The sequence below is a fragment of the Tasmannia lanceolata genome, unplaced genomic scaffold (genome assembly GCF_043159265.1).
Source record: "Tasmannia lanceolata isolate RefF3 unplaced genomic scaffold, GAP_Taslan_0.1 ptg000048l, whole genome shotgun sequence".
Taxonomy (NCBI): domain Eukaryota; kingdom Viridiplantae; phylum Streptophyta; class Magnoliopsida; order Canellales; family Winteraceae; genus Tasmannia; species Tasmannia lanceolata.
The window spans coordinates 2,667,001-2,810,133 of record NW_027518725.1 but is presented as its reverse complement, the minus strand read 5'-3'; the positions used below and the strand labels follow the sequence as shown (position 1 = coordinate 2,810,133).

General features: G+C 40.5%; 8 protein-coding genes, 2 long non-coding RNA genes and 4 pseudogenes across 24 annotated transcripts in view; 7 read left to right on the top strand and 7 right to left on the bottom strand.

Annotated features, from left to right (window-relative positions):
- LOC143864144 (putative protein phosphatase 2C 60) overlaps positions 1-10,649 on the bottom strand; it is a 10,931-nt gene extending 282 nt beyond the window's left edge. Inside the window, exons 1-5 of one of the 2 annotated variants that reach the window (XM_077375000.1) lie at positions 10,327-10,649; positions 9,291-9,696; positions 8,344-8,711; positions 1,583-1,819; positions 1-369 (exon numbers count right to left, since the gene is read on the bottom strand). The exon at positions 1-369 is cut by the window's left edge and continues 282 nt beyond it. In XM_077375000.1, coding sequence (XP_077231115.1) covers positions 100-369; positions 1,583-1,819; positions 8,344-8,711; positions 9,291-9,609 — 1,194 coding nt within the window. In that variant the 5' untranslated portion in view covers positions 9,610-9,696; positions 10,327-10,649 and the 3' untranslated portion in view covers positions 1-99. Of the gene's footprint in view, positions 370-1,582; positions 1,820-8,343; positions 8,712-9,290; positions 9,697-9,780; positions 9,985-10,326 lie in introns of those variants that run through there. The other variant, XM_077375001.1, reaches the window with a different exon arrangement.
- A 12,612-nt stretch (positions 10,650-23,261) lies between these two features.
- Positions 23,262-29,091, bottom strand: LOC143864264 (disease resistance protein At4g27190-like). Of its 5 annotated transcripts, none has more exons than XM_077375174.1 (5): positions 27,122-29,091; positions 26,936-27,050; positions 24,792-25,211; positions 24,647-24,702; positions 23,262-23,581 (listed from the first exon to the last, which is right to left on the bottom strand). In XM_077375174.1, the coding sequence occupies exons 1-2, from the start codon at positions 27,947-27,949 to the stop codon at positions 27,024-27,026; spliced, it is 855 nt and encodes a 284-aa protein (XP_077231289.1). In that variant the 5' UTR covers positions 27,950-29,091; the 3' UTR covers positions 23,262-23,581; positions 24,647-24,702; positions 24,792-25,211; positions 26,936-27,023. The 5 variants fall into 5 exon arrangements, with proteins under 5 accessions (XP_077231289.1, XP_077231290.1, XP_077231287.1 ...); XM_077375175.1 differs by having other exon boundaries at positions 24,792-25,085; XM_077375172.1 differs by having other exon boundaries at positions 26,936-29,091.
- An 8,140-nt stretch (positions 29,092-37,231) lies between these two features.
- LOC143864411 (monooxygenase 2-like) lies at positions 37,232-40,992 on the top strand. Of its 2 annotated transcripts, XM_077375347.1 has the most exons (6): positions 37,232-37,518; positions 37,626-37,772; positions 39,005-39,076; positions 39,147-39,312; positions 39,550-39,778; positions 39,883-40,992. In XM_077375347.1, the coding sequence occupies exons 1-6, from the start codon at positions 37,445-37,447 to the stop codon at positions 40,425-40,427; spliced, it is 1,233 nt and encodes a 410-aa protein (XP_077231462.1). In that variant the 5' UTR covers positions 37,232-37,444; the 3' UTR covers positions 40,428-40,992. The 2 variants fall into 2 exon arrangements, with proteins under 2 accessions (XP_077231462.1, XP_077231463.1); XM_077375348.1 differs by lacking the exons at positions 37,232-37,518; positions 37,626-37,772 and adding an exon at positions 37,779-38,796.
- A 1,026-nt stretch (positions 40,993-42,018) lies between these two features.
- LOC143864359 (uncharacterized) lies at positions 42,019-43,619 on the bottom strand. Its single transcript, XM_077375287.1, has one exon. It carries the CDS (start codon positions 43,300-43,302, stop codon positions 42,232-42,234), a length of 1,071 nt encoding a protein of 356 aa, XP_077231402.1. The 5' UTR covers positions 43,303-43,619; the 3' UTR covers positions 42,019-42,231.
- Positions 43,620-50,374: 6,755 nt separating this feature from the next.
- Positions 50,375-52,441, top strand: LOC143864452 (uncharacterized). Its single transcript, XM_077375379.1, has 2 exons — positions 50,375-51,502; positions 51,854-52,441. Exons 1-2 carry the CDS (start codon positions 50,375-50,377, stop codon positions 52,439-52,441), a joined length of 1,716 nt encoding a protein of 571 aa, XP_077231494.1.
- A 17,948-nt stretch (positions 52,442-70,389) lies between these two features.
- LOC143864188 (monooxygenase 2-like) lies at positions 70,390-104,460 on the top strand. Of its 6 annotated transcripts, none has more exons than XM_077375070.1 (9): positions 70,390-70,518; positions 89,634-89,720; positions 89,828-89,974; positions 101,323-101,409; positions 101,517-101,663; positions 102,896-102,964; positions 103,038-103,203; positions 103,441-103,669; positions 103,774-104,460. In XM_077375070.1, exons 1-9 carry the CDS (start codon positions 70,496-70,498, stop codon positions 104,316-104,318), a joined length of 1,500 nt encoding a protein of 499 aa, XP_077231185.1. In that variant the 5' UTR covers positions 70,390-70,495; the 3' UTR covers positions 104,319-104,460. The 6 variants fall into 6 exon arrangements, with proteins under 6 accessions (XP_077231185.1, XP_077231186.1, XP_077231184.1 ...); XM_077375071.1 differs by lacking the exon at positions 70,390-70,518 and adding an exon at positions 89,108-89,412; XM_077375069.1 differs by lacking the exon at positions 70,390-70,518 and having other exon boundaries at positions 89,109-89,720.
- Positions 73,083-74,679, bottom strand: LOC143864425 (pentatricopeptide repeat-containing protein At5g47360 pseudogene; annotated as a pseudogene).
- Positions 75,617-80,938, top strand: LOC143864113 (uncharacterized). Its single transcript, XR_013241089.1, has 3 exons — positions 75,617-76,330; positions 80,446-80,519; positions 80,620-80,938. It is a non-coding gene; the product is annotated as an uncharacterized LOC143864113 (long non-coding RNA).
- Positions 93,408-95,500, bottom strand: LOC143864192 (pentatricopeptide repeat-containing protein At5g47360 pseudogene; annotated as a pseudogene).
- A 1,501-nt stretch (positions 104,461-105,961) lies between the features above and the next one.
- Positions 105,962-108,538, bottom strand: LOC143864451 (uncharacterized; annotated as a pseudogene).
- A 1,288-nt stretch (positions 108,539-109,826) lies between these two features.
- On the top strand, positions 109,827-113,281 carry LOC143864194 (monooxygenase 2-like). 2 transcript variants are annotated; one of them, XM_077375076.1, is made up of 6 exons: positions 109,827-110,090; positions 110,198-110,344; positions 111,587-111,658; positions 111,729-111,894; positions 112,132-112,360; positions 112,465-113,281. In XM_077375076.1, the coding sequence occupies exons 1-6, from the start codon at positions 110,017-110,019 to the stop codon at positions 113,007-113,009; spliced, it is 1,233 nt and encodes a 410-aa protein (XP_077231191.1). In that variant the 5' UTR covers positions 109,827-110,016; the 3' UTR covers positions 113,010-113,281. The 2 variants fall into 2 exon arrangements, with proteins under 2 accessions (XP_077231191.1, XP_077231192.1); XM_077375077.1 differs by lacking the exons at positions 109,827-110,090; positions 110,198-110,344 and adding an exon at positions 110,353-111,377.
- Positions 113,282-118,348: 5,067 nt separating this feature from the next.
- LOC143864198 (uncharacterized) lies at positions 118,349-119,314 on the top strand. The gene is made up of 3 exons (XR_013241118.1): positions 118,349-118,634; positions 118,707-118,872; positions 119,087-119,314. It is a non-coding gene; the product is annotated as an uncharacterized LOC143864198 (long non-coding RNA).
- Positions 119,315-121,854: 2,540 nt separating this feature from the next.
- LOC143864196 (monooxygenase 2-like) lies at positions 121,855-131,115 on the top strand. 2 transcript variants are annotated; one of them, XM_077375079.1, is made up of 6 exons: positions 121,855-122,141; positions 122,249-122,395; positions 129,561-129,629; positions 129,698-129,863; positions 130,103-130,331; positions 130,436-131,115. In XM_077375079.1, the coding sequence occupies exons 1-6, from the start codon at positions 122,068-122,070 to the stop codon at positions 130,978-130,980; spliced, it is 1,230 nt and encodes a 409-aa protein (XP_077231194.1). In that variant the 5' UTR covers positions 121,855-122,067; the 3' UTR covers positions 130,981-131,115. The 2 variants fall into 2 exon arrangements, with proteins under 2 accessions (XP_077231194.1, XP_077231195.1); XM_077375080.1 differs by lacking the exons at positions 121,855-122,141; positions 122,249-122,395 and adding an exon at positions 129,210-129,352.
- A 632-nt stretch (positions 131,116-131,747) lies between these two features.
- LOC143864190 (pentatricopeptide repeat-containing protein At5g47360 pseudogene) lies at positions 131,748-134,539 on the bottom strand (annotated as a pseudogene). The gene is made up of 2 exons (XR_013241117.1): positions 132,734-134,539; positions 131,748-132,518 (listed from the first exon to the last, which is right to left on the bottom strand). The product of XR_013241117.1 is annotated as a pentatricopeptide repeat-containing protein At5g47360 pseudogene (transcript).
- Between the last annotated feature and the right edge of the window lie 8,594 nt (positions 134,540-143,133).

The following is a 143,133-nucleotide window of genomic DNA, read 5'->3' as shown; positions in this document are numbered from 1 at the left end:
TACCACCATCCAACGTGTCGGTGGAGGGAATAATCGTGGGGGTCCGAATGGAATCCAAAAGGAATCCGAATAGGATAACAGAGAATAAGAGCGGCGTCATTAGGAGGTACTGAGTTCCATGGGGGTGGCACAAGGAGCGAGAGAATTAACGGGTAGATTGATACCGCCACCTCTTATGGATAGTATGGGTCCCTTGATCGAGCTGGCTTTGCTTACGAGATTTGAATCGAGAAACACGACAATGACGGTGATGTCGTCATGAAAATGTCGACGAACCCCACGATCGATCTTCTTCAAGTCCGAGTACCTCATTTCTCTCTTCTTGGCTGCTTCTTGCAGTGCGGCTTTTACAAGCCTTCGGGCACTTCCCTGCATGAACAAAACATTCGATGAAAGTAATTTTCATTTTCTAAGAATAATGAGTACTGAAAATCAATGGTGTGAGACAAGGCATTGGCCTGAACTAGTTAAATTAGGCATCTGAATTAATTCAACTACCTTTGTCTTGTTTGAACTAAAGGTCAACGTTCCAACATTAAATGTCTTACAGGAAATCTGCTTTTCGTATTATATTTTTTTCATGTGGTTTCAAGTTCTGTAACACAGATTCTTCTAAACGGGCAAAGTACATTTGGATTCCATTACTTTAGGATTCACGACAGCACTTTTTTTTTTTCTTTTTTCTTTTTGAATGGTCTAACGACATTTATAGGTCTCATTTATTTGTTATTTCTAAATAATATTACCACAACTTTACAATTGCTGCATGTTTTGGGTTTTATCCATGCGAATAGCAAGTTTTTTATATCAAAATAAAACATTAAATTTGCTTAACTTTAATATAGTTTTTAGGGAAATGATATCAGCGCAACTATGCTTTTATAATTGCACAAACCCATCTTGTCGTTTATTATTTAAAGAGCTGTCAAGGGTTATAACATTTCCCAAAAGCTCTCACAAATCAATCAAAAAAGGAAAAGACAAGCCGCGTTTGTGCAATTATTAAAGACAGGCTGTGCTGATATCATTTCCCATTTCATATTATAATTAAAATTTGAGAGTTGATTAAAATATTTTGGTGAATCCACGAATCTTTCTTTTTGAGGTTTGCTGAATGCAACAGTTGATACCTGTGTTGTATTCGGACACTTGTACCCATACTGATGCAACATAGTTCTCAGTTAACTCTTTCAAATATATTTCTTCACATAGCATATTTTATATTGCGCCATTAGAATAAGCTTCTCAATATATATTAGTTCTATTAACATGTAGATTAAATGTTGCATGTCAAGTTTACCAGAAATTGTTCTCCAGGACATCTAGCATGCATACACAAGTCTATCAAAAAGTACTATATACTTCACTGATTGATTTCGAACGTTTTAAATTGTACAAAAGACCCTAAGCTGACAATCTAACCGGAAGATAAATGCAAAGATCAAAGACACCAAGAGCCTTGTTAATTTGGCAATTCAACTATAAAGAAATACAAAATATTTAAACCTACCTCCCAGAAATAAAGAATCAGTATTTCTTATTCAGTCAATGTCAACAAAGAAAGATGATAAAGAGAGCTTACGTTGCGTGGGTTGTTTTGAACAATATTGACTGCTTCCTGGTTGCTAAGATGCTCCCAAAGCCCATCGGATGCAAATATAAGAAATTGATCATGTGGTTGCAATGGGTGCACAGAGATTGATGGTTCAGAACTCAGTATTGGCCTTCGGAAAGGTTCACGAAGGCGAAATTTCGAATACAAAGGCTCTCTGTTGAATTCCGATTTTTTTAGGTAAACGTCACCAATAGATCTAGAAACCTGCAAGACCAAGCAGTAGTTTCTGAGTGTTAGAGGGCATGGCAAGCAAATCTCATTGTAAATCTTGTAACAGTATAACGAGCAAAATGCACGATGAAACTAACGTTAAAAAAGATGCTAATATTTTTAAAACTGAAACATCTCTAGCCAAACCATCATTGGCATGATACCATAAAGTGCAATCCGGCATATGACTATTCCTGTCAGATAGGCATCATGTTTTCGGCTTCCTTATCCATGGCGTACTTAACAAAGAGAAAAACTACTGACTATTCGGCAATCAGCAAATGGGATGGATGACCTCATCAAAGAGGGTGGATGACCTCATCAAAGTCCAGTGGCCGTCGCTGCCTTAAACCATGCTAGCATCTCTCATCTCTATTGCCGAAGAGTATAACAAGGTGGACGAAAAGACCTACCCTTAGTTTAAGGCAAATAGTCCCCAGTGATTCTTGGGTGGACCTGTCGTAATCCTTGACGGTTGTGACACAACACTAGCATCGCTTTGGGAGGGATTCGAACCGGAATCACCGTGTTCAAGACAACCCCCTAACGTGAACACCCCACCCGAGCACCTCTGCAAATTTGATTGCCGCACTAGGAGAAGAATCAGAGCGACACTGCCCGATAATTTCAGACGGGTCTCACCTGAATCGCCCAATCTATCTTCTCGAGAAGTTTGGTTGTAAACTCAGGTTCGAACAGGAGGAGTACACCCCACTCCACTTTGATATAATAGAGGGGGACACCAACGTGGAGTAGAAAAGTATTTAGATATGCAATTGCTTGGGCGGGAAGTGTTTTAAGTCAAGACTGAAGGAGGGAATGCCTGACTGAAGGAATGATATAATAGACTTACTGACCAAAGGGAAGGAAAGTCCTTTTCTTACGAATTTACGTCCATCCTTTCAGAATGATCCTATGGAAATGATTTTTGGGGCACAACCTATTTACATCGTGGCCCAACAGATGAATAGTTTAGATCATCCTATGAAGTGGGTCGTACAGTACTTACTGGAAAAAATACTCAATTATACAGCCACACACCATATAAAATCTGGATGAAAGTATTGGAAGAAAATTGGAGAAGTGTGCAATGTTGGAAGCATTAAAAACAAAAAATAGCTCTTAATATTAGATCAAATTTCATTGACTCCATTTATGAGCACTTAGATCAATCAATCCAGAAATTAATCCATGCTTTTGTGTTTGATCTTCAGACTTTAAATAAGTCCTAAAAATACTAGACAATCTTGATTTCAAGCACTAAAGTAGAACATGGATGAGGGCTTGCTTTATCATTTTAAAGAAGCCAGAGACTCATTGGGAAGTTGGAAATGAACAAGTGGAGAATCAACTCAATCAAAACATGGGGATTCCGACCGGTTTTTATCTCACAAGTTCCAGTTCAGTATTGAACAAAAATACTAAAACATGGACCAGTTATCATGGTTTCAGCAAGATTTGACATCAAGTTCATTCATGAAATTGGCTAGCACAAGACTCGTTGATCCATGCATATTTAGGAGAACTGGTGACAGTGATGTTATCATCACAGCATGCTATGTCACAGATTACATATTAATTGTTGTCAGAAGCCAGTGTTCAAGTTGATCTCTGAAAGCAAGCAATGGTCATTTCATGAACTTCCATGAAGAATATGGGAGGCATCCCAACATTTTGGGAACCAAGATAGAAAGAGATAGATCTATAAGGAGACTATCATTGTTCCAGCGGCACTACACTGAAATTGTATTAAAAATTTAAAACCCTTCAATAATGTGAAACTATATGTGCAAAGGCAGAAATAAGTGATCCCATATGATGAACGGGACGACAAAATTACTAAACTGATAAAATAAATAGCGGTAAAAGACAACACGAGACAGAGGAGATGAAAGTGATCACATATGCCAGCTCCATTGGTAGCTTAAGCATGCAATTATAAGTGCAAGGGCAGAAATAAGTTATGCACTTTGAATTGAAAGCGCATTCCAAAGCAACATTAATAAACCAAACTGCTAAACATGAAATCTTTGGATACTTGGAAGAGAAAATCAACTATACGCTGAATGATATATTAGAGAACATAGATTAGTTGTTCATACCAATGCTGGATAGGGGTAGCAACAAAGTTGAATGTAGCTCCATTTGGAAGACAAAATTAACAAACTGACAAAATAACTAAAAGTGAAACTCATAGTTACCAGGTTGGGAAATGAATTCGGGAAGCGAAACATGAAACGGAAACGGGAAACACGAGGAAACAAATAGAGGGAAATGTGGTGCACATATTATATATAAAGATTTATATGAATTACATGTGAAATTTGGTACGTACTAAATTATCATACATGCGCGACAGTGCACATCAGTAGGTTTTCAATGTTTGAAAACCATTATGGATGGTTGTCTTGCTTATGTGATGGTTTCTAAGTGTGTATTTGTGCTTATTCTAACATTTCCTTAAGTATCATCTTTAAATTCTATCATTTGCATATGTTTTCATACGTTTCTATGATTTTACAGGATTCTCACTGAAATCGATATGTTTCCATGGCAACCGAAACTGAACCGAAATTTACAACCTTGAGTGCATGTCACTAGGTGTTTGATATTTTATTAAACCATAAAGAATGGTTGTCTTGTTTGTATGATGGTTTCTAAGTGTGTATTTGTATTTATTCGAGCATTTCCGGAAGTTTTATATCAAAATTCTATCATTTGCACATGTTTCCAAACGTTTCCGTGATGTTATAGGATTTACATCAATGTTTCCAGCCAAAATCAAAATGTTTCCGTGGCAACTGAAATCGAAACCAAAATCAAAATTAACCTTGGGGATTGGAACTCCTCAAAATCTCCTTAACATGGGCAACTTTCTGAGAGGAGCCCGACCCTCTCACATTCCAACAAAGGATATTCATTAGGATCTAGCCAAGCCTCGATTCTCCCTCACACCATGACTCCTATTGGATCTGGCCTGGACCTCCCCAGATCTCTTGCTAGTGGCAGGGTTGTTGTCATTGACGTTGGATTTTAACCAGACTAACTCCCTAATTGTCTTCTGTGATTTCTAAATCCTCGATGCCTTGATAGGATCTCTCATAAGTCTCTTTCTCATGTTCTCCTTTGAAGAACAAGTTTCTGGCCTCCAAATCCAATCCTTCGAAAGACAAGCCCAAAACTTTACTAACAAAGAGAAAATGACTTTCGAACAGATCCCGGATTTTTTTTTAATTTTTTTTTGAAAGATAAACAGATCCCGGATTTATTCCCCTTCATTGTCCATAATATAGACGGTCTCTGGATCGATCGGTTCTGAAATGCTCGGAACATCTTCATCCAATGCAACAAATAAAGCAAAAGCTCCTGGCCCTCTACCATCCTCTTTCTCTGAGATATTCATCATCAGATTTACATCCCTACCTTCTACTTCTCCCTCAAGCGGTCTCTCATGCAGCAAAACAGATTCATGGAAAAAACAGGGACCAAACTAGAATTAGAAGAAAACATACTCGAGGGGATCAGTTCCTAGAAAAGAAGGCCTGCAGAGCTCAATTGAGACAGAGGAAGTGAAGAGAACTTCCAAGCCTTGAAGCCCCCTCTAGGGAGATCACTGCTCGCCCTGGTCAAGTTTGGAGGAACCTCAACATGCATAGGTGCACAGACTCCAATCGGGTCCATCACAGAAAGAAGCCACCCAGGATGCATCAACCAGTCAGAAGACAAAACTGCTAGTCTGCTACTAGCTCCTGAGCCCGATTCACAGTCCAAGACTCGACAAGTTGGCTACTCTGAATTTCCTGCAAAGCTCCTGGGTTCTGCGGTGATCTCCCGGCCTGACCGAACCAATCACAGGGAAGCCCCGAACTAGGCCTCGGAGAATCCCCCACCACCTCGAGAAACCGAGAGGGTCTAAATTCTGACCAGATAGAATAGAAGCAGCGATGACAAATACTCCCCCAGAGCCAAAAGTGTCGGTTCCTCCAAATACAGCGACATCCATCGTTGAAAAAACAAGTTCCCTGTCTACTCCCCCCAACACCTCTACTAGTGCCCCAACAAGCATCGAAGATACCCCCTGGAAAGATAGGCATTCCCCTCATCTATTCCCCCCCAACACCTCTTCAGGAGCCCAGCTACTAACCGAACCTGTCGAAAGATCAACCGCGCCAGCTGTAGTCAGCCCCACCAAGCTCTAATGCGGATGACCGAGGCATCTCGAACATTCCCTCAGTGGCATGTCTACCATCTCTGCAGGAGCAAAACTTCCGCCAGGCCCACAAAGCATGCTCTCTTTGCCAAGTCAACAGAATAACCGAGATCTCCCATTGACTGCCAACTGTGCCCAGGAATCTCATGTAAAGGAGCCGCCTGCAGCTCTAAGCACACTTTGTTTCCAGATGTCAGGTCTTGCAAGCCTCTACACTCTGGCTGCCCGAGGCATTCCAGATGAGGTGACAACACAACGAGGATATGCCTTTCATTCCAAGAGAGCAGGGGTAGCTCCATGGAAGCCTCCATGAGGCCACGTGCCGCAATCACGGTCATAGGATGAAGCTGCAGCCCAGCTAGAGCGGCTAGTGAGCCCCACCATGGATGATGGTTCCTGAACATGGGATCTAGCTCCCATCGTGCGATCCGCACGTCGGATTAGCCGACCCAGAATCTATCAGACTAACAACTTCCTCTACCGACCGCCGCCTCCAAATTGATGCCTGCGTATTCCTGATGCCACTGTTAGAAGGAAAATGGCTGACCGAAGAGTTTTCGTCGACTGCTGTGCCTTCATTACTGGCATGAAGCCAGCATCTATCACCAACGATGTTTATCAGAAGACACCTTGGACGGGCAAACCCCGTAAACCTTCGTGCACAGCTTGCGACGTCCCGTCCAAAACCAGAACTACACAAATGGTTCATTGACACCACCTTCCCCAGCACGCCTTTTGCTATGAAGAAACTGTCGGATAACCAGCAGGGAGAGGGGCAGCCTTTGAGCTACCACCAGACAGATTTAAAGGGAGAAATACAATTGGAGGACTTCCTCATGCGCAATAAATGAGCAACCTGACTTAGACAACCAAACATGATCACGTCTTATACACAAACTCCTTCAGGGACGGAGATCAAAACTACAAGGAGTCCGGTCTGAACTACTTCAATATATTCCTAATCAATGTGCTTGTCCTCAGCAGCCAAATTTTCACTGTTTTCATGGTTGAAACCCATCTATTCTCCGGAATCCCTCTAACACCTCTGCCCATGGAAAAAATGGGCTCCAGCCTTGGGGGTTGAACAAGGCACGGCCCACAACTATCCACATCAGCCTCTGGTTACCTGTCTTCTGGCGATGATCGTGCCTCAAGAGGGTTCCTGCCCCAACTGGACCAAACCCTGTTGCATCTCTAACATCGTATCTACCCTGTAAAGTTGAAAAACCTACACTTAATGTCCGAGCTTTCTCCTTCTCCTATGCTTGGCTGCCCTAAAAAACCTTATGTTGATCTGGATACGTTGTAAATTCCATCACTCTCCAGCATGTTGTTCATCGATTTGAATCCAATTTTTTTTCTTTATTGCTGCTCCAATATCAATTTGAATCATTTGATGTACCCTCATGGGAAAAATAAATAAAGTATATCTAAAAAAGAATTTATAAAATAAAGTAGAAAAATACTAATACTCCATTGTGACCTGGTGGCGAGCCTTGGCACAATGGTAAGGTTGCTCCATTGTGACCTGGTGGTCACGGGTTCGAGTCACGGAAACAGCCTCTCTGTAAAGCAGGGGTAAGGCTGCGTACATCTAGCCCTCCCCAGACCCCACAATGGGGGGAGCCTCATGCACTAGGCCGCCCTTTTTTTTTAGAAAAATATTAATACTGCTCATACTACTAAAAGAAATAGTAGTAGCAGAAATATCAGTAGAATATAAAGAAGAAATAACCAGAATGGGACCAACCATGTTCATGCAACAACTATAAATAAAAGTAAAAATATAGAGCTCTATAAATAAAAGTAAAAAAAAATAAAGCTCTAAAACTCTGAATTTTGAATAGCAAATATCCCAATATCTCTGAAAATCTGTCTATTTCCAGTTTTTTTTTCCAGTGGAGGACACTGGATTTCTCTGATCCTATGCAAGCATAAGACACCCGTCACACAATCAAAGATTTCTCATGGGTGTGGCTTCAAAAATTGACAGAAGCAACTGCATTAAAGGCCATGCCCCACCTCTCAGAGATCAATCAAGAATTGAATCGACAAGATTAAACATTCCCACCTAAATGCACTTAATTAATGAGCATAATGAATGATAAACTTAAGCCTAAACAATTATACTGTAAACATAAACATAAACATTACAGAAACCTGCACCTTTCACGTTAATTGAATTAAAATGAAAGTCCAGGTACAGATATTCACATTGATAAAAGGCTCTACATGAAAATAGAGTAATTTTTGTATTCATACTGTAAATTGCATATGGTTGGCGCTATAGTGCAAAGACAAAGAGTACCTGTATGAGGCCCTTTACACGCCAGACATTATGCTTTAAGACAACAATTTGTGAGTCATCTGGGTGCAATGAAAACAACTCCTGCCGCACAGATTCAATGGCAGCGTTGTGTTCTGCAGACAACTGGACAGCCAAAACCTCACCAGTTGCCTTTACAAGTCTCCCTAAAACTGCACGAGAATCCCCAACATTTGCAATGTATAGGGTTCCATTACAGATCACACCAACAAGACAACAAGATCCGACTGCGGCAATCTGGGGTTTCGTAGGCCATTGTTTGGTGACAACAGAGAAAAATCCATCTTCTGTTGCCTGAAATGCTTTCCGTATAACATCGGCAGTCATTGATTGTTGCTCTGATGTAAACCCTGCAAAGAAAAAGACATGTCCTCATTCCTCACAAAGTATCATAATCCTTATGCATAATTTAAGAAACAATTAACACTGGAACGGAAATTGCAGGAGCAAAATCTGTAGAATAGGAGCAAAACAACCAACACACACACACACACACACACAATCAAAATCCAACACTTTGGCCTAAAAGATCCAACACCTTGAGGTCAACCAATTTTAAATTTCCATTGCAAAACACAAATTCAGAAAGGAAAATATCCATTTATACAGCTATAAACTTACCATCACTGTCATTTCTAAGAACCAGCGACCTAAAAACATGATAATAAATTATTGCAATTCAAGTCTAGTAACAATCTCCAAATCTAACCAACAAGGCAACCAAGGAAACAGATTTAGATACAGGCACATGAGATGAAAATACCAATGCCATGAACTGATATTTCACAATCCAAGCTAACTAGGACCACAACTAATTCCATAAGATATCAAAACCCTAAATCAAGACACAAAATCAGCATGTCTTGTACCAGTCCAGGAAATGAAAAACATAGATGATAAACAAAAAATATCCAATTTCAGATACTTACTCTTGAGATGGTGAAAGAGGTGATTATTGATGTAGCGCGCTGTCTCAGGCCCTCCATGCCCATCATATATCCCAACAAAGGTTCCATATGGCCCGGACTCGAGCGAACTCAAGGGGCCCGACTCAATCTGGCTCTGATCCTCGAGCAAATTATTTGCTTGGACCACAGCCATCGAGAATTCGCCATTCAAGTGTTGCCCACTGTCCTTATACCATAGAAGCCCATCCTGCCTACCTACAGTATCTGAAACTGTATGAACATATCGATCCGAAGACGGACGAAAACAGGCCCTCAGAAAGTTCATCAACCCTGATAACATCCCTCATCTCACCAAAGCCAGCCTCCAATTTATCCACATCAAGAATAATTCAACTAGACCCACAACCAAAAATTCACCTCACTTTTCCTAAACAAAAAAGCAACAATCGTAGCAATAAAATCAACAACTATAACAAAATGTGATGGAAAAGACGGAAAAAATACTCATTACCTCGTTTTTTTTCCAATTCAGAAAGGTTCAGATAAGCCAATGCAGGGGAAAAAAAACCAAACCAAAACAAAACAAAACCCACCACCTTCACTTACACTGAAAAAACCCAACACCCCAATAGCCAGGGGAAATCAACAAAAAGAGGGACAAAAGGGAACAACTCAAATTTTCTTTATCTTTTCCTTACAATTCTAAATCTTAAAAAGTCTACAGGCCCCAAAACCAAAAACCAACAACTCTTTCCCCTCACTGAAAAAATCCACAAAACAAAAAAACCCACCTTTTATTGTTATCAATTCAAAATCTCAAAAAGTATATAGGACACAAAACCAAAACCCACAACTCTTTTCCCTCACTGCAGAAAACCCACCAAATAGAAAACCCACCTTTTATTTTTATCAATTCAAAATCCTAAAAAGTCTACAGGACCCAAAACCAAAAACCCACCACTATTTTCCCTCACTGCAAAAAACCCCAAAAAACAAACACCCACTTAAATTTTTGCATTTTAAGAGAAAACCCAAAAGAAGGTTGAATAAATCTCACCTTTTTCTCTTCTCCTCTTTTCTTCTGATTCTGAAACAGATAAAGGGGACGATCTGATAAATCGGCAGTTCACGTGATTGTGGAAGAGTTAGATCTGAAGATCCATCAAATCAAATGAAAGAGATGAGGGTTTGTGTTGTTTTTTATAATCCCTTTTACTGTTCTTTGAGATAGTGAGATGAAATGAAAGAAAAGAAAAGAGGGTTTTTCAATGGGTGAATTTTGGAGATGGGCAAAGTTAAACTCTCGTCTCTCTCAGCAGACAAGCCCCATAAAAACCAACAGGGAAGAGCTTGAGGCCAGCAAAGCATAAGGGCTCTTTTGGGCTCCACACATACAACTATACAATAGAGGGGAGAGAGGAGGAAAGAAAAGGACAAGAAACAAGCGAGAAAGGAGGAAATTTTGGGCAATTGCAAATTGAGGAGTCGATTTTTCTTTCACAATCTGTTCGAATTAAGATTATCACAATCGATTATGAGTGCCAAACCAATTATTGGAATCGATTTTCTTCCGTAATTTATGCTCTATTCGTATAGGTCATGTTCATTTAAGATTATGGAAACCATTTGTGACCACTAAACCAATCATTGGACTCAAATTTAAACCTAGTTTTGAGTCCAATAATCGGTTTGACACTCACAATCATTTATACGGACATGGTTAAGAATATGACAATCGGTTGTGAGTCCAAAACCAATATTTGACTCAAAATCACGTTTAATTTTGAGTCTAATAATTGGTTTTGGACTCGCAATCGATTTTCACAATCTTAAACAAGTAGGGCCTTAAATTTGAGTATAATAATCAGCTTAGCACTCACAATTGGTTGTCATAATCTCAAATGAACATGACCTTTTATTTCAAGAAAAAAAATTTTGATGGAAATTTTTTTTCTTTCCACAATTTAACACAAAAGATATGATTTGGTTAATTTAGAGGGATATTATCATAAATTGAATGTTGCTCTGAGTAAAAATTGAATAGGGTTGATTCAAGTTATCTTTTTTTTGTGTATAAAGTAAAGTAGGAACTCAACACGCCTTAAATGTAATTTTGAGTCCAATAATCAGCTTCGGACTCAATCAATTCCCAAAATCCAAAATGATTAGGGCGTAATTATCATGACAACCTAGACCATCTGTCCGGTGGGCCTCGACATGGATGTGACATGGTCCAAGAACCCGCACTGGTCAAATGGTCAACAATATGCAATGAATGGTCAAAACAAAAATGGATTTGGTCCAAATCTAAGAACAAAAGTCCTCCATCGAAGGGTTAAATTCTCTAGCTAAATTTTTTACTATGGTCCATCCACATTGAGCCCAATATTATGGATCCTAGACCCAATGCACAGGTTGGGTCAGGTTAGGGTAGAGGTTTTGGGTCCTCGTTGGGACAGGGTTGGCCTCAACTAAACCTAACCCGGCCTGAGTTATGAGTAGATCCAGTTGGGTCCTCCCAAAATTTTTATTTTGACATGCATAACTATCAAGCATATAATTATGATGAATGTTAGATATTTTGTCTATATTAACTCTTTTCTAATTATTTGCTAAAAGCTATTATAAAGTTCCTAAAAAAACAATCAGCATATAGTAAAAAAACGTGTTTAATAAATTGAGGGTCATTTTGTTTTTGGTAGGTAAGTTGGGATTGAACCCTTGGTGAGGAGTGTCATTATTAAAACAACAATTAAGTGGATATCATTTTCTTAACTATATAGGAATGCTAAACTGAAGGTGACCTTGCAGATCATTGGGGTGCCCTCCAGCTGGTTTTTCGAAAGTAAATTGTAATTGGGTGACCGTTCAATACATTGTACTTCCCTGGAGATGAGTAAATTGTATTGGGTGCCCTTTTTTGGCATGTGATATTCCTCACTTTGAATTGCCTCCAGCCATAAAGATTATGGTGAAAAGGAACAAACCAATATCCCAAGTCTTAAATTATAGTAGGGCCACTCCCTCCTCTTCCTCTCAAGTGATAGGGTTGTGCAGTTTAGCAACATTTCTTCTTTCTTGTTTCTTCTCCTTTCTTTTCTTTTGATGGGATGGAATGATGTAGAGCAGATATAGTACATGGGAGATGTGTCTCTTTCCTACTTTTCAAACATCAATAAGAACATGGCCCATCTCAATTGGGATTTGATTGCATTTCTTTCCTTCATGCAGTGCATATACCAAAAGGACTGTGTGATAGTGGGTGTTTGTGGTGAATGGTGGTTGAAGGGATCGTATTGTACGTACATTTTTGCTACTTATAATGGGCCACATGCGAAGAATGACACCTCCCCTGTCAGATCCATAGGATCATTCCAACCCTACGATTTGTGGAGGTAAAATAGACGTGTATAAACCTTCACAAATTAGTCCATTTTTTGCCTCCATAGTTTGAATGGTTGGGATGATCTTATGGATCTGATTTTTTGTGGACACCCTATCTATGTGAGGACCATTCAAATGAATGGTTTGGATCACCCAAACAATGTGAGCCCCCACTGTATTTTAAGCTAGTGTGTAGGTAACTTACCTACACAAGTGTGTAGGAAATGTTTTCTCTTTCATTATTTATATCAACATTTTAACATTTTAGTATTGGGAAATGATTTCTGCAGTCTAATGTTTTGATAAACATGCGCTCCACTTGTTTGTCATGTAGTATTTAAAGGAATGTCAAAGGATATTACGGTTCTCAAAAAGCTCTTAAAACCCTTTAAATACTGCAGGACAAACAAGTGAGCGCATGTTTATCAAAACATTGTAGCGCTGAAATCATTTCCCTATAGTATTTTGTGTAGTGAAAATTAACCTATAAACTATTTACTCGACCCACTTGTTGTCCCACGAGTTACCTAGTTGACTCGTCGACTCCTCTCTATTTTTCTCTTTTTCGAAAACACAACTGGTCAACTCCAGACCAGACTCGTCCGAGTCGAGTCGACCCAATCACTTATTGGGTGCCGACAAATCAAGATTGGACTCTCGTCTTTTTAGATTCTATCATTTTTTAAATATTTTAGAATTTTGTGTAGCAAAAGTAATCTAGAAACTATTCACTTTACCTACTTTTTGACATCGACCGGGCAATTGATCAAGTCCTCTCTTTCTTGTTGATGATCCTGCGACATCATTGCCTCTAAAAAAAACAAGCATATATGAGAGAGGGAGAGAGAGGCACAAAAAAATAAAAAATAAAAAAGTTTACTTAACATACATGGTCAAAAGATTGAACAAGAGAAAAGTACAGAATGTGGGCCGTTGTTCAGTGAAAATACGGATTGTGGGCACCTTTTAAAACAAGAACAAAAAAGGGCTACACTTCAAAATCGGGTGGTCAAAAGACCCTGATACCCTTCTGACATCGACACAGTCCTTTTTTTCACTGGTGCCTCTTAAATTGGCCCGATTCAGAAGGCTTCTTTTGGTTCATTTAAATGTGTATTTGAACCGAGAGAACATTGAGTTCGTTTCAATCTTGGCCGTCTGAAATAACTAGAGACGGATGGATCCTGACACGTGTTGGAAAACTTTTTGGAACCTCGACATTTTTGTACTTTTTGGAACACTGACGTTATCTTTTCTCACTTATCTTTTGGCTTAGAACGGTAGACTTTATATTTTCTCACTTATCTTTTCAACACGTGTCAGGCATCCATCCGTCTCTAGGTATTTCCGACGGCCAAGATAGAAATAATGGGTACGCCGATGGAAATAATTGTTACAGAAAGGGAAATAATACGCCGGCGGAAATAATGGGTACGCCGATGGAAATAATGGTTGCAGAGGAGAATAATGGGTACGCCGGCCAACGGAAATAATGGGTACGCCGATGGAAATAATGGTTACAGAGAGGGGAATAAGAATAGTACGCCGATGGAAATAATGGTTATAGAGAGGGGAACGCCGGCGGAAATAATGGGTACGCCGATGGAAATAATAGTTAGAGAGGGGAATATGAATAATGTGTACGCCGGCGGAAATAATGGGTAAGCCGATGGAAATAATGGTTACAGAGAAGGGAATAATGGTTACAAAGAGAGGTATTATTAGAAGACGCCACCGTTTCATATTGATGTCCATGTGTCGTGGATCCGACTGTCACTTCATATTGGCGACGACCAAGATTTAATGGAACCCAAGGACTCTGGGTTCACAGAAAGATTTCAATCAAAACCAAACCGACTATGTATAGAGCCGCTAGCATTCCCAAAAGCTTTTCAACACGTGTCAGGCATCCATCCGTCTCTCGGTATTTCTGACGGCCAAGATAGAAACGAACCCAAGGTTCTGTGACTTCTGTCGGTTCAAATACCAGACGAACCAAAAGAACTTCGTGAAACACGCCAGTAATGAAAGAGGAGGCTAAATGACATTTATGTTAATATCATAAGGATATCAGGGTCTTTTTTCCAACCAGATTTTGAAGATTAGCCCTTTTTTGTTCTTATTTTAAAAGGTGCCACATCTGGCCTACTTTTCTCATTGAACAATGCCTCGAGGCTAGTTAAAGCCTACACTGAAAAATGACTAGCCAATGTGGACTTTTTTAGCAGGTCTGTCTTTTACAAACCAAAGGCCAAAACAATATCTTGATCAGCACACAATCGTGTATATATTGATTAATGAATCAGAATCTTAGGTGTCACTATCAATTTTTTTCTAACTTGGACCATGTTATCAGTCTATTCCTGATCAAAGTGATAATTGATCCCTTTGACATTATAGTCAGTCTACACTTTGAATACTATTGGTTTCAAGGAAAATAACAAGCAAAGAATACAATCATGTCTAAAATATCTATGAACATCTAGGCCCTGTTCGTTTCAGATTATGACAACGGATTGCGAACCCTAAACCTATTATTGGACTCAAATCTAAATGTAATTTTGAGCCCAATATAGGTTTGGGGCTCACAATCGGTTGTCATAATCTCCAACAAACAGGGCCTTATCGGTACAATCCATTGTGTTGCGTATTCATTGGCGGGCCCTTGACAAGCTCCAAAGAAACGTTACTTCAAAGAAGAATGCTAAACTGAATGGCCCATTTGTAAAAACACTGCCATTAGGGCACCCCTTGGATCCACATCATCCAATTGCATTTTTCATTTCTTCAATTTTACATTTGTTTAGTGCCAGTATAAATGCGTTTGAGTGGCGTGGAACCAATCAGGCGCGTAGGTTTACAAAGGGCACCCTTCTGTTTAGCATTCATCTACTTCAATAATTTAGGTCAAATATTTGGTTCATCCACCCACCCCTTCTTCTTTCACTTTCCAAAATCAATTATGATTTTGCATCCACATATCCTCCTAGTGTGAACAATAGACATCATTAAACAACTAAGTTTAGTAATGATGAAGGACAGAGGTCAAAGATTACTCTCTAATCAAGGGGTGGCTTTGTATTATTGGTTTCTTTTTTATTTATTTTCTTGTGGCTGTCTTTGCGTGCTTGGACCTTCTTCATCCTTTGGCTTTAGCTAATGAAATTTGCCATTCAAAGAAAGATACTACTGCTAACTCTAATCAAGGGCATACTTCTTTTGTAAGGGAGTCCTTCAGTTTAATTAGCATTCCTGGTATGTACGTATGCATGCATGGATGCATATCTATTTTCTATTTTGTAAAGTGTTGAATTTGGAAGCCACTCAGAAAAGGGAAATGTTATCAGCATTACTGTATTTTGATGAGGGCACTCCTCACTTTATTAAAAGTACAGTATGGCCCGCACCATAGGATGATCCAAACCGTCCATTAGATAGGCCACAGCCTAAATAGTTTGTGCTCTAAAATTATTTCCATTGGTTAATCCTAACCCTCCGATCTATAGAGGGCTAGGATCAACCCTCTAACATTCAGATCGGAGGGTAAGGATCAACCTATGGAAATGATTTTTGAGGCACAACCTATTTAGGCTGTGGCCCATCTAATGGATGCTTTGGATCATCCTATGGTGCGGGCCATACCATACTTCTAATAAAGTGAGGAGTGCCCTCATCAAAATACAGTAGTGCTGATAACATTTCCCTAAGAAAAGTATAGTATTTGAAGACAGAAGTTCCATTGGGGGAGTAAAAACCTAAATATGCCCAACATAAAGTGCCTATATTGTACGTATGCTCTTATGAATTTGAATGAGCGAAAGTGGGAATGAAGGATTCTAATTTTCAATTGTCTAAAATTATATAACATATACACTTATTTTAAAAAGTCTCGAATTTGGAATTGATTGAAAGTTCCCATAGGCGAATCAAAACTCAAATATCTCTAACATAAAGAGCCTCTTTTATAGGTGGTCTCATGCGAATATGAGAGAGAGAGTTGAAGTATATACGATTAAATAACACCAACCCTAATAGCTTAAGCTTTTGGAGAAATTGGTAGTCTCACATGGTATCAGAGCGATTGCCTCTTGGTTGGTCTTGGGAGCAAAACACAACAACTCCTTGATATTAAAAATCGACATGTACGCAGAGGCCAAAAAAGAGAGTGGCCACACTTGAGGGGGAGTGTTGAAGTATAAATGATTAAATAACACCAACTCTAACAGTTTAAGCTTTTAGAGCAATTGCCTCATGGCAGGTCTTGGGTTCAAAGCCCAACAACTCCTTGATACTAAAAATCCTGTACAGCCCAACCCAAAAAATGAGGGGCCACATGTGAGAGGGAGTGTTGAAGTATAAATGATTAAATAACACCAACTCTACCAGCTTAAGCTTTGGAGAATTGCAAGTTTGATACTAAAAATCCTGTACAGCCCAACCCAAAAAATGTGGGGCCACATGTGAGAGGGAGTGTTGAAGTATAAATGATTAAATAACACCAACTGGTCCAACTCTACCAGCTTAAGCTTTGGAGTAATTGCTAGTTTGAGAGAGAGGGAGAGAGGGAGAGAGGGGGAAGGAAGAAGTGGGTGGAGAGAAGCAGTTGCTTAAAGAAAAAATAAATAAAGTGCTCAACATAGATGACAAAATCCACTCCTTATGTTCTTTGAGGGCAACTCCCCCAATTTTGCGGAAGGGGGGAGGCTAAAAGTTGTCGGCCACACCCCCTAGGACCATCCGTAGATGGCATTAATTAACGGGGACCTCCACCCCATTTTGTAATCATCAGTGAGGGGTGGGCTATAGGAATAACATGTGTCATTTTCCAAAGATTGTAAATAGTAACTTAATTGAAGTATCACTCGATCTGGATAAGAATTTATTGTTAACTTGTCTTCCCACTCTCACATTTTCAATGTAAGATAGTTTCTTTAGGTTTTATGAATCCTTTAGGCTCTGTTCACTTGTTTTCCTACTGCAGGAAAGAAAAATAAAGGAATGGGACCTGACGTGGCAAAATGGAAAGGAGAGGAAAGAAAAAGAAACTGTCATTTTCCCTCGCTTTCTCGCTGTTCACTTGCCCAGTAAGTGGGGGAAAAAATAAGAACCGAATAAATGATTGGTACCATAAACATCTTGCAAATGGAAGAAGAAATGAGAACAAAAACCCGTTTATACCAAGATCCATAAATATTACCATAAACATCTTGCAAATGGAAGAAGAAATGAGAATAAAAACCCATTTACACCAAGATCCATGAATATTACCATAAACATCTTGCAAATGGAAGAAGAAATGAGAACAAACCCAACAACTCTGGAAAAAGAATCCAAGAAAAAAAAAACTGAAACCCTATCTCCAAGAAAACCATGCCTAAACAAACCCATTTATGCATTTCTGCTAAACAATACATTTCTGCAAACCCCATTTTTGGAAAACCCATTTATGCAAAACCCATTTCTAGAAATAAACCCATATCTGAAACCCTCAAGAATAACCCAAACCTGTTTGTGAAACAGTGAGAACAACCCATTTACAGACCCTATTCTGAAAAAAAATCCGAACAAAAACTCTTATCAGAAAAAAAAAATCGAACTTAGAGAACCTTATAACCATATAGATCTTGCACATCTTGGGGGCTAAAATCTCTTCTTGTTTTCTTTGTTGTAGATCAAGGTCAATGGAGACCCATCTTAGCAAAAGAAGAGATTTTAGCCCAAAAAAATAAAAATAGCAGAGGAGGATCAGAGAATGGAGATGGGTTTGTTATCACTGACCTTGATGGGTCGCCGGAAAAGGAAGAACTACAATGGTCGCCGGAGGAGGGAGAGCGAGGTAGGAGAAACCCTAGCTTTTTTACTGCTTGGGTTCTCGGGGAAAGCGTCCTTCGTGCGAAAAAAAAGTAGCGCTCAATAATTTTTTTCGAGAAAGAGTAAATCCCACCGATTTTGCCAGAAAATAATCGCGCCATTCGCGAGAAAATCTATTTTCCACGTAATTTTAATTGGGGTCCACGTCAGATACTCGTCTTTCCTGTGAATGCAACTGAACACGCTAATTCCTTGTTTCTCGAGAAAATATTGGGTGCTTTCCTTTCCTTCCCTTTCTAGGGAAGGCAAGTGAACAGAGCCTTAGTAAATTTATACTGTAACATTCTTTTTGTGGTTGTTTTAGAGAATACACCAAAAAAAATGTAGTGGTAGGGATTACAAATTAGTCCGTGTTTGGCAGCCATGATTTTTTTTCCTGGAATTAATATTAGTTTATCCAGTGATAAGAGAGGGCCAAGGAGCGTCGGAGAGGGAGAGAATTGAGAGGGCATGTGTGATGAGATGGTGAGAAGTGGGTGAAAAAAAGGGAAAAGAAAAACTCTCTTCAAAATTAAGTTTTATTTTCATATATTTTTCAAAATTTTCATGAAAATTTTCTATAAGATTCATTAGCTGACCCCAACTAGTTTGGGACAAAGGCTTAGTGGAGTTGAGTTGAGTTGAGTTGCGTATCAACCGCTGTACACCATCACCTCACTCAGGCCCTCTTAATTCTCTCCCTCCCATCCTTTAATACCCCTCTCTCACCAATTGGCGAGCTAATATACCCTGAAAAAATTTTCTTGGTCGGGAAACATGGCCTTAGTGTTCAAGTACAAGTACGCCAATGTTTTTTGCCTAACCCACCAAGCATGAGGTAAAGCTAGTCAATGGCCTCTGTGTGAATGCATGATAAATGGTTTATTATGCATTTGTTGGGTGAAAACACAACAGTGATTATTTTATAAAACCAAAGAACTGTGGTGATTGAATTTTATTTTTTTTGAAATAGTGTGGTGATTGAATTTTAATAAGGGAAATGATTTCTGCGCTCAAGTGTTTTGATAAACATGCGCTCCACTTGTCATTAGTGTAGTATTTAAAGGGATGTCAGAGGGTATTACCGTTCTAAAAGGCTCTTAAAGCCCTTTAAATGCTACACGACAAACAAGTGGGCGCATGTTTATCAAAACATTGGCGCGCTGAAATCATTTCCCTTTTAATAATCATGAAAATGTTTTGTTTTGTCTATTTGACCCTCATAAAACTAGGAATGGTAAAGAAGTGCTTTGGGTAGTTTGTACAAAACAACATTTACAAATTTCAAGTTCCCAACATTTATAAACTTCTAGAAAAATGATACCGCACTCCTTTTTTTAGGGAAAGGGAAAATGACCAAACAAAAAAAGGGCTTTGACTCTGAAATAACACATGGAAAGGAGAGATTTCAAAATGAACTCTAAAATGCTTCATGTACTGTACTTTAATTAATGTAAATGTACACAAACAGCCTTTAGGGTTGGCAACGGGACGGGTCAGGGCCGGATGTTGCATCCCCGTCCCCTTCCCCGTAATTTTTCTTGTCCCCGGCCCCTCCCCGCTGCTGGGATGGCTGGGAATCCCCATCCCCTCCCCGCTGCTGGGATGGCGGGGAATCCCCATCCCCTCCGTGCGGGGAATATCTAATCCCCATCCCCGCCCTGCACCCTACGGGGACAAAATCCCCACCCCATCCCAGCCCTGTAATTGATGTTGGCACTCCCATGTTTTGATATTTTCGGCTAACTCATCTTTTCTTTTAATTTTTAAACAGGTCAAATGTTAATACTAATATACGAAGAAAAGACAAGTTGTATTTGTGCACTTATCAAAATATGGTAGTGCTAATATCACTAGCCTACAAGAAATATATTCCTAGTTCTCACAAAAAATAGTAAAACACTTGAAAATAATAATAAAATTAATTAATGATTGGATATTGAACGGGGCGGGGCCAAATCTATCCCCGTCCCCGCTCAAATCGGGGAATCCTTGCCTGACCGGATCCCCATTTCCAGGGGTGAAATTGCCAACCCTAATGCCCTTATGACTTATTAAAGTTATCTTCAACCAATATTTCACTTTTGCATTACATTTTACACAACGAAGTGATATATTTGTCCCCTTTTTTTATATTTGGGACAGCCCTCTCTAGTGTATTTATGAATTCTCTTTTACACTATACGGGTCAGTCCCAAGTAAAAATAGGGGGCTAGTATATCATTTCACTTTTTCTTTACATTTTACATTGGGAAGTGATATATTCACCCCTTTTTGGCTTGGGAAAAGCCCCTCTAGTGTATTTATGAATTCTCTTTTACACCATAGGGGCTGTTCCAAGTAAAAGTCAGGGGTCAAATATATCATTTCACTTTTACTTTACGTTTTACACTGGGAAGTGATATATTTGCCCCCTTCCTTACTTGGGACAACCCCCTCTATTGTATTTATGAATTATCTTTTACATTGTAGGAGGCTGTCCCAAGTAAAATAGGTGGCAAATATATCATTTCGCTTTTATTTTACGTTTTACACTAGGAAGTGATATATTCGCCTCCTGTTTTTACCTGGAACAACACCCAGTTTTCACTAGAGGGGGTTGTCCCAAGTAAAAAAAGGGGCGAATATATCAATTCCCTCTTTTAGGATGGAAAGTGACATACTCGCCACTTTTTAACTTGTAAAAGCCCCCTCTAGTGTATTTATGAATTCTCTTTTTGACTATAGGGGCTGTCTTAAGTAAAAACGGTTTTACAACTCGGATTGCGGTACAAGTTGATGTAAGACAATAGTAGTTCAGAGGTCCAATAGTGGTTCAAATTGGTCTAACTGTGGTTTTACAACTCGGATAGTGGTACTAGTTGATATAAGAGAATAGTGATTCAGAGGATCCAATGGTAGTTCAAATTGGCACAAAGGGATAAATTAGTGGTTCAGAGGGTCCAATAGTGGTTCAAATTTGTCTAATTGTGGTTTAACAATTCAGATAGTGATACTAGCTGATGTAAGAGAATAGTGGTTTAGAGGGTCCAACAGTGGTTCAAACTGGCACAAAACAATAAATTAGTGGTTTAGAGGGGTCCAATAATGAGAAAGCTCAAGCTCAGAGGCGAAGAACTGCCGGTCTGTCCCAAACCTCGTCGTCTCGGAGCTGCCGTGCTGGAGTTTCTTAATTATGGCCCTAAGATATGTTAGAGGAATTAGGTCAAGCAAGAAGTTGCTTGAAGCATTACACCCAAGGTATCTAGTTTGGAATACCAAGTTTGTTGCCTCCAGCCCCTATATATAGAGATACACTAGGGTTAATGACTGGTTAATGAACTGTAGCCGATGTAGGCCCACTACACCGGTCCATTATCTTATTGGGCTTATATTAGAACATACATGGGTTATATTAGATACCCAACAAGATATAACCACATCTCTCTCTCTCTCTCCCTCTCTCTCTCTCTCTCTCTCTCTCATATTTGGATTTCTTAGCTTTCCTCAATTTACCTAGTGTTGTGGCGAGAATCTGATCTCCAATAAGGAGTAGCCACGTGGCGTCAAATGGGTCAGAAATCCCAGACGACTAAAAAGGCAAACGAGAGCATGGAGGTCATTTCGCCTCCTCTCTGAGCATTGCTTTCAGATCTCCTGTTTGGCGCCGTTCAACTTGAGCTCCAAAAAACTTGAGCGTCCGGATTTCGGCACCAACAGAAAGAAATAATCAAATATTCAATAATCACCACCATCACATTAGAAGAATAGTAATGTATATGAAAATCAATTTGATCCAACGACTAAGAAAAGCTAAGGTGATATTCTCACTACAAACAAAAGAAATACTAATGAATTGGCTAACAATCATTTGGGAAAAAAGTAGTTGAAATGTCCCACAACAACAGTTAGAAATACTACCTTACGAAAGGATTTAGCTAAACTTTGATGCTAGTTCAAAAGGAAAATCAGGACTATCCGGAGTTGGGGAGGGGGATGTATTATGTGACCATCATGGGTGGTTCTTAATCCTTACTCCGGACCTACCCGAAAAGAATTCAAATGAAACGGAGATGGGCGCTAATACGCAGGCTTTGGATTTTCGCAACATCAATGCATGAAAAGTTATTGATATATGATTCATAAAATGTCATCTCATCGGCATGAAGAAACTCAATGGGTCCTTAGAGATTAGGCAGCATAATCATGGAAAATCCTCTTACTGCAGAAGAGATTGATTGAGAATTATTAGTTGTAGGAGATGGGTTTCCACTTTAGATTATAGCGCTCTTATATGGGCTTTTCACAAATTTTATTTTTTAATATAATGGGTCAAGTCGCCAAGATTTTGTACTGCTGTTTTGTGGATTAGAATCATTCTTACAATCATAGTTTTAAAAAAACTCCCCCGCATTCGCGTCAACTCCCTCGAGTCGACTCCCTTTTACCTTCGATGCGTTCTGTGTTGCACCACATCTGCACTCCACGTTTTGCCCTATAGAGTCAATAAAAACTCCTTTGACTCTCCCGAGTTATGACCGCGTCAACCGAGCATTCAGCCACGCCAACCGTGTTCTTGGCCGCGTTCAGCGTCGCATCTGCGTTTTTAAAACACGGCTTACAATACACCCCATCGCCCTTCCAAAAAAACGAAGAAGAAGAAAGTTATAAATCCAAACCTTCAAATTTGATCCAACAGCATAAAGGACTGCTGGCATTATTCCAAACACAAGGAAGACTCTTTATTAATCACCCATGTTACACACAAAAACACATGTTGCATTTAATCACTCATTTTACTCACTGAAACACATGTTCAGGCACACACATACACAAAGCACGACCGCATCTTTCATCCATTGCAGTCTCCTAATTGAGTAGAAGTTGAAACATCTACCACATTAATTTCTATTTTATAAGGTGCTTTGGAAAAGAAAATTCAAAGTCAATTTTCACGTTGTTTGAAGCATTGCCATCATGAGAGCCTATGAAAGGAAGCATTGTAACCATCTTTTCTTCGGTGTTTCCTCCCTAGTCTTTCTTATAAGCCGATTATTTGAGACAACCATTACATGTAAGCTGAAAAAAGAGCCTTCAATCTGCCAATGACAAGCATTAACGTTCAAATGGATTGCTCAAATAAAAAACAAGTATAGAAAAAGTAATAATAGACCTCTAAAGGGGAAAAAGGCAAGAGAAACTAAATTCAACTATCCATTCAAAAAAAGGGAACTAAATTCAACTTCTAGTAAAAGTTACTGAAGGCATTCCATGTAGACAATGGTTGAAACCATCACAAGCCATGCCAATCATAAATGGACGTTGGTGATAGGGGTGTAAACGAGCCGAGCCGAGCCGAGCTTGGCCAGGCTCGGCTCGGCTCGTTAAGCTCAAAAGCTCGGGCTCGGTCAGGCTCGGCCAGGCTCGCGAGCCTTACCGAGCTCGGGTTATATTATGTTCACACCCCTCATCTTCCCTGGACAGCCCTACTAGTGTAATTTGACTACTTTTTTTACATTATGGGGGGTGGTCCTAGTAACAAATGGGGTTCCAAAAATGAAGTGACATATTTTGCCCCCGCCTTTCACTCCCTGGACAACCTTTTTAATGTATATATTAATATATAATATATATATTTAAATATATTAAATTCTTAACGAGCCTTAACGAGCCGAGCCGAGCCGAACCTGGCCTAAATCGGGCTCGGCTCATTAAGCTTAACGAGCCTGGGGAGCCGGCTCGGCTCGGCTCGTTAAGGATTCAAGCCGAGCTCGAGCCGAGCTTTTTTCGAGCCGAGCTCGAGCGAGCTTCCGAGCCCGAGCCAAAATTGACACCCTTAGTTGGTGAGAACTAAACAGAGGTCTAACCAACACAAAGACATTGAAACCATATCATGTTTTGAGGTCCCAATAAGTATAATGTAAACAGGCAATTCAAATTGCTAGAATCAATTGATAATAAAAACAGAGGTGATAGTATCAACTTAACAACAAACTAAAACACCCTATCAAATGGTGTAAGGTGAGATCAGAAACATTCATCTAGTGCAGCCCACTACGGATGATACAAAAGGTACAAAAAAAAGAGAGACAACAAGGAGGTAGTCGGCTCCAATCTGTATAAAAAATGTAGGCGAATCAAATAACCAGAGAATTAACACACACCTCCAAGATAACTAGCCGAACTTGTTGATGCTTCACTTGGATTGTGCAAATGGGAGCTGAAAATTAAAGACTTTCAATGGATTAGAAACCAAACTTGAAGAAGCATATGAGAGGAAGGAAAGAAGAAAAGTGTATATTATTTTACCTCTTGTACTCTTTATGAAGGGGTTGTAGGTGTGACATGACGCCTTCCTCTTCCCATTCCAGCCCTTGAAACCATTCATTTTCCCCTTCTATCATTTCTAGTTTGGACGCACTTTGAATCCTCAGAGGAAGTCTCTTCAGCCTTGGACAATAGCAATGAAGGCCAATCTAGAAGCACTCCATCTTGACAGAAACTTGTCAAATTGGGCAAATTTTCTATTGATAGAGACCTTAACTTAAAGAGCGAGCCCTTCTTATCCACCACTTGCTCCTCTCCTTCGGCCATTGCAACTATCTGCTTCATTCCATGACAGTTAATTATTTCTAGTATTTCTAGTTGTTGGAGACCTTGAGCAGCAAGAGTCAGTGAGAATAGATCTTTGAAGCCGTGGCAAATCGCAACTCTAAGCGTCCGTAGGTTCTGGAAGATTAGAGGAGGGTCACCGACGGTTCCCCTTATGTTGCACATGTGATCAAGGTGACAGCTAAACAATGACAGGTTCTTGGTTCTTTGCATCAGCTCTTTAACCCACATTGAAATGGGACTTGATGTTGTGATTTGCATGTTTGTTTGATATGTCTTATCAAAGTAAGCATGACTTCCCACAGTTATGCGAATCTCTTTTAGTTTTGTCCCAGTTAGAGAATAGGGAAGTCGTCTGGACTTATTGTTGGAAAATATGTTGAGAGTACTGTTGATGATAGAAAACAGAAACTTGTTGCTTCAAGGCGTGATATCACTTTCCTTAAGACAAGATTCGCCCCCACTAGTAGTGTGCAAAGGGGATCCGCGAATTGCCTTCAAGATACAATGAAGCCTAGTAGGGAAGCCCTACTAATGTTTGATGACACGTAGCACTAGCGGAATCAAACCCGAAATGCCCTTCCGAAATTTCAAGCCTTAGAGAAATCTCAAGATTCTGTTTCTGCAGAAAAACAGTATCTAGAACAGTAAACAAAAGAAAAACAGTATGTAGAAATACTTAGGGATTTTGGTAGGAGTGTAGAAGAGAGTGTAAAGTCTGTCAGAATTGCCAATTCGTTTTCTATATTGAAATGACTGAATTCTGCACATTTTGTAGACCACATGGTGTCTTTTCAATGTGAAAAACACCTCTACAGGGCACCTTTCCAGAATGTTTGAAATCTGACCGTTAGATCGCACCCATTGATATTGAACGGTCCTGATCGATCCTAGATGTGACTGTTGGTTTGAGTAAAACCTCTCTCCAACCCAGTCATCGTTAGATCAACCATCTATGGTGTGGATCGCACCTCTTTGGCACATGACCATTGGGGGAAGGGACACAACCCATTTGATCACACTCTTTGACCGTTGGAGTTATGGGCCCGTTGGGCCGACCATTAGGCCCAAACCGAAGCCCAACCCAACCGCCCAGCCCATTCGGCTTGATGGGCCTACGAACCATTTGACCCATCCATCCGACCGGTCCACCTTCATCTTGATCCAACAGTGCAGATCAAATCTGAAAAAATTAAAGGCTCCAATCGCTCCTCGCGACGTTGCGTACTATAAAGCGCCAATAAAGTGCCCTATAGCCCATAGGGCGTACTAAAAAATCTGAAAAAATTAAAGGCTCCAATCGCTCCTCGCGACGTTGCGTACTAAAAAAGCGCCAATAAAGCGCCACTATGCACCCTATAGCCCATTGCCCACGCCGCGCGCGCGTGTGCGAACGGTGCATTACACCGTCCCGCGGGTCCAACCATGGGTTCAACCCAATGTGCAATCAAACAAGTAATAGAAAAGTGTAGTGTTTTATAAGCCATTCTCTTTCTTTTCTCTCATCCGGTACTGGACTATCTTTTCAACTACACTTCTACATCCTTTTGTAAAAGCAAATCTTTCCAAGAAAATATTTTCTTTTTCCCAAACGCTTTTGATAAAACATTTTCCAAAACACTAAAACATGCAAAACACATGATTTTGAAAATCCAAAATCACTAACAATATCCACAATAGGGAAGTTCCTGTGACAGATATTCCACATTCTCCATGTGAATATATAGACGACTAATAGAACGATAACACATGATGTTTAAGGAGCCAAATTCCCACCCACTAAAGCTATTTAACATGTATAACTCCTCGAAGCAAAATAGGGTCAAGAAATATTTATGTACCTTTTTAAGATATATAGTATTCAACAAATCGAGGAGTTTTAGCGTATGCAGCTCGAATGGCAACTCACGGATGCCAGATGACCTTGGACTAAGTACTTTGAGATTTGGCAATTCCCTGATCAAAGATACATCTGTTAAATGAATGCACATGTCTAAACGCAAAGTCTGGAGGTTCTTTAGACGTACCAGTGATGGTGGAAGTGATGAGATATGGGTGTAGCTTAGATTCAAAACATGAAGGTTCGGCATCCTCCTAAAGAAGTTGGCTGGGATTTCTTTCAAATACCAATTGTTTTGCATTAATAATGTCTTGAGTCGAGGGCAATTTGGCTGATCGGGGAGCCAATTAATATCAGTGCTCATGAATGAAATCCTATAACATTTTCCCAACCTCTTAGCAGTTGGCCATTCTGCCTCCCCCATACCAGCTTTTACTAGAAACCAGTGGACATCATTGGATGCAATCAAAATACCCATATTTCTAATAATGCCATGCATCTTTACCCATCCTCCATTATCACCATCCGACGGCAAGCAAGAATCTTTCAGTGTTCGAACAAAGTTATACACCGTATACCTTGTTTCTTCTAGAGTGGGTAAATCACAAAGGAAAATCTCTCCAATTGCATATTTCATCAATAACTTCACACTGATGTTATGGTCTTCTTGAAATATACAACAAAACAAGAAGCACAACTTGATTTGCTCACTTGGTAAACTATTATAACTCAGCCTGAGGGATGAGAACACCTTCTGATGAATACCTTCAATAAGAGTTGCGATAGACCTTTTCAGTTGTAGCAATGCATCTTTCCAAACAAGTTGGTCCTGATCCCTTAGTGCCCTTCCGACAGTTACAATTGCTATGGGCAAACCCCCACATTCTTTGGCAACCTTCCTCGCCACAATTTGCTGTTCAGTACAATCAAGAACATCTCCTGCTTTCTCTCTAAACAAAATCCATGAATCTTCATCAGATAAGACTTCCACTTTGATCACTGCTTGGCTCTCCATGGCACGGCATACATTTGCGCTTCGTGACGTTAATATGATTTTGAGACCCTTGTGATCTTTTCCATTGGGAATCCCTATTTTGTCTAACTCTACTCGTTCTCACAAGTCGTCCAAGATCACGAGGAACGTCTTTTCTTGTTCCACTCTCTCTGATAACCTACTCGCTCAAACAGATATGCTCTGTTTTTGGAGTGCCAAGCCTAATTTCTCTGCTAGCTCTCCTTGGAGTTTCTCTAATTCTAAGTTTCGGGACACTCCCACCATTACAACCTCATGAAAAAGCTTCTCTCTTTTCACTTGTTTGCCTAATTCTTTGACAAGAGTCGTCTAGTCAACGCCTCCCATTCCGTATACCCCGATCATGTTGAGATTTTCTTCATGTAATGCTTTCATGACTTCCTCCATAGCTGATTTAGTAGATGCAAAAGCTTCAAAATCTGCAACAGGTAACAATTCCATACTTGGAGGAGGCACAATGTATCATACAGTAGAAAATTTTCCATCTAAAATGAGCTGATCAGCAATAACTATCATCCTTGTTACTTCTCCTCCTATCGAATAACGGGGCTTCCCATGATTCAAACATCTCTTGATCTCTTGGATTTGGTGCAAGAATATCCTCACATCGGCGTCAAAGTTATCTACTTTTTCTAGCCACAAGTCCACTTCAAGGAGGATCCCTTCTCCTCTCCTACGTGCTGTTGTTACCACCATTTGCTCATGTTTTTTAACCAAACCCAATCTTTCAACTCTGTTCTTAAAATTCACAAGTACGCTCTTATATCAAAAAACATAATCAAATCTGCGTTTAAGAGGAAGACATAAACACTTCCCCAGTTCCACAATAGTTGTACAAGCAGCTCCAGTTAAGACAGCCTCCATTGTTTTTTCCAACAGATTAAAAAGAGATTGGGTCTGTACACAGATTTTTTTTCCTTCTATGCACCAAATCCAAGCGTACACAAATTATGGAAAAGTAATGAAATTAATCAAGTGATATTAAATCCAAGAAGGACAGAAGAGTGTGTACTATCTTGAAGCAATTGTCTCTTATATTTTTTTGTTTTGTGCACCAAATCCAACTGTTCACAGCCTATTGTGCCATGGCATGGCAAGAAGGCAAAGTTCACTCTTCATGAAGAAGAAAAGTGTGTGGAAATATCAACTTCATGTTATTATTATTGGGGTCTGTTTGAATGGAATAATTCTTGTATGAATCATTCCCGACCATATATTAATTGAGGATTTATCAGGAATTGTTAATTTGTGACTCATCATGGATAGGCCACGAACCAATAATCCTATCAATAAACAATTCTTACCCATTCAAGTCCAATTAATTAAACGGCTAAAATTGTCCAATTGTTGCCACTTTTCCAGTTAACTTGGTCATTATCAAGGTAGCTCTGTAAAAGCATGGGTTCCGAATTTATGCACCATTTGGTTCTCCAATCTAATTGTGCTGTTGTGAATTTGCCACCTTACTAGCTCTACTAAGCAACTGATTTTCATTGCAGTGGAACCAAAACTAAATTGAAAGAGATTTCGTTCTCACCAATCTAATTGGATTGTGGGTGTTGTTAATTTGCAATGTGACTAGAACTAAATGGATTGCGTGTGTTCTCCAATCTAGCTACTATTGTGAAATAAGATCATTTAGGCCTTGTGTGGCAGCTAGGAATTTTTTTCATGATAAATTAGTGTCTCAAGTGGTGAGAGAGGGGTACGGCATGTGGGAGAAGGAGAGGCTTGAGAGGGCACGGATGATTCTGAGCTGACCATTTTGTTTCCTGTTTTTCAGGCTTTTCTTGCCTATACCTCACTCATTCCCTCTCCTATCTATTGCTCTCCCAGCATCCATCACCATTGGGTAAGCTAAAATTCTAAGAAAAACAATTCATGGTAAAATAATTGGAGTCGCCTCCCATCTAACAATCGAAGAAATAATTGAGCTCAACCCCCATGCATTTCGTTTTCCTTAGTTGGACTTTGTTTCATTCATTTAATCCTCTTTGGATATCACCAAAAATCTACCCTTTACTTTAGCATTCCTCTTATTTTAAGCTAATCTTATTTGACATTAAGTGCACTTTGGAATCCATTAACTAAGACTGGTATGAAATTATTTTTAACCTCTATTTGCATTTAAGATTATATGCATATAAGACTACAAGAAAACAAGTTTTATTGGAATCAAAGGATGCTTGTGAACTTGAAGCTCATATAGCTTTTATGAGCTTGAGGGCCCAAACGCATTTGGGCCCACATTGTTAGGATGATCTGAATCATTCATTTGAAAGGCCTTTACATAGATAGGGTGTGTACAAAAAATCAGCTCCATAGGATCATCCTAACCCATTCAAAAGTGGAGGGGAAATGGACAGACACCGTTTGCCACAAATCTGCCCATTTTTGCCCTCCGCTTTTGGAGGGGTTAGGATGATCCAATGGAGCTGATTTTTGGTACATGCCCTATCTATGATGGGGCCTTGCAAATGAATGGTTTGGATCACCACAAAAAATGTGGGACCTATGTGTTTGGGCCCTCAAGCTATATGAGCTTCAAGCTCATAATCATTTTCCTTATATATATATATATATATATATATATATATATATATATATATAGAGGAAACTGTTGGTGAGCTTAAGCTTAAGCTCACCAAACTTATGGTGAGCTAGCTTGCCCAATCACATGGGTCCCACATTTTGGGGAGTGATCCAAACCATTCATTTGCAAGGCATTATCATAGATAGGGGGTGTACCAAAAATCAGCTCCATAGGATCATCCTAACCCCTCCATTTGTGGAGGACAAAAATGGGGCAGATTTGTGTCTGTCCATTTTTGTCCTCCACAAATGGAGGGGTTAGGATGATCCTATGGAGCTGATTTTTGGTACACCCCCCATTTATGTAAGGGACTTTCAAATGAATGGTTTGGATCATCCTAACAAAGTGGGCCCCCATGTGATTGGGCAAGCTAGCTCACCATAAGTTTGGTTAAGCTCACCAACAGTTTCCTCATATATATATATATATATATATATATATATATATATATATATATATATATATATATATATATATATATATAGGAAAAGGAGTGTGCGGTCGACCGCATATAAGGTTATATGCAGTCGAGGGCCCAAACACATGCAGTCGAGCGCACAATCTTATTCCTCATATATATATATATATATATATATATATATATATATATATATATATATATATATATATATATATAATCTGGGGTTTGGCAGGGACCCCTACCGGTTTATTAAAATGAGAAAGAAATTACAATCGGCTTACAAAACTCTAACCCTGTCCCAAGAATAGGGATACAAACCAACAGAGCAAAGAGAAGAATTGGAAAAACTCCCAATTTGAAGTAAAGTAATTTTTCATCATTTTAAAGATTTCTTGCGCCCTCTCGTGCTCTCTCTACTTCAGCCCTCTTAAGTCCCTCACAATTGGGTCTACAACTATTCCATACAATAATTTTTCATATCTTAGAGTATGATGACACGACTCAAAATAGGAATAGTTGGGCATAAATGCTCATGGCTTATTTTTTTACTAAAATAATAACTAAAGTTATAGAAAATTAGATGGTATTTTCGTAAAATGGTATAATAAAATTGGATTTAGGACAGAGTGGAATGGAGTGTTTGGACTACCTGCTTGGTAGAATGGGGTTTGGGTCGAAATGACGGTCCTGGATGTCGAGATGCGTCTCTTCCGCATGGTTCTCAATAATGGTCAACGGTTCTCCCAAAGGTTTTTTCAAGTCATTTCGTAGCTTGAGACAAGGATACTCACTTTTTTCATTTTTGTTCGTGGTGGTGGCAGAATCTGAGTAGATTGCTTGATGAAGGGAGAGCCAGTGGCTTAATTGAAGGATTCATGTTAGGGAATCAGGGCATGGAAATCTCTCAGCTCCAGTTTACTGATGATATTTTAACATTTAGTAAGACAGACGAGGACCAAATCCTAAAGCTGAAATACATCCTGCGATGTTATGAAGTAGTGGCCGGCCAGAGATCCAATTTCAGCAAGTCCAAATTGTTTGGAATTCATCTAGAAGATCAAGAGAAACGCAGGATAGCACAATAATTTCCATGGTTCTCAATAATGGCCGGCCAGAGATCCTAACCATTTGTTTGGCAGCACAATCATTTGATTTATTGAAATCTTCGGACAGGGTAGGCCCCCATCCATGTTGGACGATCTGGATCATCCTAGGGAAATGGTTTTAGGAGGTACAACCAATTTACGCCGTAGCCCGGCAATTGGACAGTTGGGATCACCCTATGGAAATAATTTAAGGTGCACAACCTGTTTATGCCGCAACCACATCAAATGGACAGCTCGGATCAGCCTAGAGAAATAATTTGGGGGACGTGTCCAATTTATGCCGTGGCCGATCAGTTGGACAATTTGGATCACCCTATGAAGTTTGCGAGGCGCGCCCAATTTACGCCGCAGCCCCATCAAATGGACAACTCAGATCAGCCTAAGAAAATGATTTAAGGGGTGCGTCCTATTCATATTCCAGCCCATCAATGGGACAATTGGAATCATCTAATGGAAGTGATTAATTGGGAGCACAATACATCTAGGATATGTACTATTGTTTGGACGGTTTAGATCATCTCAGGGAGGTAATTTTGGGAGCACAACCAAGTTACATTAAGGCCCACTAAATGGACAGTTCTGATCATTCTATGGAGATGATTTGCGGGGCACGACCAATAATAAAGTGATAAAAACAAGTGTGAAGCCACATAGACCAATTTGCATGGGAGGGTTAATTTTGCCGTTTAAAGGGGAAAGAGTGAAAAAGCTCCATCATTACTCATAAAAAAAAAGAGATAAATAATAAGTGAGTCGGACTCTCTCTCTCTCTCTCCCTTATCTTACAATTTGATCTTCTCTTTTGGAATAAACACAACCACCTCAAATCTTCTTTTTGCCATCTCAATAGATTTATCCCAACCAGATAAACTCAAAGGCTTCTTTGCTACTGATACCCAACATTAAGAAACCAAGCAAATAATATCTCTGATTCCATTCCATAACCAACAGGTGCCTCTCCTCTCTTATCTCATAAACAACCTAACAAATCCCTTCTCTTTCATCCTTATCTTGTTACCCCAACAAATACTCTAGGATCTCTCTATCACTCTTCACCTTTTTTTTTTTATCCCCAGCATCAATAAAAGATGAGGGATGCCTCTTGAACCGAACCCAACCCGAGTCAACCCGAACCAACTCAACCCGAGTTGAACCCGAACCCGAACCTGGGATACCATATCCCGATTCCCAAAACCTAGGATACCTTATCCTAGAACTAAGAAACTTGAAACCTCATCCAGGGATAGCTATTCCCAGGATTTGTCCAATCCTCAATCCCAGAATACCTTAACCTAGAACTCTAAACCTAAGACACCCAATAGTAGACTCCGTACAGCAAACCCAAGCATTAGCTTAGGCACATTAGGTTTCCCTGCATTAGTTCTAGGATCATATAGAACCAGAATTCTAGGCATGTAGAAATTAGCTTTCACTAGCATCCAGTACCCACAACATTCAATTCTGAAGCTCAATAAACCATATCTAACTACATAGGACCCATGCTAGGCATTAGGCATTTTAGCTAGGCATTTATGACTGAAACTTCTGGCCCACATGAGTATAAACTGTGAACGGCTAAAATAAATCAAAAAAACATTAATTTAGTCAATTTCCTTCGAATAAATCACTTCAATAAACACTTTACCCCCTTTTAGTTAGCATTTAAATAAATAAGTCATCAAATATAAAAGACCGATTTCTAACCGGGCGAGAATGGTGCCTAACACCTTCCATTTTCATAACCAGGCAACTAACCCAAATCTTTTTGGAACGCGAACTTAGTTCGCAGAGTCATTCATAGGTCCTAGACCTTAACCTAGGTGGCTACTCTCTGGTCAATGCCTTTTGCGTGAAATACGGATACTTTTATCCTTAGTTCACGGAAAAGCGAGGAAAATAAAATATAAATACACTTGGATCGAGCAAATGCCAACATACAAGTTGCAATGCCTACAAACAAACAACACACCTCGTGGGTGCACGCTAGGATCTCCGGGCGGGGCTCCACACAGAGCTACCTCTGTTTTGTATTGGTTTGATCTTCACCATTAAGAAGGTCGGGTTTTAGTGGAACCACCATCTGTTTTTGGTGGAGTGGATGTAGGTTTCTCGGTTTTGAACTGAACCACTATAAAATAGCAGGTGCATTCTCTCTACTATCTTTCTCTATTTGTATTGTATGCATCTTGAGTTTGATTGTTAAATTTGTTCATGAAGTTTTAATTTTTAATTAATCTTCTTGAGTTTTTAAGATACTCCAAAACATGTTTTGAACAATATTAAAGAGTGATTAAACCCCTGTGCCTCAAAATGGTGAATCGTGAAGAGAAAAATTCAAGTGAGCTTAGTGTGCTATTTGCCTTGTGAGGCATTCATTGTGTTGCGCCCCGCGCCCCCCCGGGGGGGAGTCCCTTGTTAGCAAGTTCTTGGAGACGATGAGCTATCTTCAAAGGCGAGTCGTGGGAGTGCAGACCCATCTTTGATGGCAAGTGGAAGAGACGAAGAGACATCTCCGTTGCAACTGTGGAGGTGCAGAGCTACCTCTATTGATTTGATCTTCACCATTAAGAAGGTCGAGTTTTAGTGGAACCACCATTTGTTTTTGGTGGAGTGGATGTAGGTTCCTCGGTTTTGGACTGACCCACTATAAAATAGTGGGTGCATTCTCTCTACTATCTTTCTCTATTTGTATTGTATGCATCTTGTGTTTGATTGTTAAATTTGTTCATGAAGTTTTAATTTTTAATTAATCTTCATAAAAGAGCAAATTTTCTAAAACCCAATTAAAAATGGATTTTTAATTCCTCACAAGAAATAGGGGAGAATAATTTTAAAATAATTTATTTAAATTTGAAAGCCATGAACTCAATTTGTTGCTCCTTCCCTCTGAATATCTTCGAGAAAATTTCTTCTTGCAAAAATGCTAAAGAAATTTGGGTTTCTCTTGAAAACATTTATAATAACAATGTGTGTCTCTTTGGATCGGTTGACAATGATGCCTCTCATCCACAAAGTGAGATTTCTTATAATGAATTATATGATATTTTGTATAAGTTTTTGGATAAAAATAAGAATCTAAAAATTCAATTTCCGATTCAAAAAATGAAATAGAAAATTTGAAAATGGAAATTGATTTAATCTCATCAAGAAATGAAAATCTGATTCAAGCTAATCAAGAACTAACAAAGGAAGATATAAACTTGATTAAAAAATATAAATCTTTAGAAAAAGAAAAAGAAAAATAAAAAATGGATTCATCTCATGGAATCAAAGTTTTGAAAGAAGAAATAGATGAGATGAAAACAAAAAATAAAAAATTGGTTTTTGAAAACCAAAACTTACAAGAAGAAAATAATAAGCATGAGTGGCAACAACTATCTTCCATATGTCTTGCCCAGCTTATTATGTCGTCCATAGCTGATTTAGTAGATGCAAAAGCTGAAACATCTTTGACGGGTAATAATGAGGAATTCTAGACTGAAGGGAGCCCCTGTAAAAAAGAGGTGAAAGGGCTCTCCTATTGGCTACACATCACCATCATGCATTAATAACGGCTGAAAAGTCAAATATGATGGTGATGTGCAGCCAATGGGGGAGCCCTTTCACCTCTTTTTGGCAGGGGCTCCCTTCAGTTTAGAGTTCCTCGGTAACAATTCCATGTTTTTGGAGGTACAATGTATGATAGACTAGAAAATTTTCCATCTATAATGAGCTGATCAGCAACAACTTTCTTCCTTGTTACTCTTCTACCTTTCGTGTACCACTTCCAATTCTTGAAATGTCTCCTGACCTCATACATTAGATGGAGAACACTTTGAAAACGGGATTTCGTGTGAAAAATAAAATCGGGACTGATATGAGTGATGATTTGATCCCTTTCAAGATTTATTTATTACTTTATGGGGATTTGAGCTTCCTTTCTTATATCTTTTAGTGGACGTGGCTCCAATGGTCGATGTCCGTTTTTTTAAATTCTTTTCACAAAACGTGATCCGTTTTGCTAGCAGTGCTCTATACTAGATTATCTTGGTGCAAGAATCTCCAAGCATCGGCTTCAAAATCATGTACGTTTAATAGCCACCGGCCCACTTCACCGAGGATCATGTCTCCTCTCCTGAGTGCTGCTGTTACCAGCATTTGCACCTGGCTTTTCACTTAACTCAATCAGTTCAAACTCTGTAATTCACAATTAATCATGGAAGAGGTCGTGATTTCAGGTCGAACGGGCTAGCCTGTTAAATTATAAAAGATAAAAATAACGCCATCTCCAACAGCTTAAGCTTTTGGAGTTATTGGTTATTTTGCATGGTATGAGAGCAAAGGTCCCGGGCAGTGTTTAAAAACGCGGATGTGATGCGGAATGCGGCCAAGAAAAATCCTTGTTGACTCGGCGCGGATGCGGCCAAGAACGTGGTTGACGAGTTTGACGCGGACATAACTTGGGAGAGTCGAAGGAGTTTATTGACTATGTAGGACAAAATGCGGAATGCGGATGTGGTGCAACGCGGAACGCGGCCCAGGCAAAAAGGAGTCGACTCGGGGGAGTTCCTTGTCGAGTCAAGGAGTTTTTAAACACTGGTCCCGGGTTCAAAACTCCTTGTTATTAAAAAATCTACATGTGATGGCCAACCCAAAAAAAGAAGGGCCACATGTGCCAAGTGTAGGCCTAGGCCAACCCTAAAAAAGAGGGGTCACATGTGAGTGGGAGTGTTATTAAAGTATAAAAGATTAAATAACTCCATCTCCAACAGCTTAAGCTTTTGGAGTAATTGGTTGTTTGATTTACTAACAGAGCAGTACATTCTTTCATTTTTTTTTTGTGTAGTGCTTTGATTTCAACGACTGCCGAATGCATTTTTATTTATTCATTCTGTTTGTTCTTGATGATACAATGAACTTTTGATTTGATATAGTAGCTCTGCATAAAAAATGCATATTTGAATACCCTTTTGCTTTTGTTCACATCGAAAAAGTACTCAATAAAATCCAAATAAGTTTGCCTGTCCTGATCTTGGTGGGGCCCAACTAGATAAGCTTCGACTCGTAGATTATCATAAGATTGATGAAAATAATTATATGTCTCAATGATTGTGTGCTGATTTCATGTGTTTTGTCTTTATGAAACAGGCACATTTCCAGCCATGAATCTCCATTTCTTTTAATCTTTGTCCTCCCAAAAAACCCATTAAATCTCCATATTTTTTTTAACTTTGTCTTCCCAAAAGACTAAATAATTCAAAGTTCAGCCCCCCTTTGTAGCCATCACCAGCAATGACTTCATTGCTTACTTCATGGTGATATTTTCACCTATTTATCATCATCTTCTTCTTCCTCTCCGTTACAGGAAAAGTTAGAATATGGAGATCATTGAAGATATTGTTATTGTGGGCGCTGGGATAGCGGGACTTGCCACCGCGTTAGGACTTCACAGGTAAGCAAAAACCACTGATGTGCTTTCTGGATTCACTTCTTGTTGTAAGAAATTATATCAGCTGACAAATTGGTCTGATGATCTGATTGTGATCATCAATTTTGTAGGATGGGATTAAAAAGCTTGGTTTTGGAATCTTCAGACAGCTTGAGGATTACAGGGTTCGCGTTTTTGACATGGACCAATGCCTGGAAGGCATTGGATGCTCTTGGAATTGGCAGTTCCCTCCGGCAAGAACATCCGCCACTTCAAGGGTAACTACTGCTGTTATAAATTTGTTCTTATATTAGTGGAACATAATTTGGATGTGTCTATGCTGCATGGGTACAGAGTGTCGAAATCTGACATGAGTATTGAGTGTAGGATTTGGCTAATTTTAATTATTTTACATGATGATATGATTATATATTGGAATTTTGGTATCTTAAGTAAATCTGTTCTTATATATTATTAGTAGAATAAAAAACTGGACGGTATCTGTCGGTTCTATGGGTACGGATGTGAGTGTTGAAATCCAACATTGGTATCGAGTGTCAGATTTGGATGAACAAGATGTCCCCCATCCATACAAGTCCCAACCAGAACAGAAGAAAGTAGAAAACCGCTAAGCTGGTGCTACAGCCATGTCGTCAAAAACCACGTCCATGTCTCCAACAAGAACTCCGGCCTTAGCTAAACCATCAGCCAGGGAATTGACTGATCTCCACCTGTAGGACAAGGAGGGGCGAATGAGTCGAACACGGCCTCGAATCTTGTTCACAATCCCAGCTAATCTCCACGGACCAGCACGCTGATTTGCCGCTCGTGCGATTATGTTAGCGGAGTCACCTCGACAATTAGGGGACAAAGATTATGAGTGGCATACCATGTGAAACCGAACAGCAAGGCTTTTGCCTCCGCTAACCTCAAAAAATGAATTTGTGGATTCGGCTAGTTTTAATAATTTTACATGATGATATGATTATATATTGGGAATTTGAGTAGGTTAAGTAAATATAATGTTTTATTTCCATATTAAAAATTTAGGGAGATGATATTTTCATCCCCTCTGTAGTACGCATTCGCCCCCCTTATAACATGAACAATGGGCAACTTTAACGCTTTTTTATGTCAAATAACGTTAAAAGGGGACGAATGCATACTGCATCGGGGTGAAAATATCATTGCCCAAAATTTACTGATCGATAACTCAAAATATGTGAATTTTTTTTTTGAAATGATTCTACTCTCGCCCAAGCACTCTCAACTTCGGATTTCTGATGGGGATCCAATACACTGGTATGATCACATCTAACTCAAAACATGTGATAATTGTAATTTTTTTGCAATATTTAGAAAAAATAGATTAAAGAGATCTAGACGTGTGCAGTGAATCCTAAAATATTGGAAACATGGGTAGTTCACCAATTCGGAAGAATCCATGGAACATAGATAATGGTGTGTGTGATTTGAAGACTGACTCAAAGTTTCTGTGATGTTTGTGAAGGTTGGTGGGTGTCTCTACTGCCACTGGACTTTCTACTACTGCTCAAATCTCATTTAAAGCCAGTGGAAAATGGTAGTATAGATTTCTATTGTGTTTTTTTTTTCTCTGAGTTATGTTTCTCTGAGATTTGGGGATGATGCAGTGGAGACCATGAAGTTCGGTGTGTGAAAAGAAAACAGTTGCTTGAAACCCTTACAAAGGAGCTGCCTCATGACACCATCAGGTTTGGCTCCAAGGTGGTTTCCATTGAGGTAACAGGGAACTTAAAGCTGGTGCATTTAGCTGATGGATCAATTCTCAAAACTAAGGTAATAATGTGTAACAATCTAGTTGGTATCAGTAATAGGGAATTTCAGTATGGTGTTTTTATTTTTTGAAAGATGACCTTTAATTAACAAAAGAGGGTTACATCGGAGGGGAATTTCACTATGGTGTTTTCATTATCTCTTATTTAGGGAAATCACAGCTCAATGTTTAACAAATTTCATACATAAGTTACTATGATGGAATTAGCCATTAGCCATTTCCTTGTTCTACACTTTCAGGTCTTGATAGGGTGTGATGGAGTGAACTCTGTGGTTGGCAAATGGCTGGGTCTCCAAAAACCAGCATTTTCGAAGCGTTGGGCAGCAAGGGGACTTACAGAGTTTCCTGATGGTCATGGTTTCAGGCCTGAGTTCTTACAATATTTCGGTGATGGCTTTCGGGCTGGTTTCTTACCTTGTGACGAAAACACCATTTTTTGGTTCTTCACTTACTCGCCTTCTCCCGAAAGTAAACCTTTCCAAACTTGGATTATACTATTCACTCACATATATGCATATATCAAGTCTTTTTTCACTGGTTTCTGAATTTCTAGAGTCTGTTTTTTATGATAGACAAAGGCAAGGAAGAAAGTGCATCTGAGATGAAGGAGTACATGTTGAGCAAGCTTGGGAATGTGCCTCAAGAAGTAGCGAGTGTGATAGAAAAGAGCAAATTGGATGCTGTCATTGCCTCTCCATTGAGATTCAGGTGGCCATGGCACTTGTTGTGGGGAGATATTTGCAAGGGGAATGTCTGTGTAGCTGGCGATGCGCTTCATCCCATGACGCCAGACCTTGGCCAGGGAGCGTGCTCGGCCTTAGAAGATGGCGTTGTTCTGGCGAGGTGCCTCGGAGAGGCTCTGTTGGAAAAGCCCAGAGGAGGAGCAAAGGAAGATGAAGAATATGAAAGGATAAAAAAGGGCATGGATAAGTATGCAAGGGAAAGAAAGTGGAGAGGAATTGAACTTATCACAACAGCTTATGTGTTGGGTCGGCTACAACAGAGTGATGGGAAAGTGATGAACTACTTGAGGGATAAATGGTTGTCTAAAGGAATGGCAGAGATTCTTTTGAAGAAAGCTGAATTTGATTGTGGGAAACTCTATAGCCCTATATGATTGGGCTGTTTACACAGTTAAATCATCAGTATAATAATCATATGTAGTTTTGTCATATTTGGTCACTTTTGTTCTATACCCGTATGTGCTTAGTGTCTTATTTAATTTTCAAGAGTAGGAAAATTATCTTTGACACTCCAAAGACACTTTCGCTGACCAGTCTCATCACTCAGAATAATATGGCATTGGAGGAAACTCTAGCCAACGAAGGATGTATGTTGATCATCTAAGAATCAATATAAAATGGGAAAGTTCCTTGAAAATTGTGTTTATCTTGGAGAAACTAATACTTGTCAAAATGGCGCCATACAATGAAAAGGACGAAATGCCTTCTTTTTCTTCTCCTTCTTTAATTTTTGTTGTTTTTTCATCTCCACCACCGCCGGCGACCATCCCAACAACTCGAAAGAGGAGTAGCAGCAGGAAAAAAAGGGGAAGAGGATGAAAGGAGGAAGAAGGGGAAAAAAAAGAAGTGATGCTGGAAAAATGGGAAAGAAGAGGAGGAAGGAAAAACAAAGAATTGAAGCCGGAAAAATGGAAAAAAAAAAAAAAAAAAAAAAAGGAGAGAGGAAGAAGAACAAGAAGGGAGATTTGGGTTTGATTCGGTGAGATTTAAAATTGACCAAGTCAGACCCAAATCTCACATATAAGAATTGAAGAGCACAAACACACACTATTACTTTTTTATTTTATTTATTTATTTATTTTTTTTAAAGTTGACTTTTATTAATCCTTAGAATGTGAGGAGGGGACAAGATGTCCCCATCCATAATACATAGACTCCAGCCCAATACACTTAGTGTAAATGAGTATTAGTATCGAATTAAGACTGCCCATCCCCAATTTCCCCTACATTACCCGGTAAGCAAATTTGCATAGATTCGTGAAACACGCCCTGTTTTGCAACACATCCGCCCTTTCATTTGCGGTGCGCCTTCTGTGGACGATTATCGGACGGATCGTTCGCACAATATCCTAAGTTTCCAATATATAATTTTGCAGAAGCCATGGCCCTTTTGAATTGCCCAAAGCCCAGGAGATTACATTCGATGAATCGCCCTCAACGATCAAGGGTTTAGAAAAGTGAGATACGTACCATTATAAACCAAACAAGTGTGCTCTCACTTCTGCCTCATTTGCGTCGCATTTCCAATTGGACCGGAGTATGACATCAGTAAATCCCCCTTTTCGTCCCTTAATATTCCGCCCACCCAATAGACACCAGTAAGAAGATTTGACCACAATAACAATAAGAAGAGCTAATTGTATTAGCTTAGGCATTACATTGTCCCCTTGATGCAGACCTTATGCTGTATAAATGAAGCTCTCAGCCTTATGGTATGAGCTCCTTATAGACAAATGAAGTATCAAGCTAGCTTTATGACAGGTCAACATACCAGAATAGAAAGGACATCATAATTACACAGACCAGCTCTAGCACTCTCGTGCACGAACACCGGCCAAGAGCGGAGTTGGATTTTCCTGTAAAAGAATTGATAGTATGTATACAGAAATCCAGTTTCTACAAATCCATATTAATTGGGCGAATGGAATATCAGGATCTTTAGGATCTAAAGTCCTGGAACGCCAGATGGAATAAGTGAATATATAGCACTTTGGTCTCAGTAGCAGAGCTTCTTAAGAATCCTTGAAAAATTGTTAAAGAAAAATAAACCTTGAAGTAGGGATGCAGAATACCTTCTGAAATAAAGTGTTCGATTACATCGAATCCACCCAAAAATCCGCCCAAAGTTATAATTAACAAACCGATATCTTCTGTAACGGCATCAGCCCCTGCCTTCCATCATCCTCCAATACTCCTAAGACGCAAAACCAAGTCATTTTCACCAGTCTTCTTCAGGTGTTCAACTATCCTATTAACATAAGGGGCTCTCAGTCGAATTTCTCTCTCAACCATTACATCAATCAGAGTTGCAGCTTCAACCAAATGATCCTGTTCACAAAGCCCGGCTAAAAGAACAGAGTAAACATCCGAATCAACAGCCGACAAACAATCTTTCTCTATTTCATAATACCAACTAAACCCATCAAGAGATCGCCCATCGAGACAAACTTCTTTTACCAAAGTGCTACTCGCCAATCCATCCGGCCTAACCCCACCAGCCAACATCCTCCTCACAAGGTTCTCCGCTTCCCCCACACTTCTCAATCTCAACAATGACACCACCATTGAACTATAACACTGACTACTCGAAAGACTTCCTTCTCCCACAATTCTATCAATCACCTTATGAGCATCTTCTACATATCCTTCTTTACAAAGACCATCGAGAAGAGTACAAACTGTGACTCGATTCGGAACACACCCATGCTTCCCTATTCGATCCAAAACCTCCACCGCCTCTTTTGCTCTCCCCTTCTCGCAAAAACTCTGAATCAACGTCGTGTAAGTAACAACATTCGGCGCACAATCACAACCACTCCCACCCTCACTCTTTTTCTCCATCTCACTCAACAATTCAATCCCCATCTCCATCCTTTGACCCTTACAAAACCCTTCAAGCAACGCCGAATAAACAACTACATTCCTCAAACACCCCCATTTAGGCATTTCATCGAACACCCAGCGGGCGTCCTCTAACCGACCCACATTACAAAATCCTTTAATCATGGCAACACAAGTGATCATATCTGGGTATAATCCAATCATCCTCATCTCCCCCATCAACCCCTCTGCAACACCCATATCGTTTTTCTCCGCGAAAAGTCTGATTACTACATTATAAGAGGCAGTATCTGGCCTACAATTGAATTCCCCCATCCTTCTAAGAAGCCCTAATGCCAGCTCAGCGAGCTTTGCTTCTTGACAGAGATTGAATATCACTTTGAATGTTTTTACTGAAACCCATGACATATCTCTTTTGTAATCATCCAAAATGTGGGTTAGGGTTTCTGGGTATTGAGATTTTTTTCAGAAGAGTTTTTCTGTAAGAGGTTCCAGTAGCTCTCAGCTGCGGTTGAGGTTTTTGGAAAGATGGAGATGAGATAGAGATCGAGAGATTGAATGGACGGCCATGATTTTACTGAAAAAAAATGTGAATGTTGATGGAATGGGGAATTGTCTTGTGGGGTATTTCCTTGGGAGACGGCCATTCTTCTCCACTCTTAAAGAATCCCTTTCTAGGAAATGGAACCTTACCGGCCCTCTCCAAGTTGTTTCTCTGCAAAATGGATTCCTTTTGCTAAAGTTCTCATGCTCAGAAGAATGTACTAGAGTCCTGGAAGGCAACAACCTCCATTATGGAGGAAAACCTCTTATTTTGCAGAGGTGGGATTCTGATTCCTTGCTTGAAAAGAAAATATTGCCTCAAATCCCAATTTGGGTTTGTCTCCCTGGGCTTCACCTCAAATTCTGGAACCCTCACTGCTTGAGTAGAATTGGAAGCATGATCGGAAAGCCACTTTACATGGATACCCACACAGCTGAAACTTCAAGACTCCACTTTGCATGAATTTGCATCCAAATATCAGCAGAGCAAGCCCTCCCTGATTCGATAAAGCTTAAAACTTCCTCAGGGGAGATCATTCAAGAAATTGTTTATGATTGGAAACCCAAGGCATGTTCTAGGTGCAAAGATTTCAGCCACTCTTTGGAGAATTGTACCTTAATTTCTTCTCATGTGGTCCCCAAAAAGGTTTGGATACCTGTCCAAAAGAGTGTAGTCCCTGAGCAAGCTAAGTTTTCTCCCGAAATCATCTTCCTACCTGTAGGAGCCTGCCTCCTAATCAGAATCTTCTCTATAACAGATTTGATGCCCTATGTGATCAAGGAAATATGGTATCCAAGGGAGCAACCATCACCCCAATTCCCCCAGACGCAATTGACAAAGGCAACGTAACTGGGATAACAAATGTGATTGATAGTAGTATGCCCCCATTAGATAGTCCATTATCTAATTCAGCTTCTATTCCCTCTTCTTCCAATGGAGAACCCTGGAATTTAGTCTCAAAGAAGAAAGGGAAGGTTTTGCCTTTTGTTCCCCCCTACCTGGGGTTCGAACTCCACCAGCTTTCAAAGGCCTTATCCCTATAAGGTTCTGATCCTCAGAGGGCCGTAGCTACTTTTCTCTGGTCCTTGCTTGGTGGGTTGCTATAGTCCCCCTCTGCAGTGTTGGAGTTTTTCCCTTGTTCGGGACTGTCTCCTTTTTTTTTGCTGTATCTTGAGGTTTCACCCTGTTTTGTTGCTTTTGTTTTGGCTTGTTGCTTCTTTGTTTCCCCCTCTATGCTAGGGGGTTGCTCTCTTGCTCCTTGTATATCTTTCGTTTTCTATTAATATATTTGGTCGGGATCCTGCCTAACCCCATCTTACCCATCAAAAAAAAAAAGAAAAAAAGAAAATTGGTACATTTCGGATATTTCGGTTTCAGTCTTGACTTTCGGTCAAAATTTAAAACCATTGTTTTGATCACATGCGAATGCGACCCCACTATCTTATAAACATTCATATCATGGACCCCGAATACTAGTATCTACTACAATAAATGGTTCTGGATTGGTCTCTCTGTGTTGGGGTTCAATTTCATTTTTCCTTTCTAAGTTTTCAAATTTATGACATTTTCCTGTTTCAATTAATTTTTAATTCTTCGCTTCTCTATTTCTGTTGGATTTTCCTTTTGGGTAGCTTTATTTTCTACTCATGGATTTGGTTTGTTGATGAGATTTACATATAATTAGATGGTGTGCACCATGTTATAGATAGGATTTTAGCCGATTGGCCCCAATCTACTGATTAATTTTTGGCTCTATGTGAACAAGAAATTATAATAAGTATTTTGGGTTTTGACCATGCGCGGTTCATCCGAGGGAGACGGCAAAGCAACATTCGTTCTGGCACAGATAAATGCTCATTGTGGTAGGGTAGAGGAGAGGGAAAATGTTTCACCAGAAATTTGAGCACTCTAGGCACAGGTCACTTGGGTTTCTCCCAAAGGTGATTTGGATTAACGCTGTAGTTTTTTCTAACAACATGTCTTCTTTATGTTTAGATGATTCTCCTGCTATAATCTTTTTTTTAGCCTGTGCCTAGCAGACGCAGCTGGATTGTGGATTCATTAACTGGAAAAATACAATTATCCACAGATTGAGATTAGAAAAGCTGAACCTGGGCCAATTTCTGTTCTTAATGGAGCTCTTTTTCAACGACTCAAGTGGTTTTGATGAAGTGAAAGATTCAAGGATAAGTAGAAACTCATTTGTTGTCTCCAGACGTTTCTTCTTAAGCCCATCTCATCTCAATGAAATAGTGGTTAAACAATCTTACTTTAATTGACTGCTATTTCTTTAGTGACAATAGTCTTGAAGCAATTGCCTGTGTCTGCATTGAACTTAACACATAATGAAGTTAATGACTGGAGCATTCCATTTACCTCAATACAAAATTAGTAAATAACTAACTGCATGCATTCCATTTACCTCAATAAAAAATTAGTATCCGAATTCGGTCAATGGCCATCTGGTCACTAAAGAAACAACCCCAGATAAAAAGAAATGGATATTACTACCATCCCTGCACTAAAATAAATTAATAAAGAGCAAATGTCGCTTAATGGCGAGATTTCGACGATCGTATCTGGTCCCTCTTGATGGTCGGTACCGGTCTTGAGGAAATGTCGTGGATGACTTGTCATGGTTCGGTACTGACGATTCCTCGTACGAGTTTTTGTTGACCCGGTTGTATGTTAAGGTTTGGTCTGAGGGTCGGTACCGTGTATACCGATTTTACCCCCAACACTAGGATAAGTTCTCCCCAACATCTAAGAAGAGTCATAAGTCACTTTTTTTTTCTCTTTAAAGTTAGCTCGTCGAAAGCTAAAACCAAGAGTCCTAATGAAAGAGGGAGAAAAGCACGATGGCTTCTGATGGGGTGCGACAACGCAGCAGCCTGTTAGCTTCCAACACGTGGCTAGAGGAGGGCCCACTGCAGGACCCTCGCCAGCAGGGGTAGTTTGGTAATTCCCTCGGGGTAGGTGAACCTGAACCTATAGCTGGTCGACACCTGCGTTGGAGGCATTAACCCCCTACCTACCCCAAACCTTCCTTATAAAAAGGCTTCCAAAGCTCATAAATCGGGTATTGAATTCTCACCCACCACTCTTAAAACACCCTCTTCACTCCGGCTCATACTGACTTGAGTGTAGAAGGGCCTGTCCGGAGTACACTCCGGGTCGGTCATTCTGAGCTCGTTTGCTCCTGTGCAGAACACAGCTCATCCGGACTCTACTTCCCTCCAGCTCGGCTCTTACGTCACTGCCATATCTGTTAACCGATTTTGGGCCTAACAGATTGGCGCCATCCGTGGGACTCCTGAACTAAAGGCTGTTCCAACCACTTCACAAAAATGGCAGGACGCAAGAGTGCGCGGGTGCCAACCGCACGGACCACCCGAGCCGTGCTACCTGGCAGGACTCGAAGTGAGCGACTCGCCTCGCTGGTAGTTGCAGCCTCCGCCACGGCTGAACAGAACCAGCCTCGCTCCGTAAACCTTAACCCCATGCCGACTCCAGAGCAAGTCCAAGCTCTCTTTCAACAGATGACCGCTCTCGTTGGTCAGTACCAGCAGCTGCTCCAGGCGCCTCCCCAACCTCCTCCGGAAGCTCCACAACCTGTCCTAGAAAGGCCAGAAATCCACAGGGGAGGGTCGTTGCGCCGTAGTGAAGACCGGACTCACCATTCCCCCAGACAAGTCCGTCACCCCATAGCCAGGCATGCGCAGACAGAGCCGCACCGCCGTCAGAGGTCTAGGTCTCGCTCTGCGCAAAGGCGCCGAGCTCATGAAGAGCGCGCGCCACAGGCAAAATCAGGGTCCCATCGTCGAAGTCCGGAGAGCCACTCCGGCTCCGCAGCAGGCCAATCCGTGGGGAGAAACAGGTCATCAGAACATAAAGACGACCCGGTGATGCGAAGGATAGAAGAGATGGGCCACAGAATCGAAGAGCTGGCTAAGGATCAAAGCCGGCCTATGTCTAGGGCGTTCTCGAGCAGAACGCCGTTCACCGACGATGTGATGGGCGCCCCTGCGCCAAGGGGGTTTAAAATGCCAGCTATCCCGCAGTATGATGGGACCACGGACCCCGTCGACCACTTAGAGACGTTCCGGACATTGATGCTCCTCCACGGTGCGTCAGACGGTTTCCTCTGTAGAGCATTCACGACGACCCTCACAGGTGCAGCTAGGGATTGGTACTCAAGGATCCGACCGAACTCCATCAACAACTTCGATGACTTCGGGGAAGACCTGGTCCGCCACTTCATGAGCAGCCGCAGGCCAAGGAAAACAGCAGCATCCCTGATGACCTTGCGGCAGGAGGATAATGAACCTCTCAAAGCCTTCGTCAGCCACTTCAACAGGGAGGCACTCCAAGTGCCAGATTTGGACCCCTCGGCCGCTACGAACGCGCTTCTCGCGGGTGCTAGATCAAATGATTTCCGCCGAGCAGTGGCCCGCCGGAATCCTCACTCCCTGGCAGACCTAATGTCCGGGGCAGAGGAGTACATATCTGTAGAAGAGACACTGGCAGCTCTGGATTCGAGTCGGAGGAGAACCTCTGATGACAGGAACCAAGACAGGCCCCATGCTAAGCAGCGCAGGGACGATAAGGTCGTCAGAAGGGACAAATCCCCGCACAGGAGGGAGGAAAACTTCACCCCTCTCAACACTTCCCGAAGGCATATCCTGGCAGCCATCAGCAGAGAAGAGTTCATAAAATGGCCAACTCCAATGATCTCCAAGGGAAACAGGAGAGACAAATCGAAGTACTGCCGGTTCCACAGGGACCACGGACACGATACAGACGATTGCCGACAGCTGAAGGAGGAGATCGAGCAATTAATCAGCCGGGGCTACTTGAAAAAATATGTCCGGAGTGACACCCGCGGGAGTGACCCCAAGGAGAAGGGTCCCCAGGGCCGAAGCCCTCGGCGGTCTCAACCGCCCCCAGTCCGAAGACAATCTCCATCGCCGCCCAGTCCACCGCCAGAAGCACACGGCTCCCAACCAAGAGGAGTCATCGGCACAATCATGGGCGGCCCGGCGGCTGGAGGCACCTCCTCCGCTGCTCGGAAAGCATATGCACGCCGAGTCAATGCCGTGCATGCATGCAGTAAGAAAGCGAAGACGGAGAATGAGATCTCCTTCTCGGACGCGGACCTTGACGGCCTGATATTACCACATGACGACGCCCTAGTCCTGACTATGCTCGTCGCAAACTGGGAGCTGAGGAAAATCCTGGTAGACAACGGGAGCCCAGCTGACATTCTGTACTATCACGCCTTCGAAAGAATGATGATAGGTGACGACTGCTTAAAGCCCGCAAACTCAGATCTTTTCGGCTTTTCAGGAGAAGTAGTCAAGGTTGAGGGACAAATCGAGCTTCCTGTCCTCGTCGGAGAGCCGCCCTGCCAAGCCTTCGCCATGGTCAACTTCCTAGTAGTGAGGGCCACCTCGGTCTATAACGCTATTTTAGGACGGCCTGGCCAGAACCTGATCCGCGCCGTCGCGTCTGCTTATCACCAGAAGATGAAGTTCATAACGCCCAATGGCGTGGGAGAAGTTCGAGGAGACCAGCCGCAATCTCGGGAATGTTATGCAATGGCGCTTAAGGGCAGAAATGCGACGGAGTCGTTGCCAATCGAGCTACTGGACCTGAGGGACGAAGCTCAGGGAACTCAGCCCGCCGAAGACCTTGTCCCCGTCCCCCTGTGCGAGAACGATGATGAAAAGGTAGTCCAGATCGGCTCCTCTCTGGACGACGGCGCCCGGCGCAACCTCACCCAGTTCCTCCAGGACAATGCGGATGTCTTCGCATGGGCCCCCACGGACATGCCCGGCATCAACCCGGAGGTCAGTTCGCACAGACTAGGTGTCGACCCGACCTGCAGGCCGGTGAAGCAGAAGAAGAGACACTTCGCCCTCGAAAGGCAGATGGCGATCAGAGAAGAGGTGGAGAGACTCCTAAGAGCGGACTTCATCCGAGAAATCCAATACCCGGACTGGCTGGCAAACGTAGTCCTGGTGAAAAAGGCCAATGGGAAATGGAGAACCTGCGTCGACTTCACGGATTTGAATAAAGCCTGTCCCAAGGACAGCTACCCGCTCCCAAAAATTGATCAGCTCATCGATGCCACCGCAGGTCACGAATTGCTCAGTTTCATGGACGCCTTCTCTGGATACAACCAGATCAGAATGTATGAGTCAGATATCCCGAAGACCTCCTTCGTAACGGATCAGGGGACCTACTGCTACCGTGTCATGCCCTTTGGCCTGAAAAATGCTGGGGCCACGTATCAGAGGCTTGTAAACAAACTCTTCCGGAATCAGATTGGCCGCAACATGGAAGTATACGTCGACGACATGCTGGTGAAAAGCCTAAGCTCGCAAGATCATGTCTCCGATCTAGAAGAAACGTTTCAAGTCCTGAGAGACAATAAGATGAAACTCAATCCCACCAAGTGCACTTTTGGGGTCAGCTCGGGAAAGTTTCTGGGGTTTATGGTCAGCCAGAGAGGGATAGAGGCCAATCCAGAAAAAATCAAGGCCGTGGTGGAGCTCGCTCCGCCGAAAACAATCAGAGAAGTGCATCGACTGACAGGGATGATAGCCGCGCTGGGGCGCTTCGTCTCAAAATCTGCAGAGAGGTGTCTCCCTTTTTTTCAACGCAGTCAAAGGCCTCAAAACCTCGCCCTGGACAGAGGAATGCCAAACCTCCTTCGAGGAGCTGAAGCAATATTTGTCCTCTCCAGCGCTATTGACAAAACCGGAGCCCGGTGAGGAGCTAATCTTATATCTATCTATAAGCCCCCTGGCTCTGGCTGCGGTCCTAGTTCGTGAAGAGCGCAGCCAACAAAAACCGGTCTACTACGTTAGCAAAGCCTTGCACGACGCCGAAATAAGGTACCAGCGGGTCGAGAAATTGGCTTACGCGCTGGTAATGGCGGCCAGGAAGTTGAGACCGTATTTCCAAGCTCACACGATAAAGGTCCTAACTGACCAGCCGCTTAGACAAGTCCTCCACAAGCCAGATACTTCAGGACGATTGGTTAAATGGGCTGTGGAATTGAGTGAATTTGACATCCGGTACATGCCCAGGCCCGCGATCAAGGCTCAAGTATTGGCAGATTTCGTAGCTGAATGCTCCATCCCCCAGCAGATCGCCGAACCTGAAATCGCCCAAGCCCCAGCAGCGAAAGGTGCTACTACAGCTGGAGAACCAGCAGAAGATGGAGCCAGAGCAGGAACCATCCCCCTGCCACCAGTTGAGCATGATCCTTCAATCGCCGAAGCACTTTGGGAAGTGCACGTGGACGTATCCTCAAACAAGGCTGGTTGCGGAGCCGGTCTGGTTTTAACCGGGCCGGACGGTTTCGCACTAGACTACGCCTTGAGGTTCGGCTTTCGCGCTTCCAACAATGAGGCTGAGTATGAAGCACTCCTCGCCGGAATGAATCTTGCAGTCCAGACCGGAGCCCAGAGATTGAAAGCTTACTGTGACTCCCAGTTGGTCGCCAACCAGATCCAAGGTATATACGAAGCCCGCGACGAGCGAATGATTAAATACCTCTCCCAGGTCCGGCAACTATCCTCCAAGTTCAAAAGTTTTGAGGTTGTCAGAATCCCCAGAACGGACAACACAAAGGCGGATGTACTGTCCAAGCTGGCCGCATCCGGATACACGACTCTCGGGAATATATGCATGGAGTTCCTACAGGCCTCCAGTATCGAAAGAAAGGCTGCTGAGATAATGCAGGTGGAACACGAGCCCTGCTGGATGGATGAGATCGTCGACTACCTGCGTAGTGGGAAACTGCTTGAGGCCAAGAGAGAAGCGCGCAAGGTGATCCAAAGAGCAGCCCGTTTTTCACTTGATGGCGAGAACTTGTTCAAAAGATCCTATACTCTCCCATACTTAAAGTGTCTCCGGCCCAGCGACGCCACGTATGCCCTGCAGGAGACACACGAAGGTATTTGCGGGGAGCACTTGGGGGGCAAAGCCCTGGCGATCAAAGTCCTCCTTAGAGGTCTGTACTGGCCGACGTTGAGACAAGACGCGCTGACCCTGGTAAAGAGATGCGAGAAATGCCAAAAGTTCTCCCCCACCATTCATCAGCCCGCTGTATCTATGGCCCCAATTGTCAGCCCGCTACCCTTCGCTATTTGGGGGATGGATATCTTGGGCCCCTTCCCACCGGCCTCCGGAAGGCGCACCTTCGTAGTGGTGGCTATTGATTACTTTACCAAATGGGTGGAGGCTGAACCTCTAGCCCAGATCACCGAACAGAATGTGCAGAACTTCTTCTGGAAATCAGTAGTCTGCAGATTCGGGATTCCTCGCGCCCTGATAACAGACAACGGCAAACAGTTCGACTGCCGAAACTTTCGGAAGTTTTGCTCCGACCTGAAAATTGAGCAGAGGTTCACCTCCGTAGCACACCCAGAGACCAACGGGCAGACAGAAGTCACAAACCGAATCCTGCTGCAAGGGATCAAGAAAAGACTGGACGAAAAAGTTGGTCGATGGGCAGATGAGCTGTATCACGTCCTATGGGCCTATCGCACCACCCCGCGGACACCAACGGGTGAGTCCCCATTCAACCTGTCCTTCGGAACAGAGGCGGTAATACCTGTCGATGTAGGCACCCCGTCCGCTAGAATTTCCAACTTCAACGAACAACTCAACGGTGACGGGCTCCGTGCGAATCTTGACTTATTAGAGGAGGCCAGAGAAGAATCCCGAATAAGAGTCGCCGCCTACAAGCAGAAAGTATCTCGCTACCATGACTCGAAGATACGCCCTAGAGAGTTTCGAGTTAGAGATCTTGTCTTAAGGAAAGCTGCTATCTCCCAACCCAAGAAGGCCGGAAAGCTTTCCCCAACCTGGGAGGGGCCTTACCGAGTAAAAGAGGTGATTCGCCCGGGAAGTTATAGACTGGAAACACTCGAGGAACAACTATTACCACATGCCTGGAACTCGAAGAACCTTCGCAAATATCATCAGTAGCAAAGTAGCCGACACACAAAAAAAAAAAAACTTTGTAAATATCTCCTGAATGTGAATGAAAGAACCTTTTCTTTTTGCAAATGCCTTCGTGTCCGTCAGATTTCAAAACCCAGTTCACTAAAACTAGGGTACTCAACGTTTGGTTCGCCACGGCTCGTCTCCGCAAAGACCGGGAGCCCACTCCTGGTCCGGAACCAGCCCGGATGCAAAAACCAAAGCTCATTCGAAACCCAGTTCACTAAAACTAGGGTACTCAACGTTTGGTTCGCCACGGCTCGTCTCCGCAAAGACCGGGAGCCCACTCCTGGTCCGGAACCAGCCCGGATGCAAAAACCAAAGCTCCTTCGAAACCCAGTTCACTAAAACTAGGGTACTCAACGTTTGGTTCGCCACGGCTCGTCTCCGCAAAGACCGGGAGCCCACTCCTGGTCCGGAACCAGCCCGGATGCAAAAACCAAAGCTCCTTCGAAACCCAGTTCACTAAAACTAGGGTACTCAACGTTTGGTTCGCCACGGCTCGTCTCCGCAAAGACCGGGAGCCCACTCCTGGTCCGGAACCAGCCTGGATGCAAAAACCAAAGCTCCTTCGAAACCCAGTTCACTAAAACTAGGGTACTCAACGTTTGGTTCGCCACGGCTCGTCTCCGCAAAGACCGGGAGCCCACTCCTGGTCCGAAACCAGCCCGGATGCAAAAACCAAAGCTCCTTCGAAACCCAGTTCACTAAAACTAGGGTACTCGACGTTTGGTTCGCCACGGCTCGTCTCCGCAAAGACCGGGAGCCCACTCCTGGTCCGGAACCAGCCCGGATGCAAAAAACCAAAGCTCCTTCGAAACCCAGTTCACTAAAACTAGGGTACTCGACGTTTGGTTCGCCACGGCTCGTCTCCGCAAAGACCGGGAGCCCACTCCTGGTCCGGAACCAGCCCGGATGCAAAAACCAAAGCTCCTTCGAAACCCAGTTCACTAAAACTAGGGTACTCGACGTCTGGTTCGCCACGGCTCGTCTCCGCAAAGAATCGGGAGTCCACTACTAAGTCCATGACTCCTACCTGGAGCGATAGTTACGCATCATACAAAAAAGCAGTATAAACTAGAGACGGACAAGCATAGAAGAGTTAGACAAACAAAAGTTCTTTCCATTCATATGTTGGGGCCTCAGAGGACCATTACAAAAAGAGAGTTGGGCCTCCAAGGGGCCATTACAAAAAGGAATCAAGAAGTCGCCAAAAAAGGAGAGAAAAAGAACTCAGGGCGCCTCATCGCCCCCATCCCGCGCTGAATCTGCCCCCGGGGGCAAGAGTGCGTCATCTGCAGCCGGCTCCTCGCCAGTGAGCGTCGGTGGATCAGGTATAACCATCCTCGACAGGTCAACGCCCGGATTGGAATCCTTGACCTGCCCAAGGCAGTCAAAGAACCCTATCTTGTAGGCCTCACTGGATAGAAAAAAAGGAGTTCGTCCTCCTTCTCCTGAACGGCAGTCGCCTGCCTCGATAAGGCTCTCTCCCTCTGAGCGTTGAGGGCTTCCGTCGCTTCCTCCTTCTGCGCGGCCAGCTGAGCGGCAAAATCTTCTCTCAGCCGCTTGATCTCGTCGGCAAATTTTTCGACGGACTGCTTCAGCTCCTTCGCCTCCTTTTTCAGCTTCCCATTCTCCTCCTCAGACTTGGTTATAGCATCAGAGAATTTCTTACTCTTCCCCCGCAGATCGTTGAAGTACACTCCGATCTATAAAATACAGAGGAGCAAGTGTTAACACAAGCAAACAAAACAGAAGGCGAACAATACAGAGGAGCAAGTGTTAACACAAGCCATCTTACCTGATAAAGAGAAGAAAATACGGCCTCTTCGGCCGTAGCTGGCGGCTCGTGGAGAACCTGTTGCTTGTCTTTGTCAAGAATACATTTAGTTTGAATCTCTACAGCCACCCGGCTCTCTCCAAGGCCGGAATCAGTCTTTTGGACGGCCCAGTTCGGCCGAAAAACGTTATCACCGGGCCTCGTCGGGGGCGGGAGGGTGCCAGCAGATGTCGCCACGGTCCTCGAGGACCCTGCGCCCCGGCCAGATGAACTCACCAGTTTCACCGAACTCTTGGCCTTAGGCGGGGGCGGCGCGTCCTGAGTCGGAGCCGGACTCGCCGTCTCTGGGGCCTTCCTTTTCTGGCCCTGACGGACCGTCCCGAAGGCCCCCTTCCTCATCTTATCCACTAACGACTGTTGCTGCATCTCTGAAAGATAGACGAAAACAAAACCAGTCAGAGACAAAAAAAAAAATAATAAAAAAAATAATAATAATAAATAAAAAAAGAAAAGAAAAGTGGAGAGACGAATTTTAAAGGAGGCTATCTACGTACGTGCCCAGGTCGCAGTACTAAGGCCCAACCCAACCAAAACCTCTTCCCCTTGGAAGTCTGAACAATTAACAGGCCCCTCCCGGTCCAGCACCTCCCGAAGTAGAGCGAGGGTTCTCGCATCTTCACCCTCAAGGAACGGTTTGCGACTCATCGCGACTGTATCCGGGGTTCCCCATTTCAAAGGGACCGGCCAAGGCTCGCTGGACTCCGCGTCCTCGACATAAAAGAACCTGTTCCTCCACATGTGTATGGAGGTGGGAATGCCAGTGATCATTTTTATCTCCAGACGCTGGCTAATGTAAATCCAACTCCCACCCTTGTGCTTCTTCAATTGCGCACACGCGCGGAACAACGGTACTGACAAGTCCCTCTGAAGCCGGCCCCGAATGAGGTATACAAACCCCGTGAGCAGCCTCCATGAGTTCGGCGCCACTTGGGCCGGAGCTAGCCCGTAATGCTGAAGCACCAAAGCGAAGAAGGGGTGTAGAGGAAATCGGAGTCCGGCCCTCAGTGACTCGTCATATATGCAAATATCGGAGCTTTCGTTACAGGCTCTATCTCCCTCCGTCGCCTCCCTCAGTCCAAACCTGGATGGGATGCAGTACTTATCCCTAATCACTGCCATGGCGGACTCATCCAGGTAGTTCTCCTCATTGAGAGCCTGTATGTTGTAGGTAGGGTTGGCATCCATACGGGCCCGTGCCACGACCTCAACGGCCCGGCCCGAGTGAAACGTTGTGGACGCCTCGCCGGCGTCACTACCAACACTCCCCCCTTGTGGGACGTAACTATCCGTTAGAAGCGGAGCGGTGTTCAGGTCTAATATCGCCTCGTCCTCTCCCTCCTCATCACTACCTATAACAGTCACACTCGCCATTTTGGGGGGCGGTGACCAGGTAGGCCTATCCTCGATCCTAATCAACGATCTAGACACTGAACTACTAGAAGACGACTCCCCCGAACCGGACTCAGAACTAGAGCTACTAGACATGAAAGCAGGAAAAGAAATGAATGAGACGCGCTCAAGAAAAATTACCGGATCACACTGAATGCTCCCGAATCCACCGCCGTTCACAAAAACTACACGGCCCGAACTGACCTTCGCCGAACTGGGCTTCGCCGAACCGACAGAGAAAAAAGAGGAGGAGAAGGAGGAGAAGTAAAAAGTGAAAGTGAGGAAGGTAAAACCCACTCTTATATAGATTTCTCTGAGGCGGTGTGCATTAAATGAAGGGCACACGTCTCGAGGACGCTCGAGGGATGCCACGTGTCTTGTATTAATGGCGGGCACAAACTTCGAGACGAGTTCCAAGCAGTCCGGCCCAAGCCGAACTGGGTCGCAAAACGACAAAAAGGAGTCCGGCCCAAGCCGGACTGGATATGACGCGTTTCGCAAAACGACAAAAAGCAGTCCGGCCCAAGCCGGACTGGATATGACGTGTTTCGCAAAACGACAAAAAGCAGTCCGGCCCAATCCGGACTGGGTCGCAAAACGACAAAAAGCAGTCCGGCCCAAGCAGGACTGGATATGACGCGTTTCGCAAAACGACAAAAAGCAGTCCGGCCCAATTCGGACTGGGTCGCTAAACGACAAAAAGCAGTCCGGCCCAAGCCGGACTGGATATGACGCGTTTCGCAAAACGACAAGAAGCAGTCCGGCCCAAGCCGGACTGGATATGACGCGTTTCGCAAAACGACAAAAAGCAGTCCGGCCCAAGCCGGACTGGGTCGCTAAACGACAAGAAGCAGTCCGGTCCAAGCCGGACTGGATATGACGCGTTTCGCAAAACGACAAGAAGCAGTCCGGCCCAAGCCGGACTGGATATGACGCGTTTCGCAAAACGACAAAAAGCAGTCCGGCCCAAGCCGGACTGGATATGACGCGTTTCGCAAAACGACAAAAATCAGTCCGGCCCAAGCCGGACTGGATATGACGCGTTTCGCAAAACGACGAAAGGCAGTCCGGCCCAAGCCGGACTGGATGTGACGCGTTTCGCAAAACGACAAAAATCAGTCCGGCCCAAGCCGGACTGGGTCGCTAAACGACAAAAGGCAGTCCGGCCCAAGCCGGACTGGATATGACGCGTTTCGCAAAACGACAAAAGCAGTCCGGCCCAAGCCGGACTGGGTCGCTAAACGACAAAAGGCAGTCCGGCCCAAGCCGGACTAACGAAAATCCGGACTGCCTCCAATTTCCGGACTGCCCCAATTTCCGGACTGTCCCAGAATCCGGACTGCCTCCAGATTCCGGACTGCTCCAAAATTCGGACTGCCCCCAATTTCCGGACTGTTCCAGAATCCGGACTGCCTCCAGATTCCGGACTGCTCCAAAATCCGGACTGCTCCAGATTCCGGACTGCCTCCAATTTCCGGACTGTTCCAGAATCCGGACTGCCTCCAGATTCCAGACTGCTCCAAAATCCGGACTGCCTCCAAAATCCGGACTGCCCGAATTTCCGGACTGCTCCAGATTCCGGACTGCCTCCAATTTCCGGACTGTTCCAGAATCCGGACTGCCTCGAGATTCTGGACTGCTCCAAAATCCGGACTGCCTCCAAAATCCGGACTGCTCCAGATTCCGGACTGCCCCAGATTCTGGATTGCTCCAAAATCCGGACTACCACAAATTCCGGACTGCCTCCAATTTAGGACTGCCACATGACAAGCCTCGACCACTTCCAATCGGAAGCGTACCCCACCGTATTTCCCCAAGTCACCATAATAACTTGGAGAACTGGGGGGCAACTGATGGGGTGCGACAACGCAGCAGCCTGTTAGCTTCCAACACGTGGCTAGAGGAGGGCCCACCGCAGGACCCTCGCCAGCAGGGGTAGTTTGGTAATTCCCTCGGGGTAGGTGAACCTGAACCTATAGCTGGTCGACACCTGCGTTGGAGGCATTAACTCCCTACCTACCCCAAACCTTCCTTATAAAAAGGCTTCCAAAGTTCATAAATCAGGTATTGAATTCTCACCCACCACTCTTAAAACACCCTCTTCACTCCGGCTCATACTGACTTGAGTGTCGAAGGGCCTGTCCGGAGTACACTCCGGGTCGGTCATTCTGACCTCGTTTGCTCCTGTGCAGAACACAGCTCATCCGGACTCTACTTCCCTCCAGCTCGGCTCTTACGTCACTGCCATATCTGTTAACCGATTTTGGGCCTAACAGCTTCTATTGTGACAGGTGCACAGCAAAGAAAAAGAATAGCACATGTGCCCATAAATTCCAGAAAATGATGTGAGACAACTAAAAATCTTCGGTTATTTTCAATCCCGACGTTTTTTTCAGCACGGGACCCGTTAGAAGTGCTTTCCCATACGAAAACAGAACTTCCAACACTATACGCAACCAACAATGATACCTAACCACAACAGTATTTGTTGTGGCTTTCCAACTGGTAAAGGGGGGTGAACTTACCCTTCAATGGGGTGAATTTATCACCACCCTAAATTTATAATCTCAATGAATGTGTGCTGATTTCATGTTTTGTCTTCACGAAACAGGCACATATGCAGCCATTGAATCTCCATTTCTGCTTATCTTTGTCCTCCCAAAAGTCCCATTAAATCTCCATATTTTTCTAACTTTGCCCTCCCAAAAGACCACATAATTCAAACTTCAGCCCCCTTTGTAGCAATGACATCATTGCTTATACATTATTAGTAGAATAAAAAATTGGACGGTATCTGTCTCTTCTATGGGTACGGATATGAGTGTCGAAATCCAACATGGGTATCGAGTGTCAGATTTGGCTAACCTCAAATTTTTATTTTTATTTTGAAAAATATCGATATTTATTCATAAATCCAAATTACAAAAGCATGTAACCAGGGAACAAGATGTCCGCCCCCATCCATACATGTCCCAACCAGAACAAAAGAAAAGTGGAGAGTAGAAAAGCGCTAAGCCGGTGCTACAGCCTCGTCGTCAAAAACCACATCCGTGTCTCCAAGAAGAACTTTACATGATGATGTGATTATATATTGGGAATTTTGGTAGGTTAAGTAAATCTAACGTTTTATTTCCATATAAAAAATTTACTGATAGATAACTCAAAATATGTGATTTTTTTATTTTCAAATGATTCTACTTTTGCCCAAGCACTCTCACCTTTGGAGTTCTGATGGCATCCAGTGCATTAGTGCATTTGTGCTGGTATGATCACATCCAACTCAAAACATGTTATAATTGTAATTTTTATGCAATATTTAGAAAAAATAGGTTAAAGAGATCTAGACGTGTGTAGTGAATCCTAAAATATTCGAATCCGACATGTGTCCAGCATGGGTATTTCACCAATTCGGAAGAATTCATGTAACATAGGTATGGTGTTTGTGACTGACTGAAAGTTTTTCTGTGATGTTTCTGAAGGTTGGTGGGTGCCTCTAATGCTATTGGAATTTCTACTGCTCAAATCTCATTTAAAGCCACTGAAAAATGGTGAGTATAGATTTCTATGTGTTTTTTTTTCCTCTGAGTCATGGTTTTCCGAAATTTGGGGATGATGCAGTGGAGAACATGAAGTTCAGTGTGTGAAAAGAAAACTGTTGCTTGAAACCCTTGTAAAGGAGCTGCCTCATGACACAATCAGGTTTGGCTCCAAGGTGGTTTCCATTGAGGTAACAGGGAACTTAAAGCTGGTGCATTTAGCTGATGGATCTATTCTCAAAACTAAGGTCATAATGTGTAAGGATCTAGTTGGCATCAGTAATAGGGAATTTCACTATGGTGTTTTCATCATCTCTTATTTAGGGAAATCTCAAACCTCGCAATGGCGAGAGCCTCGTGCACTGGGCCGCCCTTTTTTACACTTCAATGTTTGACAAATTTCATACATAAGTTACTATGATTGAATTAGCCATTAGACATTTCCATGTTCTACACTTTCAGGTCTTGATAGGGTGTGATGGAGTGAACTCTATGGTTGGCAAATGGCTGGGTCTCCAAAAACCAGCATTTGCGGGGCGCTGGTCAGTAAGGGGACTTACAGAGTTTCCTGATGGTCATGGTTTCAGGCCCGAGTTCTTACAGTATTTCAGTGATGGCTTTCGGTCTGGTTTCTTACCTTGTGACGAAAAAACCATTTATTGGTTCTTCACTTACTCGCCTTCTCCCGAAAGTAAACCTTTCCGAACTTGGATTATACTATTCACTGACATATATGCATATATCAAGTCTTTTTCACAGGTTTCTGAATTTCTAGAGTTTGTTTTTTACGATAGACAAAGGCAAGGAAGAAAGTGCATATGTGGAGGCGCAGAGCTACCTCTGTTTTGTATTGATTTGATCTTCACCATTAAGAATGTCAGGTTTTAGTGGAACCACCATCTGTTTTTGGTGGAGTGGATGTAGGTTCCTCGGTTTTGGACTGAACCACTACAAAATAGCGGGTGCATTCTCTCTACTATCTTTCTCTATTTGTATTGTATGCATCTTATGTTTGATTGTTAAATTTGTTCATGAAATTTTAATTTTTAATTAATCTTCTTAAAAGAGCAAATTTTCTAAAACCGAATTCACTCCCCACCCCCTCCTCTCAGGTTGCCATACCCGGGCCTCATAGTGTTTTCAATTGGTATCAAAGCTAACGGCTCTTAGGAAAATATTTTTCAAAACCTAAAAGAGAAAAGATTTTTTTGGCAAACCCCAAAAAAATGGGATATGTGGTAGGCCACTCAATCTCTACTCCTTCATCTTTTGATGGAACCAAGTATAGGGAATGAAAAACCCATATGAGGCTCTATTTGGAATTTTTAGATATTGAGATTTGGCAAGTTAAAAATGGATTTTTAATTCCTCACAAGAAATAGAGGAGAATAATTTTAAAATAATTTATTTAAATTTGAAAGCCATGAATGCAATTTGTTGCTCCTTTCCTCCGAATATCGTTAAAATTTCTTCTTGCAAAAATGCTAAAGAAATTTGGGTTTCTCTTGAAAACATTTATAATAACAATGTGTCCCTTTGGATTGGTTGACAATGATGCCTCTCATCCACAAAGTGACATTTCTTATAATGAATTATATGATATTTTGTATAAGTTTTTGGATAAAAATAAGAATCTAAAAATTCAATTTCCGATTTGAATAATGAAATAGAAAATTTGAAAATGGAAATTGATTTAATCTCATCAAGAAATGAAAATTTGATTCAAGCTAATCAAGAACTAACAAAGGAAGATATAAACTTGATTAAAAAAATATAAATCTTTAGAAAAAGAAAATGAAAAATAAAAAATGGATTCATCTCATGGAATCAAAGTTTTGAAAGAAGAAATAGATGAGATGAAAACAAAAAATAAGAAATTGCTTTTTGAAAACCAAAACTTACAAGAAAAATAATAACCATGAGCGGCAACAACTATCTTCCATATGTCTAGCCCAGCTCATTATGCCCTCCATAGCTGATTTAGTAACAATTCTATGTTTTTGGAGGTACAATGTATGATAGACTAGAAAATTTTCCATCTATAATGAGCTGATCAGCAACAACTATCTTCCTTGTTACTCTTCTACCTATCGTGTACCACTTCCATCTTGAAATGTCTCCTGACCTCATACATTAGATGGAAAACACTTTGAAAACGGGATTTCGTGTGAAAAATAAAATCGGGAGTGATATGAGTGATGATTTGATCCCTTTCAAGATTTATTTATTGCTTTATGGGGTTTGAGCTTCCTTTCTTATATCTTTTAGTGGACGTGGCTCCAATGGTCGATGTCCGTTTTTTTAAATTCTTTTCACAAAACGTGATCCGTTTTGCTAGCAGTGCTCTATACTAGATTATCTTGGTGCAAGAATCTCCCAGCATCGGCTTCAAAATCATGTACGTTTAATAGCCACCGGCCCACTTCACCGAGGATCATGTCTCCTCTCCTGAGTGCTGCTGTTACCAGCATTTGCACCTGGCTTTTCACTGAACTCAATCAGTTCAAACTCTGTAATTCACAATTAATCATGGAAGAGGTCGTGATTTCAGGTCGAACAGGCCAGCGTGTTAAAGTATAAGAGATAAAAATAACACCATCTCCAACAGCTTAAGCTTTTGGAGTAATTGGTAATTTTGCATGGTATGAGAGCAAAGGTCCCGGGTTCAAAACTCCTTGTTATTAAAAAATCTACATGTGATGGCCAACCTAAAAAAAGAGGAGCCACATGTGCCAAGTGTAAGCCTAGGCCAACCCTAAAAAAGAGGGGCCACACGTGAGGGGGAGTGTTATTAAAGTATAAAAGATTAAATAACTCCATCTCCAACAGCTTAAGCTTTTGGAGTAATTGGTTGTTTCTCACAGCCATTGCAGACGTAACTAGTTGAGCTTGATTTACTAACAGAGCAGTACATTCTTTCATTTTTTTGTGTGTAGTGCTTTGATTTCAACGACTGCGAATGCATTTTTATTTATTCATTCTGTTTGTTCTTGATGATACAATGAACTTTTGATTTGATATAGTAGCTCTGTATAAAAAATGCATATAAATCCTGTATTGAGCTAAATTGGAGTGCTCAACGTATATTTGAATACCCTTTTGCTTTTGTTCACATCGAAAAAGTAGACTCAATAAAATCCAAATAAGTTTGCCTGTCCTGATCTTGGTGGGGCCCAACTAGATATGCTTGGACTCGTAGATTATCATAAGATTGATGAAAATAATTATGTCTCAATGATTGTGTGCTGATTTCATGTGTTTTGTCTTCATGAAACAGGCACATTTCCAGCCATGAATCTCCATTTCTTTTAATCTTTGTCCTCCCAAAAAACCCATTAAATCTCCATATTTTTTTTTAACTTTGTCCTCCCAAAAGACTAAATAATTCAAAGTTCAGCCCCCCTTTGTAGCCATCACAAGCAATGACTTCATTGCTTACTTCATGGTGATATTTTCACCTATTTATCATCATCTTCTTCTTCCTCTCTGTTACAGATGGAGATCATTGAAGATATTGTTATTGTGGGCGCTGGGATAGCGGGACTTGCCACCGCGTTAGGACTTCACAGGTAAGCAAAAACCACTGATGTGCTTTCTGGATTCACTTCTTGTTGTAAGAAATTATATCAGCTGACAAATTGGTCTGATGATCTGATTGTGATCATCAATTTTGTAGGATGGGATTAAAAAGCTTGGTTTTGGAATCTTCAGACAGCTTGAGGATGACAGGGTTCGCGTTTTTGACATGGACCAATGCCTGGAGGGCATTGGATGCTCTTGGAATTGGCAGTTCCCTCCGGCAAGAACATCTGCCACTTCAAGGGTAACTACTGCTGTTATAAATTTGTTCTTATATTAGTAGAACATAATTTGGATGTGTCTATGCTGCATGGGTACAGAGTGTCGAAATCTGACATGAGTATTGAGTGTAGGATTTGACTAATTTTAATTATTTTACATGATGATATGATTATATATTGGAATTTTGGTATCTTAAGTAAATCTGTTCTTATATATTATTAGTAGAATAAAAAATTGGACGGTATCTGTCGGTTCTATGGGTACGGATGTGAGTGTTGAAATCCAACATTGGTATCGAGTGTCAGATTTGGATGAACAAGATGTCCCCCATCCATACAAGTCCCAACCAGAACCGAAGAAAGTAGAAAAGCGCTAAGCTGGTGCTACAGCTGTGTCGTCAAAAACCACGTCCGTGTCTCCAAGAAGAACTCCGGCCTTAGCTAAACCATCAGCCATGAAATTGACTGATCTCCGCCTGCGGGACAAGGAGGGGCGAATGAGTCGAATACGGCCTCGAATCTTGTTCAGAATCCCAGCTAATCTCTACGGACCAGCACACTGATTTGCCGCCCGTGCGATTGTTGGGTATATAATATAACCCATGTATGTTCTAATATAAGCCCTAATAAGATAATGGACCGGTGTAGTTGGCCTATTTGGGCTAGAGCCCACTAACCTATTAAAACCATAGTGTATCTCTATATATAGGGGCTGGGGGCAACAAATTTGGTATTCCAAATTAGATACATTGGGTGTAATGCTTCAAGCAACCTCTTGCTTGACCTAATTCCTCTAACAATCTTGAAGCATTATGATTTTTTTTAGGGTTTCATCTTGTTGGAACGTCCTTATTATTCTCTAAATACGATTGTGCAATTTTTAATTATCGTTTTTTTTTTTTGGGGGGTTGTCTGCCTCTATTTCTCGCCTTGGATTGACGTTTCTCATGGAGTTGTAGTGTCTGCAAGACAGAAAGTGAGTTGGATCTCACGTTTGAAGAATTTGATTGGAAGAACCTCTTTATTGTTTGATATCCCATCTACACAGAGATGTGTATTTCTTCTTTCTTGTTTTTACAAAAAGAGAGTTTCGATTTTTAACAGGGGCTATCTCCAACGTTCTGGAAAAAAAAGGGCCGAGGGTCTTTCTTTCTTCCCCACAAGAAACGATCCGACCCTCTATTTCTAAATTCACAGACTTGTAGCCAATTGAGGGCACTCTATTTGGGGGTTCTATCGGCAGTGGAGGATTCCACTATTTAAACCCTCTCTTACCTTGCATCAGAGCACAAGAGACGAAGCCTCTTTGGGTCAATTTTTTTTTTTGCTGCCGAGAATTCACTCGGTGATACAACGAGATTTAACTCATTCGGAAATTTCTTCCAACTACAGACTTATTAGGGTCTCTTCTCTCTTATTTGGTCGGTGAATTTCACACCAATGCACTCGGTTTTTTGGCCGTGGGTTTCAAAGCAGTGCAATCGTTTTTGGGCGTGGGTTTATTCCCACACTAAATAAGGCTTGGCCGTGGCTTCTTCCCTCCCAGATTTGGCCATGGTTTCTCCCTCTAAGATTTGGCCGTGGGTTATTCTCCCACAGAAATTCGTTTGGGCGTGGTTTCTACTGCCCCAATTAGTTGAAAGTTTGGAACAAGGTGGAACTTGTATTGGGTTGAAGGTTCTTGTGGACGAATTTCTGTGGCGGACTAGTCGAAATTTTTTTTCCATCAAAAGCCCTCTCTTGACCAAGTGCTTGTGGCCGGCTCTTGGTCGTGGCTTTGCCTATCTTTCAACTCTTGTTGAATCCTCTTTGGGAGAACAACCAGTTGGTAGAGCACAACTTTGGCCTTATTTTGGAGCTCGGTTGTGACTTGGTTCTCGGATTCGATTCTTGGAGCTAGACCTGGAGTTGGTTCTCGCGGTTCAGGTATTGGATACGGTTCACGCGGTTCGTTGCGGTTCTCTCGGTTCGGGTCTTGGATTCGGTTTACGCGGTTCGTTATAGTTCTCGCGATTCCTCAATCAGGTGCACTCTTTCCAATTTTTACTTTTCTCTAAATTATTCTATGAAAAAGAATTCTGCTCCGATTGAGATGGTCAAACTTCAATCATTTGGTGGGACTGAGTTTAATTCATGGACGCGAAAGACTCAATTCGGTCTACAATATATGAATTGTTTTTACACCGTTTTGAGTACCTTTGCTGCCTCAAATGAAGAAGTTGATGAATCTCAATGGCATTCTTTTAAAAATGAAAAGTATAGGAAAAATGTGCAAGTGGGACTGGATGATCTCAAACGATTCTTTCGAATCGAAAATGAGAATCGAGCCAGGAATAACTTGGAGATGGTCAGACAGCAACAGTCTGCTGCTAACGCGGTGACATATCCGAAGAACTTTTCTCGAAAATCCAAGTCACCTAAAAGTGAACATCCCAAGTTGGAGGCCAAAATGACTATCTTTCAGAAAAAGAAGAGCAATTGCCCCAATTGTGGGACATGGGGTCACTTTGTTGCAGAGTGTAAACAACCTAAGAAGGCTAAATCTGACACACCACAAAAGGAAGCTCCTTTGATGATGGGCAGTGCTGAGCCTCAGAGTTTTGTTGCCTTGTTAGACAATGGTAAGGCCAGTACTTCTTCAGATTGGTGGTTAGATACAGGCGCCACCTGTCATGTTTGCAACTCTAAGAACCTACTTACAAATGTTGTTGCCGCGAAAGAGACTCTTATAGTGGTTAGTGGCGCAGAGACAGAAATTACTCACACTGGTACTGCGAACTTGGTCCTTTCTTCAGGACAAATACTAACTTTAAAAATTGTTAAAATAGTTCTTGCTCTTCAAAAGAATTTAATTTCTATTAGTCTTTTAGACTATGCTGGCATATGTACTTCATTTATGTGTGGTAGAGTAACTTTGATTGTTAACTCATACTATTTTGATTGTCTATATTTGATAGATGGTATGTTTGATTTGAGTTTAAATACTGAGACTGTTAGTTAGGATAGTTCATCGCTAATTGCTCATAAGTTGTTACACAACCGATTGGGACATGTGCACTATTAGAAAATGGTCTAACTTACTAATACTCATAAGATACCATTATATATGTCACTTACATTTGACAAGTGTGAGAGTTAGGAGTGATAGAGAATGAGAAGATACACATTGACAGGGTTCAAGGAATTCTGTGCCTCTTAGGGCGTAATCCTTGAACCTTCTGCTCCTCTCTCGCCTCAATCAAATGGCATAACTGAGTGTAAGAACATGACGTTAACTTAAGTGTTCAACTCCATGTTAATGTCAATTGACATGCCTAGTTGCATTTGAGGAGAGGCAGCTTTGACTGAAAATCACATCCTGAATAGAGTACCAAACTCAAATTGCTCTTCCACTCCGTATGAGTTATGGCATAAGCATCCTTGTAGATATGACACTCTTAAGATTTGGAGCTGTATTGCTTATGTAAGGATACCAGACCCTAGGAGACCTAAAGTGAGAACTAGAACAAACACTTGTGTTTATTTAGGAGGTGCAGAAGATAGTCTTGCTGCTCGGTTTTTGGATCTATCAACCAATATGGTTATAGAATCTCGAGATGCAGTTTTCTTTGAGAATAAATTTCTCAGAGATCAGGGTTTGACCATACCAGGTGATACAGAGATGGTTACAGAATTGCCGGTTGAGTCTGAACTAGTTACTTCTGACACTTGTCCCAATCTGATTTTTAATTCAGTTCCTGTAAGAGTTTCTACAAGAGATAGAGTACCCACAAATTTTGGTGATGACTTTGTGACCTACCATTTAGAGAATGATACATCATCCTATAAGGCAGCGATGCGATATAGGGACTCTTTGTTGTGGACAGAAGCCATTGATGATGAAATGAGCTCTTTGTTGCAAAATCTAACTTCGCAGCTAGTCGATTTGCCAAAAGGGGCTAAAATTGTGGGCTGTAGGTGGATATTGAAGAAGAAACTTAATCCTGACGGATCCATAGCTCGATATAAAGCACGTTTAGTAGCTAAGGGCTATACTCAAGTGAGTGGGATAGACTGCTTTGATGTCTTCTCACCGGTTTGTCATTTGGCCTGGATAAGAATTCTTCTTGCTTTGGCATCTATTGAGCATTTTATTGTGCATCAAATGGATGTAAAGACAGCTTTTCTCAATGGAGAACTGTAAGAGGAAATCTACATGAACCAACCTGAAGGGTTTGTCATGGAAGGTTTCGAGAACAAAGTTTGTAAGTTACACAAATCTTTGTATGGTCTTAAACAAGCACCTAAATTGTGGCATCAAAAATTTGACAAGGTAATAAAGAGCTTGGATTTTCTAATCAATTACTCGGATAAATGCCTTTACTATCGTTTTGTGTCGAATAAGGTCATGATTATTTGCTTGTATATAAATGTTTATTCTTGTTTCCAATCTCTCTCTGTGGTGAGTAATGTGAAACTAACCTTAGGTAAAGGATTCGACATGAAAGACCTGGGTGTTGTTGACACCATTCTTAGTATGAAAGTAAGTTTTGACAAGCAAGGAATTTTCCTTAGCCAAGCCCATTATCTTGAAAAACTACTTTCTTTATGGGGATGCAGTGAGTGCAAACCGATTGAGACACCATTTGATTATACCAAGAAGCTGATCTCTAATGAAGGAGACAGTGTGAATCAATTAGCTTATTCTCAACTGATTGGTAGTCTCATGTATGCTATGAGTTGCACTAGGCCAGACATAGCCTTTACAGTCGGCATGCTCAGTCGTTTCACTAGTAATCCTGGCCATGAGCACTGGGATGCCCTTATGAGGCTGATGAGATATCTTAAGGGTACTCATAATTATGCTCTTTGTTATGGTGGTCATCTTCCTGTATTGGAAGGATATTCTGATGCATCATGGGGCTCAAAATTAAAAGACAGTAAGTCTACCAGTGGTTATGTGTTTTACCCTGGGTGGAGCTGTTGTTGCATGGAAGTCGAAGAGACAGACTTACATTGCTCTGTCATCTATGGAATCAGAACTTTATGCTCTAGCTTATGCAGGAGATGAAGCAGAGTGGATAAAGAATCTGATTATGGACATTGCACTAACTCGGTTAAGGATTAATTCCTTACGTGTGTTCTGTGATAATCAAGCTACAATTACGATTGTGAAGAACTCATTCTTTAATGGTAAGAGGAGATATATTAGGTTGTAACATATCATGCTGAATTATCTCATTGAACACGGGATTATCACTTTGATTGATGTGAGATCGAAGGATAATATGGTCGATGCTCTCGTAAAGGGACTGAACAAAGATCGAATATTCAAAACTGTGGGGGAGATGGGGTTAAAGTCTGTATAGACATGACTTAACCTACATTTGTTATTTTGAATTTTGGAGTCTCCCTTTTGGCCAAGATAGGCACTTGATATGTTTCGATGATGTTTACAGTTGCTGTATGTCATTCCACATTTGATGACATGTCCTTGTTGGGAAAGGTTATTTCATTCCAAACTTGATGATTCCGCTTAGCTCAAATATGGATAAGATGACTGTAACATTCCAAATGAAAACATGAAATGGTTCTTTGCAAAAGAAACTATTAGGTCTTGTTCTTTATTGAAACTTGGCAATGATGAATGATTCTTTGCAAAAGAAGTTGTTTATGTCTTATTCTTTATTGAAACTTGACAATGATGCTTATGGTGAGAGTGATACTGATACTTTTTCAGCCATTTTAGAATTGTACTAAGTTCTTCTGGTAGAACTAGATACTTTCGTGAATTATGGAATTGTACTAAGTTCTTCTTCAGGTAGAACTAGATACGTTAGTGCTTTACACAAATGATTGGATTCATTTTCATGAAATCTATATTTGGTAATTCACAGGGATTGGCGAAAAAGGAGGAACTTGTCTTGATTTGGACTTTGATGAAGATGACTTACTTGATGAGTAAATCTTCTAAAGTCATAAAGACTATGCTTTCATTTCAGTATGAATAGAGTTCATTTTCTTTTGTGGAACTTTATTTTGGATCTCGATGAGAATCATACCCCATGAATGAATTCATCTAAGATCAGTGGGATTCACTTATATGTGAAACTACCTTTTGGTTGAGTTTAGCTTGTTATATATCTAAAACTCTTGGTTTTTTCAAGAAAGGATTCGTGTTTTCAGTTGGATTACAAATCTTTTATGATATAGACCATATGGTGATGTGGATGATTCAATATTTTGTTTTGAACAGTACACTATCTATCTATTGGATTGTGCTATATGTAGAACATATGAGGAGATTGTTGGGTATATAATATAACCCATGTATGTTCTAATATAAGCCCAATAAGATAATGGACCGGTGTAGTGGGCTTATTTGGGCTAGAGCCCACTAACCTATTAAAACCCTAGTGTATCTCTATATATAGAGGTTGGAGGCAACAAACTTGGTATTCCAAAGTAGATACCTTGGGTGTAATGCTTCAAGCAACCTCTTGCTTGACCTAATTCCTCTAACAGTGATTACGTTAGCGGAGTCGCCTTCGACAATTAGGGGACAAAGATTATGAGTGGCATACCACGTCAAACCGAACAGCAAATCCTTTGCCTTCGCTAACCTCAAAAAATGGATTTGTGGATTTGGCTAATTTTAATAATTTTACATGATGATATGACAATATAGTGGGAATTTGGGTAGGTTAAGTAAATATAATGTTTTATTTCCATATTAAAAATTTAGGGAGATGATATTTTCATCCCCTCTGCAATACGCATTCGCCCCCCCTTATAACATGAACAATGGGCAACTTTAACGCTTTTTGACGTCAATTAACGTTAAAAGGGGACGAATGCATACTGCATCGGGGTGAAAATATCATCGCCCAAAATTTACTGATCAATAACTCAAAATATGTGATTTTTTTTTTTTTTTTTTTTTGAAATGATTCTACTCTCGCCCAAGCACTCTCAACGTCAGAGTTCTGATGGGATCCAATGCACTGGTATGATCACATCTAAATCAAAACATGTGATAATTGTAATTTTTTTGCAATATTTAGAAAAAAATAGATTAAAGAGATCTAGACGTGTGTAGTGAATCCTAAAATATTGGAAACATGGGTACTTCACCAATTCGGAAGAATCCATGTAAGATAGGTATGGTGTGTGTGATTTGAAGACTAACTCAAAGTTTATGTGATGTTTGTGAAGGTTGGTGGGTAGCTCTAGTGCCACTGGACTTTCTACTGCTCAAATCTCATTTAAAGCCAGTGGAAAATGGTGAGTATAGATTTCTATTGTGTTTTTTTTTCTGAGTTATGTTTCTCTGAAATTTGGGGATGATGCAGTGGAGACCATGAAGTTCGTTGTGTGAAAAGAAAATTGTTGCTTGAAGCCCTTATAAAGGAGCTGCCTCATGACACCACCAAGTTTGGCTCCAAGGTGGTTTCCATTGAGGTAACAGGGAACTTAAAGCTGGTGCATTTAGCTGATGGATCAATTCTCAAAACTAAGGTAATAATGTGTAACGATCTAGTTGGCATCAGTAATAGGGAATTTCAGTATGGTTTTTTATTTATTTTTAAAGATGACCTTTAATTAACAAAAGAGGGTTACATCGAAGGGGAATTTCACTATGGTGTTTTCATTATCTCTTACTTAGGGAAATCACAGCTCAATGTTTAACAAATTTCATACATAAGTTACTATGATTGAATTAGCCATTAGCCATTTCCTTGTTCTACACTTTCAGGTCTTGGTAGGGTGTGATGGAGTGAACTCTATGGTTGGCAAATGGCTGGGTCTCCAAAAACCAGCATTTTCAGAGCGTTGGGCAGCAAGGGGACTTACAGAGTTTCCTGATGGTCATGGTTTCAAGCCCGAGGTCTTACAGTATTTCGGTGATGGCTTTCGGTCTGGTTTCTTACCTTGTGACGAAAAAACCATTTATTGGTTCTTCACTTTCTCGCCTTCTCCCGAAAGTAAACCTTTCCAAACTTGGATTATACTATTCACTCACATATATGCATATATCAAGTCTTTTTTCACTGGTTTCTGAATTTCTAGAGTTTGTTTTTTATGATAGACAAAGGCATGGAAGAAAGTGCATCTCAGATGACGGAGTACATGTTGAGCAAGCTTGGGAATGTGCCTTAAGAAGTAGCGAGTGTGATAGCAAAGAGCAAATGGGATACTGTCATTGCCTCTCCATTGAGATTCAGGTGGCCATGGCACTTGTTGTGGGGAGATATTTGCAAGGGGAATGTCTGTGTAGCTGGCGATGCGCTTCATCCCATGACGCCGGACCTTGGCCAGGGAGCGTGCTCGGCCTTAGAAGATGGCGTTGTTCTGGCGAGGTGCCTCGGAGAGGCTCTGTTGGAAAAGCCCAAAGGAGGAGCAAAGGAAGAAGAATATGAAAGGATAAAAAAGGGCATGGATAAGTACGCAAGGGAAAGAAGGTGGAGAGGAATTGAACTTATTACAACAGCTTATGTGTTGGGTTGGATACAACAGAGTGATGGGAAAGTGATCAACTACTTGAGGGATAAATGGTTGTCTAAAGGAATGGCAGAGATGCTTTTGAAGAAAGCTGATTTTGATTGTGGGAAACTCTATAGCCCTATATGATTAGGCTGTTTACACAGTTAAATCATCAGTATAATAATCATATGTAGTTTTGTCATATTTGGTAACTTTTGTTCTATACCCGTATGTGCTTAGTGTCTTATTTAATTTTCAAGAGTAGGAAAATTATCTTTGACACTCCAAAGACACTTTCGCTGACCAGTCTCATCACTCAGAATAATATGGCATTGGAGGAAACTCTAGCCAACGAAGGATGTATGTTGATCATCTGAGAATCAATATAAACTGGGAAAGTTCCTTGAAAATTTTGTTTATCTTGGAGGAACTACTACTTGTCAAAATGGCGCCGTACAATGAAAATGACCAAATGCCCTCTTTTTCTTCTCTTTCTTTAATTTTTGTTGTTTTTTTCATCTCCACCACCGCCGGCGACCATCCCAACAACTCGAAAGAGGAGTAGCAGCAGGAAGAAAAGGGGGAAGAGGATGAAAGGAGGAAGAAGGGGAAAAAAAAGAAGTGACGCTGGAAAAATGGGAAAGAAGAGGAGGAAGGAAAAACAAAGAGTTGAAGCCGGAAAAATGGAAAAAAAAAAAAAAAAAAAAAAAGGAGAGGAAGAAGAAAAGGAAAGGGAAATTTGGGTTTGATTCGGTAAGATTTGGGTTCGACCAGGTGAATTTGGGTTCGACCTGGAGCATTTGGGTCCGACTAGGTTAATTTCAAAATTGACCAAGTCAGACCCAAATCTCACATATAAGAATTGAAGAGCACAAATACACACTATTATTTTATTTATTTATTTATTTTTGAAAATTGACTTTTATTAATCCTTAGAATGTGAGGAGGGGACAAGATGTCCCCATCCATAATACATAGAATCCAGCCCAATACACTTACTGTAAATGAGTATTAGTGTCGAATTAAGACTGCCCATCCCCAATTCCCCCTACATTACCCGGTAAGCAAATTTGCATAGATTCGTGAAACACGCTGTGTTTTGCCAACACATCTACCCTTTCATTTGCGGTGCGCCTTCTGTGGGTGATTATCGGACGGATCGTTCTCACAATATCCTAAATTTCCCATATATAATTTTGCAGAAGCCATGGCCCTTTTGAATTGCCCAAAGCCCAGGAGATTACATTCGATGAATCGCCCTCAACGATCAGGGGTTTAGAAAAGTGAGATACGTACCATTGTAAACCAAACAAGAGTGCTCTCACTTCTGCCTCATTTGCGTCGCATTTCCAATGGGACCGGAGTATGACATCAGTAAATCCCCCTTTTCGTCCCTTAATATTCCGCCCACCCAATAGACACCAAGAAGAAGATTTGACCACAATAACAATAAGAAGAGTTAATTGTATTACCTTAGGCATTACATTGTCTCCTTGATGTAGACCTTATGCTGTATAAATGAAGCTCTCAGCCTTATGGTATGAGCTCCTTATAGACAAATGAAGTTTCTACAAATCCATATTAATCGGGCAATGGAATATCAGGATCTTTAGGATCTAAAGTCCGGGAACGCCAGAAGGAATAAGTGAATATATAGCACTTTGGTCTCAGAAGCAGAGCTTCGTAAGAATCCTTGAAAAATTGTTAAAGAAAAATAAACCTTGAAGTAGGGATGCAATATACCTTCTGAAATAAAGTGTTCGATTGCATCGAATCCACCCAAAAATCCGCCCAAAGTTATAATTAACAAACCGATATCTTCTGTAACGGCATCAGCCCCTGCCTTCCATCATCCTCCAATACTCCTAAGACGCAAAACCAAGTCATTTTCACCAGTCTTCTTCAGGTGTTCAACTATCCTATTAACATAAGGGGCTCTCAGTCGAATTCCTCTCTCAACCATTACATCAATCAGAGTTGCAGCTTCAACCAAATGATCCTGTTCACAAAGCCCGGCTAAAAGAACAGAGACAAACAATCTTTCTCCATTTCATAATACCAACTAAACCCATCAAGAGATTGCCCATCGAGACAAACTTCTTTTACCAAAGTGCTACTCGCCAATCCATCCAGCCTAACCCCACCAGCCAACATCCTCCTCACAAGGTTCTCCGCTTCCCCCACACTTCTCAATCTCAACAATGACACCACCATTGAACTATAACACTGACTACTCGAAAGACTTCCTTCTCCCACAATTCTATCAATCACCTTCTGAGCATCCTCTACATATCCTTCTTTACAAAGACCATCGAGAAGAGTACAAACTGTGGCTCGATTCGGAACACACCCATGCTTCCCCATTCGATCCAAAACCTCCACCGCCTCTTTCGCTCTCCCTGTCTCACAAAAACTCTGAATCAACGTCGTGTAAGTAACAACATTCGGCGCACAGTCACAATCACTCCCACCATCACTCCTCTTCTCCATCTCACTCAACAATTCCATCCCCATCTCCATCCTCTCACCCTTACAAAACCCTTCAAGCAACGCCGAATAAACAACTACATTCCTCAAACACCCCCATTTAGGCATTTCATTGAACACCCAGCGGGCGTCCTCTAATCGACCCACATTATAAAATCCTTTAATCATGGCAACACAAGTGATCATATCTGGGTATAATCCAATCATCCCCATCTCCCCCATCAACCCCTCTGCAACACCAATATCGTTTTTCTCCGCGAAAAGTCTGATTACTACAATATAAGAGGCAGTATCTGGCCTACAATTGAATTCCCCCATCCTTCTAAGAAACCCTAATGCCAGCTCAGCTAGCTTTGCTTCTTGACAGAGATTGAATATCACTTTGAATGTTTTGACTGAAACCCATGACATATCTCTTTTGTAATCATCCAAAATGTGGGTTAGGGTTTCTGGGTATTGAGAAATTTTGAGAAATTCAGAGGCTTTACTGTACATTAAACGGCTGTGTCTGTAATTGGATTGTTGGCCGGCCCAGATGAAGAACCTGAGGGCGAGAGACCGGTCTAGAGAGGATTTTTGTAAGACTTTTTCGACTGAGGATGCGTCTAAGTTTTTGCTCGTCTCACTGAGAGTTTTCTCGAGATTTTTTTCAGAAGGGTTTTTCTGTAAGAGGTTCCAGTAGCTCTCAGCTGCGGTTGTGAGGTTTTTGGAATGAGGGAGATGAGATAGAGATCAAGAGATTGAATGGGCGGCCATGATTTTACTGAAAAAATGTGAATGTTCATGGAATGGGAATTGAAAATGAATAAAGGAAAATTAGGGATTTGGGGAAGATCTCACCGATGAGAGAGGAGCGATAACGGGAGGATATGAGCAGAATCCGAATCTGCCATTACAAATTTGACTATGTAATGATGCTTGCATGATCTGGATCGTTCATATCAGGGGCAACCCCTTACTTATGGCAAGTTGTAAATAAGGCCATTCGATCATTTATTCTTATCATCCATTTTCACCATATAAAAACCCACCAAAACAAAGGGTTGCGTTACATGGTTTGATGTTAGTATGTATTATTTTAATTAAGAGATGTGGGTTTAAAATTTTTGATTCGTAGGTACGTCCCACTGTTTGGCCCCTCTGTTTTGATCATGGTTTTAAATTTTGGTTTCGGTACAAATTCCGGCCTCGGCCAAAACTGAAATTTCGGCCGAAATTCAGTAAAAAGATAGGAAATGTCGTTTCTTTGGGGCCGAAATTTGGTACATTTCAGATATTTCGGTTTCAATCTTGACTTTCGGTCAAAATTTAAAACCATGGTTTTGATCACATGCGACCCCACTATCTTATGAACATTCATATCATGGACCCCGAATACTAGTATCTACTACAATAAATGGTTCTGGATTGGTCTCTCTCTGTTTGGGTTCAATTTCATTTTTATCCAAATTATCTCTTTCCTTTCTAAGTTTTCAATTTTATGACATTTTCTTGTTTCTATTAATTTTTAATTTTTCGCTTCTCTAATTATGTTGGATTTTCCTTTTGGGTAGCTTTATTTTCTACTCATGGATTTTGGTTTGTTGATGAGATTTACATATAATTAGATGGTGTGCACCATCTTATAGATAGGATTTTAGCTGATTGTCCCCAATCTACTGATTAATTTTTGGCTCTATGTGAACAAGAAATGATAATAAGTTTCGGCAAAGCAACATGGCTGGTGATTTTCTTTAAAACAGTAAGTTCCTTCTGGCACAGATAAATGCTCACTGTGCTTCTTTAAAATCCTCGCAAATGATCACCCATGAAAATGCTCGCTTTGTATCCTTTCACATGCTCATTTTGTTGGATATAGCATCTTCAATATATTACTTTTCTAATTTAACAATCAATCATGTTTTCAATGGTTTTGATATTGTTGCTGACAGCCACTCAGGATCAGATACCTTGAACATCAGGACCTCAATAACTAAACAAATAAGTTCTCTACTAATTGAAATGATCCACCTAAAATAAATCTGGCCTGAATTTGTGTGTTTCAGTTGAAGAATCTGCCACAGCTGCAGCCGTGGAAGCTCTCCACTGTTTTGTTGAGATTTCTCTTAATTTCAACAAGTGAATTTGCCATGATAGTTTTAAAAATTCGGGTTCGAATGATTTTGTATGTGTTGTATACACTATTGATGTCTATTTAGTTTTATATCTGATAGCTTTAAAACTTTGGGTTGCAAGGGATCACCCACATTGAGCTTGAACAGCCCAAAACATGAAGCTGCAGTGAAGTTGCAAAAGTGCATAAATGCTTCCGAACAAGAATAAAGCCTGCAGAATATGATGTTCTTGCAGAGGAGGGCTGGTATGTTTCTCTGCATCTCCTGTTTATAGTTTTCTTGCTTCTTTTGTTCTTCAACATTTTAAAGGATTTACTTTCATGCCCTAATTTAGCTGGAAGTTATTTTTGAGCCATCTATCATATAGCTGTTATGGATTTTCATCGTATTTGATTCCCTCAATCCATGTGCCTTTTATTTCCTAATATTTGCTTCTCTGTGTCACTGAACTTCCTGTTTTGGGGAACATTCTTGAACATATCTCTTGTCTCCAGTAGTATTTGCCTTTTATTTGCTAATATTTACAAAAAGGTTGCCACCCAGCCCTAGATATGAAAATCAACCCTTCCTTTGCCCATTTTTTGTAAGATCTTCCCCAAATGGAATGGAATCTTGTCCAAGATCATGTTCTTTCAATCAAACGGTCACAACCTTCCCAATCTTACTATCTCTCCCAAGCAAGAAATCCGTTTTAAATGAAAAAGAACCAATTTTTCTTCTCAATCAAACACATTTTTTTTTTGAAGAAGGCAACAGAATATGTATATATAGATGAATAAGCAGAACCGAGATGGTCCTGTAGGAACAATGAGAAAAGAAAATAGCAAGACAATAACTCAAGGGGGGAGATAGTCAAAACACTCCAGATCGGCCCGAGAAACACCGCTCTTAGCCAGGGAGTCGGCTGCCACATTGGCCGATCTCCGGATATGCTGAAAGACCATGGAGTAGCCCTTTGCTCTATCCTCTATCTCCTCAAAGAAAGGCACAAGTCGCCAAGGGGGAGAAGCGGCTCCCGAAAGCCAGCGAATAACATTTACGGAGTCGCCTTCGACTATCAGTCTGTCGCACTCCAAGCAAGGCATGGAGAGAATCCCGCTGTGAACGGCTCTAACCTCCGCCTCAGTCGAGTCGGCAAATCCAAGAGGCCCCCCGAATAGGCCCAAATGACTTCCTCTTTGTGATTCCGACATAACCCCCCCCACTCCAGCCGCTCCTGGGTTGCCGATAGAGGAACCGTCAAAATTGAGCTTCAAAGACCCCGGCGGAGGGGGAGACCAGGAGGGCCGAGATTTCACTTTGGTAACTGATTCCATACATATGGTTGGCCACCCTTCCCAGAGGGCATAAGCAGAAACAAACCGAAAAAGAGGAAGTGAACGGGCCCAGGAGATGACCGCTGCTACCACCTGTATATAAATCCAATATGGGGACCTGACCTTCCCTTCGAAGACACGCGCATTCCGCTCTTTCCACAAGAACCACCAGGAGGCTAATAGACACATCTTCCACAAAATTCTGCCTTTCCTCTTCCACGGAGCCCAATCCCAACTCCGAATAAATTCGGCCATAGAATTGGAAGGAACCCAACTGACTCCAAATCTAGTAAAGAGATGACCCCAAATATGGGAAGCAACCTTGCAATGTATAAAGAGGTGGTCGATGGATTCCCCGGCGGATAGACATAGGGGGCAGTGATCCACCAGCCACATTCCTCTCTTCCGCAAGAAATCCATCGTCTGAATTCGGCCCCAGCTCACCGACCACCCAAAGAAAGCAACTCTTGGAGGGCACGCATGGCGCCAAACCGCGGAGGACGCATGTTCCACTAGATTGGGGATCAGATGGTGATAAAAAGATTTAACGGAGAAAATCCCCGACGGATTCCAAATCCAAATTCGACGATCTACGCTCGAAAACTTGATGAAGCAAGAGTCCAATAAGGAGATGAGGGCGCTGTAATCGCTTAACTCCCGAACAAAGAAGGCTCTTCGAAACTTAGGAGCCCACTCCACTTGCCCTTGAACCCGAGCGAAACATTCCGATACCCAAGCCTCTTTCTGAGAAGATACTAAGGCAGGAAACAAAACTCGGAGAGAATCAGACGAACACCAAGGGTCTTGCCAAAACCGAATGTGATCCCCCCTATAGACTCTGAAGCGAACTCCAGGGGCAAATAGGGACTTCAAACGCAATATGTCCCTCAATACCGTGATCCCTTTGTTTTTAAAATTATCAACGGAGTCCCAATTCCCATGAGAGGAACCATACTTACTGGCAATGACCCGAACCCACAAGGAGGAGTGTTCTTCTCCATATCTCCACAACCACTTGCCCATAAGGGCCTGATTAAAGAGCTGGATTCTCCTGATACCCAAACCTCCATTTTTAATTGGCGAGCATACTAGACGCCATTTAAGCAGGGAGACCCCCTTGGAAGGCCCTGAACCACCCCACAGAAATCGTCTCTGAATTTGCTCTATGCGCTTAGCAACAGAAGCGGGACAATGAAAAAGGGATAGAAAATAAATCGGCATATTAGAGAGAACGGCCTTTATAAGCACCAATCTACCTCCTTTGGAAACCAACCGGCGCTTCCAGGTGGCCAACCGACGCTCAATCCTTTGTATAATAGGAGCCCATAGGTTGTGTCTCGGACGGCCCACCCCGAGAGGGAGACCCAAACAGGTAGCGGGAAAGACATCTAGACCGCACCCCATAATTCCGGCGAAGGAGGAAGCATCGCTCTCAGATACATTAATCGCATACAGCCGAGATTTGCCAAAATTGGATCGTTGACCTGAGACCATCTCATAACACCGAAGCATGGCTTTAAGGTTGAGAAGCTGGGAGAGGACCGGAGAACAGAACAGAAGGGTGTCATCCGCAAACTGAAGCAGCGAGATTTCCACCTTGCCATTTCCAATTAGGAACCCTTTATATAGCTCCATGTCACTACCTTTTTTCAGTATACTGCATAAGGATTCGGCCACTATCAAGAAAAGAAATGGAGAGAGAGGGTCGCCCTGCCGCAATCCTCTAGAGGATTTGAAGAATCCTTTTGCTGAGCCGTTGAGGAGAACAGAAAACCATGCAGATGATAAGCAATTCCGGATCCACCCTCTCCACCTTTCCCCAAAACCCATACGACCCATAAGATAGTCTAAAGCGGCCCAATCACACGGTCATACGCTTTCTCCATATCAAGCTTGCATAAGATGCCGCCTTCCCCTGTCCTCCGGTAATAGTCAATGGCCTCATTTGCTGTTAAGGAACAATCAAGAATTTGACGATTGCCTAGAAAAGCACTCTGATTTACCGAAATAATAGATGAAAGAACCACTTTGATACGGTCCGCCAGCACCTTCGCAATGAAATCCGTTAAATTAGAAATCCGTTTTAAATGAAAAAGAACCCATTTTTCTTCTCAATCAAACACATTTTCACACCCATTATTTCCAAAAAACTATCCAAATCAGATTCTTTAAAAAAAAAAAAAAAAAAAAAAAGCCTTAATTGATTCTCTAAAAACAGTATTTTTCTCCTTCTTTCACCTATAAATACCCACCTTTGCTACCACATTGAAACCATGAAATTCACAAGAGTAAAGTCTCACATAAAGCCTTCAATCTCTCAAACACTTTCATGTTTTTTAAGCAAAGTTTACTGCTTTCCTGCTTGTTCTATTTTATCCCTTAACCAATTTTAGTTCTTCTCAAAACATCCCTGTTAAAGGTCTTTTGCAAAACATTACAAAGTCTAATTACAAAATCTGTACACTTTCATGAGTCCTATCTAGCCTATTCAATATTTTCATCTCTAAAGTTGATTTCCCAAATTGTAGGCTTGTCTGGACTTTTCTGTTTGCAGGACTAACTTTCCATAATTTAAATCAAGCCTTGCATCTTGTCATATAAACACGGATAGATCAGTTTAAATTATCAAACAGCTAATAAGCCCCTTCCTGTGCCGCTGCATTTCAGCCGGTTACTTGCCGTTTGGACCCAACATATTGTAACTGCAAATAAAACCCTTTGCTGCCTCTTAACAGTTGCTCCAAGCTCACCATAACAGCCTAAGGACAACTCGCCAAGCTTTCCATAACAGGTCACTACTTCAAATCCTGAAATTCTCATAAAGTGGTCCAAACCTTAGCCTTGAATAACATTCCAACTCCTGCAGTCATATTGAACCTAATTTGAATCCCACCATTAGATTTCAATCCGAATCTCCAAGACCCTTACCTAACTAGGACCCAAAATCTAAACTTCATAAGTTTTCAATTGGATGTCGGGTTATATTAGAAAGTGTCATTTTTTCGTCTTGTCACATCATTTTTTTTAAAAAACTTTTGTGGTAGGGTAGAGGAGAGGGAAAATGTGTCACCAGAAATTTGAGCACGCTAGGCACAGGTCACTTGGGTTTCTCCCAAAGGTGATTTGGATTAAAGCTGTAGTTTTTTCTAACAACATGTCTTCTTTATGTTTAGATGATTCTCCTGCTATAATCTTTTTTTTTGCCCTGTGCCTCCCAGACGCAGCTGGATTGTGGATTCATTAACAGGGAAAATACAATTATCCGCAGATTGAGATTAGAAAAGCTGAACCTAGGCCAATTTCTGTTCTTAATGGAGCTCTTTTTCAACGACTCAAGTGGTTTTGATGAAGTGAAAGATTCAAGGATGAGTAGAAACTCATTTGTTGTCTCCAGACGTTTCTTCTTAAGCCCATCTCAATGAATTAGTGGTTAAACAATCCTACTTTAATTGACTGCTATTTCTTTTGTGACAATAGTCTTGAAGCAATTGCCAGTGGCTGCATTGAACTTAACACATAATGAAGTTAATGGCTGGACTGGAGCATTCCATTTACCTCAAGACAAAATTAGTATATAACTAACTGCATGCATTCCATTTACCTCAATACAAAATTAGTATCCGAATTCGGTCAATGGCCATCAGGTCACTAAACTAAAATAAATTAATAAAAAGCAAATAAAATAAAATAATAACTAATGTTTAAATAGAGTTTTTGTACTCTCCATTTTTGTCTTTATTCTTGAGAGCTTTTCTTTCCTATTTTTCTAAAATAGTGAAGATCAATGAGGACTAGTTCCGTTTCTCAGACTCGAAGCTCTAACTGGGAGAGGGAGGGCTTGAAGAGCGGAGAATGCTTGACAGTGATCCCACATTCATCGTATGTTGTACCTGCAATTTAAGTATTTGAGAATATTAAACTAAACATTGAACTATCACTAATGATATCAACCAAGTACAAAGAATTCACTAGTTAATTAAACCCATCCAATAAAAACATAATGGTTGGAGTATGGTGAATCTGACCTTGCAGAAGAGACAACAGAACTTATAACCCGTCGTTTTGATAATACTCTTACTCTTGCAAAAGCTACACTCCTTTCCATTTTTCAATAGCTCATTTCGCCTTCTACTCAAGTGCACTACCTTGATTTTGTTCAAACTGTAGGGCTGCACCAAATTAATGATATATATATATATATATATATATATATATATATATATATATATATATATATATATATATATATAGAGAGAGAGAGAGAGAGAGAGAAAAGTGTTTCTAGTCCGGCCGACTAGAGATCATTCTCTAGTCCGCCACCCAAAAACACATGGGTCCCACATATTTGGGTGATGCAAAGCATTCATTTGATGGGCCCTGACATAGAGACGGTGTCCACAAGAAATTAGCTTCATAGGATCATCCCAACCCTATGATTTGTGGAGCTTAAAATGGACGGCTATAAACCGCCACAAATCTGTCCATTTTTTAACTCCACAAATCGAAGGGTTAAGAAGATCCTATGAAGCTGAATTTTTGTGGACATCCTATCTATGATGAGGCCTATCAAATGAATGCTTTAGATCACCCAAATATGTGGGACCCATGTGTTTTTAGGTGGCGGACTAGAGAATGATCTCTAGTCGGCCAGACTAGAAACACTTTTCTTATATATATATATATATATATATATATATATATATATGAGGAAAGTGAAGCTACACCACCGGTGTAGCTAACTTAGCTACACCGCCGGCTTAAAATACAATGGGCTTTACACGTTCATTTTTGCCTCCACAAATCGTAGGGTTGGGATGATCCTATGGAGCTGATTTTTGGTGGACACCCTATTTATTGAGGGCCAATCAAATGAAATCTTTGGATCACCAAAACAATGTGGGCCCATTGTATTTTAAGCCGGCGGTGTAGCTAAGTTAGCTACACCGGCGGTGTAGCTTCACTTTCATCTCTCTCTCTCTCTCTCTCTCTATATATATATATATATATATATATATATATATATATATATATATATATATATAGAGGAAAGTGAAGCTACACATACGTGTAGCTAACTTAGCTACACCGACGGCTTAAAATACAGTGGGCCCACATTGTTTGGGTGATCCAAACCATTCATTTGATAGGCCCTCACATTGATAGGGTGTGCCCAAAAAATCAGCTCCATCGGATGATCCCAACCCTTCAAACTGTTGAGGCAAAAATGGACAGATTTGTGAAGGCTTTTACACGTCCATTTTTGCCTCCACAAATCGTAGGGTTGGGATGATCCTATGGAGCTCATTTTTTGGGCACACCCTATCTATGTGAGGGTCCATCAAATGAATGGTTTGCATCATCGAAAGAATGTGGGGCCCATTGTATTTTAAGGCGTCAGTGTAGCTAAGTTAGCTACACGTATGTGTAGCTACACTTTTCTCTCTCTCTCTCTCTCTCTCTCTCTATATATATATATATATATATATATATATATATATAGAGAGAGAGAGAGAGAGAGAACATTTCCTACACACTTGTGTAGGTAAGTTACCTACACATTAGCTTAAAATACAGTGGGGGCCCACTTTGTTTGGGTGATCCAAACAATTCATTTGAATGGTCCTCACATAGATAGGGTGTCCACAAAAAATCAGATCCATAGGATCATCCCAACCGTACGATTTGTGGAGGTAAAATGGATGTGTATAAACCTTCACAAATTAGTCCATTTTTTGCCTCCATAGTTTGAATGGTTAGGATGATCCTATGGATCTGATTTTTTGTGGACACCCTATCTATGTGAAGACCATTCAAATGAATTGTTTGAATCACCCAAACAATGTGGGCCCCCACTGTTTTTTAAGCTAGTGTGTAGGTAACTTACCTACACAAGTGTGTAGGAAATGTTCTCTCATATATATATATATATATATATATATATATATATATATATATATATAGAGAATAGAGTTCCTAAGGTGTCACCTCATATAGCTTATATGAGGTGGCGCTTAAAAACATAAGGGGCCTACTTTGTTTGGATGATCCAAAGCATTCATTTGATAGGCCCTCACATAGATAGAGTGTGCTCAAAAAACGAACTTCATAGGATCATCCTAACCCTTCCATTTGTGGAGGTTGAAATGAATGGTATAATCCTCCATAAATTTGCCCATTTTTAACCTCCATAAATGGAAGGGTTAGGATAATCCTATGGACCTGATTTTTTGTAGGCACTATATCCATCTAAGGGCCTTTCAAATGAGTGGTTTGGATCACCCCAAAAATGTGGGCCCCTTATGTTTTGTGAGCGCCACCTCATATAAGCTATATGAGGTGACACCTTAGGAACTCTATTCTCATATATATATATATATATATATATATATATATTAACAAAGTACCCATCAATATTATTAATATACATATTTTAATGAAAGTTAGATTGTCGAAAGCTAAAACCAAGAGTGCTTTCCCACACGAAAACAGAACTTCCAACACTTGTACGCAACCAATGATACCTAACCACAACAGTATTTGTTGTGGCTTTCCAACTGGTAAAGGGGGGTGAACTTACCCTTCAATGGGGTGAATTTATCACCACCCTAAATTTATAATCTCAATGAATGTGTGCTGATTTCATGTTTTGTCTTCACGAAACAGGGACATATGCAGCCATTGAATCTCCATTTCTGCTTATCTTTGTCCTCCCAAAAGTCCCATTAAATCTCCATATTTTTCTAACTTTGTCCTCCCAAAAGACCACATAATTCAAAGTTCAGCCCCCTTTGTAGCCATCACCAGCAATGACATCATTGCTTATATATTATTAGTAGAATAAAAAATTGGACGGTATCTGTCCGTTCTATGGGTACGGATATGAGTGTCGAAATCCAACATGGGTATCTGAGTGTCAGATTTGGCTAACCTCAAATTTTTATTTTTATTTTGAAAAATATCGATATTTATTCATAAATCCAAATTACAAAAGCATGTAACCAGGGAACAAGATGTCCGCCCCCATCCATACATGTCCCAACCAGAACAAAAGAAAAGTGGAAGTAGAAAAGCGCTAAGCCGGTGCTACAGCCGCGTCGTCAAAAACCACATCCGTGTCTCCAAGAAGAACTCCGCCTGGGGGACAGGGAGGGGCGAATGAGTCGAACCCAGTCTCGAAACTTGTTCACAATCCCGGCTAATCTCCACGGACCAGCACACCGATTTGCCGCCCATGCGATTACGTTAGTGGAGTCGCCTTCGACAATTAAGGGACCAAGATTATGAGTGGCATACCACCTCAAACCGAACAGCAAAGCTTTTGCCTCTGCTAACCTCAAAAAATGTATTTGTGGATTCGGCTAATTTTAATAACTTTACATGATGATGTGATTATATATTGGGAATTTTGGTAGGTTAAGTAAATCTAACGTTTTATTTCCATATAAATAATTTACTGATAGATAACTCAAAATATGTGATTTTTTTATTTTCAAATGATTCTACTTTTGCCCAAGCACTCTCACCTTTGGAGTTCTGATGGCATTCAGTGCATTAGTGCATTTGTGCTGGTATGATCACATCCAACTCAAAACATGTTATAATTGTAATTTTTATGCAATATTTAGAAAAAATAGTTTAAAGAGATCTAGACGTGTGCAGTGAATCCTAAAATATTCGAATCCGACATGTGTCCAGCATGGGTATTTCACCAATTCGGAAGAATTCATGTAACATAGGTATGGTGTTTGTGACTGACTGAAAGTTTCTGTGATGTTTCTGAAGGTTGGTGGGTGCCTCTAATGTTGCTGGAATTTCTACTGCTCAAATCTCATTTAAAGCCAGTGGAAAATGGTGAGTATAGATTTCTATTGTGTTTTTTTTCCCTCTGAGCCATGGTTTTCTGAAATTTGGGGATGATGCAGTGGAGAACATGAAGTTCGGTGTGTGAAAAGAAAATTGTTGCTTGAAACCCTTGTAAAGGAGCTGCCTCATGACACAATCAGGTTTGGCTCCAAGGTGATTTCCATTGAGGTAACAGGGAACTTAAAGCTGGTGCATTTAGCTGATGGATCTATTCTCAAAACTAAGGTCATAATGTGTAACAATCTAGTTAGCATCAGTAATAGGGAATTTCACTATGGTGTTTTCATTATCTCTTATTTAGGGAAATCTCAGACCTCGCAATGGCGAGAGCCTCGTGCACTGGGCCGCCCTTTTTTACAGTTCAATGTTTGACAAATTTCATACATAAGTTACTATGATTGAATTAGCCATTAGACATTTCCATGTTCTACACTTTCAGGTCTTGATAGGGTGTGATGGAGTGAACTCTGTGGTAGGCAAATGGCTGGGTCTCCAAAAACCAGCATTTGCGGGGCGCTGGTCAGTAAGGGGACTTACAGAGTTTCCTGATGGTCATGGTTTCAGGCCCGAGTTCTTATAGTATTTCGGTGATGGCTTTCGGTCTGGTTTCTTACCTTGTGCCGAAAAAACCATTTATTGGTTCTTCACTTACTCGCCTTCTCCCGAAAGTAAGCCTTTCTGAACTTGGATTATACTATTCACTGACATATATGCATATATCAAGTCTTTTTTCACTGGTTCCTGAATTTCTAGAGTTTGTTTTTTACGATAGACAAAGGCAAGGAAGAAAGTGCATATGTGGAGGTGCAGAGGTACCTCTGTTTTGTATTGATTTGATCTTCACCATTAAGAATGTCAGGATTTAGTGGAACCACCATCTGTTTTTTGTGGAGTGGAGGTAGGTTCCTCGGTTTGGACTGAACCACTACAAAATAGCGGGTGCATTATCTCTACTATCTTTCTCTATTTGTATTGTATGCATCTTGTGTTTGATTGTTAAATTTGTTAATGAAGTTCTAATTTTTAATTAATCTTCTTAAAAGAGTAAATTTTCTAAAACCCAATTCACCCCCCACCCCCTCCTCTCAGGTTGCCATACCCGGGCCTCATAGTATTTTCAATTGGTATCAAAGCTAAAGGCTCTTAGGAAAAGATGTTTCAAAACCTAAACGAGAAAAGATTTTTTGGCAAACCCCAAAAAAATGGGATATGTGGTAGGCCACTCAATCTCTACTCCTTCATCTTTCGATGGAACCAAGTATAGGGAATGAAAAACCCATATGAGGCTCTATTTGGAATTTTTAGATATTGAGATTTGGCAAGTAGTTAAAAATGGATTTTTAATTCCTCACAAGAAATAGGGGAGACTAATTTTAAAATGATTTATTTAAATTTGAAAGCCATGAATGCAATTTGTTGCTCCTTTCCTCCGAATATCGTGAAAATTTCTTCTTGCAAAAATGCTAAAGAAATTTGGGTTTCTCTTGAAAACATTTATAATAACAATGTGTCTCTTTGGATAAAAATAAGAATCTAAAAATTCAATTTCCGATTTGAATAATGAAATAGAAAATTTGAAAATGGAAATTGATTTAATCTCATCAAGAAATGAAAATTTGATTCAAGCTGATCAAGAACTAACAAAGGAAGATATAAACTTGATTAAAAAAAATATAAATCTTTAGAAAAAGAAAATGAAAAATAAAAAATGGATTCATCTCATGGAATCAAAGTTTTGAAAGAAGAAATAGATGAGATGAAAACAAAAAATAAAAAATTGGTTTTTGAAAACCAAAACTTACAAGAAAAATAATAACCATGAGCGGCAACAGCTATCTTCCATATGTCTTGCCCAGCTCATTATGTCCTCCATAGCTGATTTAGTAGATGCAAAAGCTGAAAAATCTTTGACCGGTAACAATTCCATGTTTTTGGGGGTACAATGTATGATAGACTAGAAAATTTTCCATCTATAATGAGCTCATCAGCAACAACTATCTTCCTAGTTACTCTTCTACCTTTCGTGTACCACTTCCAATTCTTGAAATGTCTCTTGACCTCATACATTAGATGGAAAACACTTTGAAAACGGGATTCCGTGTGAAAAATAAAAACGGGAGTGATATGAGTGATGATTTTATCCCTTTCAAGATTTATTTATTGCTTTATGGGGATTTGAGCTTCCTTTCTTTTATCTTTTAGTGGACGTGGCTCCAACGGTCGAAGTCCGTTTTTTTAATTTCTTTTCACAAATCGTGATCCGATTTGCTAGCAGTGCTCTATACTAGATTATCTTGGTGCAAGAATCTCCAAGCATCGGCTTCAAAATCATGTACGTTTAATAGCCACCGGCCCACTTCACCGAGGATCATGTCTCCTCCCCTGAGTGCTGCTGTTACCAGCATTTGCACCTGGCTTTTCACTGAACTCAATCAGTTCAAACTCTGTAATTCACAATTAATCATCGAAGAGGTCGTGATTTCAGGTCGAACGGGCCAGCCTGTTAAAGTATAAAAGATAAAAATAACGCCATCTCCAACAGCTTAAGCTTTTGGAGTAATTGGTTATTTTGCATGGTATGAGAGCAAAGGTCCTGGGTTCAAAACTCCTTGTTATTAAAAAATCTACATGTGATGGGCAACCCAAAAAAAGAAGGGCCACATGTGCCAAGTGTAGGCCTAGGCCAACCCTAAAAAAGAGGAGCCACACGTGAGGGGGAGTGTTATTAAAGTATAAAAGATTAAATAACTCCATCTCCAACAGCTTAAGCTTTTGGAGTAATTGGTTGTTTCTCACAGCCATTGCAGACGTAACTAGTTGAGCTAGATTTACTAACAGAGCAGTACATTCTTTCATTTTTTTTTTTGTAGTACTTTGATTTCAACGACTGCCAAATGCATTTTTATTTATTCATTCTGTGTGTTCTTGATGGTACAATGAACTTTTGATTTGATATAGTAGCTCTGTATAAAAAAATGCATATAAATCCTCTATTGGGCTAAATTGGTGTGCTCAACGTATATTTGAATTAGGGCTGCAACTCGGGTCGGGCGGGTCGGGTTTTGGAGAACCCAACCCTACCCGAGAAATATCTCGGGTCGGGTCGGGTCGGGTTTTTTTTCGGAAAACCCACGATTCCCAAACCCGGCCCTACCCATGATAAATCTCGGATCGGGACGGGTTGGGTCGGTTTTTTTCACGTTGATGCAATTTTTTAAGGAAAATTCTTGTTTGGCAAGGCAACTCAACTCATAGAAGTAGAAATTACACTCACATTACACTTGAATCAAACAATGATGTAATTACACTCACATTACACTTGAATCAAACAATGCCGTAATCAAACAATGTTGTAATTGCAATCAAACAATGCTGAATCAAACGCTTGAATCAACTCAACTCATAGAAGCAGAAATTACACTCACATACAATAACAGTGGGTGCGTGGGTTTTCACTTTAAACTTGTAACTAACAATAGAAAAAAATGTACATACTATAACTTATGTAACTCGGGTCGGGTCGGGTCGGGCCCCTTCAAACCCGGCTCGACCCGAAACCCATGAAACCTGAACCCGACCCAGGTTATTTTCGGGTCGGGTCGATGTGGGTCGGGTAAAGCCCGGCTCGAGTTGCAGCCCTAATTTGAATACCCTTTTGCTTTTGTTCACATCGAAAAAGTAGACTCAATAAAATCCAAATAAGTTTGCCTGTCCTGATCTTATTGGGGCCCAACTAGATAAGCTTGGACTCGTAGATTATCATAATATTGATGAAAAGAATTATATGTCTCAATGATTGTGTGCTGATTTCATGTGTTTTGTCTTCATGAAACAGGCACATTTCCAGCCATGAATCTCCATTTCTTTTAATCTTTGTCCTCCCAAAAAACCCATTAAATCTCCATATTTTTTTTAACTTTGTCCTCCCAAAAGACTAAATAATTCAAAGTTCAGCCCCCCTTTGTAGCCATCCCCAGCAATGACTTCATTGCTTACTTCATGGTGATATTTTCACCTATTTATCATCATCTTCTTCTTCCTCTCTGTTACAGGAAAAGTTAGAATATGGAGATCATTGAAGATATTGTTATTGTGGACGCCGGACTAGAGAATGTGTGCTGATTTCATGTTTTGTCTTCACGAAACAGGCACATATGCAGCCATTGAATCTCCATTTCCGCTTATCTTTGTCCTCCCAAAAGTCCCATTAAATCTCCATATTTCCCTAACTTTGACCTTTCAAAAGACCACATAATTCAAAGTTCAGCCCCTTTGTAGCCATCACCAGCAATGACAGCAATGACATCATTGCTTACTTCATGGGGATATTTTCACCTATTTATCATCTTCTTCTTCCTCTCTGTTACAGGAAAAGTTGGAATATGGAGATCATTGAAGATATTGTTATTGTGGGCGCCGGGATAGCGGGACTTGCCACCGCGTTAGGACTTCACAGGTGAGCAAAAACCACTGATGTGCTTTCTGGATTCACTTCTTGTTGTAAGAAATTATATCAGCTGACAAATTGGTCTGATGATCTGATTGTGATCATCAATTTTGTAGGATGGGATTAAAAAGCTTGGTTTTGGAATCTTCAGACAGCTTGAGGATTACAGGGTTCGCGTTTTTGACATGGACCAATGCCTGGAGGGCATTGGATGCTCTTGGAATTGGCAGTTCCCTCCGGCAAGAACATCTGCCACTTCAAGGGTAACTACTGCTATTATAAATCTGTTCTTATATTACTATAACATAATTTGGATGTGTCTATGCTGCATGGGTACAGAGTGTCGAAATCTGACATGAGTATTGAGTGTCGGATTTGGCTAATTTTAATTATTTTACATCATGATATGATTTATATATTGGGAATTTTGGTATGTTAAGTAAATCTGTTCTTATATATTATTAGTAGAATAAAAAATTGGACGGTATCTGTCGGTTCCAATGGTACGGATGTGAGTGTTGAAATCCAACATTGGTATCGAGTGTCAGATTTGGATGAACAAGATGTCCCCCTTCCATACAAGTCCCAACCAGAACAGAAGAAAGTAGAAAATCGCTAAGCTGGTGCTACAGCCGTATCGTCAAAAACCACGTCCGTGTCTCCAAGAAGAACTCCGGCCTTAGCTAAACCATCAGCCAGAGAATTGACTGATCTCCACCTGTGGGACAAGGAGGGGCGAATGAGTCAAATACGGCCTCGAATCTTGTTCACAATCCCAGCTAATCTCCATGGACCAGCACGCTGATTTGCCGCTCGTGCGATTATGTTAGCGGAGTCGCCTCGACAATTAGGGGACAAAGATTATGAGTGGCATACCACGTCAAACCGAACAGCAAGGCTTTTCCCTCCGCTAACCTCAAATAATGAATTTGTGGATTCGGCTAGTTTTAATAATTTTACATGATGATATGATTATATATTGGGAATTTGGGTAGGTTAAGTAACTATAATGTTTCGTTTCCATATTAAAAATTTAGGGAGATGATATTTTCATCCCCTCTGCAGTACGCATTCGCCCCCCTTATAACATGAACAATGGGCAACTTTAACGTGTTTTGATGTCAAATAACGTTAAAAGGGGACGAATGCATACTGCATCGGGGTGAAAATATCATTGCCCAAAATTTACTGATCGATAACTAAAAAGAAGTGATTTTTTTCTTTTGAAATGTTTCTACTCTCGCCCAAGCACTCTCAACTTTGGAGTTCTGATGGGGATCCAATACACTGGTATGATCACATCTAACTCAAAACATGTGATAATTGTAATTTTTTTTGCAATACTTAGAAAAAATAGATTAAAGAGATCTAGACGTGTGTGTGATTTGAAGACTGACTCAGTTTCTGTGATGTTTGTGAAGGTTGGTGGGTGGCTCTACTGCCACTGGACTTTCTACTGCTCAAATCTCAATTAAAGCCAGTGCAAAATGGTGAGTATAGATTTCTATTGTGTTTTTTTTTTCTCTGAGTTATGTTTCTCTGAGATTTAGGGATGATGCAGTGGAGACCATGAAGTTCGGTGTGTGAAAAGAAAACTGTTGCTTGAAACCCTTATAAAGGAGCTGCCTCGTGACACCATCAGGTTTGGCTCCAAGGTGGTTTCCATTGAGGTAACAGGGAACTTAAAGCTGGTGCATTTAGCTGCTGGAACAATTCTCAAAACTAAGGTAATAATGTGTATCCATCTAGTTGGCATCAGTAATAGGGAATTTCAGTATGGTGTTTTTATTTTTTGAAAGATGACCTTTAATTAACAAAAGAGGGTTACATTGAAGGGGAATTTCACTATGGTGTTTTCATTATCTCTTATTTAGGGAAATCACAGCTCAATGTTTAACAAATTTCATACATAAGTTACTATGATGGAATTAGCCATTAGCCATTTCCTTGTTCTACACTCTCAGGTCTTGATAGGGTGTGATGGAGTGAACTCTGTGGTTGGCAAATGGCTGGGTCTCCAAAAACCAGCATTTGCGGGGCGCTGGTCAGTAAGGGGACTTACAGAGTTTCCTGATGGTCATGGTTTCAGGCCTGAGTTCTTACAGTATTTCGGTGATGGCATTCGGTCTGGTTTCTTACCTTGTGACGAAAACACCATTTATTGGTTCTTCACTTACTCGCCTTCTCCCGAAAGTAAACCTTTCCAAACTTGGATTATACTATTCACTCACATATATGCATATATCAAGTCTTTTTTCACTGGTTTCTGAATTTCTAGAGTTTGTTTTTTATGATAGACAAAGGCAAGGAAGAAAGTGCATCTGAGATGAAGGAGTACGTGCTGAGCAAGCTTGGGAATGTGCCTCAAGAAGTAGCGAGTGTGGTAGAAAAGAGCAAATTGGATGCTGTCATTGCCTCTCCATTGAGATTCAGGTGGCCATGGCACTTGTTGTGGGGAGATATTTGCAAGGGGAATGTCTGTGTAGCTGGCGATGCGCTTCATCCCATGACGCCGGACCTTGGCCAGGGAGCGTGCTCGGCCTTAGAAGATGGCGTTGTTCTGGCGAGGTGCCTCGGAGAGGCTCTGTTGGAAAAGCCCAGAGGAGGAGCAAAGGAAGAAGAAGAATATGAAAGGATAAAAAAGGGCATGGATAAGTACGCAAGGGAAAGAAGGTGGAGAGGAATTGAACTTATCACAACAGCTTATGTGTTGGGTTGGATACAACAGAGTGATGGGAAAGTGATAAACTACTTGAGGGATAAATGGTTGTCTAAAGGAATGGCAGAGATGCTTTTGAAGAAAGCTGATTTTGATTGTGGGAAACTCTATAGCCCTATATGATTGGGCTGTTTACACAGTTAAATCATCAGTATAATAATCATATGTAGTTTTGTCATATTTGGTCACTTTTGTTCTATACCTGTATGTGTTTAGTGTCTTATTTAATTTTCAAGAGCGGGAAAATAATCTTTGACACTCCAAAGACACTTTCGCTAACCAGTCTCATCACTCAGAATAATATGGCATTGGAGGAAACTCTAGCCAACGAAGGATGTATGTTGATCATCTGAGAATCAATATAAAATGGGAAAGTTCCTTGAAAATTGTGTTTATCTTGGAGAAACTACTACTTGGCAAAATGGCGCCCCTACATTACGCGGTAAGCAAATTTGCATAGATTCGTGAAACACGCCCTGTTTTGCAACACATCCGCCCTTTCATTTGCAGTGTGCCTTCTGTGGACGATTATCGGACGGATCGTTCTCACAATATCCTAAATTTCCAATATATAATTTTGCAGAAGCCATGGCCCTTTTGAATTGCCCAAAGCCCAGGAGATTACATTCGATGAATCGCCCTCAACGATCAGGGGTTTAGAAAAGTGAGATACGTGCCATTGTAAACCAAACAAGAGTGCTCTCACTTCTGCCTCATTTGCGTCGCATTTCCAATGGGACCGGAGTATGACATCAGTAAATCCCCCTTTTCGTCCCTTAATATTCCGCCCACCCAATAGACACCAAGAAGAAAATTTGACCACAATAACAATAAGAAGAGTTAATTGTATTACCTTAGGCAGTACATTTCCCCCTTGATGCAGACCTTTGCTGTATAAATGAAGCTCTCAGCCTTATGGTATGAGCTCCTCCTTATAGACAAATGAAGTATCAAGCTAGCTTCATGACAGGTCAACATACCAGAAGAGAAAGGACATCATAATTTATTTATTTTTGAATGGTAGAAAGGACATCATAATTACACAGACCAGCTCTAGCATGCTCATGCACGAACGCCAGCCAAGAGCGGAGTTGGATTTTCCTGTAAAAGAATTGATAGTATGTATACAGAAATCCAGTTTCTACAAATCCATATTAATCGGGCAATGGAATATCAGGATCTTTAGGATCTAAAGTCCGGGAACGCCAGAAGGAATAAGTGAATATATAGCACTTTAGTCTCAGAAGCAGAGCTTCTTAAGAATCCTTGAAAAATTGATAAAGAAAAATACACCTTGAAGTAGGGATGCAATATACCTTCTGAAATAAAGTGTTCGATTGCATCGAATCCACCCAAAAATCCGCCCAAAGTTATAATTAACAAACCGATATCTTCTGTAACGGCATCAGCCCCTGCCTTCCATCATCCTCCAATACTCCTAAGACGCAAAACCAAGTCATTTTCACCAGTCTTCTTCAGGTGTTCAACTATCCTATTAACATAAGGGGCTCTCAGTCGAATTCCTCTCTCAACCATTACATCAATCAGAGTTGCAGCTTCAACCAAATGATCCTGTTCACAAAGCCCGGCTAAAAGAACAGAGTAAACATCCGAATCAACAGCCGACAAACAATCTTTCTCCATTTCATAATACCAACTAAACCCATCAAGAGATCGCCCATCGAGACAAACTTCTTTAACCAAAGTGCTACTCGCCAATCCATCCGGCCTAACCCCATCAGCCAACATCCTCCTCACAAGGTTCTCCGCTTCCCCCACACTTCTCAATCTCAACAATGACACCACCATTGAACTATAACACTGACTACTCGAAAGACTTCCTTCTCCCACAATTCTATCAATCACCTTATGAGCATCCCCTACATATCCTTCTTTACAAAGACCATCGAGAAGAGTACAAACTGTGACTCGATTCGGAACACACCCATGCTTCCCCATTCGATCCAAAACCTCCACCGCCTCTTTTGCTCTCCCCTTCTCGCAAAAACTCTGAATCAACGTCGTGTAAGTAACAACATTCGGCGCACAGTCACCATCACTCCTTTTCTCCATCTCACTCAACAATTCCATCCCCATCTCCATCCTCTCACCCTGACAAAACCCTTCAAGCAACGCCGAATAAACAACTACATTCCTCAAACACCCCCATTTAGGCATTTCATTGAACACCCAGCGGGCGTCCTCTAATCGACCCACATTACAAAATCCTTTAATCATGGCAACACAAGTGATCATATCTGGGTATAATCCAATCATCCCCATCTCCCCCATCAACCCCTCTGCAACACCCATATCGTTTTTCTCTGCGAAAAGTCTGATTAGTACATTATAAGAGGCAGTATCTGGCCTACAATTGAATTCCCCCATCCTTTTAAGAAACCCTAATGCCAGCTCAGCCAGCTTTGCTTCTTGACAGAGATTGAATATCACTTTGAATGTTTTGACTGAAACCCATGACATATCTCTTTTGTAATCATCCAAAATGTGGGTTAGGGTTTCTGGGTATTGAGAAATTTTGAGAAATTCAGAGGCTTTACTGTACATTAAATGGCTGTGTCTGTAATTGGATTGTTGGCCGGCCCAGATGAAGAACCGGAGGGCGAGAGACCGGTCTAGAGATTATTTTTGTAAGACTTTTTCGACTGAGGATGCGTCTAAGTTTTTGCTCGTCTCACTGAGAGTTTTCTCGAGATTTTTTTCAGAAGGGTTTTTCTGTAAGAGGTTCCAGTAGCTCTCAGCTGCGGTTGTGAGGTTTTTGGAAAGATGGAGATGAGATAGAGATCGAGAGATTGAATGGACGGCCATGATTTTACTGAAAAAAAATGTAAATGTTGATGGAATGGGGAATTGAAAATGAATAAAGGAAAATTAGGGATTTGGGGAAGATCTCACCGATGAGAGAGGAGCGATAACGGGAGGATATGAAGGAGAATCCGAATCTGCCATTACAAATTTGAGTATGTAATGATGCTTGCATGATCTGGATCGTTCATATCAGGGGCAACCCCTTACTTATGGCAAGTTGTAAATAAGTCCATTCGATCATTTATTCGTAGGTACGTCCCACCATTTGGCACCTCTGTTTTGATCGTGGTTTTAAATTTCGGTTTCGGTACAAATTTCGGCCTCGGCCAAAACTGAAATTTCGGTTGAAATCCAGTAAAAAGATAGGAAATGTCGTTTCTTTGGGGCCGAAATTTGGTACATTTCGGATATTTCGGTTTCAGTCTTGACTTTCGGTCAAAATTTAAAATCATGGTTTTGATCACATGCGACCCCACTATCTTATAAACATTCATATCATGGACCCCGAATACTAGTATCTACTACAATAAATGGTTCTGGAATGGTTCTCTCTGTTTGGGTTCAATTTCATTTTTTCCTTTCTAAGTTTTCAAATTTATGACATTTTCCTGTTTCAATTAATTTTTAATTCTTCGCTTCTCTATTTCTGTTGGATTTTCCTTTTGGGTAGCTTTATTTTCTACTCATGGATTTTGGTTTGTTGATGAGATTTACATATAATTAGATGGTGTGCACCATGTTATAGATAGGATTTTAACCGATTGGCCCCAATCTACTGATTAATTTGTGAACAAGAAATTATAATAAGTATTTTGGGTTTTGAGCATGCGCGGTTCATCCGAGGGAGACGGCAAAGCAACATGGCTGGTGATTTTCTTTAAAACAGTAAGTTCCTTCTGGCACAGATAAATGTTCATTGTGGTAGGGTAGAGGAGAGGGGAAATGTTTCACCAGAAATTTGAGCACGCTAGGCACAGGTCACTTGGGTTTCTCCCAAAGGTGATTTGGATTAACGCTGTAGTTTTTTCTAACAACATGTCTTCTTTATGTTTAGATGATTCTCCTGCTATAATCTTTTTTTTTTAGCCTGTGCCTCGCAGACGCAGCTGGATTGTGGATTCATTACCTGGAAAAATACAATTATCCACAGATTGAGATTAGAAAAGCTGAACCCGGGCCTATTTCTGTTCTTAATGGAGCTCTTTTTCAACGACTCAAGTGGTTTTGATGAAGTGAAAGATTCAAGGATAAGTAGAAACATTTAACTATCACTAATGATATCAACCAAGTACAAAGAATTCATTAATTAATTAAACCCATCCAATAAAAACATAATGGGGCGACGGCACTTGAAAATTAAGGGGGACAATTGCCCCCCTTATTTTTTTGGGAAAAAAAATCGGGATAGTGGCATTTTTTTGGAAAAAAAAATCGGGATAGCTCAATAATCGTAAATAAACTAAAAAAGACAGTTTAGTGAATTTGGGCTGCATTTTTTGCGTCTGCGATTTTTGGCTGGGTCCCACTTGTCAGCAACGGTTAAACCCACCCCCCCAAAAAAAAGAAGCAAATGTTTTATTTTTCAATGCATTTTCTTATCTTTCGAACCCTAGCTTTATTGCTTTAATATCTTTGAAATTTGAAACCCTAGATGAAGCAATGAAGAAGCCCGTAACCGGTTCCGAGGTGATTTTTCTTTCACTGCTCTCTCTCTCTCTCTTTTTGTAGCTTGGGTTTCATTTTTTTGGTGGGGTTTATTTGCTCTCTCTCTCTCTCTCTCTCTCTTAAAGTTTCATTGGCATTTTGTCTTCTTTTTTTTGCTTTGTTCTCTGTAGACTAAAATTTATGGGTGTTTATGTTGTTATCTGTTAGAACATCTGTAGAGTTGATTTTGAGATCTGTAAGGGAAGTTGTTTTTTTTTCCTGAATTTGAAAGAGATTTTCTTTATGGAATTTGAGCAAAAATGGAAAATAAGATGCTAGGGCTAGTTTTACTGTTTTGTGCTTTTCTGGTCTCATGTTTATTTCCTGATTTTTAACAAATAATCTTGTCTGATTTCGGCTGTTTAATCCAATTGGGTGCAATTTGTGAGAATTGCACATTTGCAATTTTGCATCCAAAGTGCAATTTTGTGAGACTTGTGTGTAATTTTCATGTGGGTTGTTTTTTGTTAAGCCATTGAGCTTTAGGAATTGTATTTGTTTTTTTCTTTCTTCTTTTTGGGAATGGAGAGGGGTGGAAGGATTAAAATGATCTTGACACCTGATTTCAGCCTAGAATTGGGGTCTTTATAACCCAAAAGTGCAATTTTGTGAGACTTGTGTGTAATTTTCATGTGGGTTTTTTTTTTTGTTTAAGCCATTTTGCTTAAGGAATTGCATTTGTTTTTCTCTTGTTTCTTTTTGTGAATGGATAGGGTTGAAGGGGTTAAAATGATCTTGGCATCTCAGTTTAATTTTAATCTTATCTGTCAATCTGTTATACGTTTGTCCGGGTCTTGGAGTAGAAATAGGAAATTGTTTCAGTTATGGAGTATTGATAATTAAATATTTTTGTGATATAGTGATAAAAGTTCTTTGTCTCAAATGGCCGTAGTTATACGTTATGTAGATAAGTTTGAGCATGTGGTTGAGCGTTTGTTAGGTATTACTCACGTTCCCAACACCACTGCTACATCTCTTAAGGAAGAAATTGAAGCATTATTGGCCAAGCATAAATTGAGCATATCGAGACTTCGTGGTCAAGGATATGATGGAGCAAGTAATATGCAAGGGAGTTTAATGGTCTGAAAGCACTAATCTTGAAGGAGAATGAATATGCTTACTATGTTCATTGTTTTGCTCATCAATTACAGTTGGCATTAGTTGGTGTTGCAAAGAAAAATATGAACTTCTCCGATCTCTTTTTTTTAGTTACAAATGTAGTAAATGTGGTGGGGGTTCTTGTAAGCGCCATGATATTCTTCAGGAGATTCAACTTGCCAAAATTAAGGAAGCATTTGAAAATGGTGAGCTTTCAAATGGACAAGGACTTAATCAAGAGACCACACTCAAACGTGCGGGGGATACACGTTGGAGCTCACACTATAGAACACTGGTTAGTTTGGAATATATGTTTTCCTCTATTCTTGATGTACTTGATCTTATTGTCAAGGATATAAAGTTAAGTTCAGATCAAAGACATGAAGCACATAATCTCTTGAAATCATTGCAAACTTTTGAATTCGCATTTTTCCTTCATTTGGTGATAAGTTTATTGGGAATTACAAATGAATTGTCGCAAGCATTGCAAAGGAATGATCAAGATATTGTGCATGCCATGATATTAGTGAGAATATCAAAACAACGGCTACAATTGATGCGAGACAATGGATCGAATTCTTTGTTAGATGGCATTTCTTCAATTTGTGGCAAACATGACATAGAAGTCCCTAATATGGTTGATACTTATGTTGTTCCCGGAAGAGTGCGACAGCATCTAGAGAAAAGAACGATCTTGCACCATTTTCAAGTTGAGTTGTTTTTTCAAGTTATAGACTTGCAACTTCAAGAGCTCAATAGTCGTTTCAATGAAGCAAATACAGAGTTGCTTTTATGTGTGGCATGTTTGAATCCAAGTGATTCATTTTCTGCATTTGATAAAGAGAAGTTGATTCAACTCTCTAAGTTTTATCTAAAAGAATTTCCAGAAGTTCAGGATTCTACAAAAGAATTAGACAACCAACTTGAAACATATATTCTTGATATGAGGTCGAATACTCACTTTGTGAATTTGAAAGGAAATGGTTGAGAAGGGAAAGCATGCCTTGTATCCACTTGTTTACAAGCTCATCACATTGGTACTAATCTTACCAGTTGCAACTGCAACCGTTGAGAGGGCCTTTTCTGCCATGAAGATCTTGAAGAATCGATTACGCAGTAGAATGTCGGATCAATTTATGACTGATTGCTTGATTCCATATGTTGAGAAGGCTATTTTTGATAACATCGATGATGAGACAATCATGTGTCGTTTCCAAAAAATGAGACCACGTCGAGGAAGCCTATAAAATTTTCTTATGGGTCATGTTATTAGGTTTTGCATTCTAAAATTGTAAGATGTCATTTTTGTTTACCTCAATGTATGTTAGTGATGGAATATATATGAGGGTTTTTTTGGAAATTATAACATTGCTTTCATTTGTTTGGAGAAAAGAAAATTACTATAATTTTTGTCCCCCTTGTGCAAAATTTCTGGCATCGCTCTTGGGTTGGAGTATGGTGAATCTGACCTTGCAGAAGAGACAACAGAACTTATAACCCGTCGTTTTGATAATACTCTTACTCTTGCAAAAGCTACACTCCTTTCCATTTTTCAATGGCTCATTTCGCCTTCCATTCAAGTGCACTACCTTAATTTTGTTCAAACTGTAGGGCTGCACCAAATTAATGATATATATATATATATATATATATATATATATATATATATATGGAGAGAGAGAGAGAGAGAGAGAGAAGTGTAGCTACACTGACGGCTTAAAATACAGTGGGCCCCACATTGTTTGGGTGATGCAAACCATTCATTTGATGGGCCCTCACATAGATAGGGTGTGCCCAAAAAATCAGCTCCATAGGATCATCCCAACCCTACGATTTGTGGAGGCAAAAATGGACGTGCAAAACCTTCACAAATCTGTCCATTTTTGCCTCCACAGTTTGAAGGGTTGAGATCATCCAATGGAGCTGATTTTTTGGGCACACCCTATCAATGTGAGGTCCTATCAAATGAATGGTTTGGATCACCCAAATAATGTGGGCCCACTGTATTTTAAGCCGTCGGTGTAACTAAGTTAGCTACACGTATTAACTCATATATATATATATATATTAACAAAGTACCCATCAATATTATTAATATACATATTTTATTTGAATAATTCCCATACCATGACAAAATCACAATTGATGTGTTGGTTGAGATCTTCCAATCGAACGACAAGATTACCACAATAATTCATTATCACCTGTGAAATATAATAATAAAAAGTTATAAATTATGCCGCTACATACCGTTAATACAAATATTTCATTTAAAACTTAATTAGTGTAGAGCTTTGCGTAAAATTCTCTCACAAAGTATTAGTGTAGAGCTTTGAATTCAAATGAACTGCCTTGAGCGTAACGGTTGCTCGGATTGGTCGCTTAATGGCGAGATTTCAATGATCGTATCTGGTCCCTCTTGATGGTCGGTACCGGTCTTGAGGAAATGTTGTGGATGACTTGTCATGGCTCGGTACTGACGATTCCTTGTACGAGTTTTTGTTGACCCGGTTGTATGTTAAGGTTTGGTCTGAAGGTCGGTACCGTGTATACCGATTTTACCCCCAACACTAGGATAAGTTCTCCCTAACATCTAAGAAGAGTCATAAGTCACTTTTTTTTTCTCTTTAAAGTTAGCTTGTCGAAAGCTAAAACCAAGAGTCCTAATGAAAGAGGGAGAAAAGCACGATGGCTTCTATTGTGACAGGTGCACAGCAAACAAAAAGAATAGCACATGTGCCCATAAATTCCAGAAAATGATATGAGACAACTAAAAATCTTCGGTTATTTTCAATCCCGACGTTTTTTTCAGCACGGGACCCGTTAGAAGTGCTTTCCCATACGAAAACAGAACTTCCAACACTTATACGCAACCAACAATTATATGTAACCGCCTTGCAAAATTCAAGGCAACCACAACACTATTGGTTGTGGCTTCCCAACTGGTAAAGGGGGGTGAACTTACCCTTCAATGGGGTGAATTTATCACCACCCTAAATTTATAATCTCAGTGAATGTGTGCTGATTTCATGTTTTGTCTTCACGAAACAGGCACATATGCAGCCATTGAATCTCCATTTCTGCTTATCTTTGTCCTCCCAAAAGTCCCATTATTATATCCATATTTTCCTAACTTTAACCTTTCAAAAGACCACATAATTCAAAGTTCAGCCCCTCTGTAGCCATCACCAGCAATGACATCATTGCTTACTTCATGGGGATATTTTCACCTATTTATCATCTTCTTCTTCCTCTCTGTTACAGGAAAAGTTGGAATATGGAGATCATTGAAGATATTGTTATTGTGGGCGCCGGGATAGCGGGACTTACCACCGCGTTAGGACTTCACAGGTAAGTAAAAACCACTGATGTGCTTTCTGGATTTAGTTCTTGTTGTAAGAAATTATATCAGCTGACAAATTGGTCTGATGATCTGGTTGTGCTCATCAATTTTGTAGGACGGGATTAAAAAGCTTGGTTTTGGAATCTTCAGACAGCTTGAGGATTACAGGGTTCGCGTTTTTGACATGGACCAATGCCTGGAGGGCATTGGATGCTCTTGGAATTGGCAGTTCCCTCCGGCAAGAACATCTGCCACTTCAAGGGTAACTACTGCTATTATAAATCTGTTCTTATATTAGTAGAACAGAATTCGGATGTGACTATGTTGCAATGGTACAGAGTGTCGAAATTTGACATGAGTATTGAGTGTAGGATTTGGCTAATTTTAATTATTTTACATGATGATATGATTTATATATTGGGAATTTTGGTATGTTAAGTAAATCTGTTCTTATATATTATTAGTCGAATAAAAAATTGGACGGTATCTGTCGGTTCCATGGGTACGGATTTGAGTGTTGAAATCCAACATTGGTATCGAGTGTCAGATTTGGATGAACAAGATGTCCCCCTTCCACACAAGTCCCAACCAGAGCAGAAGAAAGTAGAAAATCGCTAAGCTGGTGCTACAGCCGTGTCGTCAAAAACCACGTCCGTGTCTCCAAGAAGAACTCCGGCCTTAGCTAAACCATCAGCCAGAGAATTGACTGATCTCCACCTGTGGGACAAGGAGCGGCGAATGAGTCAAATACGGCCTCGAATCTTGTTCACAATCCCAGCTAATCTCCACGGACCAGCATGCTGATTTGCCGCTCCTGCGATTATGTTAGCGGAGTCGCCTCGACAATTAGGGGACAAAGATTATGAGTGGCATACCACGTCAAACCGAACAGCAAGGCTTTTCCCTCCGCTAACCTCAAATAATGAATTTGTGGATTCGGCTAGTTTTAATAATTTTACATGATGATATGATTATATATTGGGAATTTGGGTAGGTTAAGTAAATATAATGTTTCATTTCCATATTAAAAATTTAGGGAGATGATATTTTCATCCCCTCTGCAGTACGCATTCGCCCCCCTTATAACATGAACAATGGGCAACTTTAACGCGTTTTGATGTCAAATAACGTTAAAAGGGGACGACTGCATACTGCATCGAGGTGAAAATATCATTGCCCAAAATTTACTGATCGATAACTCAAAATAAGTGATTTTTTTTTTTGAAATGATTCTACTCTCGCCCAAGCACTCTCAACTTTGGAGTTCTGATGGGGATCCAATACATTGGTATGATCACATCTAACTCAAAACATGTGATAATTGTAATTTTTTTGCAATACTTAGAAAAAATAGATTAAAGAGATCTAGACGTGTGCAGTGAATCCTAAAATATTGGAAACATGGGTACTTCACCAATTCGGAAGAATCCATGGAACATAGATAATGGTGTGTGTGATTTGAAGACTGACTCAGTTTCTGTGATGTTTGTGAAGGTTGGTGGGTGGCTCTACTGCCACTGGACTTTCTACTGCTCAAATCTCAATTAAAGCCAGTGCAAAATGGTGAGTATAGATTTCTATTGTGTTTTTTTTTTCTTCTCTGAGTTATGTTTCTCTGAGATTTAGGATGATGCAGTGGAGACCATGAAGTTCGGTGTGTGAAAAGAAAACTGTTGCTTGAAACCCTTGTAAAGGAGCTGCCTCCTGACACCATCAGGTTTGACTCCAAGGTGGTTTCCATTGAGGTAACAGGGAACTTAAAGCTGGTGCATTTAGCTGATGGAACAATTCTCAAAACTAAGGTAATAATGTGTATCCATCTAGTTGGCATCAGTAATAGGGAATTTCAGTATGGTGCTTTTATTTTTTGAAAGATGACCTTTAATTAACAAAAGAGGGTTACATTGAAGGGGAATTTCACTATGGTGTTTTCATTATCTCTTATTTAGGGAAATCACAGCTCAATGTTTAACAAATTTCATACATAAGTTACTATGATGGAATTAGCCATTAGCCATTTCCTTGTTCTACACTCTCAGGTCTTGATAGGGTGTGATGGAGTGAACTCTGTGGTTGGCAAATGGCTGGGTCTCCAAAAACCAGCATTTGCGGGGCGCTGGTCAGTAAGGGGACTTACAGAGTTTCCTGATGGTCATGGTTTCAGGCCTGAGTTCTTACAGTATTTCGGTGATGGCTTTCGGTCTGGTTTCTTACCTTGTGACGAAAACACCATTTATTGGTTCTTCACTTACTCGCCTTCTCCCGAAAGTAAACCTTTCCAAACTTGGATTATACTATTCACTCACATATATGCATATATCAAGTCTTTTTTCACTGGTTTTTGAATTTCTAGAGTTTATTTTTTATGATAGACAAAGGCAAGGAAGAAAGTGCATCTGAGATGAAGGAGTACGTGTTGAGCAAGCTTGGGAATTTGCCTCAAGAAGTAGCGAGTGTGGTAGAAAAGAGCAAATTGGATGCTGTCATTGCCTCTCCATTGAGATTCAGGTGGCCGTGGCACTTGTTGTGGGGAGATATTTGCAAGGGGAATGTCTGTGTAGCTGGCGATGCGCTTCATCCCATGACGCCGGACCTTGGCCAGGGAGCGTGCTCGGCCTTAGAAGATGGCGTTGTTCTGGCGAGGTGCCTCGGAGAGGCTCTGTTGGAAAAGACCAGAGGAGGAGCAAAGGAAGAAGAAGAATATGAAAGGATGAAAAAGGGCATGGATAAGTATGCAAGGGAAAGAAGGTGGAGAGGAATTGAACTTATCACAACAGCTTATGTGTTGGGTTGGATACAACAGAGTGATGGGAAAGTGATAAACTACTTGAGGGATAAATGGTTGTCTAAAAGAATGGCAGAGATGCTTTTGAAGAAAGCTGATTTTGATTGTGGGAAACTCTATAGCCCTATATGATTGGGCTGTTTACACAGTTAAATCATCAGTATAATAATCATATGTAGTTTTGTCAAATTTGGTCACTTTTGTTCTATACCCGTATGTGCTTAGTGTCTTATTTAATTTTCAAGAGCAGGAAAATAATCTTTGACACTCCAAAGACACTTTCGCTGACCAGTCTCATCACTCAGAATAATATGGCATTGGAGGAAACTCTAGCCAACGAAGGATGTATGTTGATCATCTGAGAATCAATATAAAATGGGAAAGTTCCTTGAAAATTGTGTTTATCATGGAGAAACTACTACTTGTCAAAATGGCGCCATACAATGAAAAGGACTAAATGCCTTCCTTTTCTTCTCCTTCTTTAATTTTTGTTGTTTTTTCATCTCCACCACCGCCGGCGACCATCCCAACAACTCGAAAGAGGAGTAGCAGCAGGAAAAAAAGGGGGAAGAGGATGAAATGAGGAAGAGGGGGAAAGAGGATGAAAGGAGGAAGAGGGGGAAAGAGAAGAAGTGATGCTGGAAAAATGGGAAAGAAGAGGAGGAAGGAAAAACAAAGAATTGAAGCCGGAAAAATGGAAAAAAAAAAAAAAGGAGAGGAAAAAGAACAAGAGGGAGATTTGGGTTTGATTCGGTGAGATTTGAGTTCGACCAGGTGAATTTGGGTCCGACCAGGTTAATTTCAAAATTGACCAATTCAGACCCAAATCTCACATATAAGAATTGAAGAGCACAGACAAACACTATTAATTTTTTATTTTTTATTTTTTTAATTTTTTAAAGTTGACTTTTATTAATCCTTAGAATCTGAGGAGGGGACAAGATGTCCCCATCCATAATACATACTCCAGCCCAATACACTTACTGTAATTGAGTATTAGTATCGAATTAAGACTGCCCATCCCCAATTTCCCCTGCATTACCCGGTAAGCAAATTTGCATAGATTCGTTAAACACACCCTGTTTTGCAACACATCCGCCCTTTCATTTGCAGTGCGCCTTCTGTGGACGATTATCGGACGGATCGTTCTCACAATATCCTAAATTTCCAATATATAATTTTGCAGAAGCTATGGCCCTTTTGAATTGCCCAAAGCCCAGGAGATTACATTCGATGAATCGCCCTCAACGATCAGGGGTTTAGAAAAGTGAGGTACGTACCATTGTAAACCAAACAAGAGTGCTCTCACTTCTGCCTCATTTGCGTTGCATTTCCAATGGGACCGGAGTATGACATCAGTAAATCCCCCTTTTCGTCCCTTAATATTCCGCCCACCCAATAGACACCAAGAAGAAGATTTGACCACAATAACAATAAGAAGAGTTAATTATATTACCTTAGGCATTAAATTGTCTCCTTGATGCAGACCTTATGCTGTATAAATGAGCTCTCAGCCTTATGGTATGAGCTCCTTATAGACAAATGAAGTATCAAGCTAGCTTCATGACAGGTCAACATACAAGAATAGAAAGGAAATCATAATTAAAACAGACCAGGTCTCGCACGCTCGTGCACGAACACCGGCCAAGAGCGGAGTTGGATTTTCCTGTAAAAGAATTGATAGTATGTATACAGAAATCCAGTTTCTACAAATCCATATTAATTGGGCAATGGAATATCAGGATCTTTAGGATCTAAAGTCCGGGAACACCAGATGGAATAAGTGAATATATAGCACTTTGGTCTCAGTAGCAGAGCTTCTTAAGAATCCTTGAAAAATTGTTAAAGAAAAATAAACCTTGAAGTAGGGATGCAGAATACCTTCTGAAATAAAGTGTTCGATTACATCGAATCCACCCAAAAATCCGCCCAAAGTTATAATTAACAAACCGATATCTTCTGTAACGGCATCAGCCCCTGCCGTCCATCATCCTCCAATACTCCTAAGACGCAAAACCAAGTCATTTTCACCAGTCTTCTTCAGGTGTTCAACTATCCTATTAACATAAAGGGCTCTCAGTCGAATTCCTCTCTCAACCATTACATCAATCAGAGTTGCAGCTTCAACCAAATGATCCTGTTCACAAAGCCCGGCTAAAAGAACAGAGTAAACACCCGAATCAACAGCCGACAAACAATCTTTCTCCATTTCATAATACCAACTAAACCCATCAAGAGATCGCCCATCGAGACAAACTTCTTTTACCAAAGTACTACTCGCCAATCCATCCGGCCTAACCCCATCAGCCAACATCCTCCTCACAAGGTTCTCCGCTTCCCCCACACTTCTCAATCTCAACAATGACATCACCATTGAACTATAACACTGACTACTCGAAAGACTTCCTTCTCCCACAATTCTATCAATCACCTTATGAGCATCCTCTACATATCCTTCTTTACAAAGACCATCGAGAAGAGTACAAACCGTGACTCGATTCGGAACTCACCCATGCTTCCCCATTCGATCCAAAACCTCCACCGCCTCTTTCGCTCTCCCTGTCTCGCAAAAACTCTTAATCAACGTCGTGTAAGTAACAACATTCGGCGCACAGTCACAATCACTCCCACCATCACTCCTTTTCTCCATGTCACTCAACAAGTCCATCCCCATCTCCATCCTCTCACCCTTACAAAACCCTCAAGCAACGCCGAATAAACAGCTACATTCCTCAAACACCCCCATTTAGGCATTTCATTGAACACCCAGCGGGCGTCCTCTAATCGACCCACATTACAAAATCCTTTAATCATGGCAACACAAGTGATCATATCTGGGTATAATCCAATCATCCCCATCTCCCCCATCAACCCCTCTGCAACACCCATATCGTTTTTCTCTGCGAAAAGTCTGATTACTACATTATAAGAGGCAGTATCTGGCCTACAATTGAATTCCCCCATCCTTCTAAGAAGCCCTAATGCCAGCTCAGCCAGCTTTGCTTCTTGACAGAGATTGAATATCAGCCAACTTGGATTATACTATTCACTGACATATATGCATATATCAAGTCTTTTTTCACTGGTTTCTGAATTTCTAGAGTTTGTTTTTTACGATAGACAAAGGCAGGAAGAAAGTGCATATGTGGAGGCGCAGAGCTACCTCTGTTTTGTATTGATTTGATCTTCACCATTAAGAATGTCAGGTTTTAGTGGAACCACCATCTCTTTTTGGTGGAGTGGATGTAGGTTCCTCGGTTTTGGACTGAACCAGTACAAAATAGCGGGTGCATGCTCTCTACTATCTTTCTCTATTTGTATTGTATGCATCTTGTGTTTGATTGTTAAATTTGTTCATGAAGTTTTAATTTTTAATTACTCTTCTTAAAAGAGCAAATTTTCTAAAACCCAATTCACCCCCCACCCCCTCCTCTCAGGTTGCCATACCCGGGCCTCATACTGTTTTCAATTGGTATCAAAGCTAAAGGCTCTTAGGAAAAGATTTTTCAAAACCTAAAAGAGGAGATTTTTTGGCAAACCCCAAAAAAATGGGATATGTGGTAGGCCACTCAATCTCTACTCCTCGATCTTTCGATGGAACCAAGTATAGGGAATGAAAAACCCATATGAGGCTCTATTTGGAATTTTTAGATATTGAGATTTGGCAAGTAGTTAAAAATGGATTTTTAATTCCTCACAAGAAATAGGGGAGAAATTTTTTTAAATAATTTATTTAAATTTGAAAGCCATGAATGCAATTTGTTGCTCCTTTCCTCCGAATATCGTGAAAATTTCTTCTTGCAAAAATGCTAAAGAAATTTGGGTTTCTCTTGAAAACATTTATAATAACAATGTGTCTCTTTGGATTGGTTGACAATGATGCCTCTCATCCACAAAGTGAGATTTCTTATAATGAATTATATGATATTTTGTATAACTTTTTGGATAAAAATAAGAATCTAAAAATTCAATTTCCGATTTGAATAATGAAATAGAAAATTTGAAAATGGAAATTGATTTAATCTCATCAAGAAATGAAAATTTGATTCAAGCTGATCAAGAACTAACAAAGGAAGATATAAACTTGATTAAAAAAATATAAATCTTTAGAAAAAGAAAAAGAAAAATAAAAAATGGATTCATCTCATGGAATCAAAGTTTTGAAAGAAGAAATAGATGAGATGAAAACAAAAAATAAAAAATTGGTTTTTGAAAACCAAAACTTACGAGAAAAATAATAACCATGAGGGGCAACAACTATCTTCCATATGTCTTGCCCAGCTCATTATGTCCTCCATAGCTGAGTTAGTAGATGCAAAAGCTGAAAAATCTTTGACTGGTAACAATTCCATGTTTTTGGAGGTACAATGTATGATAGACTAGAAAATTTTCCATCTATAATGAGCTGATCAGCAACAACTATCTTCCTTGTTACTCTTCTACCTTTCGTGTACCACTTCCAATTCTTGAAATGTCTCTTGACCTCAGACATTAGATGGAAAACACTTTGAAAACGGGATTTCATGTGAAAAATAAAAACGGGAGTGAATATGAGTGATGATTTGATCCCTTTCAAGATTTATTTATTGCTTTATGGGGATTTGAGCTTCCTTTCTTTTATCTTTTAGTGGACGTGGCTCCAATGGTTGATGTCCGTTTTTTTAGTTTCTTTTCACGAAACGTGATCCGTTTTGCTAGCAGTGCTCTATACTAGATTATCTTGGTGCAAGAATCTCCAAGCATCGGCTTCAAAATCATGTACGTTTAATAGCCACCGGCCCATTTCACTGAGGATCATGTCTCCTCTCCGGAATGCTGCTGTTACCAGCATTTGCACCTGGCTTTTCACTGAACTCAATCAGTTCAAACTCTGTAATTCACAATTAATCATGGAAGAGGTCGTGATTTCAGGTCGAACGGGCCAGCCTGTTAAAGTATAAAAGATAAAAATAACGCCATCTCCAACAGCTTAAGCTTTTGGAGTAATTGGTTATTTTGCATGGTATGAGAGCAAAGATCCCGGGTTCAAAACTCCTTGTTATTAAAAAATCTACATGTGATGGCCAACCCAAAAAAAGAAGGGCCACATGTGCCAAGTGTAGGCCTAGGCAAACCCTAAAAAAGAGGGGCCACACGTGAGGGGGAGTGTTATTAAAGTATAAAAGATTAAATAACTCCATCTCCAACAGCTTAAGCTTTTGGAGTAATTGGTTGTTTCTCACAGCCATTGCAGACGTAACTAGTTGAGCTTGATTTACTAACAGAGCAGTACATTCTTTCATTTTTTTTTGTGTAGTGCTTTGATTTCAACGACTGCCGAATGCATTTTTATTTATTCATTCTGTTTGTTCTTGATGATACAATGAACTTTTGATTTGATATAGTAGCTCTGTATAAAAAATGCATATTTGAATACCCTTTTGCTTTTGTTCACATCGAAAAAGTAGACTCAATAAAATCCAAATAAGTTTGCCTGTCCTGATCTTGGTGGGGCCCAACTAGATAAGCTTCGACTCGTAGATTATCATAAGATTGATGAAAATAATTATATGTCTCAATGATTGTGTGCTGATTTCATGTGTTTTGTCTTTATGAAACAGGCACATTTCCAGCCATGAATCTCCATTTCTTTTAATCTTTGTCCTCCCAAAAAACCCATTAAATCTCCATATTTTTTTTAACTTTGTCTTCCCAAAAGACTAAATAATTCAAAGTTCAGCCCCCCTTTGTAGCCATCACCAGCAATGACTTCATTGCTTACTTCATGGTGATATTTTCACCTATTTATCATCATCTTCTTCTTCCTCTCCGTTACAGGAAAAGTTAGAATATGGAGATCATTGAAGATATTGTTATTGTGGGCGCTGGGATAGCGGGACTTGCCACCGCGTTAGGACTTCACAGGTAAGCAAAATCCACTGATGTGCTTTCTGGATTCACTTCTTGTTGTAAGAAATTATATCAGCTGACAAATTGGTCTGATGATCTGATTGTGATCATCAATTTTGTAGGATGGGATTAAAAAGCTTGGTTTTGGAATCTTCAGACAGCTTGAGGATTACAGGGTTCGCGTTTTTGACATGGACCAATGCCTGGAAGGCATTGGATGCTCTTGGAATTGGCAGTTCCCTCCGGCAAGAACATCCGCCACTTCAAGGGTAACTACTGCTGTTATAAATTTGTTCTTATATTAGTGGAACATAATTTGGATGTGTCTATGCTGCATGGGTACAGAGTGTCGAAATCTGACATGAGTATTGAGTGTAGGATTTGGCTAATTTTAATTATTTTACATGATGATATGATTATATATTGGAATTTTGGTATCTTAAGTAAATCTGTTCTTATATATTATTAGTAGAATAAAAAACTGGACGGTATCTGTCGGTTCTATGGGTACGGATGTGAGTGTTGAAAACTTGAAATCCAACATTGGTAGCGAGTGTCAGATTTGGATGAACAAGATGTCCCCCATCCATACAAGTCCCAACCAGAACAGAAGAAAGTAGAAAACCGCTAAGCTGGTGCTACAGCCATGTCGTCAAAAACCACGTCCATGTCTCCAACAAGAACTCCGGCCTTAGCTAAATCATCAGCCAGGGAATTGACTGATCTCCACCTGTAGGACAAGGAGGGGCGAATGAGTCGAACACGGCCTCGAATCTTGTTCACAATCCCAGCTAATCTCCACGGACCAGCACGCTGATTTGCCGCTCGTGCGATTATGTTAGCGGAGTCACCTCGACAATTAGGGGACAAAGATTATGAGTGGCATACCATGTGAAACCGAACAGCAAGGCTTTTGCCTCCGCTAACCTCAAAAAATGAATTTGTGGATTCGGCTAGTTTTAATAATTTTACATGATGATATGATTATATATTGGGAATTTGAGTAGGTTAAGTAAATATAATGTTTTATTTCCATATTAAAAATTTAGGGAGATGATATTTTCATCCCCTCTGCAGTACGCATTCGCCCCCCTTATAACATGAACAATGGGCAACTTTAACGCTTTTTTATGTTAAATAACGTTAAAAGGGGACGAATGCATACTGCATCGGGGTGAAAATATCATTGCCCAAAATTTACTGATCGATAACTCAAAATATGTGATTTTTTTTTTTTGAAATGATTGTACTCTCGCCCAAGCACTCTCAACTTCGGATTTCTGATGGGGATCCAATACACTGGTATGATCACATCTAACTCAAAACATGTGATAATTGTAATTTTTTTGCAATATTTAGAAAAAAATAGATTAAAGAGATCTAGACGTGTGCAATGAATCCCAAAATATTGGAAACATGGGTACTTCACCAATTCGGAAGAATCCATGGAACATAGATAATGGTGTGTGTGATTTGAAGACTGACTCAAAGTTTCTGTGATGTTTGTGAAGGTTGGTGGGTGTCTCTACTGCCACTGGACTTTCTACTACTGCTCAAATCTCATTTAAAGCCAGTGGAAAATGGTAGTATAGATTTCTATTGTGTTTTTTTTTTCTCTGAGTTATGTTTCTCTGAGATTTGGGGATGATGCAGTGGAGACCATGAAGTTCGGTGTGTGAAAAGAAAACAGTTGCTTGAAACCCTTATAAAGGAGCTGCCTCATGACACCATCAGGTTTGGCTCCAAGGTGGTTTCCATTGAGGTAACAGGGAACTTAAAGCTGGTGCATTTAGCTGATGGATCAATTCTCAAAACTAAGGTAATAATGTGTAACGATCTAGTTGGTATCAGTAATAGGGAATTTCAGTATGGTGTTTTTATTTTTTGAAAGATGACCTTTAATTAACAAAAGAGGGTTACATCGGAGGGGAATTTCACTATGGTGTTTTCATTATCTCTTATTTAGGGAAATCACAGCTCAATGTTTAACAAATTTCATACATAAGTTACTATGATGGAATTAGCCATTAGCCATTTCCTTGTTCTACACTTTCAGGTCTTGATAGGGTGTGATGGAGTGAACTCTGTGGTTGGCAAATGGCTGGGTCTCCAAAAACCAGCATTTTCTAAGCGTTGGGCAGCAAGGGGACTTACAGAGTTTCCTGATGGTCATGGTTTCAGGCCTGAGTTCTTACAATATTTCGGTGATGGCTTTCGGGCTGGTTTCTTACCTTGTGACGAAAACACCATTTTTTGGTTCTTCACTTACTCGCCTTCTCCCGAAAGTAAACCTTTCCAAACTTGGATTATACTATTCACTCACATATATGCATATATCAAGTCTTTTTTCACTGGTTTCTGAATTTCTAGAGTCTGTTTTTTATGATAGACAAAGGCAAGGAAGAAAGTGCATCTGAGATGAAGGAGTACATGTTGAGCAAGCTTGGGAATGTGCCTCAAGAAGTAGCGAGTGTGATAGAAAAGAGCAAATTGGATGCTGTCATTGCCTCTCCATTGAGATTCAGGTGGCCATGGCACTTGTTGTGGGGAGATATTTGCAAGGGGAATGTCTGTGTAGCTGGCGATGCGCTTCATCCCATGACGCCAGACCTTGGCCAGGGAGCGTGCTCGGCCTTAGAAGATGGCGTTGTTCTGGCGAGGTGCCTCGGAGAGGCTCTGTTGGAAAAGCCCAGAGGAGGAGCAAAGGAAGATGAAGAATATGAAAGGATAAAAAAGGGCATGGATAAGTATGCAAGGGAAAGAAAGTGGAGAGGAATTGAACTTATCACAACAGCTTATGTGTTGGGTTGGCTACAACAGAGTGATGGGAAAGTGATGAACTACTTGAGGGATAAATGGTTGTCTAAAGGAATGGCAGAGATTCTTTTGAAGAAAGCTGATTTTGATTGTGGGAAACTCTATAGCCCTATATGATTGGGCTGTTTACACAGTTAAATCATCAGTATAATAATCATATGTAGTTTTGTCATATTTGGTCACTTTTGTTCTATACCCGTATGTGCTTAGTGTCTTATTTAATTTTCAAGAGCGGGAAAATAATCTTTGACACTCCAAAGACACTTTCGCTGACCAGTCTCATCACTCAGAATAATATGGCATTGGAGGAAACTCTAGCCAACGAAGGATGTATGTTGATCATCTGAGAATCAATATAAAATGGGAAAGGTCCTTGAAAATTGTGTTTATCTTGGAGAAACTAATACTTGTCAAAATGGCGCCATACAATGAAAAGGACTAAATGCCTTCTTTTTCTTCTCCTTCTTTAATTTTTGTTGTTTTTTCATCTCCACCACCGCCGGCGACCATCCCAACAACTCGAAAGAGGAGTAGCAGCAGGAAAAAAAGGGGAAGAGGATGAAAGGAGGGAAGAGGATGAAAGGAGGAAGAAGGGGAAAAAAAAGAAGTGATGCTGGAAAAATGGGAAAGAAGAGGAGGAAGGAAAAACAAAGAATTGAAGCCGGAAAAATGGAAAAAAAAAAAGAAAAAAAAGAGAGAGAGGAAGAAGAACAAGAAGGGAGATTTGGGTTTGATTCGGTGAGATTTAAAATTGACCAAGTCAGACCCAAATCTCACATATAAGAATTGAAGAGCACAAACACACACTATTACTTTTTTATTTTATTTATTTATTTATTTTTTTAAAGTTGACTTTTATTAATCCTTAGAATGTGAGGAGGGGACAAGATGTCCCCATCCATAATACATAGACTCCAGCCCAATACACTTACTGTAAATGAGTATTAGTATCGAATTAAGACTGCCCATCCCCAATTTCCCCTACATTACCCGGTAAGCAAATTTGCATAGATTCGTGAAACACGCCCTGTTTTGCAACACATCCGCCCTTTCATTTGCCGTGCGCCTTCTGTGGACGATTATCGGACGGATCGTTCGCACAATATCCTAAGTTTCCAATATATAATTTTGCAGAAGCCATGGCCCTTTTGAATTGCCCAAAGCCCAGGAGATTACATTCGATGAATCGCCCTCAACGATCAAGGGTTTAGAAAAGTGAGATACGTACCATTGTAAACCAAACAAGTGTGCTCTCACTTCTGCCTCATTTGCGTCGCATTTCCAATGGGACCGGAGTATGACATCAGTAAATCCCCCTTTTCGTCCCTTAATATTCCGCCCACCCAATAGACACCAGTAAGAAGATTTGACCACAATAACAATAAGAAGAGCTAATTGTATTAGCTTAGGCATTACATTGTCCCCTTGATGCAGACCTTATGCTGGGGTATTTCCTTGGGAGACGGCCATTCTTCTCCACTCTTAAAGAATCCCTTTCTAGGAAATGGAACCTTACCGGCCCTCTCCAAGTTGTTTCTCTCTGTAAAATGGATTCCTTTTGCTAAAGTTCTCATGCTCAGAAGAATGTACTAGAGTCCTGGAAGGCAACAACCTCCATTATGGAGGAAAACCTCTTATTTTGCAGAGGTGGGATTCTGATTCCTTGCTTGAAAAGAAAATATTGCCTCAAATCCCAATTTGGGTTTGTCTCCCTGGGCTTCACCTCAAATTCTGGAACCCTCACTGCTTGAGTAGAATTGGAAGCATGATCGGAAAGCCACTTTACATGGATACCCACACAGCTGAAACTTCAAGACTCCACTTTGCAAGAATTTGCATCCAAATATCAGCAGAGCAAGCCCTCCCTGATTCTATAAAGCTTAAAACTTCCTCAGGGGAGATCATTCAAGAAATTGTTTATGATTGGAAGCCCAAGGCATGTTCTAGGTGCAAAGATTTCAGCCACTCTTTGGAGAATTGTACCTTAATTTCTTCTCATGTGGTCCCCAAAAAGGTTTGGATACCTGTCCAAAAGAGTGTAGTCCCTGAGCAAGCTAAGTTTTCTCCCGAAATCATCTTCCTACCTGTAGGAGCCTGCCTCCTAATCAGAATCTTCTCTATAACAGATTTGATGCCCTCTGTGATCAAGGAAATATGGTATCCAAGGGAGCAACCATCACCCCAATTCCCCCAAACGCAATTGACAAAGGCAACGTAACTGGGATAACAAATGTGATTGATAGTAGTATGCCCCTATTAGATAGTCCATTATCTAATTCAGCTTCTATTCCCTCTTCTTCCAATGGAGAACCCTGGAATTTAGTCTCAAAGAAGAAAGGGAAGGCTTTGCCTTTTGTTCCCCCCCTGCCTGGGGTTCGAACTCCACCAGCTTTCAAAGGCCTTATCCCTGGAAGGTTCTGATCCTCAGAGGGCCGTAGCTACTTTTCTCCGGTCCTTGCTTGGTGGGTTGCTATAGTCCCCCCCTGCAGTGTTGGAGTTTTTCCCTTGTTCGGGACTGTCTTCTTTTTTTTTTGCTGTATCTTGAGGTTTCACCCTGTTTTGTTTTGGCTTGTTGCTTCTTTGTTTCCCCCTCTAACCTAGGGGGTTGCTCTCTTGCTCCTTGTATATCTTTCGTTTTCTATTAATATATCTGGTCGGGGTCCTGCCTAACCCCAGCTTACCCATCAAAAAAAAAAAAAAAAAAAAAATTTGGTACATTTCGGATATTTCGGTTTCAGTCTTGACTTTCGGTCAAAATTTAAAACCATTGTTTTGATCACATGCGAATGCGACCCCACTATCTTATAAACATTCATATCATGGACCCCGAATACTAGTATCTACTACAATAAATGGTTCTGGATTGGTCTCTCTCTGTTGGGGTTCAATTTCATTTTTTCCTTTCGAAGTTTTCAAATTTATGACATTTTCCTGTTTCAATTAATTTTTAATTCTTCGCTTCTCTATTTCTGTTGGATTTTCCTTTTGGGTAGCTTTATTTTCTACTCATGGATTTTGGTTTGTTGATGAGATTTACATATAATTAGATGGTGTGCACCATGTTATAGATAGGATTTTAGCCGATTGGCCCCAATCTCCTGATTAATTTTTGGCTCTATGTGAACAAGAAATTATAATAAGTATTTTGGGTTTTGACCATGCGCGGTTCATCCGAGGGAGACGGAAAAGCAACATTCCTTCTGGCACAGATAAATGCTCATTGTGGTAGGGTAGAGGAGAGGGAAAATGTTTCACCAGAAATTTGAGCACTCTAGGCACAGGTCACTTGGGTTTCTCCCAAAGGTGATTTGGATTAACGCTGTAGTTTTTTCTAACAACATGTCTTCTTTATGTTTAGATGATTCTCCTGCTATAATCTTTTTTTTAGCCTGTGCCTAGCAGACGCAGCTGGATTGTGGATTCATTAACTGGAAAAATACAATTATCCACAGATTGAGATTAGAAAAGCTGAACCTGGGCCAATTTCTGTTCTTAATGGAGCTCTTTTTCAACGACTCAAGTGGTTTTGATGAAGTGAAAGATTCAAGGATAAGTAGAAACTCATTTGTTGTCTCCAGACGTTTCTTCTTAAGCCCATCTCATCTCAATGAAATAGTGGTTAAACAATCTTACTTTAATTGACTGCTATTTCTTTAGTGACAATAGTCTTGAAGCAATTGCCACTGTCTGGATTGAACTTAACACATAATGAAGTTAATGACTGGAGCATTCCATTTACCTCAATACAAAATTAGTAAATAACTAACTGCATGCATTCCATTTACCTCAATAAAAAATTAGTATCCGAATTCGGTCAATGGCCATCTGGTCACTAAAGAAACAACCCCAGATAAAAAGAAATGGATATTACTACCATCCCTACACTAAAATAAATTAATAAAGAGCAAATGTCGCTTAATGGCGAGATTTCGACGATCGTATCTGGTCCCTCTTGATGGTCGGTACCGGTCTTGAGGAAATGTCGTGGATGACTTGTCATGGTTCGGTACTGACGATTCCTCGTACGAGTTTTTGTTGACCCGGTTGTATGTTAAGGTTTGGTCTGAGGGTCGGTACCGTGTATACCGATTTTACCCCCAACACTAGGATAAGTTCTCCCCAACATCTAAGAAGAGTCATAAGTCACTTTTTTTTTCTCTTTAAAGTTAGCTCGTCGAAAGCTAAAACCAAGAGTCCTAATGAAAGAGGGAGAAAAGCACGATGGCTTCTATTGTGACAGGTGCACAGCAAACAAAAAGAATAGCACATGTGCCCATAAATTCCAGAAAATGATGTGAGACAACTAAAAATCTTCGGTTATTTTCAATCCCGACGTTTTTTTCAGCACGGGACCCGTTAGAAGTGCTTTCCCATACGAAAACAGAACTTCCAACACTTATACGCAACCAACAATGATACCTAACCACAACAGTATTTGTTGTGGCTTTCCAACTGGTAAAGGGGGGTGAACTTACCCTTCAATGGGGTGAATTTATCACCACCCTAAATTTATAATCTCAATGAATGTGTGCTGATTTCATGCTTTGTCTTCACGAAACAGGCACATATGCAGCCATTGAATCTCCATTTCTGCTTATCTTTGTCCTCCCAAAAGTCCCATTAAATCTCCATATTTTTCTAACTTTGTCCTCCCAAAAGACCACATAATTCAAAGTTCAGCCCCCTTTGTAGCCATCACCAGCAATGACATCATTGCTTATATATCATTAGTAGAATAAAAAATTGGACGGTATCTGTCCGTTCTATGGGTATGGATATGAGTGTCGAAATCCAACATGGGTATCGAGTGTCAGATTTGGCTAACCTCAAATTTTTATTTTTATTTTGAAAAATAACGATATTTATTCATAAATCCAAATTACAAAAGCATGTAACCAGGGAACAAGATGTCCCCCCAATCCATACATGTCCCAACCAGAACAAAAGAAAAGTGGAGAGTAGAAAAGCGCTAAGCCGGTGCTACAGCCTCGTCTTCAAAAACCACATCCGTGTCTCCAAGAAGAACTCCGCCTGGGGGACAGGGAGGGGCGAATGAGTTGAACCCAGTCTCGAAACTTGTTCACAATCCCGGCTAATCTCCACGGACCAGCACACCGATTTGCCGCCCATGCGATTACGTTAGTGGAGTCGCCTTCGACAACTAAGGGACCAAGATTATGAGTGGCATACCACCTCAAACCGAACAACAAAGCTTTTGCCTCTGCTAACCTCAAAAAATGAATTTGTGGATTGGGCTAATTTTAATAACTTTACATGATGATGTGATTATATATTGGGAATTTTGGTAGGTTAAGTAAATCTAACGTTTTATTTCCATATAAAAAATTTACTGATAGATAACTCAAAATATGTGATTTTTTTATTTTCAAATGATTCTACTTTTGCCCAAGCACTCTCACCTTTGGAGTTCTGATGGCATCCAGTGCATTAGTGCATTTGTGCTGGTATGATCACATCCAACTCAAAACATGTTATAATTGTAATTTTTATGCAATATTTAGAAAAAATAGGTTAAAGAGATCTAGACGTGTGCAGTGAATCCTAAAATATTCGAATCCGACATGTGTCCAGCATGGGTATTTCACCAATTCGGAAGAATTCATGTAACATAGGTATGGTGTTTGTGACTGACTGAAAGTTTCTGTGATGTTTCTGAAGGTTGGTGGGTGCCTCTACTGGAATTTCTACTGCTCAAATCTCATTTAAAGCCAGTGGAAAATGGTGAGTATAGATTTCTATTGTGTTTTTTTTTTCCTCTGAGTCATGGTTTTCTGAAATTTGGGGATGATGCAGTGGAGAACATGAAGTTCGGTGTGTGAAAAGAAAACTGTTGCTTGAAACCCTTGTAAAGGAGCTGCCTCATGACACAATCAGGTTTGGCTCCAAGGTGGTTTCCATTGAGGTAACAGGGAACTTAAAGCTGGTGCATTTAGCTGATGGATCTATTCTCAAAACTAAGGTCATAATGTGTAATGATCTAGTTGGCATCAGTAATAGGGAATTTCACTATGGTGTTTTCATTATCTTTTATTTAGGGAAATCTCAAACCTCGCAATGGCGAGAGACTCGTGCACTGGGCCGCCCTTTTTTACAGTTCAATGTTTGACAAATTTCATACATAAGTTACTATGATTGAATTAGCCATTAGACATTTCCATGTTCTACACTTTCAGGTCTTGATAGGGTGTGATGGAGTGAACTCTGTGGTTGGCAAATGGCTGGGTCTCCAAAAACCAGCATTTGCGGGGTGCTGGTCAGTAAGGGGACTTACAGAGTTTCCTGATGGTCATGGTTTCAGGCCCGAGTTCTTACAGTATTTCGGTGATGGCTTTCGGTCTGGTTTCTTACCTTGTGACGAAAAAACCATTTATTGGTTCTTCACTTACTCGCCTTCTCCCGAAAGTAAACCTTTCCGAACTTGGATTATACTCTTCACTGACATATATGCATATACCAAGTCTTTTTTCACAGGTTTCTGAATTGCTAGAGTTTGTTTTTTACGATAGACAAAGGCAAGGAAGAAAGTGCATATGTGGAGGCGCAGAGCTACCTCTGTTTTGTATTGATTTGATCTTCACCATTAAGAATGTCAAGTTTTAGTGGAACCACCATCTGTTTTTGGTGGAGTGGATGTAGGTTCCTCGGTTTTGGACTGAACCACTACAAAATAGCGGGTGCATTCTCTCTACTATCTTTCTCTATTTGTATTGTATGCATCTTGTGTTTGATTGTTAAATTTGTTCATGAAGTTTTAATTTTTAATTAATCTTCTTAAAAGAGCAAATTTGCTAAAACCGAATTCACCCCCCACCCCCTCCTCTCAGGTTGCCATACCCGGGCCTCATAGTGTTTTCAATTGGTATCAAAGCTAACGGCTCTTAGGAAAAGATTTTTCAAAACCTAAAAGAGAAAAGATTTTTTTGGCAAACCCCAAAAAAATGGGATATGTGGTAGGCCACTCAATCTCTACTCCTTCATCTTTCGATGGAACCAAGTATAGGGAATGAAAAACCCATATGAGGCTCTATTTGGAATTTTTAGATATTGAGATTTGGCAAGTTAAAAATGGATTTTTAATTCCTCACAAGAAATAGAGGAGAATAATTTTAAAATAATTTATTTAAATTTGAAAGCCATGAATGCAATTTGTTGCTCCTTTCCTCCGAATATCGTTAAAATTTCTTCTTGCAAAAATGCTAAAGAAATTTGGGTTTCTCTTGAAAACATTTATAATAACAATGTGTCTCTTTGGATTGGTTGACAATGATGCCTCTCATCCACAAAGTGAGATTTCTTATAATGAATTATATGATATTTTGTATAAGTTTTTGGATAAAAATAAGAATCTAAAAATTCAATTTCTGATTTGAATAATGAAATAGAAAATTTGAAAATGGAAATTGATTTAATCTCATCAAGAAATGAAAATTTGATTCAAGCTAATCAAGAACTAATAATCAAGAACTAACAAAGGAAGAAATAAAAAAATATAAATCTTTAGAAAAAGAAAATGAAAAATAAAAAATGGATTCATCTCATGGAATCAAAGTTTTGAAAGAAGAAATAGATGAGATGAAAAAAAAAATAAAAAATTGGTTTTTGAGAACCAAAACTTACAAGAAAAATAATAACCATGAGCGGCAACAACTATCTTCCATATGTCTTGCCCAGCTCATTATGTCCTCCATAGCTGATTTAGTAGATGCAAAAGCTGAAAAATCTTTGACTGGTAACAATTCCATGTTTTTGGAGGTACAATGTATGATAGACTAGAAAATTTTCCATCTATAATGAGCTGATCAGCAACAACTATCTTCCTTGTTACTCTTCTACCTTTCGTGTACCACTTCCAATTCTTGAAATGTCTCTTGACCTCATACATTAGATGGAAAACACTTTGAAAACGGGATTCCGTGTGAAAAATAAAAACGGGAGTGATATGAGTGATGATTTGATCCCTTTCAAGATTTATTTATTGCTTTATGGAGATTTGAGCTTCCTTTCTTTTATCTTTTAGTGGAAGTGGCTCCAATGGTCGATGTCCGTTTTTTTAAATTCTTTTCACAAAACGTGATCCGTTTTGCTAGCAGTGCTCTATGCTAGATTATCTTGGTGCAAGAATCTCCAAGCATCGGCTTCAAAATCATGTACGTTTAATAGCCACCGGCCCACTTCACCGAGGATCATGTCTAGATTTCAGGTCGAACGGGTTAGCCTGTTAAAGTATAAAAGATAAAAATAACGCCATCTCCAACAGCTTAAGCTTTTGGAGTAATTGGTAATTTTGCATGGTATGAGAGCAAAGGTCCCGGGTTCAAAACTCCTTGTTATTAAAAAAATCTACATGTGATGGCCAACCCAAAAAAAGAGGAGCCACATGTGCCAAGTGTAAGCCTAGGCCAACCCTAAAAAAGAGATGCCACACGTGAGGGGGAGTGTTATTAAAGTATAAAAGATTAAATATCTCCATCTCCAACAGCTTAAGCTTTTGGAGTAATTGGTTGTTTCTCACAGCCATTGCAGACGTAACTAGTTGAGCTTGATTTACTAACAGAGCAGTACATTCTTTCATTTTTTTGTGTGTAGTGCTTTGATTTCAACGACTGCCGAATGCATTTTTATTTATTCATTCTGTTTGTTCTTGATGATACAATGAACTTTGAATTGATATAGTAGCTCTGTATAAAAAATGCATATAAATCCTGTATTGAGCTAAATTGGAGTGCTCAACGTATATTTGAATACCCTTTTGCTTTTTTTCACATCGAAAAAGTAGACTCAATAAAATCCAAATAAGTTTGCCTGTCCTGATCTTGGTGGGGCCCTACTAGATATGCTTGGACTCGTAGATTATCATAAGATTGATGAAAAGAATTATATGTCTCAATGATTGTGTGCTGATTTCATGTGTTTTGTCTTCATGAAACAGGCACATTTCCAGCCATGAATCTCCATTTCTTTTAATCTTTGTCCTCCCAAAAAACCCATTAAATCTCCATATTTTTTTTAACTTTGTCCTCCCAAAAGACTAAATAATTCAAAGTTCAGCCCCCCTTTGTAGCTATCACAAGCAATGACTTCATTGCTTACTTCATGGTGATATTTTCACCTATTTATCATCATCTTCTTCTTCTTCTACAGGAAAAGTTAGAATATGGAGATCATTGAAGATATTGTTATTGTGGGCGCTGGGATAGCAGGACTTGCCACCGCGTTAGGACTTCACAGGTAAGCAAAAACCACTGATGTGCTTTCTGGATTCACTTCTTGTTGTAAGAAATTATATCAGCTGACAAATTGGTCTGATGATCTGATTGTGATCATCAATTTTGTAGGATGGGATTAAAAAGCTTGGTTTTGGAATCTTCAGACAGCTTGAGGATTACAGGGTTTGCGTTTTTGACATGGACCAATGCCTGGAGGGCATTGGATGCTCTTGGAATTGGCAGTTCCCTCCGGCAAGAACATCTGCCACTTCAAGGGTAACTACTGCTGTTATAAATTTGTTCTTATATTAGTAGAACATAATTTGGATGTGTCTATGCTGCATGGGTACAGAGTGTCGAAATCTGACATGAGTATTGAGTGTAGGATTTGACTAATTTTAATTATTTTACATGATGATATGATTATATATTGGAATTTTGGTATCTTAAGTAAATCTGTTCTTATATATTATTAGTAGAATAAAAAATTGGACGGTATCTGTCGGTTCTATGGGTACGGATGTGAGTGTTGAAATCCAACATTGGTATCGAGTGTCAGATTTGGATGAACAAGATGTCCCCCATCCATACAAGTCCCAACCAGAACCGAAGAAAGTAGAAAAGCGCTAAGCTGGTGCTACAGCCGTGTCGTCAAAAACCACGTCCGTGTCTCCAAGAAGAACTCCGGCCTTAGCTAACCATCAGCCAGGAAATTGACTGATCTCCGCCTGCGGGACAAGGAGGGGCGAATGAGTCGAATACGGCCTCGAATCTTGTTCAGAATCCCAGCTAATCTCTACGGACCAGCACACTGATTTGCCGCCCGTGCGATTGTTGGGTATATAATATAACCCATGTATGTTCTAATATAAGCCCAATAAGATAATGGACCGGTGTGGTTGGCCTATTTGGGCTAGAGCCCACTAACCTATTAAAACCCTAGTGTATCTCTATATATAGGGGCTGGAGGCAACAAATTTGGTATTCCAAATTAGATACATTGGGTGTAATGCTTCAAGCAACATCTTACTTGACCTAATTCCTCTAACAATCTTGAAGCATTACGATTTTTTTTAGGGTTTCATCTTGTTGGAACGTCCTTATTATTCTCTAATACGATTGTGCAATTTTTAATTATCGTTTTTTTTTGGGGGTTGTCTGCCTCTATTTCTCGCCTTGGATTGACGTTTCTCATGGAGTTGTAGTGTCTGCAAGACAGAAAGTGAGTTGGATCTCACGTTTGAAGAATTTGATTGGAAGAACCTCTTTATTGTTTGATATCCCATCTACACAGAGATGTGTATTTCTTCTTTCTTTTTTTTACAAAAAGAGAGTTTCGATTTTTAACAGGGGCTATCTCCAACGTTCTGGAAAAAAAAGGGCCGAGGGTCTTTCTTTCTTCCCCACAAGAAACGATCCGACCCTCTATTTCTAAATTCACAGACTTGTAGCCAATTGAGGGCACTCTATTTGGGGGTTCTATCGGCAGTGGAGGATTCCACTATTTAAACCCTCTCTTACCTTGCGTCAGAGCACAAGAGACGAAGCTTCTTTGGGTCAATTTTTTTTTTTTGCTGCCGAGAATTCACTCGGTGATACAACGAGATTTAACTCATTCGGAAATTTCTTCCAACTACAGACTTATTAGGGTCTCTTCTCTCTTATTTGGTCGGTGAATTTCACACCAATGCACTCGGTTTTTTGGCCGTGGATTTCAAGCTAGTGCAATCGTTTTTGGGCGTGGGTTTATTCCCACACTGAATAAGGCTTGGCCGTGGCTTCTTCCCTCCCAGATTTGGCCATGGTTTCTCCCTCTAAGATTTGGCCGTGGGTTATTCTCCCACAGAAATTCGTTTGGGCGTGGTTTCTACTACCCCAATTAGTTGAAAGTTTGGAACAGGGTGGAACTTGTATTGGGTTGAAGGTTCTTGTGGACGAATTTCTGTGGCGGTCTAGTCGAAATTTTTTTTCCATCAAAAGCCCTCTCTTGACCGAGTGCTTGTGGCCGGCTCTTGATCGTGGCTTTGCCTATCTTTCAACTCTTGTTGAATCCTCTTTGGGAGAACAACCGGTTGGTAGAGCACAACTTTGGCCTTATTTTGGAGCTCGGTTGTGACTTGGTTCTCGGATTCGATTCTTGGAGCTAGGCCTGGAGTTGGTTCTCACGGTTCGGGTCTCGGATACGGTTCACGCGGTTCGTTGCGGTTCTCTCGGTTCGGGTCTTGGATTCGGTTTACGCGGTTCGTTATAATTCTCGCGATTCGTCAATCAGGTGCACTCTTTCCAATTTTTACTTTTCTCTAAATTATTCTATGAAAAAGAATTCTGCTCTGGTTGAGATGGTCAAACTTCAATCATTTGGTGGGACTGAGTTTAATTCATGGACGCGAAAGACTCAATTCGGTCTACAATATATGAATTGTTTTTACACCGTTTTGAGTACCTTTGCTGCCTCAAATGAAGAAGTTGATGAATCTCAATGTCATTCTTTTAAAAATGAAAAGTATAGGAAAAAGGTGCAAGTGGGACTGGATGATCTCAAACGATTCTTTCGAATCGAAGATGAGAATCGAGCCAGGAATAACTTGGAGATGGTTAGACAACAACAGTCTGCTGCTAACGCGGTAACATATCCCAAGAACTTTTCTCGAAAATCCAAGTCACCTAAAAGTGAACATCCCAAGTTGGAGGCTAAAATGACTATCTTTCAGAAAAAGAAGAGCAAGTGCCCCAATTGTGGGACATGGGGTCACTTTGTTGCAGAGTGTAAACAACCTAAGAAGGCTAAATCTGACACACCACAAAAGGAAGCTCCTTTGATGATGGGCAGTGCTGAGCCTCAGCGTTTTGTTGCCTTGTTAGGCAATGGTAAGGCCAGTACTTCTCCAGATTGGTGGTTAGATACAGGCGCCACCTGTCATGTTTGCAACTCTAAGAACCTACTTACAAATGTTGTTGCCGCGAAAGAGACCGTTATAGTGATTAGTGGCGCAGAGACAGAAATTACTCACACTGGTACTGCGAACTTGGTCCTTTCTTCAGGACAAATACTAACTTTAAAAATTGTTAAAATAGTTCTTGCTCTTCAAAAGAATTTAATTTCTATTAGTCTTTTAGACTATGTTGGCATATGTACTTCATTTATGTGTGGTAGAGTAACTTTGATTGTTAACTCATACTATTTTGATTGTCTATATTTGATAGATGGTATGTTTGATTTGAGTTTAAATACTGAGACTGTTAGTTAGGATAGTTCATCGCTAATTGCTCATAAGTTGTTACACAACCGATTGGGACATGTGCACTATTAGAAAATGGTCTAACTTACTAATATTCATAAGATACCATTATATATGTCACTTACATTTGACAAGTGTGAGAGTTAGGAGTGATAGAGAATGAGAAGATACACATTGACAGGGTTCAAGGAATTCTGTGCCTCTCAGGGCGTAATCCTTGAACCTTCTGCTCCTCTCTCGTCTCAATCAAATGGCATAGCTGAGTGTAAGAACATGACGTTAACTTAGTTGTTCAACTCCATGTTAATGTCAATTGACATGCCTAGTTGCATTTGAGGAGAGGCAGCTTTGACTGAAAATCACATCCTGAATAGAGTACCAAACTCAAATTGCTCCTCCACTCCGTATGAGTTATGGCATAAGCATCCTTGTAGATATGACACTCTTAAGATTTGGAGCTGTATTGCTTATGTAAGGATACCAGACCCTAGGAGACCTAAAGTGAGAACTAGAACAAACACTTGTGTTTATTTAGGAGGTGCAGAAGATAGTGTTGCTGCTTGGTTTTTGGATCTATCAATCAATATGGTTATAGAATCTCGAGATGCAGTTTTCTTTGAGAATAAATTTCTCAGAGATCAGGGTTTGACCATACCAGGTGATACAGAGATGGTTACAGAATTGCCGGTTGAGTCTGAACTAGTTACTTCTGACACTTGTCCCAATCTGATTTTTAATTCAGTTCCTGTAAGAGTTTCTACAAGAGATAGAGTACCCACAAATTTTGGTGAGGACTTTGTGACCTACCATTTAGAGAATGATCTATCATCCTATAAGGCAGCGATGTGATCTAGGGAATCTTTGTTGTGGACAGAAGCCATTGATGATGAAATGAGCTCTCTGTTGCAAAATCTAACTTCGCAGCTAGTCGATTTGCCAAAAGGGGCTAAAACTGTAGGCTGTAGGTGGATATTGAAGAAGAAACTTAATCCTGACGGATCCATAGCTTGATATAAAGCACGATTAGTAGCTAAGGGCTATACTCAAGTGAGTGGGATAGACTACTTTGATGTCTTCTCACCGGTCTGTCATTTGGCCTCGATAAGAATTCTTCTTGCTTTGGCATCTATTGAGCATTTTATTGTGCATCAAATGGATGTAAAGACAGCTTTTCTCAATGGAGAACTGTAAGAGGAAATCTACATGAACCAACCTGAAGGGTTTGTCATGGAAGGTTTCGAGAACAAAGTTTGTAAGTTACACAAATCTTTGTATGGTCTTAAACAAGCACCTAAATTGTGGCATAAAAAATTTGACAAGGTAATAAAGAGCTTGGATTTTCTAATCAATTACTCGGATAAATGCCTTTACTATCGTTTTGTGTCGAATAAGGTCATGATTATTTGCTTGTATATAGATGTTTATTCTTGTTTCCAATCTCTCTCTGTGGTGAGTAATGTGAAACTAACCTTGGGTAAAGGATTCGACATGGAAGACCTGGGTGTTGTTGACACCATTCTTAGTATGAAAGTAAGTTTTGACAAGCAAGGAATTTTCCTTAGCCAAGCCCATTATCTTGAAAAACTACTTTCTTTATGGAGATGCAGTGAGTGCAAACCGATTGAGACACCATTTGATTATACCAAGAAGCTGATCTCTAATGAAGGAGACAGTGTGAATCAGTTAGCTTATTCTCAACTGATTGGTAGTCTCATGTATGCTATGAGTTGCACTAGGCCAGACATAGCCTTTACAGTCGGCATGCTCGGTCGTTTCACTAGTAATCCTGGCCATGAGCACTGGGATGCCCTTATGAGGCTGATGAGATATCTTAAGGGTACTCATAATTATGCTCTTTGTTATGGTGGTCATCTTCCTGTATTGGAAGGATATTCTGATGCATCATGGGGCTCAAAATTAAAAGACAGTAAGTCTACCACTGGTTATGTGTTTTACCCTGGGTGGAGCTGCTGTTGCATGGAAGTCAAAGAGACAGACTTACATTGCTCTGTCATCTATGGAATCAGAACTTTATGCTCTAGCTTATGCAGGAGATGAAGCAGAGTGGATAAAGAATCTGATTATGGACATTCCACTAACTCGGTTAAGGATTAATTCCTTACGGGTGTTCTGTGATAATGAAGCTACAATTACGATTGTGAAGAACTCATTCTTTAATGGTAAGAGGAGATATATTAGGCTGTAACATGTCATGCTGAATTATCTCATTGAACACGGGATTATCACTTTGATTGATGTGAGATCGAAGGATAATATGGTCAGTGCTCTCGTAAAGGGACTGAACAAAGATCGAATATTCAAAACTGTGGGGGAGATGGGGTTAAAGTCTGTATAGACATGACTTAACCTACATTCATGTTATTTTGAATTTTCAAGTCTCCCTTTTGGCCAAGATAGGCACTTGATATGTTTCGATGATGTTTACAGTTGTTGTATGTCATTCCACATTTGATGACATGTCCTTCTTGGGAAAGGTTATTTCATTCCAAACTTGATGATTTCGCTTAACTCAAATATGGATAAGATGACTGTAACATTCCAAATGAAAACATGAAATGGTTCTTTGCAAAAGAAACTATTAGGTCTTGTTCTTTATTGAAACTTGACAATGATGAATGGTTCTTTGCAAAATAAGTTGTTTATGTCTTATTCTTTATTGAAACTTGACAATGATGCTTATGGTGAGAGTGATACTGATACTTTTTCAACCATTTTAGAATTGTACTAAGTTCTTCTGGTAGAACTAGATACTTTCGTGAATTATGGAATTGTACTAAGTTCTTCTTCAGGTAGAACTAGATACGTTAGTGTTTTACACAAATGATTGGATTCATTTTCATGAAATCTATATTTGGTAATTCACAGGGATTGGCGAAAAAGGAGGAGCTTGTCTTGATTTGGACTTTGATGAAGATGACTTACTTGATGAGTAAATCTTCTAAAGTCATAAAGACTATGCTTTCATTTCAGTATGCATAGAGTTCATTTTCTTTTGTGAAACTTTATTTTGGATCTCGATGAGAATCATACCCCATGAATGAATTCATCTAAGATCAGTGGGGTTCACTTATATGTGAAACTACCTTTTGGTTGAGTTTAGCTTGTTATATATCTAAAACTCTTGGTTTTTTCAAGAAAGGATTCGTGTTTTCAGTTGGATTACAAATCTTTTATGATATAGACCATATGGTGATGTGGATGATTCAATATTTTGTTTTGAACAGTACACTATTTATCTATTGGATTGTGCTATATGTAGAACATAGGAGGAGATTGTTGGGTATATAATATAACCCATGTATGTTCTAATATAAGCCCAATAAGATAATGGACCGGTGTAGTGGGCTTATTTGGGCTAGAGCCCACTAACCTATTAAAACCCTAGTGTATCTCTATATATAGAGGTTGGAGGCAACAAACTTGGTATTCCAAATTAGATATCTTGGGTGTAATGCTTCAAGCAACCTCTTGCTTGACCTAATTCCTCTAACAGCGATTACGTTAGCGGAGTCGCCTTCGACAATTAGGGGACAAAGATTATGAGTGGCATACCACGTCAAACCAAACATCAAATCTTTTGCCTTCGCTAACCTCAAAAAATGGATTTGTGGATTTGGCTAATTTTAATAATTTTACATGATGATATGACAATATAGTGGGAATTTGGGTAGGTTAAGTAAATATAATGTTTTATTTCCATATTAAAAATTTAGGGAGATGATATTTTCATCCCCTCTGCAATACGCATTCGCCCCCCTTATAACATGAACAATGGGCAACTTTAACGCTTTTTGACGTCAAATAACGTTAAAAGGGGACGAATGCATACTGCATCAGGGTGAAAATATCATCGCCCAAAATTTACTGATCGATAACTCAAAATATGTGATTTTTGTTTTTTGTTTTTTTGAAATGATTCTACTCTCGCCCAAGCACTCTCAACTTCGGAGTTCTGATGGGATCCAATGCACTGGTATGATCACATCTAAATTAAAACATGTGATAATTGTAATTTTTTTGCAATATTTAGAAAAAAATAGATTAAAGAGATCTAGACGTGTGTAGTGAATCCTAAAATATTGGAAACATGGGTACTTCACCAATTCAGAAGAATCCATGTAACATAGGTATGGTGTGTGTGAATTGAAGACTGACTCAAAGTTTATGTGATGTTTGTGAAGGTTGGTGGGTAGCTCTAGTGCCACTGGACTTTCTACTGCTCAAATCTCATTTAAAGCCAGTGGAAAATGGTGAGTATAGATTTCTATTGTGTTTTTTTTTCTGAGTTATGTTTCTCTGAAATTTGGGGATGATGCAGTGGAGACCATGAAGTTCGTTGTGTGAAAAGAAAATTGTTGCTTGAAGCCCTTATAAAGGAGCTGCCTCATGACACCACCAGGTTTGGCTCCAAGGTGGTTTCCATTGAGGTAACAGGGAACTTAAAGCTGGTGCATTTAGCTGATGGATCAATTCTCAAAACTAAGGTAATAATGTGTAACGATCTAGTTGGCATCAGTAATAGGGAATTTCAGTATGGTTTTTTTATTTTATTTTAAAGATGACCTTTAATTAACAAAAGAGGGTTACATCGAAGGGGAATTTCACTATGGTGTTTTCATTATCTCTTACTTAGGGAAATCACAGCTCAATGTTTAACAAATTTCATACATAAGTTACTATGATGGAATTAGCCATTAGCCATTTCCTTGTTCTACACTTTCAGGTCTTGATAGGGTGTGATGGAGTGAACTCTATGGTTGGCAAATGGCTGGGTCTCCAAAAACCAGCATTTTCGGAGCGTTGGGCAGCAAGGGGACTTACAGAGTTTCCTGATGGTCATGGTTTCAGGCCCGAGGTCTTACAGTATTTCGGTGATGGCTTTCGGTCTGGTTTCTTACCTTGTGACGAAAAAACCATTTATTGGTTCTTCACTTTCTCGCCTTCTCCCGAAAGTAAACCTTTCCAAACTTGGATTATACTATTCACTCACATATATGCATATATCAAGTCTTTTTTCACTGGTTTCTGAATTTCTAGAGTTTGTTTTTGATGATAGACAAAGGCATGGAAGAAAGTGCATCTCAGATGACGGAGTACATGTTGAGCAAGCTTGGGAATGTGCCTCAAGAAGTAGCGAGTGTGATAGCAAAGAGCAAATGGGATACTGTCATTGCCTCTCCATTGAGATTCAGGTGGCCATGGCACTTGTTGTGGGGAGATATTTGCAAGGGGAATGTCAGTGTAGCTGGCGATGCGCTTCATCCCATGACGCCGGACCTTGGCCAGGGAGCGTGCTCGGCCTTAGAAGATGGCGTTGTTCTGGCGAGGTGCCTCGGAGAGGTTCTGTTGGAAAAGCCCATAGGAGGAGCAAAGGAAGAAGAAGAATATGAAAGGATAAAAAAGGGCATGGATAAGTACGCAAGGGAAAGAAGGTGGAGAGGAATTGAACTTATCACAACAGCTTATGTGTTGGGTTGGATACAACAGAGTGATGGGAAAGTGATCAACTACTTGAGGGATAAATGGTTGTCTAAAGGAATGGCAGAGATGCTTTTGAAGAAAGCTGATTTTGATTGTGGGAAACTCTATAGCCCTATATGATTAGGCTGTTTACACAGTTAAATCATCAGTATAATAATCATATGTAGTTTTGTCATATTTGGTCACTTTTGTTCTATACCCGTATGTGCTTAGTGTCTTATTTAATTTTCAAGAGCAGGAAAATTATCTTTGACACTCCAAAGACACTTTCGCTGACCAGTCTCATCACTCAGAATAATATGGCATTGGAGGAAACTCTAGAGGAAACTCTAGCCAACGAAGGATGTATGTTGATCATCTGAGAATCAATATAAAGTGGGAAAGTTCCTTGAAAATTGTGTTTATCTTGGAGGAACTACTACTTGTCAAAATGGCGCCGTACAATGAAAATGACCAAATGCCCTCTTTTTCTTCTCTTTCTTTAATTTTTGTTGTTTTTTTCATCTCCATCACCGCCGGCGACCATCCCAACAACTCGAAAGAGGAGTAGCAGCAGGAAGAAAAGAGGGAAGAGGATGAAAGGAGGAAGAAGGGGAAAAAAAAGAAGTGACGCTGGAAAAATGGGAAAGAAGAGGAGGACGGAAAAACAAAGAATTGAAGCCAGAAAAATGGAAAAAAAAAAAAAAGGAGAGGAAGAAGAAAAGGAAAGGGAAATTTGGGTTTGATTCGGTGAGATTTGGGTTCGACCAGGTGAATTTGGGTTCGACCTGGAGCATTTGGGTCCGACTAGGTTAATTTCAAAATTGACCAAGTCAGACCCAAATCTCACATATAAGAATTGAAGAGCACAAATACACACTATTATTTTATTTATTTATTTATTTTTGAAAATTGACTTTTATTAATCCTTAGAATGTGAGGAGGGGACAAGATGTCCCCATCCATAATACATAGAATCCAGCCCAATACACTTACTGTAAATGAGTATTAGTATCGAATTAAGACTGCCCATCCCCAATTCCCCCTACATTACCCGGTAAGCAAATTTGCATAGATTCGTGAAACACACCGTGTTTTGCCAACACATCTACCCTTTCATTTGCGGTGCGCCTTCTGTGGATGATTATCGGACGGATCGTTCTCACAATATCCTAAATTTCCAATATATAATTTTGCAGAAGCCATGGCCCTTTTGAATTGCCCAAAGCCCAGGAGATTACATTCGATGAATCGCCCTCAACGATCAGGGGTTTAGAAAAGTGAGATACGTACCATTGTAAACCAAACAAGAGTGCTCTCACTTCTGCCTCATTTGCGTCGCATTTCCAATGGGACCGGAGTATGACATCAGTAAATCCCCCTTTTCGTCCCTTAATATTCTGCCCACCCAATAGACACCAAGAAGAAGATTTGACCACAATAACAATAAGAAGAGTTAATTGTATTACCTTAGGCATTACATTGTCTCCTTGATGTAGACCTTATGCTGTATAAATGAAGCTCTCAGCCTTATGGTATGAGCTCCTTATAGACAAATGAAGTATCAAGCTAGCTTCATGACAGGTCAACATACCAGAATAGAAAGGACATCATAATTACACAGACCAGCTCTAGCACGCTCGTGCACGAACACCGGCCAAGAGCAGAGTTGGATTTTCCTGTAAAAGAATTGATAGTATGTATACAGAAATCCAGTTTCTACAAATCCATATTAATTGGGCAATGGAATATCAGGATCTTTAGGATCTAAAGTCCAGGAACGCCAGATGGAATAAGTGAATATATAGCACTTTGGTCTCAGTAGCAGAGCTTCTTAAGAATCCTTGAAAAATTGTTAAAGAAAAATAAACCTTGAAGTAGGGATGCAGAATACCTTCTGAAATAAAGTGTTCGATTACATCGAATCCACCCAAAAATCCGCCCAAAGTTATAATTAACAAACCGATATCTTCTGTAACGGCATCAGCCCCTGCCTTCCATCATCCTCCAATACTCCTAAGACGCAAAACCAAGTCATTTTCACCAGTCTTCTTCAGGTGTTCAACTATCCTATTAACATAAGGGGCTCTCAGTCGAATTCCTCTCTCAACCATTACATCAATCAGAGTTGCAGCTTCAACCAAATGATCCTGTTCACAAAGCCCGGCTAAAAGAACAGAGTAAACATCCGAATCAACAGCCGACAAACAATCTTTCTCCATTTCATAATACCAACTAAACCCATCAAGAGATTGCCCATCGAGACAAACTTCTTTTACCAAAGTGCTACTCGCCAATCCATCCGGCCTAACCCCACCAGCCAACATCCTCCTCACAAGGTTCTCCGCTTCCCCCACACTTCTCAATCTCAACAATGACACCACCATTGAACTATAACACTGACTAACTCGAAAGACTTCCTTCTCCCAAAATTCTATCAATCACCTTATGAGCATCCTCTACATATCCTTCTTTACAAAGACCATCGAGAAGGGTACAAACTGTGACTCGAAGGAACACACCCATGCTTCCCCATTCGATCCAAAACCTCCACCGCCTCTTTCGCTCTCCCTGTCTCACAAAAACTCTGAATCAACGTCGTGTAAGTAACAACATTCGGCGCACAGTCACAATCACTCCCACCATCACTCCTTTTCTCCATCTCACTCAACAGTTCCATCCCCATCTCCATCCTCTCACCCTTACAAAACCCTTCAAGCAACGCCGAATAAACAACTACATTCCTCAAACACCCCCATTTAGGCATTTCATTGAACACCCAGCGGGCGTCCTCTAATCGACCCACATTATAAAATCCTTTAATCATGGCAGCACAAGTGATCATATCTGGGTATAATCCAATCATCCCCATCTCCCCCATCAACCCCTCTGCAACACCAATATCGTTTTTCTCCGCGAAAAGTCTGATTACTACAATATAAGAGGCAGTATCTGGCCTACAATTGAATTCCCCCATCCTTCTAAGAAACCCTAATGCCAGCTCAGCTAGCTTTGCTTCTTGACAGAGGTTGAATATCACTCTGAATGTTTTGACTGAAACCCATGACATATCTCTTTTGTAATCATCCAAAATGTGGGTTAGGGTTTCTGGGTATTGAGAAATTTTGAGAAATTCAGAGGCTTTACAGTACATTAAACGGCTGTGTCTGTAATTGGATTGTTGGCCGGCCCAGATGAAGAACCTGAGGGCGAGAGACCGGTCTAGAGAGGATTTTTGTAAGACTTTTTCGACTGAGGATGCGTCTAAGTTTTTGCTCGTCTCACTGAGAGTTTTCTCGAGATTTTTTTCAGAAGGGTTTTTCTGTAAGAGGTTCCAGTAGCTCTCAGCTGCGGTTGTGAGGTTTTTGGAAAGAGGGAGATGAGATAGAGATCGAGAGATTGAATGGGCGGCCATGATTTTACTGAAAAAATGTGAATGTTCATGGAATGGGAATTGAAAATGAATAAAGGAAAATTAGGGATTTGGGGAAGATCTCAGCGATGAGAGAGGAGCGATAACGGGAGGATATGAGCAGAATCCGAATCTGCCATTACAAATTTGACTATGTAATGATGCTAGCATGATCTGGATCGTTCATATCAGGGGCAACCCCTTACTTATGGCAAGTTGTAAATAAGGCAATTCGATCATTTATTCTTATCATCCATTTTCACCATATAAAAACCCACCAAAACAAAGGGTTGCGTTACATGGTTTGATGTTAGCATGTATTATTTTAATTAAGAGATGTGGGTTTAAAATTTTTGATTCGTAGGTACGTCCCACTGTTTGGCCCCTCTGTTTTGATCATGGTTTTAAATTTTGGTTTCGGTACAAATTCCGGCCTCGGCCAAAACTGAAATTTCGGCCAAAATTCAGTAAAAAGATAGGAAATGTCGTTTCTTTGGGGCCGAAATTTGGTACATTTCGGATATTTCGGTTTCAGTCTTGACTTTCGGTCAAAATTTAAAACCATGGTTTTGATCACATGCGACCCCACTATCTTATGAACATTCATATCATGGACCCCGAATACTAGTATCTACTACAATAAATGGTTCTGGATTGGTCTCTCTCTGTTTGGGTTCAATTTCATTTTTATCCAAATTATCTCTTTCCTTTCTAAGTTTTCAATTTTATGACATTTTCCTGTTTCTATTAATTTTTAATTTTTCGCTTCTCTAATTATGTTGGATTTTCCTTTTGGGTAGCTTTATTTTCTACTCATGGATTTTGGTTTGTTGATGAGATTTACATATAATTAGATGGTGTGCACCATGTTATAGATAGGGTTTTAGCTGATTGTCCCCAATCTACTGATTAATTTTTGGCTCTATGTGAACAAGAAATGATAATAAGTTTCGGCAAAGCAACATGGCTGGTGATTTTCTTTAAAACAGTAAGTTCCTTCTGGCACAGATAAATGCTCACTGTGCTTCTTTAAAATCCTCGCAAATGATCACCCATGAAAATGCTCGCTTTGTATCCTTTCACATGCTCATTTTGTTGGATATAGCATCTTCAATATATTACTTTTCTAATTTAACAATCAATCATGTTTTCAATGGTTTTGATATTGTTGCTGACAGCCACTCAGGATCAGATACCTTGAACATCAGGACCTCAATAACTAAACAAATAAGTTCTCTACTAATTGAAATGATCCACCTAAAATAAATCTGGCCTGAATTTGTGTGTTTCAGTTGAAGAATCTGCCACAGCTGCAGCCGTGGAAGCTCTCCACTGTTTTGTTGAGATTTCTCTTAATTTAAACAAGTGAATTTGCCATGATAGTTTTAAAAATTCGGGTTCGAATGATTTTGTATGTGTTGTATACACTATTGAGGTCTATTTAGTTTTATATCTGATAGCTTTAAAACTTTGGGTTGCAAGGGATCACCCACATTGAGCTTGAACAGCCCAAAACATGAAGCTGCAGTGAAGTTGCAAAAGTGCATAAATGCTTCCGAACAAGAATAAAGCCTGCAGAATATGATGTTCTTGCAGAGGAGGGCTGGTATGTTTCTCTGCATCTCCTGTTTATAGTTTTCTTGCTTCTTTTGTTCTTCAACATTTTAAAGGATTTACTTTCATGCCCTAATTTAGCTGGAAGTTATTTTTGAGCCATCTATCATATAGCTGTTATGGATTTTCATCGTATTTGATTCCCTCAATCCATGTGCCTTTTATTTCCTAATATTTGCTTCTCTGTGTCACTGAACTTCCTGTTTTGGGGAACATTCTTGAACATATCTCTTGTCTCCAGTAGTATTTGCCTTTTATTTGCTAATATTTACAAAAGGTTGCCATCCAGCCCTAGATATGAAAATCAACCCTTCCTTTGCCCATTTTTTGTAAGATCTTCCCCAAATGGAATGGAATCTTGTCCAAGATCATGTTCTTTCAATCAAACGGTCACAACCTTCCCAATCTTACTATCTCTCCCAAGCAAGAAATCCGTTTTAAATGAAAAAGAACCCATTTTTCTTCTCAATCAAACACATTTCTTTTTTGAAGAAGGCAACAGAATATGTATATATAGATGAATAAGCAGAACCGAGATGGTCCTGTAGGAACAATGAGAAAAGAAAATAGCAAGACAATAACTCAAGGGGGGAGATAGTCAAAACACTCCAGATCGGCCCGAGAAACACCGCTCTTAGCCAGGGAGTCGGCTGCCACATTGGCCGATCTCCGGATATGCTGAAAGACCATGGAGTAGCCCTTTGCTCTATCCTCTATCTCCTCAAAGAAAGGCACAAGTCGCCAAGGGGGGAGAAGCGGCTCCCGAAAGCCAGCGAATAACATTTACGGAGTCGCCTTCGACTATCAGTCTGTCGCACTCCAAGCAAGGCATGGAGAGAATCCCGCTGTGAACGGCTCTAACCTCCGCCTCAGTCGAGTCGGCAAATCCAAGAGGCCCCGAATAGGCCCAAATGACTTCCCCTTTGTGATTCCGACATAACCCCCCCACTCCAGCCACTCCTGGGTTGCCGATAAAGGAACCGTCAAAATTGAGCTTCAAAGACCCCGGCGGAGGGGGAGACCAGGAGGGCCGAGATTTCACTTTGGTAATTGATTCCATACATATGGTTGGCCACCCTTCCCAGAGGGCATAAGCAGAAACAAACCGAAAAAGAGGAAGTGAACGGGCCCAGGAGATGACCGCTGCTACCACCTGTATATAAATCCAATATGGGGACCTGACCTTCCCTTCGAAGACACGCGCATTCCGCTCTTTCCACAAGAACCACCAGGAGGCTAATAGACACATCTTCCACAAAATTCTGCCTTTCCTCTTCCACGGAGCCCAATCCCAACTCCGAATAAATTCGGCCATAGAATTGGAAGGAACCCAACTGACTCCAAATCTAGTAAAGAGATGACCCCAAATATGGGAAGCAACCTTGCAATGTATAAAGAGGTGGTCGATGGATTCCCCGGCGGATAGACATAGGGGGCAGTGATCCACCAGCCACATTCCTCTCTTCCGCAAGAAATCCATCGTCTGAATTCGGCCTCAGCTCACCGACCACCCAAAGAAAGCAACTCTTGGAGGGCACGCATGGCGCCAAACCGCGGAGGACGCATGTTCCACTAGATTGGGGATCAGATGGTGATAAAAAGATTTAACGGAGAAAATCCCCGACGGATTCCAAATCCAAATTCGACGATCTACGCTCGAAGACTTGATGAAGCAAGAGTCCAATAAGGAGATGAGGGCGCTGTAATCGCTTAACTCCCGAACAAAGAAGGCTCTTCGAAACTTAGGAGCCCACTCCACTTGCCCTTGAACCCGAGCGAAACATTCTGATACCCAAGCCTCTTTCTGAGAAGATACTAAGGCAGGAAACAAAACTCGGAGAGAATCAGACGAACACCAAGGGTCTTGCCAAAACCGAATGTGATCCCCCCTATAGACTCTGAAGCGAACTTCAGGGGCAAATAGGGACTTCAAACGCAATATGTCCCTCAATACCGTGATCCCTTTGTTTTTAAAATTATCAACGGAGTCCCAATTCCCATGAGAGGAACCATACTTACTGGCAATGACCCGAACCCACAAGGAGGAGTGTTCTTCTCCATATCTCCACAACCACTTGCCCATAAGGGCCTGATTAAAGAGCTGGATTCTCCTGATACCCAAACCTCCATTTTTAATTGGCGAGCATACTAGACGCCATTTAAGCAGGGAAACCCCCTTGGAAGGCCCTGAACCACCCCACAGAAATCGTCTCTGAATTTGCTCTATGCGCTTAGCAACAGAAGCGGGACAATGAAAAAGGGATAGAAAATAAATCGGCATATTAGAGAGAACGGCCTTTATAAGCACCAATCTACCTCCTTTGGAAACCAACCGGCGCTTCCAGGTGGCCAACCGACGCTCAATCCTTTGTATAATAGGAGCCCATAGGTTGTGTCTCGGACGGCCCACCCCGAGAGGGAGACCCAAACAGGTAGCGGGAAAGACATCTAGACCGCACCCCATAATTCCGGCGAAGGAGAAAGCATCGCTCTCAGATACATTAATCGCATACAGCCGAGATTTGCCAAAATTGGATCGTTGACCTGAGACCATCTCATAACACCGAAGCATGGCTTTAAGGTTGAGAAGCTGGGAGAGGACCGGAGAACAGAACAGAAGGGTGTCATCCGCAAACTGAAGCAGCGAGATTTCCACCTTGCCATTTCCAATTAGGAACCCTTTATATAGCCCCATGTCACTACCTTTTTTCAGTATACTGCATAAGGATTCGGCCACTATCAAGAAAAGAAATGGAGAGAGAGGGTCGCCCTGCCGCAATCCTCTAGAGGATTTGAAGAATCCTTTTGCTGAGCCGTTGAGGAGAACAGAAAACCATGCAGATGATAAGCAATTCCGGATCCACCCTCTCCACCTTTCCCCAAAACCCATACGACCCATAAGATAGTCTAAAGCGGCCCAATCACACGGTCATACGCTTTCTCCATATCAAGCTTGCATAAGATGCCGCCTTCCCTTGTCCTCCGGTAATAGTCAATGGCCTCATTTGCTGTTAAGGAACAATCAAGAAGTTGACGATTGCCTAGAAAAGCACTCTGATTTACCGAAATAATAGATGAAAGAACCACTTTGATACGGTCCGCCAGCACCTTCGCAATGAAATCCGTTAAATTAGAAATCCGTTTTAAATGAAAAAGAACCCATTTTTCTTCTCAATCAAACACATTTTCACACCCATTATTTCCAAAAAACTATCCAAATCAGATTCTTTAAAAACAAAAAAAAACAAAAAAGCCTTAATTGATTCTCTAAAAACAGTATTTTTCTCCTTCTTTCACCTATAAATACCCACCTTTGCTACCACATTGAAACCATGAAATTCACAAGAGTAAAGTCTCACATAAAGCCTTCAATCTCTCAAACACTTTCATGTTTTTTAAGCAAAGTTTACTGCTTTCCTGCTTGTTCTATTTTATCCCTTAACCAATTTTAGTTCTTCTCAAAACATCCCTGTTAAAGGTCTTTTGCAAAACATTACAAAGTCTAATTACAAAATCTGTACACTTTCATGAGTCCTATCTAGCCTATTCAATATTTTCATCTCTAAAGTTGATTTCCCAAATTGTAGGCTTGTCTGGACTTTTCTGTTTGCAGGACTAACTTTCCATAATTTAAATCAAGCCTTGCATCTTGTCATATAAACACGGATAGATCAGTTTAAATTATCAAACAGCTAATAAGCCCCTTCCTGTGCCGCTGCATTTCAGCCGGTTACTTGCCGTTTGGACCCAACATATTGTAACTGCAAATAAAACCCTTTGCTGCCTCTTAACAGTTGCTCCAAGCTCACCATAACAGCCTAAGGACAACTCGCCAAGCTTTCCATAACAGGTCACTACTTCAAATCCTGAAATTCTCATAAAGTGGTCCAAACCTTAGCCTTGAATAACATTCCAACTCCTGCAGTCATATTGAACCTAATTTGAATCCCACCATTAGATTTCAATCCGAATCTCCAAGACCCTTACCTAACTAGGACCCAAAATCTAAACTTCATAAGTTTTCAATTGGATGTCGGGTTATATTAGAAAGTGTCATTTTTTCGTCTTGTCACATCATTTTTTTTCAAAAACTTTTGTGGTAGGGTAGAGGAGAGGGAAAATGTGTCACCAGAAATTTGAGCACGCTAGGCACAGGTCACTTGGGTTTCTCCCAAAGGTGATTTGGATTAAAGCTGTAGTTTTTTCTAACAACATGTCTTCTTTATGTTTAGATGATTCTCCTGCTATAATCTTTTTTTTTGCCCTGTGCCTCACAGACGCAGCTGGATTGTGGATTCATTAACAGGGAAAATACAATTATCCGCAGATTGAGATTAGAAAAGCTGAACCTAGGCCAATTTCTGTTCTTAATGGAGCTCTTTTTCAACGACTCAAGTGGTTTTGATGAAGTGAAAGATTCAAGGATGAGTAGAAACTCATTTGTTGTCTCCAGACGTTTCTTCTTAAGCCCATCTCAATGAATTAGTGGTTAAACAATCCTACTTTAATTGACTGCTATTTCTTTTGTGACAATAGTCTTGAAGCAATTGCCAGTGGCTGCATTGAACTTAACACATAATGAAGTTAATGGCTGGACTGGAGCATTCCATTTACCTCAAGACAAAATTAGTATATAACTAACTGCATGCATTCCATTTACCTCAATACAAAATTAGTATTCGAATTCGGTCAATGGCCACCAGGTCACTAAACTAAAATAAATTAATAAAAAGCAAATAAAATAAAATAATAACTAATGTTTAAATAGAGTTTTTGTACTCTCCATTTTTGTCTTTATTCTTGAGAGCTTTTCTGTCCTATTTTTCTAAAATAGTGAAGATCAATGAGGACTAGTTCCGTTTCTCAGACTCGAAGCTCTAACTGGGAGAGGGAGGGCTTGAAGAGCGGAGAATGCTTGACAGTGATCCCACATTCATCGTATGTTGTACCTGCAATTTAAGTATTTGAGAATATTAAACTAAACATTGAACTATCACTAATGATATCAACCAAGTACAAAGAATTCACTAGTTAATTAAACCCATCCAATAAAAACATAATGGTTGGAGTATGGTGAATCTGACCTTGCAGAAGAGACAACAGAACTTATAACCCGTCGTTTTGATAATACTCTTACTCTTGCAAAAGCTACACTCCTTTCCATTTTTCAATAGCTCATTTCGCCTTCTACTCAAGTGCACTACCTTGATTTTGTTCAAACTGTAGGGCTGCACCAAATTATATATATATATATATAGAGAGAGAGAGAGAGAGAGAGGAAAGTGAAGCTACACCACCGGTGTAGCTAACTTAGCTACACCGCCGGCTTAAAATACAATGGGCCCACATTGTTTTGGTGATCCAAAGAATTCATTTGATTGGCCCTCACATAGATAGGGTGTCCACCAAAAATCAGCTCCATAGGATCATCCCAACCCTTCAAACTGTGGAGGCAAAAATGGACAAATTTGTGAAGGTTTTTACACGTTCATTTTTGCCTCCACAAATCATAGGGTTGGGATAATCCTATGGAGCTGATTTTTGGTGGACACCCTATCTATGTGAGGGCCAATCAAATGAATTCTTTGGATCACCAAAACAATGTGGGCCCAGTGTATTTTAAGCCGGCAGTGTAGCTAAGTTAGCTACACCGGTGGTGTAGCTTCACTTTCCTCACATATAATTGTAATTTTTAGGGAAATCTCAGACCTCGCAATGGCGAGAGCCTCGTGCACTGGGCCGCCCTTTTTTACAGTTCAATGTTTGACAAATTTCCTACATCAGTTACTATGATTGAATTAGCCATTAGACATTTCCATGTTCTACACTCTCAGGTCTTGACAGGGTGTGATGGAGTGAAATCTGTGGTTGGCAAATGGCTGGGTCTCCAAAAACCAGCATTTGCGGGGCGCTGGTCAGTAAGGGGACTTACAGAGTTTCCTGATGGTCATGGTTTCAGGCCCGAGTTCTTACAGTATTTCGGTGATGGCTTTCGGTCTGGTTTCTTACCTTGTGTCGAAAAAACCATTTATTGGTTCTTCACTTACTCGCCTTCTCCCGAAAGTAAACCTTTCCGAACTTGGATTATACTATTCACTGACATATATGCACATATCAAGTCTTTTTTCACTGGTTTCTGAATTTCTAGAGTTTGTTTTTTTACAATAGACAAAGGCAAGGAAGAAAGTGCATATGTGGAGGTGCAGAGCTACCTCTGTTTTGTATTGATTTGATCTTCACCATTAAGAATGTCAGGTTTTAGTGGAACCACCATCTGTTTTTGGTGGAGTGGATGCAGGTTCCTCGGTTTTGGACTGAACCACTACAAAATAGCGGGTGCATTCTCTCTACTATCTTTCTCTATTTGTATTGTATGCATCTTGTGTTTGATTGTTTAATTTGTTCATGAAGTTTTAATTTTTAATTAATCTTCTTAAAAGAGCAAATTTTCTAAAACCCAATTCACCCCCCACCCCCTCCTCTCAGGTTGCCATACCCGGGCCTCATAGTGTTTTCAATTGGTATCAAAGCTAAAGGCTCTTAGGAAAAGATTTTTTAAAACCTAAAAGAGAAAAGATTTTTTGGCAAACCCCAAAAAAATGGGATATGTGGTAGGCCACTCAATCTCTACTCCTTCATCTTTCGATGGAACCAAGTATAGGGAATGAAAAAACCCATATGAGGCTCAATTTGGAATTTTTAGATATTGAGATTTGGCAAGTAGTTAAAAATGGATTTTTAATTCCTCACAAGAAATAGGGGAGAATAATTTTAAAATAATTTATTTAAATTTGAAAGCCATGAATGCAATTTGTTACTCCTTTCCTCCGAATATTGTGAAAATTTCTTCTTGCAAAAATGCTAAAGAAATTTGGGTTTCTCTTGAAAACATTTATAATAACAATGTGTCTCTTTGGATTGGTTGACAATGATGCCTCTCATCCACAAAGTGAGATTTCTTATAATGAATTATATGATATTTTGTATAAGTTTTTGGATAAAAATAAGAATCTAAAAATTCAATTTCCGATTTGAATGATGAAATAGAAAATTTGAAAATGGAAATTGATTTAATCTCATCAAGAAATGAAAATTTGATTCAAGCTAATCAAGAACTAACAAAGGAAGATATAAACTTGATTAAAAAAATATAAATCTTTAGAAAAATAAAATGAAAAATAAAAAATGAATTCATCTCATGGAATCAAAGTTCTGAAAGAAGAAATAGATGAGATGAAAACAAAAAATAAAAAATTGGTTTTTGAAAA

Coding starts and splice junctions, on each gene's coding strand:
- LOC143864194 (XM_077375076.1), top strand. CDS start 110,017: ATGGAGATCATTGAAGATATTGTTATTGTGGGCGCTGGGATAGCGGGA. Junction 110,091..110,197: donor ACCGCGTTAGGACTTCACAG/GTAAGCAAAATC, acceptor TCAATTTTGTAG/GATGGGATTAAAAAGCTTGG. Junction 112,361..112,464: donor TTACTCGCCTTCTCCCGAAA/GTAAACCTTTCC, acceptor TTTTTATGATAG/ACAAAGGCAAGGAAGAAAGT.
- LOC143864359 (XM_077375287.1), bottom strand. CDS start 43,302: ATGTCATGGGTTTCAGTAAAAACATTCAAAGTGATATTCAATCTCTGT.
- LOC143864452 (XM_077375379.1), top strand. CDS start 50,375: ATGGCGGCCAGGAAGTTGAGACCGTATTTCCAAGCTCACACGATAAAG. Junction 51,503..51,853: donor GACAAGACGCGCTGACCCTG/GTAAAGAGATGC, acceptor AAAATTGAGCAG/AGGTTCACCTCCGTAGCACA.
- LOC143864196 (XM_077375079.1), top strand. CDS start 122,068: ATGGAGATCATTGAAGATATTGTTATTGTGGGCGCTGGGATAGCAGGA. Junction 122,396..129,560: donor GAACATCTGCCACTTCAAGG/GTAACTACTGCT, acceptor ATGTTTGTGAAG/GTTGGTGGGTAGCTCTAGTG. Junction 129,630..129,697: donor TTTAAAGCCAGTGGAAAATG/GTGAGTATAGAT, acceptor GGGATGATGCAG/TGGAGACCATGAAGTTCGTT.
- LOC143864264 (XM_077375172.1), bottom strand. CDS start 27,949: ATGGAGAGCCAAGCAGTGATCAAAGTGGAAGTCTTATCTGATGAAGAT. Junction 25,212..26,935: donor ATACTATATATCTTAAAAAG/GTACATAAATAT, acceptor CTAATCTTCCAG/AACCTACGGACGCTTAGAGT.
- LOC143864411 (XM_077375347.1), top strand. CDS start 37,445: ATGGAGATCATTGAAGATATTGTTATTGTGGGCGCTGGGATAGCGGGA. Junction 37,519..37,625: donor ACCGCGTTAGGACTTCACAG/GTAAGCAAAAAC, acceptor TCAATTTTGTAG/GATGGGATTAAAAAGCTTGG. Junction 37,773..39,004: donor GAACATCCGCCACTTCAAGG/GTAACTACTGCT, acceptor ATGTTTGTGAAG/GTTGGTGGGTGTCTCTACTG.
- LOC143864188 (XM_077375069.1), top strand. CDS start 89,584: ATGGGGATATTTTCACCTATTTATCATCTTCTTCTTCCTCTCTGTTAC. Junction 101,410..101,516: donor ACCGCGTTAGGACTTCACAG/GTAAGTAAAAAC, acceptor TCAATTTTGTAG/GACGGGATTAAAAAGCTTGG. Junction 102,965..103,037: donor ATTAAAGCCAGTGCAAAATG/GTGAGTATAGAT, acceptor AGGATGATGCAG/TGGAGACCATGAAGTTCGGT.